The sequence below is a fragment of the Netta rufina genome (assembly GCF_964035555.1).
Source record: "Netta rufina genome assembly, chromosome: Z".
NCBI classification, from domain to species: Eukaryota; Metazoa; Chordata; class Aves; order Anseriformes; family Anatidae; genus Netta; species Netta rufina.
In genome coordinates this window covers 6,376,199-6,486,624 of record NC_140126.1, presented here as the reverse complement: position 1 = coordinate 6,486,624, position 110,426 = coordinate 6,376,199, and the positions used below count along the sequence as shown (strand labels likewise).

The window sequence follows — 110,426 nt, the reverse complement described above, 5'->3', positions numbered from 1 at the left end:
TCCTTGGGGTGTTTATACATGGGGCCAGAGCCCCGTGGGGCAGCACCCAGCTCTGTGGGGCCGGGACATGCGGTGTTCACGGCGTGGTGCCCACGGGGGGCGTTTCATGGGGCCGGGGCCCTGTGGGGCCGCCTCAGGGGTTTTGGGGTCCCCGCGACAGCAGCGCCCCCCCCTTCCCCCCCCTCCCTCTCTCCCTCCCCCTCCCCCTCAGCCCCGAGCCAGGCCCCGCCCCCTCCCCCCCTCCAGCCAATGAGAACGCTTCCCGCGAGGTCCCGCCCCTTCCCCGCTGTCATCACACACCCGCACGTGGAGGGGGCGGGCCCCGCGCCCCTCGCGTCACCACCCCCGCGCTCTCCCATTGGCCTCCCCCCCGCTCCTCTCCCCTCTCCCCCAACCCTCCCCACCAATCAGCGGCGCGGAGGCGGCCGCGGAGGGGCGTGGCCTCGCGGCGCACCCGGAAGGAACGCCCGGTAGTCGGGGGCCGCGGTGGCGGCGGCGGCGGCGGCGGCGCTGGTGGGTCCGGGCCGGCACCGAAGGGGTTAACGCCCCCCACCCCCCCCCCCATCCCCCTTCCCATCACCGGTTCCGGTTCCAGAAGGTTCGGGGGGCTCCGGGACCGGGGGGGGGTGAGGGGGGGGGATAAGGGGACGGGGGGGGCTGTGAGGTGAGAGGGGGGGAGACGGGGTTGGGGTCAGGGGGTATAGGGGCAGGGGGTACAGGGACAGGGGGTACAGGGACAGGGGGTACAGGGGCAGGGGGTACAGGGGCAGGGGGTACAGGGGCAGGGGGTACAGGGGCAGGGGGTATAGGGAGTAGCCCCTCCTGAGGGTTTTAGGGACAAGGGATATAGTGAGAACCCCTTCCCAAGGGGTTCAGGGACAAGGGGTGTAGGGAGAAGCTCTTCCTGAGGATTTTAGGGACAAGGGGCTTAAGGGGCAAGAGGTATAGGGAGAAGCCCTTCCCTGGGGGTTTAGGGGACAAAGGGTTTGGGGACAGGGAGATTAGGGTCAAGGGGTTTGGGGACAAGAGGGTTGGGGGCAGGGGATATAGGGAGGAGCCCTTCCCAAGGGTTTTAGGGACAAGGGGTTCAGGGGCAAGAGGTATAGGGAGAAGCCCTTCCCGGGGGTTTTGGGGAGAAGGGGCCTTGGGGGACAAGGGGTTTGGGGACAGGGAGTTCAGGGACGAGGGGTTTAGGGACAAGGGGTATAGCGAGAAGCCCCTCCCAAAGGTTTTGGGGAGAAGGGGGGGGTTGGGGACAAGGGGTATAGGAAAAATCCCTTCCTAAGGGGTTCAGGGACAAGGGGTTCAGGGACAAGCCCTTCCCAAGGGTTTTGGGGAGAAGGGGTTTGGGCACAAGGGGCCCAGGGACAAGAGGCATAGGGAGCAGCCCTTCCTGAGCATTTTAGGAAGAAGAGGTTTGGGGACAAGTGTTTTGGGGAGAAGCCCCTCCCGAGGGCTTTAGGGACCAGGGGCTTGGGGACAAGGCTTTTTTGGGGACAAGGCTTTCGGGGCAAAGCGTCGCCCGGCCAAGCCCCGCCGCCGTCCCCGTCTCGCCCCGGCAGGCAGAGCGGCGCTGGCGTGAGCGAGGCGCGGGGGCCGCCGCGGGACTACGGCTCCCGGCATGCAGCCCGGTGGCCATCACCCCTGCGGGGTCGGTGCCGTTCGGGTGCCGGGTTTTTGGGGGGCCTGCTGGCAGAGGCACGGCTCACCCGGGGGGGTACACGGCCACAGGGAGCGAGGCGGCGCTTTGGTTTCGCTGCCAGGGTTGGTCCTGGCGGCTTCCTCGCAGCTGAGCCAAGCGCCCAGGCCGTGTGTGCTGCTGCCGGTACGTGCTGAGCTTCCCCCGTCCCTGTGTCCCCCTCATCCCTCGGCGTTTTTAGGATTTTGCTCCCTCCTGGGCTCGGGGAGAGGGGAGGAAGCTCCCTCCCCTGGATCCGGCTGGCCTCCGAGGGTGGGGAGGCACATCAGCACTGCTGCCTTCCTCCTTTTTGTCCGGCACCAGCGTCTAGTCCTGGCATGTCTCCGCATAGCAAAGGGCAGAGACACGCAGGGTGATTTTTTTTAATTCCGTTTTCAGGCTTTCCTCCTGATCCTGAGGATGGTTTCGGGGGGTGGGCATTGATCTGGCTCCTGAAAGTTGATTTTCCTAGACTCCTGACGCTCCCCCAGCCCGGTACCTGCCCTTACTGCTCCGTGCCTGCCCGTGCTTGTCCCCTGTCGGTGCTGGGTCTGGTGGCACCGTCACGCACTGTGTGGAAACCCACAGTGCCTGGGGGGCAGGATGCTTCGGGTACAGAGCGAGGAAAGGAAACGTGTCATCCCTGTGCATGTGGCAGAGGATGTAAAGGGAGGATAGAAAGCTGTTTGGGTGAGGAAAATGGTGTTGTGGTGTTCTGAGAGGACTGCCAGCATAGCTGCGATCGAGATATCGGAGACTTCCCTGGCTGGAGGAATTAAGGATTCGGGTTTGAGGCAGGACAGGTGTGAAGGGCAACGCGGGCGAAATCCCAGAGGGAGCCATTTGTACGCTAGCAGATGGCTGGTGGAGGATGTCATTGTGGGTGAAAATGTGAGTCTGCAGCGAAAATCTCCTCCTGGAGGTTTTGCCCGGTCCCTTTCCACCTCACACCACAGCCAGAACCCCCCTCCCTTCATGGTGTCGCGTGGGTCCCTGCACCTGGGTGGCAGCTGCGTGTTTCTGCTCTGCTCTCCTGTTTGCAGCACCTGGCAGCTCTGCTTCCTGGGGCAGTCTTCTCTGAGCAGCTTTTCGTTTGTTTTTCCATTCCTCTTGTGCCCGCAGGTACGCGAGCCAGGTTGCTGTAACCTCCAGAGAACCTGGCCTCGCAAAGCTTGAGGTTTGATCTAAAAACAATATTATTTGATCGGGAAGCTGCCTTGCACATCCTTGTCCTCTCTTTGCTCCTCTCCTTCGTGGTCTCCTTTCCTTGGCCTCGCCAGTGCTTAGCAGCCGGTTAATTTTCCCCTGTTTTTGTCACTGTCCCCAGCTGATTGTGAATCCTGTGATAACAGCAGCCGAGCTCGCGTGCTCTGCATCTCAGAGCCGGTGGTCTGCAGCCAGAGCCGCCTGCCTGGTGGCCTGGACCACCCCCAGCCGAGCAGTGCGGTGGCAGAACAGCACTTGGAAGGAAGCCTGCGGAGAAGTCCTGTGTGCTGCAAGAAGTACAGTCAGCGATTCAGCTGGAAGTGCTTTCAGTAACGAATCCATGTCCCGGGCCCGGGCTGATGCCAACACTGTGATTGTTGGTGGAAGTTAACAGAGACGCCAAGCCCTTTGTGCGGGAGCCGGAGTGATAATCCACATCTCCTGCCCTCAGCCCACGGGGGGTGATCGCTGCCTTCCTGGGAAGGGTTTTCAGCAGGCCCTGTCAGATGGATCGCCCTCGCTTCCTGCGCCACGGCAGCATGTGGGTGGCAGCTCTTCAGCCGTGTCCGAGGCAATTCTTGTCACTGGCACGCTCGTGCTCACAGCCTTCCAGCGTGGAACAGCAGGGCATCAGGGGAGGCTTTTAAACGTGTACACAAGCATATATCTTTTGTATATATTTATATGCATGCACACAAGTTGCTCTTACCAGGGCTTGTTCTTGTAAGCTCTCTGAAACCGTAGCCCTGGTGACTTGGTGACCAGCAGCACAGCATCCTGGTGGCATCTCTCCTGCCGGCTGCGTGGGTGCAGGTAACAGCAAGCAGCAGCTTTCTGGGTGCCTTCACGGTCATTTTGTGGACCAGCGCAGCAGGAAGCTGGTGTGTGGGTGCCTCTCTGTGTCACGGTGCATGGGCTGAGCCTGTGCCGCTGCAGAGCAGAGCGTGGCTGTGGGGGAGCAGGGACTGCCCCCAGACAGCTTTTGCTGATCATCCGAGTGGCCAGGGGAGTGTGAGGCCTGGTTTCGGGGAGGCTGGTGTTGTCCTGGTTTTCAGGGACGTCGCGTCTGCACAGCGCTATCTCCGGTAGCCTGTAATCTCAGCACTGGGAGCCCAGGGAGGAGTCTTAAACAACGGCTTTGTGACAGTTCTGGCTGGCCTCGTGGAGTTTTCCATAAAGCAGTTGTCGCTTCCCCCCTTTGCTGTAGCCTGGGAAATGCTGCAGCGTCGGGTTTGGCTGGGTGTCTTTGGGCTGCTGAGAGCGCCGGGTCCCCCCGCAGCACTGTCTGGCCCTTCCTGCCTTGGCTGTGCCCTGAGGCTTGGTGGGCAGCCAGGGGACAGCAGATCAGAGGCTGAGCTTGTCCCTAAACCCTATCCTGGTGTGCCCACGGACGTACAGGCAGCACCCGTGTGGCGGGGCAAAGCCAAGGCTTCCCCCTGAATTTGGGGAAGGGGAAGAGTGGCAGTGACCTCAGCAGCTGTCTCGTGGATCCGGCTCTGTCTCAAACAGCACATCTACTCGGAGTCACTCGGGGTGTTAACAGGAGAAGGTTGTAGCTGGAGGGGTGGCTTTAGCACGGGTAGGAGATCCTGTGGGGTCTTCATGATGTGGGGGGTGCTCAGGGTCCCTCGGAGCTGTGCACAGACCATAAAACTGCTTGGCTTGGGATGCGAGCCATCACTGACCGACCAGCACTGGGGAGGTTATCCTGTGTGGGCAGGTTATTCCTCAGCTGAATTTAACATGGATCTTTAATGTGTACCACTTGTCTTTCCAGGTGACCCAACGCAGCCAGAACCAGCAGCCCCAAGACCACGCTGCGGGTGCTGAGAGCTGCCTCCCCTGTCTGCGTCAGCCCCGTGCCCAGGTTAGCACTCGTTCAATCACTTCCAGTTTCTCTTCCTTCTCCAGGAGGGTTTGAGGAAGGCCGGGAACGCCGTGCTTTCCTCCTGCCTCCCCTCAATCCCTGGGGACAGCTCAGTACAGTGGGTGTCACGGAGCTGCTCACACCCTGGGCTGGCAGGGTGGCCGAGGGAGCCTGGGTGGGTGTCACCTGCGCTGCTGAGACTGCTGAGCACTGCACGCAGCCACCAGTCGGGAGCTAAAGGGCAGTGTATTTTAAACCCTCGGGACCTTGCTATCTGTGGTGCCCGCTGAGCTTATCCTTCTGTCCACCAGCAGTATGGAGTGGGAGGATTTCCCAGCTGCTGCTCTGCTGCTTGCTGTCCTTCAGCTGAAAAAAAAAAGAGAGCTAAGGCTTCACCCAGAGCTCAGTAGAGGCACAATCCTGCTTTCTGTCAGAACCAGTTGAGCTCTGCCTGCGTTTTCCCAAGACTTTGTACTTCTAGGAGGGAGCCTGGCTCTTGGCCATGGCGTATCAGTGATTCAGGAGGACTGGCAGTCTTTGTATCGCCAGAAATGTGAAGGTCTTTGGGAAGGGAGCCTTCACCTGCGTTTTGGTTTTGGAGAACCGCAGCGAGGCTCTCTCTTGGTCCAGAGTTCAGGTGCAGTTTGGCCAGGAGAGGTTTCATGGGGCAGCCGCTGCTCAGTGCACGTGACTGCCCAGGCTGCACGGCTCTTCCTCTCGGCGTCTGCCAAGGAAGGTTGGGGCCAGGCCAGAGACAAGTGGAGGCTGGGCCTCGGGCCATCTTTTCCTTCCCATTTCCTTCAGCCTGATGCCGAGGTGGAAGCCGCAGGCAGTGAGGCAGGGGTAGATTCACCTGGGAGGTTAAAAGGAGGGAAGGAAGGAGTCCTTCATTGCAGCTCCCTGTTACATGGGGTGGAAGCAACAAAGCAGCCCTTTTATCCAGCTGAGGTGTGGTGGACACTAATGCCTGCTCCTTGCTGAGATCCTACATCTTAATGATGGAAAAGAGAGGTATTGTGTGGCTTCGACCAGAGAAGAGGTGCATTTACGTGCTCTTAGCACGTTTGGGCTGCCATTGCCCCTTGGTCATACCGGTAGGTCCTCTTCCCACTGGAAACCTCAAGGAAATGCTGCTCCCCCTTCAGGGATGGGGCCCTGGGTTCCTCGTGAGTGTTGGCACTGGAGTTATGCAGGGAATCCCCTCTTTGCCCTACCATCTCTGCTGCAAGGAGGGCGGGCATTCAAAGATCCTCTTCTTGGGAGTGCTGGGACAGCTGGATCCTTGTTCAGTTCTCGCTGCTCCCAAGAATGGAGCAGAGGATCATCTGCTGGGGCTAATTTTAGGCCTCCAAATATTGCTGATGTCCCTCTGAGCTCCTATTTGTGTGCAGTCCTGCCGTGCAAGAGTCCTGTGCACTAGGGTGTAAAGGTTTTGCAGGGGCACAGTGTGCTGGGGATTAGGAAGAACTTTGAATTCCTCACTTACCTAAAGTGTCTGAGCCAAATCCTTTCCATATCAGATGTAGGTGTGACCCTCCTTTTCTTTTTCGGCCTCATGCCAGGCACCCTTTGGACCTTGCTTTGTGGGTGCCCACGCATTGCGTGCCTGCAAACCATCAGCTTTCCAGCCTTTGCCTGCCAAAAACTTAGCATCCCTCTTGTTCACAGCAGTCGGTTCCTGTCACCTTGGATGGATGCACCCAGCACCAAGCGCAGTTTTCCGTGAAGGTTTTGGGTGTGGAAATGCTCAAAGGCCCATGCGAGCAGGGCTCTGACCTTCTCTGGGTGGCTGCACAGCATCTGCTGCTGACATCCTCCCACCTAGCACGGCACAGGGTGAGGCCTCCGGGCCTCTCCCTTATCTGCACACACAAGGCTTCTCAGCCCCTCTGAACTTTCTGGTTTCCACCTGCTCAGGCGATTGCTGTCACGTCTTTCAGCCAAGCTGAGGTTAGCACCGAGCTCTGCCGAATTCTGTGTCGAGGCGAGACGTGGCTCTGTCGTTCTGGCCCATCTTTATTTTTAGCCTGTGTAAGACTCGTTTGATGGTATCAGAAGGAAGTTGCACGTTCTCCTGAGCTCCATGACTCATCCTGGATGAGGACCGAGGCTTTGCTAGCTTCTGCTATAACCCTCAAGTGATGTAACCCGTTGTGGTGGGCCCTGCGCGAGCTGGGGAAGGGCAGGGGAGGGAGGAGCAGCAGCAGAGAAGGAAGCAGAGCTTTTAAAAGTGTTTTATCCATCTCGTTAAGTCACTGAATGAATTAATCTGAAGATACTGGTGGGTATCACACCTGAATGTGGCTCGACAGGGTCCTTTGTCTTTCCTTGCATCTCATGCCTGTGTCGGAGAGGAGAAAGGGAGAGGAGCTGTGCTTGCAGGCTGGGCTGAGTAACTGTTTAACAGCACATAGCAACAGTAGACAACAATTTTTAGGACAGGAAGCGAATCAGGATCTTGTCTCCTGTTCAAGCCACAGCGAGGTTAAGTGCGGCAGAACAGAACTGCCTAAAGTGGAAATGGGCTGGGACCGGAGAGCGGAGACTTGCCGCCCTACAGACCTCCGCTGGGCTGCGGCGAGAGGAGCCTGGGACCTCTCTTTCCATCAAACCTGGTGCTGCCGCAAGGTAGAAGGAGCTGCAGGGGGCTTTCTGACGTGCAGCAAGCCTCACGTTGTGCCACTGGTGACAGCGGGAGGTGGGCAGGGGCTGCGTGTCACCGCGGGGACGCTGTCACCCAGCTGGGGCGATGCGCCTGGGTCCGGCACGGGCACTGTGCCCACCCAGCGGGCCAGGATGGGGGCTTGTGGGGTCCCTCTGCCCCCTTCTTTTTTCCTTGGGGGATTTTTGGGAGCACGTCGAGGGGGGTTGATGTGTGGGATGGCGGGGAGGGGACAGCAAGGCTTGGGGGAGCAGAGACAAAGGAGGGAGGCAGCGGGGCGTGCTGGGGGGATTGCCATGGCAACTCGAGCTTTCGGCAGCCTGCGCCGCGGCGCCCGAGCAGCCTCTGGGCTGGCCGTGCATCCTGATGCAGCCCTGGACCCCTCCTTTTGTGGGCTTAGTGTCCCCCCAGCACCCACAGCCATCCTCCCTGGGGAGCAGCCGTGGTGCTTTGTCCGGCTCGGGCAGCTCCTGTTTGCTCGGGTTGAAGCCTTGAGTTGCAGAGCAGGCCCAGCTGGAAGGAAACCGGTCTCCTAAGCCCTCTCACTGAATCACGGAGGGCAGCGTGGCGTCCTGCTGCCCTTGCTCATCCTCGGTTAATCGATGTAAGTGGGTCCTGCTGTGCCTGCATCTTGCAGAGGTGCCGGACCCGTGCCGTGCCGCGCGGTCCATCTCGCGCAGCCGGTTTGCCTTGCCCCGGGGTAGCTGTACGCTGGTGGGGAGCGAGCAGACACTGATGAGCCCTGTGATACGGTCTGAGACCATCCTCTGGGCAGGTAAGGGAGGCGTTGAGCAATTCTGAAGCTGCTGTCGGGCAGACCCCTTGCCAGAGGATGGCAGAGGGCCAGCTCCTGGTACTGAAGGAGGCAGGGAACACCATCGCCACTCGCTGCATGGAGAGAAGGGGTCAGGAAGCCAGGCTCCAGCCTGGCCATAATGCGAGTGTGACTGAGACCTGACCTGTCCTCTGTCAAGTGCCTAAAGCCTTGGGTGTGAGCCAGGGGAACGGGACTGGCTGGTCGCAAGCACAGCTTGCCCATCTCGACACCAATCACTGTGTGAGCTGTAAACCTCTCTCGTTACACCTTCCAAAGGTCCGTGCTCGCAGTCTACAATGCTCTGCCCAAAGCCCAGCGTGAGGGAGGAAGGAGCCTGCCCTGCCTTCAGAGGGTGCTCTCAACTGATGCTGGTCAGACAGGTGGGGTTGTTACGGGGCGGTGCGTGCTGCCGTGGTGCCTGCGGTCGGGATTCATCTGGGACCAGGATGTTCAGGCAGAGCTGGAAGGAAAAGGATGCCCAAACAGCCCTACATTCTCTGCGCTGGCAGCTGGAGCTTCCTTCCCATGGCGGGGAGCTGAGGTGCCGGTACCTGACGTTGAGGCCAATTTCAGATCATCAGCTCGAGCGCCGCTCTTAACACAGGCGACCTTCAGCACGTGGCGTGAGAGTTGGCCTTGCAGTCTGTTACAGGCGTGGACGGTGGCAGAGTGATCACAATCCATTGAGCCAAGCAGTAGTTCCCTCTGACCTCATTTGCACAGCCCGTTTCTTCTGATCTTTCCTCCAGACTGAGGCCCCAGGAAGTGCAATGAAATAGCATGGAGCAGTGGCAGGGCTGAGTGGATAAAGCTGTGCGGTGTGCGTGTGTGTGTGTTGGGGCGTGGATTGCCAGTTTCTAGGGCAGAGAGTGTTTTTTTTTTCCATTTATACAGCACCTTGCATGCCGAGATCCTTGTCTAAGACTCGAGCTCCTGGGCACTGTGACCTGATGAGTTAGAACCGTGTCATCTTTGAAGTGCTGCTCCCCGTGTTGCTGCCTCGCCTCCTCACCCTGCGCATTTTTAAGCACAGCACGAAGGACCAGAAAAGCCCCAAGGCAGCAGGGTCACATCGGCTCCCGATTTGGGGAGGAGTTAGGCGCTCAGTGCTGGAATAAGCATTTAGGGAGAGGCAGCCAAGAGAGATTTCCTCCTGGCTGAGCTGCAGCGTCGAGGTTCGGAAAGTGCTGTGTGGGTTACGTGCTGCGCTCTGCTGCCATCGCCTCGGCGGCTCTGGGACACGCACGCCTGCGTGGAGCCAGATGGGGACACTTTGCTGAGGAGCATCACTCTGATAAAATGGAGCTTTTGGACATCAGGAGCAATGTTAATGGTGCTGCTGCTGAAAAACCGCCGGGGATTTCAGCAGGGACGTGAGGAATCGTTGGGTCCAGAAGGAAACTTTGCCGTGGTGGGCACTGCTACCTGCATTCCCTAAATTGTGAGAAGATAGGCAAGCCCAGCCGTGCTGTGCAGATTGCCCTGTCTGGAACATGCATAAAGGATATTCTGCAAGAGCCAACTTTTTGCTCAGATGGGACCTGGGGGAGGCATATCTGGACTCACTGTGCTGGGGTTTTCTTGCTGCCAGCCAGCAATGCTGTGGCTGTGCAGTGAGGGCGTAGCAAAAACAGTTATCAGGCACTTGTGTCCTTTCCGTACCGTGCTTCCCTTGCTGATGGGATTAGTCTGGGCCAGAGGTGTACAAAGGGTAATTCCTGAGGTCCTCTCTGCCACAGCTGCCAGCAAAGGAAAGCACTTATGGCATCAAGTGGCAGGTCTGAGCTTTCAATTCATCTTCCAGGAGCCTGCAAGAGCCAAAAATATTATCAGGCTTTGAGGAACTGGAACATTCTCAGACTTTTTGTCTCGGGCTGGTCGGCCTGCCTCTCCCCGCGGCTGCCAGCCTGGGCTTCTAAAGGTATTTGAAGCAATTTGTCCTGGCCAGGTGATAAAACTTGGTGGAGAGAGCCAGAAGTCGTGGCACCGAGCTGCCAGCCTGCAAGTGCTCCTCTGGCTGCTGTGCCTGCTTCCTGCAGCCGAAGGGCTGCTTCGTGGCTTGGATGTGTGGAGGAAGCAGGCTTCAGATTGGAAATAGCCTCTCCCTTTCTCCTCTGCAGCTCTCTTCCTGGCAGCTCAGTAAGGGTGATTTATTACCGATAACAGCCCTCTCATTCTGTTTCCCTACACTATCTTACTGGTAGCGTAACCCAACAAAACGCAGCGATGCTTCCTGTAGGAAGCTGCTATCAGAGGCCCGTCGTGTAGCAGAGGCTGGAAGCAAGGAGGAGCAGTTTACCAGGAAATGCCTGTGTTTGTTTCTCGGGGAGGAAAAGGCATCTCACCCCTGAAAGCTTCCTCACAGCCTAACCCCAAATGTCGCTGGTGGAGCTGCACCAGCGTGAGCAGCGCTGAGAATGCTGCCCTGGGAAAGGTGTGAGCAAGGTGGTGGTACGGGGAGAAAAGTCACATTCTGTCTGTAAGCGAACCTCCAGGAGGAGTACCAAGAGGAAAAGGTATTGCTTTTATAAACCCTTGTAAGGAAAGAGCAGGGAATTTCCTTCGGAGTGAGCTTGCCTGAAACTTGATATGTCTCAGATGTGTGTTAAGAGAGAAATGAAAAGATTGTGCTATAAAGCGATAGGGGATAATGAATTTAATCTAATATGGTGTGCCCTGGGAAGCAGAGCTGGGGCAAGGAAGGATATTGGCAGCAACATTATGCTTTGTGTGGCAACAAAAGCAAATACCACCTGAACGCACATCCCTGGGAGGGTGAAGGGGTTCACTCTGTAGGGTCTCCAGGAGGGTGGAGCAGGACCAGGGGACAGGAACCTGGGGGAAGATGCTGGGAGATCTGTAGATGTGAAGAGCCTGATAGCTGTGCATCTTGCTGCAGCGTGAGCTTTGCTTTCCCATTTGGCAGCTCTGGTGAACTGGACGGCAACGCTGGGCTCTTAACCTCATTGTGGTCGTGATAAATGCAGCAGAGAAAGAGTAACTTGAATAGCATTAGTGAAATGTCTGAACTGGAGCCTAAGTGATTGAATCTATCATTAGCCTCTGGGTTTACCGAGGAGATGGATGGTGATCCAGCCCCCTACCAGCCTTTTGGGGGCCAGGGCACTCTTCTGCTTTATAATGTGATCTCTGGGTATCTAAATTTTTGGTTTCCATGTGGTATTAACCTTTTCTGGGCTGAGTTACGTGCACCTGCTGTATGCTGGGGCTCTCAAAGGACAGAGGACAATGCTGAGCGACTTTTTTCTTGAGGTTTGTTTGGCAGAAAGCTGCTGTTTTTCCCCCCATTTACTGATGGGCACCACTGCAATTTCTTGCCCCTCCTGCAGGAGCAGCAGGGGCACTTCGGGCCGGCCTGAGTGGTGCAGACACCAGGAGCTTTCCATGCCATGAAGATGCCTGCTGTGCTGATGCCCTCCTGCTCAGCACCCGGTGCCTCTCACTGCGTCTCGCTGCACGCCGTGCCTCAGTTTCCCTGTGAGGCAGGGAGGGACAGAACCAGCCTGGTGAGGGGCGGAGGGGAAGTTGCAGCAGCCGGTAGGAAATGGCCTTTTGGGGTGCTGCAAGGTGGCCCTTCCCCATCCTGTCTGTAGAGGAGGTGTTTTGGGGTGCTGCAAAGCAGCCCTGCTCCGACCCAGCTGCAGAAGGGATGCTCCGTGGCATCCTTTGCTGTCCGTGCTTTGCAGCATGGGGCGGGAGCAGAGAGGTCCTTGCAGGAGTGATGAGAGGAGCACACGGTCCTGCTGCTTCCTTCCTCACCCCCGTTCCTGTTTTGCTGCCCCAAATCCACCTGCTTGTGGCATGGATTGTAATAAACCTGCTAAACTGGGGACAGGCACTGTACAGAGCCGCAAACCCTTCCCACCCTCGTGTTGCTGCAGCAGCGTGGGGCAGAGTCCCCACAGGCACTGCTTGGCAGTGTGTGATACTGAGGACGAGGATGGTCGGAGGGGTCTTGTTCTGCATCCTCCCAGCCACCAGCAGATTGTCAGCACAGCTCTTCCCCAGGCCCCGTGGCTGCTGCAACCTGCCATGCCTCTGTGAAACACTTTGTATGTGAGGCAGTGCCCCAAGGGTTAAGCCACGGTCGTGGGGCAGGGTTTGTAGCAGGAACAAAGAGGGCTTTTAAAGTTGGGATAGGAATAGAGGGAAGGGATTGAGCCTTTCCCAGTGTGTTGAATTACAAAGGTCATGGAGACCCCTTTGCTGGGAGCCAGCAGCAGTTGAGGTCCCTGTTGGAAGTGGGGCAGAGAGAGAGGAGATTGTGGAAAACGGTGAGAGCGAGTTCTTGGGGAGCTTTAAGACCAGAGTGAAAACTCAATTGTATCCCGAGACAAATGAGCCCTGAACACAAGGCTGGGAGCCGGGGGGCCGGGATTGTCTGCTCAGTTCAAACCTTCAGTCCTGACGTTTTGGGGTGGCTCGGTTTTGTTTTTTTTCCCCCCTATATCTCACTCCTTGATGTGAAAGTGTTTAAGCTGTGCTATTCCCACCCCTGCTTTTGAGGCTGTTAGTGAACGTGTCAAGCATCCTTTCTGCGGTGGGGAATTGTTTTGCTGACTGGGGAGGCTGAGAGGGAAGGACCCAGCGGCACATCGGGGTGTCTGGGTACCCCCATCAGGGTGAGAACAGGCAGCTGAACTGATCAGGGCAAAAACAGCAGCAGCTGCTGTCTGGAGGAGTGGGGCGTTAAGTGCAGGGGGACAGTCCTGCTGGGAAGGTCCTGGTGTAAAGTTAATTGGAACAAAGGAGGAAGAAGGAGCCCTTGTCTGCTGGAAGGAGACTGGCTTTCGATCCATGGGGAAGTGGTGAGGCTGTCTGGGCTGAACAGACCACACTAAGGCACTCAGGTATCTCGTAAGTGCTATCCAAAAGCGTGGGGCAAGGGGGCACTTGCAGCTGCCCCACGTGTGGCTGCTGGATTTATGGCATCACCCGTGCAGCCAGTGCTGGGGCTGCTCCCTCCTGCTCTGCGCCGGTGAGTGCTGCAGGGTGAGCAGAGGGTCAAAAGCGATGCCTTCGAGGGAGGCCCTCTCCAAAATGCAGAAGAGGGCCTGCAGGCACATTTTACTTTGTCAGGAGGCTTTTAAATGCCTGCCCAGGCTAAAAGTGGAATTCTGCACGTGTAGTTCAGCAGGAAAGCCGAAGTCTGGCTGCTTTCCTATCCAGGCCTCTCTGCTTAGCATCGTCTGTGCTGAGTGCCCCATGGGGCACAGCAGCAGAGGGACCAACAGAAGAAGCAAGGGAAGGGATGGATGGCAGAAACCTCCACTTCCCTTCCCACAGCAAGGTGGGAAGCGAACACAGCTTGTTTCCATCCTGAGCCTCGGCCGGTGCGAGCCAGCCCACCCAGGATGTGTACGGAGGGCTGCAGGATGTGCTGAGTCAACAAGAGCATCCCCTTGCACAGGGAGGTTTGATCGGGGCTGCCAAGACAATAGGGGTTTGCAGCTTGCAGGAAGGGTGAGCGCCAGCTGCAAGCCACACGGTGGGCTTTCCAATTTTAGCAAGCTCGGATTTGTGTTACTGACCAGAAAAGGAAGCTTTGTCCTTAAAACTTGCAGGCTGGGTTAGCAGGCGCTTGGCCACTCCACTCCATCCCTCGCCACGGGTATGCTCCCTAATCTAAGCTTTTATTTAAAGAAATTCCACATCTGGTCCTTACATCGGATCGGATGACCTTGGATGTGATTTTTGGAACAAAGGGCTGATGCTTCGCTGGGCTCTGTCTAGGAGATGGAAAGTGGTCCCAGGGAATGCTCCATGAGCGCTGGGTGCCAGCTCCAGCTATTTCATCTCCCTGAGTCCTGGCAGGAGGAGATGCTGGGAGGGGAACAGGCTCTGTTACAGCCTCTGTCCTCATGCTGGCATCTCCGACTGGGTCGCTGCAGCCACCAGCTAAGCCAGCAGCCCTGTGGCTGCTCTGCTTTTTTCGAGCACCATGAAGGTAGATGTGGGGAGCACAGAGCCACTGTGGGAAGGGGAACCCAGCAATGAAAGGCTTGGTTTGGGGCTCCTGGAGAGACGGTAAATGTCCTCTGTTGACCTTGGTAGATGGCTCCTTGTCAGTCTAGCAATCTGTGTGCCTGCCCTTGTTAACAGGAACCGTTTCAGGAACTGTTTCGTCAACTTCACGTACTTCTCGCTGCTTAGCATCTGCATTCAGAAAGCCTGAACTTCTCCCTCTGTCATTGCCCAAAATCCTCAGTTCTCACGCTGCCCTTTGACGTCACCTGAGCAGCAGAACCATGCCACTGACTTAGAGGTGGGTGAATAAATCCCTCTGATGGCAGTTCAGGAAGCCCTTCTTTTCAGAGCCTGCTTTCAGCATGTGCATTTAAATTGCTGGGCCTGTCCTGCTGGTGGCTGCTGGTTTGTTCAGGCACTTACCCGCTGCTGTGACCTTGGTGGCACCGTGACCGTGGTGTCGGCTGTGCCTTTGGCCACGCTGATAGCACGCGGTGAGCACTGTGCATCTCCCACCCTGCTGCCCCTGGGGAGCAAAGCATCCTGATGGGAGCCTGCAGGAGAAGCAGGGTGGCCTGTCTTGGTTCTCTTTGCCCTGGGAAGGCAGATTTTCTCAGTGGGAGATGGATCCTCCAGCCACGAGGCCGCAGCAGGGAGAGGCGCAGCTCCGCAGCCCAGGCGTGTGCACGGATCCGTGTCTTCCCTGCGTGCCTGCTCTCCCTCATGCACTCCTTGATGGATGTGCTCTGCTCTGCAGAGCTGCTCCCCAGCAGGAGCAGTGATGGGCGATCAGCCTTTTGTCACCTCTGGCTGCTTCGGTCCCTTCCAGAGCCTGGGGTCAGCCGAGGAAGCTCTCCACCCCGCTGAGCCAAACTGGGAAGAGGCGCAGCACAGGATCACACATGTCAGCCTATACCCACGGCAGCTCCACTGGGTGTCCCTCCCGCAGCCAGAGGTGGGGTCAGGCTGCCAGAGGGCTGATAAAACCACCGGTTTTGCCTGGAAGGCAGCCTCGGAGCCCGGAGGAAACCCGCCCCCGGCCTCGCTCCTTATCTCGGCCGTGCTTGCGCATGGCAGCGCTCCCACTCCTGGCTGGCCCCACCGCCCCGACGTGGCCTCGAGCCAGCGCTGCGGGAGAAGGGGGGTTTGGCACCACTTCCCCTGCCCTGTTTGCTGCCTCACGGAGCTTGTGGCATTGCCCTGACGCCCGCGGCCAGCCCTGGTGAAATGGGTGAGTCAGGCAGGAGGAGGGGGTGAGTCAGAGGGGGGTGAGTCAGCGGGAAGCAGAAGGCAGGTGCCATCCCGGGGCTGTCGGGAGCCCAAAGGTCTGGCAGCCCGTGCCGGGTACCCCCGGGAGCTGGGGGAGCCTCAGGGCTCTGGAAGCAGAGCAGTGGAGACGGGGAAGGATCCGGCTCAGCCGTGTGCTGCACCAGGTCCCTGCTGGTGTCTCACCGCTGGTACGTGTCCGTGTCCTTGGAGGCACTGCTGGAGGGACTGGAGACGAGCACTGCAGGGAGCAGAGCCGTGTCAGGGTATCCCAGCCTCTGTTGGGAAGGGTCAGTCCTTGTTCCGGGAGGCAGTGGGGTGTGCAGTCACCTTGGGCAACCTCAGCAGGTCTCTGTCCTGGCTGGGTCCTGCCTGGTAACCTTCCCCTCCACGCTAAGAGAATGGGAGAGGCAGGATGGAAAAAGGAGCAGTCCCTGCTGGGGCAGAGAGGGATAAGAGGTAGGTCTTTATTAAGCCAGGGGGAAGAGCCGGGCTGGGGAGGATGCTGCACAGATCTGGGCCACAGCTGCAGAAATCCTGTGTGATCTGTGCCCCTCCAGCACTGCTGCAGACCCTGGGGGGTGTCCTGGGGGCTGTGGATGGCTGCTCACCTCCTCCAGCTCGGGGCTGTGTAATTTCTATCTAGCCCAGCTGGTCTCTGCTGAGTTTGACTCGTGGTGGTCCCGCTCGTCATGGCTGAGGGCTGGTCCCACATGGGAACGGTGGAAGTAGGGCCAGCAGTGAAAGCAAATCACTGTGTATTTAGGGCCAAACTTCCTGGAGCAGCCATTTGGGATTCCCACCTAGGCATTCTGCAGCAGGTGCTGGAGTAGGCACTCGGTATCTCCGACAACCAGAGCCATAGATCAAATACCTGAAGGGAAAACACCCCGTGCTGGTCTGTGCTTGGGGAAGCCTCTTGTTTCATCACCCCTAAGGTCTTTCAGGCTTGCAGCTGGCTCCAGGTTACCTCCTGTCCTGCCTTTTTTACCCTTGGTTGGGAGGGATGGAGATCAACAGGCTCCAGCACCCTCCAGAGACCCCCAGGAGCCCTGGCCCTGCGCCGTGTCCATCTGCTGAGCCTGTTGGAGGTGAGGTGAGGAGGGGAAGGGAAGGGCAAGCAGGCTGCTGAGTTGTGCCTGCTTGCAGGAGGCTCCAGCTGGGGCAGGAGGTGGTGGTGTCCCTCCCTGCCACGGGTGACTGCTCCCTCCTGCTGGCCAGCTTCTCACCCCGGAGCTCGGTCTCTGCGGATTAACCTTTTGCCCCATTCCTCCTGCAGGACTTCCTCCTGCCCTGGGAGGTTTTGGGCTCCAGGCAGGTTGGGGTGAGCCAAGATGAGGCCGTGGAGGTGATGAGGGGCTGGAGGACAGGAGAGGAGCAGTCAGAGCAGCAGGACTGTGCAGCCTGGGAGAGGGAAAGGGTTTCACTGCTGCCTGGTGGGGCTTTGGAGAGAAAAATCCCGGAGCCGGGCTCTCCTGGGAAGTGCCCAGGAACAGGATAAGAGGCAGTGGCACAAGATGCATCGAGGGAAATTCCAATGAGATATCGGGAAAAATATTTCCCCACAAGGACAGTTGAGCTCTGGAGCAGGGCCCAGAGAAGGGGGAGCAATCTCCAAATTCGGAGAGCCTCAGCCCTCGGCGAGGTTGGCCCCGCTCCAAGCAGGGTTGGACCATGAGGTCCCATCCTACCTGCACCACTGCCTGGTCCTGCAGCCCTCGGGGCACCTGGCCGTGTAGCAGTTCACGGTCTGTGGGGCTGACGTGGTTGTAGGTGCACAGAGGGCTCGGAGGTGTGTTTGTCCATCCCCTGGCCGTGGCACAGCAAACGCCAGCCCTTCTCCTGGCTTGGTTCGCTTCAGCCAGCCCCCAGCTCTACGGCTGGAGGGGCTCTGGGGTTATCATCCCTGTGGTGCCTGTCCCAGGCCCGGACACGGTGACAATTGGAGGGGGAAGTCACCAGTAGTCTTTTTAAAGGCTCCAGCTGCCTGACCATCCCGAGCAGATAGGGAGCAGATGGAGGCTGAGATGAGCCCAAAGGACTGTCTGGAAAGAATTACTTGCTCCCAGTATTTTCTGTTTCTTTGCCAGCCTTTTATTCTCATGGCTGCTCTTTTCCTGATCCTGTCCTTCTGCGAGGCTGGCTGCTGGCAGCTTCATCAGCCTTGTCTTCAGAAACAGCTTCGCTCTGCGATTTATTGAGTCTCCTAGCTTTGACCCTGGTGTCTGATGCTCCAGAAGCCTGAGTCCTGCGTGCAAGTGCCAAAAGGGTTTTTAGTGCTTTCCCTGTCCTGTCTGCAAGAGTAACAGAGCAAAGGGGGCTGCGTGTAGCCTGGGCAGAGCTGACCTGCAGCAACAGCTCCATGTGCCTCCCCATCTGGCAGAGGATGCCCCTGGCATTCAGGCTCCCCAGACACTTTCATGTGGGTTTTCAAGGTCTAGGACATTCCCACGAGCCCACATTTGTCCCCAGCTCCCTTCTCAAGTTGCTCATCTCAGCCTTTCCCATGGGCTCGTTGCTGCTGGGCTGCGACTCGGGGTGAGTGCTGCGCGCTCCCTTCCCCTGGCCGCCTCTCTGTGCCGTCTGCCTGTTGCTCAACCCGGCTCTGGGCCCTGTTGCATTACTTGGATGTCCCTGTTACAACACGCGTGCATCAGGAGAAGTGGGGACCACTCATCTGAGCCAACAGGCCCCTGGAATCTCCTCCCAGCTGCGTGGGTAAGTCACTGCGTGGCCAGGGACCTGCTGGTGTCTGGTGGTCCGTGGAGAGCTCTCGGTTCCTTCGTGGGCTCCCTGTGCACATCAGATTTGGGGGGATGTCTGTGTCCCCCGTGACATAGCTGCCACCAGGGTTGGTGTTTTGCAGCTGCTGGTGGTGGCTCAGCCGCTCTCTGAGATCTCTGGGCTGTAGCAGCACAGCAAGCCATGGACTGCAGCAGCAGCAAGCCCAGCTTGCTCAGGGGGGGGTCTTCATGTTGTAGGGACAGATATGGGAACTCGTGTCTTGTGCAGGAGGCTTGTCTGATGTGGCTGTGTCTTGAACCCTGGGCAGGTCCTCTGCCACCAAAACATGGGTCTTGGTGTCCTCGATGCTGCCATCTGCATCCAACACCTCCATCCCGAGGCCATCCCCACTGCGTGCATCTGCAGGATGCACGGGAGGTTTGGGGCTGTGGGCCACGGGGTTTGGGGTTTCCATGGGGTGGAGCAGGAGCTGGTGCTGCCCTGCTGGCTTGAGTATGCCTGGAAGCAGGCACCCCAGGCCCTCTTGTTGCACTTCAGAGAGGCTTGGGCGCTCGTGTGTTTGCAGTGGGAGTGTTCAGATGACAGCTGTGACACCCTTTTCCTAATGCCAGCAGAGAGTTTCTTATCTTCAGTCCTCACTGGAAGGAGAGATTTTTGCCTTTTCCTGGCAAGACGCAGGACATCGAATTCCTGGTGGAAATGCCCCTTCCTCGCAGCAGCCCTCCTGGACTCATCCAGTGTGGAGGTGGTCAAACACCGCCAAAACCTCACCCTGAATTCCTGCCCAGCTTGTGTCCCTGCTTCTGGCCTTCACAGCCTGGAGACTCCCTAAATCGCAGCTGGGAAGGGACGAGTCGGGTGCAGGTGGTATCTCCTCCTCCTCTGCCACGCAGACATCCAGCACAGGGAGTGGAAGAGATATGGGGTGTCCCTGCTGCCTTATCTGCAGGCTGCAGCTTCGTGACGCCGAGCCGGGTGCCGGTGCCCAAGCACCTCCCTTGGAGGGCTCTTACGGTAAAAGGAAGTGTATTGCAAGAGGGGTGGTGGCGAGCAGGGACGCTTCCCACGGGTCAGCGCTGCCCTCCTCACCGCAGGCGCTTCACCTGCCCCATCTTCCCATCTGTGGCTTTGACACCCCTGCCCGGAGTTGCTCCGGGTAATGCAGCATCCCCGGGACTTTCTGCGACGTGGTGAGCAGCAGGGCAGGTAGGGAAAGGTGACAGTGCCGTGGCTGTGCCAGCTGGGGGCTCGTCACTGGGTCTGGTGGGTGGTGGTGTAGGTTATGGTGTGAGCTGCAGAGATTGGGAGGGAGCACGGCTCGGGTAAGGAGCTGAGGATACGGGGGACCTGCAGGGGGTGCGCCTAAATAGGGTCTGCTGGCTGCGGAGGACGGGGATGTGGGGTGAGAGTGAAAATCAGCATGCAGCAGGGGATGCAGAGCCAGGCTGCCGGGCAGAGGATGTGGGGAAGGTGAGGATCAGGTGGTGTGGGTGGCTGCAGGGACTTGGGGCACGGTGAGGAGGAAGGTGGATGGCTGTGGTTGTGTGCAGCGGTGGCCGGGGGTGAGTGTTGGGTGGCCAGGGGGCAGCTGAGGTGTGAGCAAAGAGGTTCCTGTCACCCGCTGATTGCCGTGCTGACATCCCTCAGCTTGCAAAACCTCAGCCCACAGCCCCAGAGCGCCCTGCCAGGGGCTCAAGCAGCCCGCTCAGGTTGTGCTTCCCTGCCACAGGGAGCAGACAGGATGGGAGTTACCAGTAAGTGATTCGCCTTTCCTTCAGGGTCAAGTTAAACAGGTCAGGATAGAGTTCCCCAGGGCTTCTGATGCAAGAATAAACCAACCCCAGGGTGTTATTCCTCCTCCTGGCACATCAGATAGTCAGGCCGAGAGGACTGTTAATCCTAATGCCTGTGCTTCACTTAGCCTGGTGACGACCTAGTCCTGCTTGGACCTGGCGGACGCCTCCCCTGGACGAGTGTCCTGCTGAACACGTGGCAGCACGTCGGTGCCCTGGTCACGGCCAGTGTGCTGAGCAGTCGTGCTCCCTGCCCTCTGCCATCCTGTGAGCTTTGTAAGCACAAACAGTGAGAGATTGCCCGTCGGTTCCAGTTGGCACCAGGGGCTGGGATGGAGCCACCAGTCCCTGCTCCCCGGGCTGCCACCCATGGGACCAGCGAGGGGAGCCTGCCCTTGTGTCCCTGCATGGGGTGGCACTTCTTTTGTCACCCCGGGGTAACCACCACCACAGGGTCAACTCTGGAGCCTGCATGGTGCTGAGCTCCGCAGATTCCCCTTGCCATAAAACTTGCACGCCTGGTGCTGGCTGCACCTTCCCCTTGGGAGCGGCGGCGCACGGTGGTTACCCCGAGGTGGGGAAGACACGGCGTTTGGCGAAGCGAAGCCAGCCCGGAGGAATTTTCCCCTTGTGGCCAGCTGTTGTCCTGGGCCTGGCTTGCGTCCTGCAGCACTTCCCACCCCACACGTCCTCGGGGAGGGGACCGGGACCGGCCCACCCTCCGTCCTCCCTCCGCCGGGCGAGCGGGTGCCACGGTGGGTGCTCGCGGGGGTGAGTAGCTGCGGTGCAGCCCGTCAGCATCCTGCTGCCTCCGCAGGGATCCTCTTGGGCAGCAGCGGAGAGTTTTCCCCACCCCCAGCTCTGCCGCTGCCTCTTTGTTTTCTGGCAGAAGCCTCCGTGCCTTTTCATCGCCGTTGAGGCGCTGAGCAGGAGCCTGCATGTGCCGTGAGCGCGTCTCGCCGGGGACGTGACGCGGGCTGCCAAGCCTGCCGGGCTGCGCATCGCCCCGCGGGGGCTGGCGGGCAGCTCCGGGGGTCTCCCTCCCATGGGCTGCCCCTCGAGCGAGGCTTCGAGGCCGCCGCTTTCCTCCGATAAGCCTCCTGTCTGCTTGGCAGCGCTCCTGCACCTTGCCACAAGTGGAGTAAGTTGGATGGGGAGGGCACAGTCCCCAGCCGGGCTCCGCGCGGGGCTCGCCGTGGCCATCCTCCCCGTGCCATCACTCCTGCCGGGCAGACACCTGAGAGGAGAGCGGCGCAGGGGGCTGCGGATCCGGCGGCGGCGGCTGAGGATTGCGTGTGCTGCGCCTGCCTCCTCTCCGCGCATTTGATCTCTCGACTTCCAGCGGGGACTGAATTCCTGTGCTGGATTCTGGGCTCGGCTCTTGTGAAAGGATCCAATTATTTCAGAGCTTTGAGCATCTCCATTTGCTGCCCATATTTGCAGCGCCCGGGTCTGCGCTGGCTGGAATTCCAAGTGATTAACGTGGCTGTGACATCCCTCCTAGGGGTGTTATCTTTGCTCGCTGTCCCCCCACCGCCCCCCCTTTTCCTCCTCCAGCAGCGAGCCTGCGAGACAGGCAGGCAGAGACAAAGGTCTGTCCTCAACCTGGGCTGTCCTCCCGGTGAGCCGAGCGGCTGCTGCTTGCCTGGGATCTCCCCGTGCTGCGGGTTTCGTGGGCTCCTGGCTGGACGCCGCCGGCTGCATCGCGGAGGTTTGAGCCTGCTGGGCTGGGTGGGCAGGGGGTGCTGCCGGCTGGGGAGAGCAGCCCGATTGTCCTGCCGGGTGCTGAGCTGCTTTTCATTCTCTGACCGTGCTTTCCTGGGGGAGAGGGGCAGCCGTGCATGGAGGGGAGGCTGCTGGGGGGGGTGGTTTGGGTATTGGGGAGAGCCACGCACAGGTGGCCGTCGCCCTATGGGGTCTGCCTGCAGACCCTGCCAGCCCCCTTCCCAGCCGCAGGCTATTGTCAGCATCGCTGATGCCGAGGCAAGGTGTTGGAAGAGATCCGGGTGCGGGGCTTCAGGTGGTGCAGGGGTAAAGCCTGCGGGCTTCCCGAGCCCCTCGGGGGGAGCTCTCATTGTGTTACCCCAGCACAGCGAGCGGGAGGGCTCGGACCCCACGTAGCCTCCCCACGGCACCTGCCTGCGGGGATGGGGACGGCACCGTGGGGCAGACCCCAGCCCGTGGCGGGGACGGGAGGCATCAGTGTGCTCGGGAGCTGTGTCCTGAGGGGTGTTGTCAGCCTGCAGCGAGGTGCTGGGAGGGAGAGAGAGAGGGAGGGTGCCATCGGGCAGAGGGAGGTGCAGGGTCTGTCCCTGGTGCTGTCCCTGGTGGTTTCCAGGAGCTCGCACTCCTGACGTGGGCACGGCCCCTTCCCATCTGGGCTGGGGCTTCCTCCCTGCTTTCTGCACGGGGGCCAGCACGAAGCGAGGCTCTGCAGCTGCGTAAATCTGGCACAGCAGCAGGCCTCCTTCAGAGCCCCCGGGAGCAGGGCTTGCCCTTGCAGCGGGGCAGGGATGCTCCCTCCCTCTGCACCCTCTCTCCTCCCCTCTCCCTCCTTTCCACCAGGTGTGAGCTCCTTCCTCCCCAGCCTGAAGCCCAGGGGACCGCCAGGGCCACCTCCACCCCGTTCCTCCTTCCCTTCAGGCTCCCCTCTAACTGCCTCCTCTCCAGGGTTGCTGCCTCGCCCAGGGATGATGCTGGAAGTGGTCCCCAGCCTCGCCTGTCCGTATCTCTGCTGACAGCCATGTACCTGACCTTGCAGGCCTCAGAAAAACCTTCCTCTGACGCCAGCGTTGCTGCTGGTGCTGCCGTTCTTCGGGCGTGTGATGGGAACTTTCCACCTGCCGGCGCTTCTCAGGCTCCGCTCTCAGCCTGTGCCAAGGACCTTGTGGCTTTACACATCCAGTGGTTACTTTTTCTTCCTTTTTCTGCGTTCAGATAGGACTGGCAGAGCTGTGGCTTATCCTCTGGGCAGTCACTCCCCAGCAGTTTCTGTTGCTTCTTCTCTTGCCTCGTGCTCTGCACGTACCGTGGGTGATTCTCTGCCAGCCCCGCTCCTGCCTGAACCCAGGGAGGCTGCAAGGGTTTCCTTAGCTCTTCCCAGGAGCAGAAGGCAGTATAAACACCAGCTTGGCATTGTTGTATTGTCCAAAAGCTGCAAGAAGGTCTCTCATCCGTGCCAGCCCACGGTCCTGGTGCTCTGCCCCAGGCAGACCCACGGTCTTGGGTCCTGCTGGGTCCCTTTGGGCACAGCCCTTGGTCTCTTTGCATCAGTGCCAGGTGCCCCTGTCCCACTGCTCTGCCCGTCCTGCCCCCAAATTGCCCCCAAAGCTGCCCTTCCCCAGGCCTAGCCAGGCTGGGGGAAGAAGGGGAAGCTCTGGATCCTGGTGCCAGGAGACCCACAGCAGGGCTGTGACCCTGGTGGCACTGCAGCACCATAGAAGGGGATTTTTTCTCCTTCAAAACGTGGTTGGTACAGAGGGAGTTTTGCCACACAGCAACCATCCTCCTTGTCTGAACGATGGTCTGGGGCAGGTGACTGCCCTGCTGGCCCCATTGCTCTCAGGGTGGCCTGGGAGCTTGGTGTGAGCAGGGCAGAGAGCAGGAGGAACTCTTGCCAGGCTTCCCCCTGCAGGCAAAGCCCATTCAGTCCTATCTTAGAGCACTAATACGGGCCAAAACACCAGCAAAATCACAGCTGCTTGGGCTTAGGAGGGACCAAATCTTTGGTGTGGGCACAGGGAGCCCCGGGTGGCACCTGTACAGCTCTGCAGGGAGGACCCAGACCTGCTCCTGTCCCATCCAGGCTGCCAGAAGCAGGGCTCTGGAGATGCCTGGCTCTGGGGGAAGAAGAAGGGAGAGATGTCCAGGGGATGTCTCCCTGTCCCTGCTATAGGTGCAGTGGTTTGGGGTCCCTGTGTTGCTCTGTAGAAGGGCTGTGAGGGGCTCCTGATGCGTTTAGGGGAGAGGAGCAGTGCCATGCTCCTGCTGCTCCCTGTTCCAGCTACAGGGCGTGTAAAGGGGTGCCAGGGTGTGCTTTTAGGGGTGGGATGGGGAGTCCTGGTGTTTCCCTGCAGGGTGCATTTGGCAGCAGCACCTGGGTTGGCAAAACGAGGTGCAGCCCCTCAGGCTGGGGGTGCACCCTACTGCCCTGTGCTGGCATCAGCGGGTGAATGGCATGGAGATCTCTGGGATGGGTTTGTGGTGTCAGCGTCTCCTGATAGACTCATTCTCCTGCAAGGCAGCTGCCTGTGGGGAGCAAAGGGCTCAGCCTGCCTGCCCGGGGACTTGGGAAGGGCTGTGGCTGCAACAGGGTGTGGGTCAGAGAAAAGAAAGGGCGCAGGCTGAATCTGCACTTTTGTCCTGCGTGGACACTGGCAGGAAGGATGTGGCTTTCTCCTGCCGCCCCGTGCTGACTCGTGCTGCTGGCTGCTGATTTTGTTTCCCAGTGGCTGGCCGTGCCACAGAAGTCATGGTGCAGACCTGCCCTGGGATGGAGGAGGGAAGCAGCTACCTGTGGTGAGAGCTCTCCCCGTTCCAGGTGGGCAGAGCACGGTGTGCCAACACTGCAGCGTCTGGCCGTGGCTGTGAGCACCCACCTGCTCCTCTACCAGCCTTCCTGCAGGGTGCCAGGAGGAGCTGGGCTTTACAAAGAGCTTTTGTCAAGGGTTTGGACCAGGGGGGTTGTGGTGCTGCAGCATTGACTTGTCCTGCTGCGAGTGCTCTGTGGGAGCTGGCGTGTTGCACCTCTGTTCTGGCTCTGTTCTTCCCCTGGCTCTGATGGAGGTGGCTTTTGGGCTGGTCTGCTCTGAGAGACTGGGACTAATTGCAAATCTTACTGGAGATGTAATGAAGGAGCAGCACATTTTCTATGGCAGTCAAAGTCAGGCCACATTGTCATTGTACCAATGCAGAATTTGCTGGACCGAGGTGCAATGGGGTATTTGGTGCCTCTGAGCATCCCTGCAGGGATTTTGTTCGTGTGCCTGGCCCTGCTGTTTCCAGCTTTCAGAGCAGTGCTCGTGGTCAGGTTGTTCAACAGGACACAGGCAGTGGCTGCCTGGAGGGAAGCTCCATGGCTGAGGCTTCATGGGGAGGGAGGTGCACAGCCCCCAGCGGTGGGCAGCATTTTCTCCTTCACCCAAAGCTTCCTAGGACTGCAAAGCTCCTGAGCAGCCCCATGGGAGAGGGACTGAGGTGCCCCAAGGCTGTGACGGTGTTGCACCATGAGCTGCTGCCTGGATTAATTCTCCTCTTTGCCTTCTTCCAGGCATCAAAGCTGCGGTGCTGGTGGACTGTGACCACAAGGGAGCTGTGTGGCAGCTGCAAATCTACTTCACACATCAAGGGTGCCTCTGAGCAGGTGAGAGCTGTGTGCGTGGAAGGATCGCTGTCTTTGCTCTGGGGGAGGCTGATGGGAGGGCACTGTGCTCAGAGCTGTCAGGCTCCTGGTTTCTGCCATCCCTACCATGCATCTCCTCCCAGAGGAAGGCAATTGCAAGCTCTTTTCCTTGTGTGTAGGGCCAGAAAGTGTCCTGTGCTGTGGGTGGATGGGGTGGATGGGCATGAGCCCAGTGGCTAGCTGGAGGCCCAGAGGCTGCTGGTGATCTGCAGTGTCGTGGAAGGCAGGCCGTGGAACGATCACCGAAAGGAAGCAGGGATCTGTTCCTACACACAGGTTTTCACGCAGGAAGGCAAGCAAAAGGGGTGTAAAGGACAAGCAAGATATGAGAGTTTACAGCTGAGCTTAAAGTATTTGTGGCTTAAACGGAAAGTAAAGTGAAAATACTGCCTGAGATGACCTATAGATTCATGTGACCTTTGGATTTGGGAGAGGCTGAACTTCAGTACTGCCTTCTCTGTCTGTGTGACCCTGCGGGCAGGTAGCCCCAGGCTTTGGGCAGCCTGGTCCGGTGGGAGGTGTCCCTGCCCATGGCGGGGGGCTTGGAACTGGGTGATCTTTAAGGTCCCTCCCAACCCAAACCATTCCGTGATTGCAGCCTCCTGCCCTGCTCTTGGCGAGCCTCTGAATCTCACCGTTCCTGCATCTCCCCTTTTCTTTGCCCTCAGAGCTGCTGTGGAGACTGAAGAGCTGGAGAGGACGGCGCAGAGGTTCGGAGGCACACCGTGATGGTGGGAGCCATTCCACGGCAGCCACGCCGCTTCTGGGGGGTGCCTGGCTGGCAGGTGTCTTCAGCGAGCTGTGCCAACGACAGCCCACGGCGGGACGGGGAGGTTGATCCGGAGCACGCTGGGGTTCTGCTGCAGAGGGGTGAGTGTGGGGGCAGCCAGGGCGGGCTGCAGCATGGGGGTTACGCAGCCTCAGAGAGGGGATGAGGTGGGAAGGGACCCCTGCCCAAGCAGGGACACCCAGAGCAGGGCGCCCAGGACCACATCCAGGTGGCTTAGCCTTCTCCCCTCCAGGATGAACAGTCCCAGCTCTCAGCCTTTTTTTCACAGGAGAGCTGTTCCAGTCCCTAAATCATCTTAGTGGCCCCTTGCTGGACCCTCTCAGGTGTGGCCTTCACTGACCCGCTGGCATTGTTCCTCAGAATACAGCCCAGGATAGCACTAGCCTCTGTGGCAAGGGCACACCACTCCCTTGCAGTCAAATTGGTGCCCACCAGGACTTTCAGGGCCTTTTCAGCAAAGCTGCTCTTCAGCCAGTTGGCCTCCAGCACATACTGGTGCCTGGTGACACCTTTCCTTGCTTCTCGTGAAGTCCCTGGCCTCAACTACACCGACTGGGCACCTTTGCATCCCCATCACAGCGGGGATCAAAATACCACCTGTGGCATCAGTCTCCAGATGGCCTTGACCTGCTTGGGGAACTGTGTCCCCTGTTGCATGCCTGCCCCTGAGCCTTTGTTCCACAGGAGCAGGGAGAGCTGCTGGGACAGGCAAAGGGCAGAGCTGCAGGCGTGGACTCTTTGTCAGGCTGTGGGGCTCCTCAGTGGGCCAGTGAACTTTCAGCAGGCATCCCATCTCCTCTCCTCTTGCAGACATTTTAGGGTTTATTGTGCCAGACAGCTCACAGCTGGAATTCTCAAAACCCCAAAACCGGGCTGAAAATGGAAATAGAAGCCTTGTGTAGCATGAAGGAGGCTGAGTCCTCGAGGAGGGCAGGGGTGGGTGGTGTGGATGCTATGGGGTGGGTGGATGGTGCAGGCACCCATGGTGGGCTCTGCAGCCCCTGGTGCCACCCAGCTGCTTCAGGACTCTGGTCCAAGCTGGCAGAGCTACCCGTGACAATAATTCACGTTCCCCCAGGTTGCACAGACAGGTTCCTGTCCCCACTGTGGGGCTGGCAGCCTCGAAGCCAACCCTGCCTCCTTTAGCGCATGCGGCCGGGGCTGGTTTCTTTGGCAAGCGCTCCGAGATCTGGCTGCTGTTGCCCAGAGGGGTGATTACAGTCCAGAGCCCCTGGGACTGGTCTGACCTGCCTGACTCCTGTGCTCCAGAGCAGCACGAGCACAGCAGGTCCCTGACAGAGGGCAGGCCCCCTTCTCCTCACTTGCACAGGCTTGTCCCCAGACTTGTAGCCTCCAGCCCAGCTGGAAACTCCTCTCTGTGCCCAGGCCAGGAGGGAAGCGCTGATCCTGCAGGTGGGTGATGCTGTGGGGTTCCCTGCAGAACCCACACAGGGCTGGTTCCTCTTCCCATCCCCGGGGAGGGAGGTCTGAGCAGGGCTGCCCACCTCCCACGGGTCCAGAAGGCAGGACGAGGACCCTGATCCCCGCTGACGTCTCTCCTCTCGCTTTCCAGATGCTGCGCTGCAGCGCACCCCATAACGGGAGGCTCGCTCGGACGTCCTGAGGGAGAGGGCCCAGCTCCTGCCCTGCCCTCCCACTGTCACCCGTGGCACTTTACTGTCCCCCTCCTGCCGCTGCATGGGCTGTCCTGGCTCCAGCTCCTCGTGGGGCCCAGCCAAGTGAGGCTCCATGCGGCACATCCACGCGGAGACGTCCCTGCCCCCGGAGCCCAGCGCCGACTCCGGCCTGCCCCGACCCAGCAGAGAGGCGGCCTTGGAGCCTTCCTCGCAGCGCTGCACCCACCACGGCATCCTCATGGGCTACAACGAGACGGAGATCAAGCGCCAGAAGGTTTACCAGGTCTCCATCTTCTCCCATCTCTCCAGCTCCTCCGAGAGCACGGAGCAGCGGGCAGGCAGCCGGCCGGCTGTCAAGAGGGGATACCCCGAGCAGCGAACTCCGGAGGGGGTGCGGGATCCCAAACGAACTCACTGGGGTGGAGGGGGGGTGGACGGCAAGTGCGAGAGGGGCCCCGGGCAGGCTGCCCTGGAGGATGACGATGCCTTCGAGGACGGTCTGCTGGTGGAGGAGCTCTCCCTGTGCGGCTCTGCCCAGCACTTCTCCCATAGCGGGCTGCGGGTGGTGGAGCACCGGTGCGAGGGCAGCCCCAGCCCCAGCCCCAGCCCCAAGGCCAGCAGAGAGGACAAGCTGCAGGATGCCTCCTCCTCCTCCTCGCGGCCTCAGCACATGGCTTGCAGTACTTTGCACACGAGAGACGGTTGTCCCATCCCGCCAGGGGATCAGCCCGCGGGCTGCGGGGAGAACGGGGATCGGGCGAGTGGCCACAACCTACTTGACCTTGATTTGCACAATATTGCACAAACGTCCCAGCTGGACTCTGCTGGGAGGAGAGAAAAGCCGGGGAGCAGCCCTGCTCACAGCAGCAGGGCTAGCGGAGGAGAGGAATGGCCAGTGGCGGCCAACGGGTGCAAGGAGCCCCCGACCCCGCAGGCGGTGCTCAGCCCCGAGCCTGGCAGCCTGAGCTCCCTGGAGAAGACGCCTTGCGGGAGCAGCCGGGTCAGCGGCAGCAGCTGCCCGGCCAAAAGGAAGCTGCTGCCTGCTGGTGAGGTGGTGGCCGACTCCTGCTCCGAGGACGAGAGCCTGTCCCCGCCGGCGAGGAAGAAGAGGGCCCTGCCGTGCCACCCGGTGCCCACAGCCTGCCGCAGCACTGACGCCAAGGGAGCCCCTTTCTGGAACCACCTGCTCCCTGCAGCCAAGGTGAGCATCACTGAGGGGTGGGAGGAGGCAGGGAAAACAGCCTGGAGACACCCAGAGCTGTCCGTTTTGGGCACATGGCCCAGAGTGGCACGGCACCCTGTCCTGTCCCAGTGCCACGGCACGGTGGATAGTGGCCAGCCCTGGGACATGTCTGTTGCCTGCCACCAGCCCTACAAAAGCAGAGGCACCCTGGCTTGTTCCTGCTCAGAGCCAGGATGCCCTGAGCGTGGGACACACACAGCTCCATCCCTGTCCACGTGCCCTTTTTGGTGACTGTCCCCCAGCCTGGCTGCCCCCAGCGCTGCCCTTGCAGAGTGAGGTCCTCCAGCAGCTTCCCTCGGTTTTCCAGCCTGGTCATGCCAGCTAGCTCCATCATCCCTTTGTGTTGTGCTGCCCTTTGTGTGGCTTCCAGAAAGGAAAACCCCTGAAAAGGGGGCACTTTTAAAAGGAAGCAGCAGTGAGGCCCTGGTTTTAATCCCCCACCCTACAGCTGTAGGAGCCAGGCTGTGGGCAGCCCAACCCTTTGCCCAGATTTTGTATGAATCGCCTTGGGAGAGGACTTTTCCCAGACTGGCCAGGGAGCTTTGTCGTACGTGTTACCCTTCCTTAGATGTGGTTTGCGGGGTGGGAGGCTGCGTGCTGCACCCTTGTCTCGGGTTTTGTCACCACCTTCCTCAGCAGAGCCACTTTGGGAGGGTAAAGACCTGCCCTGGCAGCCAGGTCTGGGTTTGGGCAGCTCTGCAGCATCTCTGTGCTTCATGCTGCCCCGCATGCCATCCCAGCAGGGATGTGGGACAGGGCAAGAGGTGGTGCACGGTCCCTGTTTGGTGCCCTAACATGTTCCTCTATTTCATGTCCCTTCCAGAGCTCCGAAGATTGCACTGCGGTTGGGAGGAGGCTGAAGAGCGGGCTGCGCCTCAAATCGTGAGTGTCCCAGCAGCTCCTGCCCCACAGCAGGTCTGGGGTGCACAGTGATCCCAGCACCCTACAGCCTGCTGTGGGGCGGATGGGTCGGGTTGGGTTCCTGGGCATCTCCCCTACGCAAGACTCTGGGCTGTGGGGTGGAGGGAGGCTGCCCCTGGGGTTAGGAAAATGGCTCAACTTCTACCAGGGAAAGGGGTGGTGGGAGAGACGTGTCCCTATCAGGGGAATCAGGGGAGAGGGATCTGCGCCCCCAAGGAGATGTGCTCTCTGGCCCCACACTGATGCTTGCTCTCCTCTCCCAAGGCGACATCTCCGGAGCAGCCCCCGGAGGGGAACCCGCTCCTCTGCAGCACCCTGGGCCACCACCACCGTCAGCCACGCTCTGCTGGGCAACTTTGAGGTAACAGCACCCACACAGTGATAGCCTGCTGGGGAGGGAGGTGGGTCTGGAGGGCTCGGGCTGGGCTGGCATTGAGCTAGGAGAAGCTGAGCCCAACAGGAGCTGGATGCTTTCTGCGGCAGCTGGCGTGGGGCTGGGTTGCCTGTCCCCGAGGGCTTCGTGCACGTTGGCGATGTGACGTGGCAGCTGCAGGTTCTTTGCCGTGACAGAAGGCTGGTTTGAGGCCACCTATAGCTGGATGGGATGGGATCTGTCCTTGAAAAAGCAGCCGTGGTCCCTTGCGGGCAGCCTCCAGTCCCTGACGCTTCCCTCCTCTTTCAGGAGTCCATCCTGAAGGGGCGCTTTGCACCGTCGGGACGCATCGAGGGCTTCACAGCAGAGATCGGTGCCAGCGGCTCCTACTGCCCCCAGCATGTCACCCTGCCTGTGGACGTCACCTACTTTGACATCTCTGAACACAGCGCACCCTCACCTTTCCTGGTACGTGCACACAGGCTGGGCTTATAGTAGACATGAGTGGGGAGCTGTGTCCAGACACTGCTCATCCTCAGGGGCTGCTCTTCCATGGAGAGCTTGGCTCAAGCAGCCACACGTCTAAGGAGACCATCAGCTATGGCAGGAGCAACATTTAACCTGCAAAGCAAAGAGAAAGTGGGGTCTTGGCCCCATGCTGCGTCCCAGCTGGGCTCTCCGTGGGCTTTCTCTCTCTCTCTCTCTCTCTCACACATGCTGTTTATTTTGCCCCAGGGAGTGATTGACTTGGAGGCCTTGGGAAAGAAGGGTTACAGTGTCCCCAAAGCTGGAACCATCCAAGTGGTGAGTGGTAGCTGGGCTCCTGTTGCTGCCTGGGGTGGAGATACTCCATTATCACAGAATCTTAGAATGGCTTGGGTTGGAAGTGACTTTAAAAACCATCTAATTCCACCACCCTGCCATGGGCAGGGACACCTCCCACCAGACCAGGTTTCCCAAAGCCCCATCCAGCCTGGCCTTGAGCACTGCCAGGGACGGGGCATCCAGAGAGTCTCTGGTATTGTGCTGCTTAGCTGGGGCAGCAGCCAGAATTTTTTCTGCAGAGTAGCAGCATGGCCACCAAGAAAGCACAGTGGAGGGAGCACAGGACCCCCAGGGTGCTGACAGGAAGACAAGGGGGCAGGAGATGTGGGGAAAGATGATGCTGGTGGGGTGTGTATGTGCAGAGGGGATGGGATGGGAATAAGGGAGTGGAGGTGGGTGGAGAGGATGAAGCTGTGGGCCAGCTCAGAGTGACCTGTGCTGGCTCTTCTGTGAGGGACACGGACTGGGCAAGAGCTGAGCCTCAGGCAAAGCCTGTTTGGGGCTGGTGCGGGGCAAGGACAACTCTTCTGGTCCCTTGTGTCCTCTGTTGTCGCCCCCAGACACCCCAGCCCTGTCCTATGGATCTGTTCCTGGGCCCTTCCCAGTCTGACCCCCCACCTACCCATCCTCTACCCCCAGACCTTATTTAACCCCAACAAGACTGTGGTGAAGATGTTCTTGGTGACGTACGACTTCCAGGACATGCCGGCCAACCACATGACCTTCCTGCGCCACCGCATCTTCCTGGTGCCCGTGGGGGAGGAGGAAGGGGCCACCGTGGCCCCGAGCGAGCCACCGGGCACCAGCCCGCCCCGCAGGGTCCTCTGCTACCTGATGCACCTGAGGTAGGGCGTATGGGGTGGGATGGAGACCTGTCCTGGGCTCCCAGACCCCCTTCCCTATGTCCCTGCTTCCCCTAAACTTGCAGCCCCCTCTGGGGTGGCAGCCTGACCCCGTAGCCTTGGGGGAGAGCAAGGACCAGCTGCTGTTGGCACTGGAAGGGCTGCAGGGAGCTGTTCTCCTGCCCCATGGCAGCCACCTCTGTCCCTCTGAAGGCAAACAGAGCGTGGCCACTTTGACCAGGGGCCACAGGAGGGGAAGGAGTTGTGTCCCCTCCTCCTGATGAGGCTGTCCTGCCCTTGCCTTCAAGTCTGAGGCTCTTCCACAGAATCATTAAGGGTGGAAAAGACCTTCAAGATCGTCTGCTCCAACCATGCCCCTACTCCCAATGTCACCCACTAAACCCTGTCCCTAAGCACCACGTCCAGCCTTTCCTTGAACACCCCCAGGGACGGTGACTCCACCACCTCCCTGGGCACCCCTTTCCAATGCCTGACTGCTCTTTCTGAGAGGAAATTTCTAATTCCCAACCTGAACCTCCCCTGGCACTACTTGAGGCCATTCCTTCTAGTCCTATCACTAGTCTCCTCCCAGGTTTCACAGCTCCAAGTCGGGGAAGATCTACCTTCACGACGACATCCGGCTGCTTTTCTCCCGCAAGTCGATCGAGGTCGACTCGGGGATCCCCTACGAACTGAAATCTTTCACGGAGATGCCAAGGAATCCCTGCTACTCGCCCTGGGCCTGACCTTCTCCCTTGCCCCGGGGCTGCCGGGGAGCTCCCAGCCCACTGCTTCGGGGAGAGATGAGTAAAGGAGAGATGAAGCCCTGCCACCCTCACGTGTCGCCCTCCTCACCTGCCCCCAAGTCGCGGCTGTGCCCCCCTGCCATCGCCAAGGGGGCTTCATGAGGAGGGATGGGGGCAGCCCCACTGCCCCAGGGACGTGCCCAGGGCTTTTGCCGCTGCTGCCCCAAACCGGGAGGCACGGCTGGAGGCAAAGGGGGGGAGGCTGCCCGTGCCCATCCCCGGGGCGTGAGCTGAAAGCGTGGAAAAAGTTTGTATTTATTAGTATTTATTGTCACTGGGTGGGTGGAGGATCGGAGGCGCTGCTTTTTTTCCCCTACAGGTGCGGGATGAGGCCCTGAACAGCGGGGGCTGCACCCCCAGCCCCATGGGGCTGCCAGGGCACAGCGAGGGCGGCCGTGGCCCCAAGTGGAGGGCGGGGGTGACCCTGTTAGAAGATGGGGGGCTCTGTTAGAAGCCGGGGGGCTTTGTTAGAAGCCGGGGGGCTCTGTTAGAAGCTGGGGGTGAGGCTGAGACTCGCTGGGCACCATCTCGGTGATGTCTGAAGCATCGAGGGGTGCGTGTTGGTGGATCCCCTCACCCCTTGGGACAGAGGAAGGAGGGAGCCAAACCCGGAGCTGAGGGAGCCCCGCAGGTCGCCGTGTGTGTGTGTGTGTGTGTGTGTGTGAGGCGATAAATTTGGGGTGGGGGGGGAAGAGACGGGGAAGGGTGGTGTGTGTGGGGGAGAGCTGCCTCAGCAGCCATCCGCCCCCCTTCCCGCAGCGCCGCACCGGTACTTCTGTGTTGGGTTTTATTTAATAAACGTTTGGAGACTGAGCCCTGCCTCACACGCAGCTCCCTGGGGGAACGAGGAGAGGGGGGAGGGACACGAAGGGGAGGGAACACAAGGCTTGGGGCCGCCGAGGAGGGCCGGGAGGCGGCATTGAGGGCTCCGGAAGAGGCGGCGCGGCCCGGGGAGGTTCCGGGGCGGCGGGCGGGGAGCGGAGGCGCTTGGGGGCAGCGATGCTGGGGCGGGCAGCGCCGGGGCTGCTGCGGGTGCGGCCGGGGGGAGAGCCCCTGGGGGGCCGGGAGGGTGTGGGGAGGGGGTGTGGAGGGGTTGTGGCCCCTTATAAATAGCGTGGGGTGCGAGGGAAGGGGGTGGGGGGGGGGGGCTGTGAGCAGCCACGCTGTGTGGACTGAGCCCGCTTTGGGCACCTCGGGGTGCTGGGTGGAGGGGGAGCAGGGGGAGGAAGGTGAGGATGAGGATGAGGAGGGTGGTGGTGGTGGTGGTGGTGTCAGGGGGCTCCACGCCGCGCCTCTCGGTCCCCGCAGCGCGCCCAGCAGCTGAAGCGTTCGGCCTGGCTGGCCCCAGCTCCGCAGCGGCTCAACTCCGGCCTGCCCGTCAACATCGGGGTGCTCTTCGTGCCGCAGCAGGAGGCCTGGGTGGTGGAGAGGATGGGCAAGTTCCACCGGATCCTCGAGCCCGTAAGGAGATGGGTTTCGGCCCTTCTGGGGGCTGGCAGGTGCCTGTGGCGGCGGCCGGGCGTGTGGTTTGCACTGGGTTTCAGGGGACGCTCGGAGCACCCGGGATTATTCTGACAGGCTGCCATCCTTTTAGGTTGACTGATTTCCTTTATAATAGTGTGTTAAAAGCAGCAAGAAAGCTAAACTCACCACGTTTATTCTACTTGAAGCGTCTGCAGCATGTCGCGTACTTGGGCTTTGTTTGCACGGCGCTCTCTGGGTGGGCAAACTTCTGCCTGGCTTCGGGGCTCAGCTGCCTGATCCCACCTTTTTCGCAGGGTTTGAATTTCCTCATCCCTTTGCTGGATCGGATTCGTTACGTGCAGAGTCTCAAAGAAATTGTCATTAATGTCCCAGAGCAATCAGCTGTCACCCTAGGTAAGGAACAGGCTCTGTCTCCTGCCCTTTCCCTTTCCCTGTATCTGTGGTGAACAAGGGACAGCGTGGGGATGAGAGGAAATGTCCCAGGCTCCTAGAATCAGAGAGTCATTAGGGTTGGAAAAGACCTTCAAGATCATCTGCTTCAACTATCTCCCAAATACCGTTACCCACTAAACCCTGTCCCTAAGCACCACGTCCAGCCTTTCCTTGAGCACCCCCAGGGACGGTGACGCCACCACCTCCCTGGGCAACCCGTCCCAGTGCCTGACTGCTCTTTCGGAGAAGAAATGGAGCCAGACTTGCCCATACCCATGGCACTATGACCAGCAGAACCCCTGGAGGTCCCGTGAGCCTCCCTGGGCTGCTCCACTTCTTGCTATGATGAATACAGCAGGCAAAAATCAATTTTTCAGATTTCAAAAGTTTTCATTTGTTGAACCAGGAAAAGTCTCCTGTGTTTTTGTAAATGACACATAAAAATTTTGGATCTGGTTGGTGGACTTGTCTGTTATAATTCTAGTGTTAAGTTTCCTTTTTTTTTTTTTTTTTCCCCTCCTAAATCTTTTACCTGTTAAGATAGCTACATCATGAGATGTTTTGATCTTGACACCTGAGGTTTCTGGTGTATTTAAAAGTCAGAGTGAGGCACTTTGTAGGGAATGTAGGGATCCTTCTGACAAAGCATTTTACACAAGGAGACCTATTTCAGCTGATCCCTCTCTCCATGCTACACTGTTGACAACAGGAAGGAGAGGGATGACTGTGCCCAGCTCTACAGCTCTATTAATTCTGTCAGGGGAGAGGGGGGCTGCCATGCCTTCTCTCCTCCGTTTTAGTAAACAGGATGTGTCATTCTTTTCCCGGCAGATAACGTCACCCTGCAGATTGATGGAGTGCTCTATCTGCGGGTCATGGACCCCTACAAGGTACCGTCCCTGCTGTCCTGGGGCCCAGCTTGACCCTGGAGGCACGAGGCAGCTTGCAGCCTCCCGCACCCGTGGCTGTGTCCTGCAGGCTCTGCGTGTGTAGCCTCACACAGCTGGCTGCCATGGCCAGTCTCTCCTGGCCTTTTTCTCTTTGAGATGCACGCTTCAGCCTCTGTCAGGCTTGCTGTGCTCCACGAGTGGGTGGGCTGAGCGTCCCCTTCTTTGGGACTGCTCTCTTGGAGGAAGAAATCGATGGGGGTGCCTGTGGCAGGTTTTTCATCTTGGCACAACCTTTCCTCACCTTGCCTCTTTTGGGATCCCTTTCAGCAACACCACGGACTCTCTTGTTTTTGCTTCTGTTCCGCAGGCCAGTTATGGGGTGGAGGATCCTGAATATGCCGTGACGCAGCTGGCCCAGACCACCATGAGATCTGAACTTGGCAAACTCTCCCTCGACAGAGTATTCCGGGTGAGCAGGGGAGGTGGATACCAGCACTGCCAACATCTGGCAGCATCTCAGAACCCTGCGGGGCCTGTATGGCCATACATATAACACTAATGTGCCCTTTGCTTATATGGCATTAGGCTTCTGTTTCAGTGAACGTGTTTGTGAATCCTTGGAGATGGGTCTTGCTTTGGATCTGTTTGGCCAATGTCCACACCCAGCTGGCGTGATTGTGTTTCTCTCAAGTCAGCTGCACTTTGCTTAGGCCCAGTGATGAGTGTCCTGGCTGAAGTGGTTCAGGGGGGCTGTAACCCTTATTGGACAGAAGCAGGAGCTGTTGGTGTTCCTGGGACATCTCTGTATCCAGCTGTAGACCAGATGCTTGCATCAACAATTTCAGTTTGGGGCACTGCCCTTTCTAGGAGAAAGTGACCTCTCCGAGAGATGTGGGAAGCCCCTTTCCCTGCCCTACACCTGTGGAGTTGGGATTTTCTGGCTGACCTTTGCCCACGAGACGGGGTGTCTATTTCCCTTCTGACCCCTGTCTCATGCTAAGCACCTCTCCTTTGTTCTCTGCTGTTTTTTTTTGTGCCTGCCAGGAGCGTGAGTCCCTCAATGCCAACATAGTGGATGCAATCAACCAAGCCTCAGACTGCTGGGGCATCCGGTGCCTGCGATACGAGATTAAGGACATCCACGTGCCCCCAAGGGTGAAGGAATCTATGCAGATGCAGGTTCGTGTTTCTGGGTGGGCGATCTGGAATGAGAGGGAAGTTTCCTCTTCCACGAAGCAAGGCTGTTCTCCATCCAGAGCTGGCAGCACTCTGGGCCATCCTGCAGGGAGGGAAGCCTGTTGGCACTTTGGCTGTGAGCACACAGCTATTGAGTAAATAATTCCCATTCTTATTTCTGCAGTGGTGACCCCTGCCTAGTACATACAAGCTCTGCCAGCTCTTTTTAAAATCCCCGGGGCCTGTTGGGCTCTGCAGAAAGCAAATCCCAGAGCTGGAGGTCTCCCCTTGAGGAAAGGGAGCCCAGGGCAGGCCTGGAAGGGGAGGAGGGGAAGCAGGCTGGCCTGTTAGTTGTGGACCAAACTGAGGAGGGTTGTGTGGGCTGGTGGGTGTTCGTGGGAGCAGTTTCTGTGAGCTGGTGGTGCCCAGCAGCATTACAGTGAGTGCCCCACATGGAGTCAGTGTGGCATATTGTGAGCAGCATGCCCAGGGTTGGGGCAGCGTGGCGTGGTGTGCTTTGGGCTCACTGCTGCAGCAAACTGCATCTGGGAAGCAGAAACAGCCCTTGCTGGGGACCACTCAGTTCTGTAGCTGTCTTCTTACCCTTTGCTAAGCTGCCCTTGCCCAGCAGGGACGTAGAAGTGTCTTTGCTGTGCTTGCCCCATGGGTGGGATTCCCCCGAGTGGCTGTGGCAGGCAGGCATCTGACCCGTGTTTGCAGGTAGAGGCAGAGCGACGGAAGCGTGCGACAGTGCTGGAGTCAGAGGGGACGCGGGAATCTGCTATCAACGTGGCTGAGGGGCAGAAGCAGGCCCAGATCCTGGCGTCGGAAGCTGAGAAGGCTGAGCAAATCAACAAAGCTGCTGGTAGCACCTTTGGCTAGAACGTGCCCTGAACACCAGGGGATCTGCACCCCTCTGTATTGAGGGGTGGTGCTCCCTGGGAGCAGATTGCACTGCTGTGAGACAGGCTGCCTCAGCTGCTCTCATCCCCCCTGCTGGGACCCTTGGGCTGTGCCGCAGTTGGTGTTGCTTCCCTACAGCCTGGGGCAGCAGGAGAGGTGTTGCAGGACAATCGTAGTGCTATTGTTAGAGAAAAGGAGGCATTGCATGCACCACGTTTTCTTGATATATTTCTTGCAAGCGTGTTGTCACAGTTCTGATCTGCATCCCGTGCTTCCTTGCAGGAGAAGCCAATGCCATGCTGGTCAGGGCCAAGGCCAAGGCCGAGGCCATTCAGCTCCTGGCGGCTGCCCTGGCCCAGCAGGTGAGTGAGGGCTCCTTGGGGCAGCCAAAGCTTTGGTGCCAGCACAGGGAGGTGATCCCAAAGCTGGGGTGGCACCTGGCTTCCTCGCAGATACCCCCTGGCATCTTAGCGAAGAGATTTGCTGACACCTGGGGCAGGCTGGGGTTGCGGGCACGGCTGAGCTCTTGGTGGTGCCTGGCTCAGCCTCCTTCATGCTGAGCCTCGGCCGTCTCTCCGCAGCACGGCAGCGCGGCTGCCTCCCTCTCTGTGGCCGAGCAGTATGTGAACGCCTTCTCCAAGCTTGCCAAAGACTCTAACACGGTCCTGCTGCCAGCCAACACCGGCGACATCACCCACATGGTTGCACAGGTCAGTGTCAGAGGAGGAGGGACCCTGCCTCGTGTCAGAGGCTGAGGGAGGTGAAGCTCGCAGCCCCTGTTGGGAGGTGGTGGTGCAGGGAGAGGAGAGGTGTGGACATGAGGAGGAATTTGGCCCGGTGGGTGGGTGTGAAATAGAAGGTGTGGGCTGGGAAAGCTGCTTTGCAGCATCCTGTGGGAACTGGAGGGCCTCTGTCGTAGCAGCCCCTGGCTGTGGGGCTGGCCTGAGCCAGCTTGCAGCTGTAGGAGACAGGACCCTTCTCTTCGTGCCAAAATAAGGTGGCAAAAATATGAGGCGAGTGATGACTTTCTGTCTCCTTGAGGTGGAAGTTTGCCTCTTCCCTCTCCATCCCTGAAGAAACAGGACTGAACGGGGATTTGGGTAACTGAAGGCACCTGAAGGCACCACTGAACTGGCAGGAGTCCTCCATGGGGCTGACTGATACTGTGGTGTAGCACAACGACATCAGGGCCACAAACAGAGCCCCTTTAGAGACTGCTGCGGCCCTGCCTCCTTGTGGGACCTGCCCTGTCCCAGCCCTGTGTGTGCCCTGTCAAAAATCGCCACAGCCCCACAGCGGGGACACTTCTCGCTGCCCCACAGGGCCTTCTCCAGAGACCTTCCCAGTCCCCATAAGCGTGCGTTGTCTCTCCTCCCTGATGGCTCTGTCATTCCCTGCAGGCTCTGGGCATCTACACCACGCTGACCAAGACGCAAGCTGTGAAGACTCAGGACGAGATACCTCCAGCCCACGGGGACCCCCAGCCCCCCAGCACGGAGGTGCTGAAGGCAGAGCAGGCGACCTCCAGCTAGCGGGGCCTGGAGGACACTGGACACACTGACGGCGCAGCACCTGCCAGAGGGGATATTTGCTCAGGGCCTGCTGGGCTGTGGGGAGCTCTGCTCTGCTGCCCTCCCCAGTGGGACTCTCTTCTTTTCCTTCCCTTAGCCCTAATTTTGTATTTGGATTTAATCATGTAATAAATAGTCCTGGTGCTGCAGCACATCCTGGTGGTGCTCAGGGCTGTGTATCGATGCGGGGTGTTATAAATGGCTCAGGATTCAAATTAGGATTAAATAAAAAAATAGGATTTATTGAAAGAATATAAAGGAATAGAGGTAAGCAAACAGCGCTGGGTGCACCGGGAGTCTCCGCTCCACCAGGACACACACCAGTTACATCAAGCAGCTGATTTTTATGCTCCTAGACTAATACATATTCATTACTACTTCTAAAAAAATAGATTATTAAAATTAGCTTCCGGGGTGCAGTCCCTCCTCCTGGAGCATGCACAGTCTCCTCTGGGGTCTCTTCTGGGGGTCTCTAGGGGTCTTCCATGCTGAAGGCTCGCAGTCTTCCTCTTCCCCTTTGTACTTACTGGGCACCATCCCAAGTTTACGGAACACCTTCTTCAAAACACCTTCTTCAAATCTTGTCTCCCAGCCGCTTTTCAGCTTCTTTCTCGGCCCCCCCCTAACCAGATACCAAAGATCCACATAGTATCCCATAACAGTCACTAGTTGTTATCAGTTGTTCTGAAACTCCCAGACACACGGGTAATTAAAACATTCTTCCCCAGCCATTCACAGACACATCTATAGCAGTGTTAGAAATAGAAGTCCGGAATAACAAAAGCAAACAGGTTCATAAATTTAAGAAGTGATAAATTGGCTAGAATGAGGAATGAGGGGGAGACTGGGACACACTGCAGCTGTGGTTCAAGCATTGAATTGCCAGTGCAGGGCCCAGAGGCAGACAGGATTCAAACATTTCAAACAGAATTGTTCTTTATGGACACGAATTGTTAAAACATTCCTCACAATCCCTTATCTTCTTTTCAATATCCCCAATTCGTGTCTCTTCTGTTATTAATAATTGGATTTCATCAGTTTGTTCTTGGAGGGTCCAATTCTTAAACATCATAATTGACATATCCCCTTCCCTTTTTAATGAAGTTATTACAAATGTACTATTTATCACCCGGTGTATTAATAATGTAAGACAAGGTATCATACAAGGTATATACAATAACATAATTACACCACATGACAATAAAAATAACACTCTTTTAACCCATGGTCCACCAGGCAGCCATGAAAATAAATCCCATTCCATATCCTTCCAGGTTTGTGTTTGCTCGCTCACCTCCCCCCCTTCCTTCTCTGGGATGGGAGAGAGAAATGGGAAAGTGAAGCCTGTGAGTTGAGATAAAAACAAGAAAATAATAACAATAATAATAACAATAATGATGATAATAGTACTACTAGTAATAATGTGTACGGAACAAGTGATGCACAATGCAATTGCTCACCACCTGCTGTCCGATGCCCAACCTAACCCTGAGCAGTCCGGCTCTCCTCCCAGCCTGCCTGCTGACAGGACAGTGAGAAGCTGAATTTGGCTTGGTCCTTGGCTTGGTGTAAGCACTGCTCTGTAACAATTAAAAACAATTAAAACACCAGCATATTATTAACATTCTTCTCATCCTAAACCAGAACATAACATTCTATCAGTTACTAGGAAGAAACACCCTTTTTATCAATCTTTAAACAGCAATTACTAAAGCTAAATTTTCCACAGACTTCTCCTTCTTGTGCTAGTAAATAATCCAAAGCTAGGCAATTTTGATACAAAGCAGTTCTCATCTTTATAACTCATTTAAATCAGTTCTCATCATTTATAACAGGGGTGAGGTGATGTTCGTCCTGAGCAACTCGGGGGGCTGGATAATCTGCAAAGAGGGTTGCTCTGTGGGGCTGTGGGCTGCCTGTCCCTGTGGCTGGATTTTCGTGCAGCCTCGCACCGGGCTGGGTTTCACCTCACGTGTGGCAGCTCGAGCTGTCGCTGCTGTCCTCAGGGGATGGGGACTGGGACGGGGGTGCAGTGGGTAGTGGTGCAACTGGTGTCAGTGCCCAGTGAGGGCTCATGGCCTGCTCTGAGGAGAAGGGGAGCAGCACAGGAGCGTGTCAGGGACCCAAGAAGTGCTCATTTTGGGGGACAAATCTCTCAGGAACCCTACAAACCCCATGGGACTGCTTCGTGTCTGAGGCAGTGGTCGGGCGGAGGGGATTTTCCCTGAGTTTTTCCGCGGCGCTGCATCAACCCACGAAGCCCCCGCTCAGGCTGGGCTTGGGGGAGGGTCTCGGCTCCCTAAAAAAAAGCCTTTTTGGAGGACTCGGCTCTGGGGAACGGCTCCCGGCCGCCGGGTGCCGCTGTCGCCTCCGCCTCCTCCTCCTCGCCTCGCCGCCGCTGGGCGCTTCCGAGGGCGGCGGAGGCCGGGCCGCGGGGGCCGCAGGTGAGGGAGGGCCGGGGGGTGCCCGGGGAGGGGGGGTGAGAAAGGTGGGGAAGGGCCCGGAGCGGTGGGGGAGGACAGTGGGGGGATTTTGGGGGAGGCTGAGGGGAGTGGGGGCACGGGGAAGGGGCGCTGGGGGGCGAGAGGTGGCAGGGGGGCGGGGAGCGGTGGTCGGCGTGTGGGGCTGGGGGTGTCAGGGGGGTTTGGGGGGTGTGAGGGGGGTTTTGGGGGGTGTCGGGGTGGTTTTGGGATCAGGGAGGGTTTGGGGGGGCATGGAAGGGGGCAGGGGGTAGGCAGCAGGCTGGGGGAGTGGGGTGGTGGTGGAGGGGATTTGGGGTAGCAGGGGGTGGCAGCACTAAGGGATTTACTCAGGTTGGGAGGTGTTTGTAGGGGCAGTGGGGTGCATGGGGTGGGTGCTGGTAAAGCCCTAGGGGACTGAGTTGACCCCTTCTCCCCCCGCAGGATGCAGCGGTGGCCGGTGCTGCTCTTCCTGGCCTGGGTCTGCTTTCTGTTTTTTGCTGGCATCGGGCTCTTCATGAGCGGCTTCCTGCTCACCCGCATCGAGCTCGCCAACAGCAGTTCCTGCTCAGACCCGCTGGTGCCGCCGCCCTGGGACGAGCAGAGCCTGCCGCCAGGCTCCTGCTGGCTGCCCCGCCGCTTCCCCAAGGCCGTGCTGGTCATCATCGATGCCCTGCGTTTCGAGTTCGCCAGGTTTAACCCAGCCAAGGTCAGCCCGCTGCCCTACGAGAACAAGCTGGGTTTCCTGCACCGCCTGGCCAGCTCCCAGCCCCGCCATGCCCGCCTCTACCGCTTCCGAGCCGACCCCCCCACCGCCACCATGCAGCGCATCAAGGGGCTCACCACCGGCTCGCTGCCCACCTTCATCGACGTGGGCAGCAACTTTGCCACCTACGCGATCCAGGAGGACAACCTGCTGGCACAGCTGGGGCAGAACGGTACGTGTGGTGTCCGTCTGGGGGGAAAAACATGGAAAACGCTGGCCAGGACCTGTATTCCTCTCTCTCTGTGGTGAGGGAGCTGTTTACCACGCCGCCCATTAGCTAATTATTTCACCTTCACCCAGATATCAATTATTTCGGCCTGGGCTGTCATGCAGGCTGGGTTTCTCTGGCGTGTTCTGAGAGTAGGAAGCAAACGGGAGCGTGGCTGGGATTTCTACAAAGATGGTGAGGACGCAGGTGAAGGTGGCTGTGCAGGTGGTGACTCACAAGGTCACCACCAGGAGTGGCTGTGAGAAGCCAAGGGCATTGTCGGTGGGTTGTGTTTGCAGTTGGGTGATAGGCCTCACAGGGGCAGAGCTGGGCCAGGTATGCTGTGGGGTGTCACACAGGGTGCCTGCGGCTGTCACCACGTTTTTTTTTTTGTAGTTTGGTGCTGCCTGGCTGTGTAAAGAGCTTGTTTGGGTGGGATGATGGAGTGGAGAGAGAGAACTGGGCCTGGTTAGCCTGGGAAAGAGAAGACTGAGGAGAGACCTCATCAATGTGTTTAAATTTCTGAGGGGAGTGTGTCAGGAGGATGGAGCCTGCCTCTTTTCAGTTGCGCCCAGCGACAGGACGAGGGGCAACGGACACCACCTGAAGCACAGCAGGTCCTGGCTGAATATGAGAGGGCCTTGCTTTACTGTCACGCTGACAGCCCAGGAACAGGTTGCCCAGAGAGGTTGTGGAGTCTCCTTCTCTGGAGATAGTCTACAAGAGGCGCCTGGATGCCATCCTGTGCACTGTGCTCTGGGCGATCCTGCTCGGCAGGGGGTTTTGGACTGCATGATCCTCAGAGGTCCCTTCCAACCTCAGCCATTCTGGGATTGTGTCACCCAGAGATTTCCTTCTAGGGCTCAGTGCAGCAAGGCTGTTAGTCATGCCTGTGCCTGGGGTGAGGCAGCAGTGCTGGGCTGTCAGCTTGAGAAAGGTGGGCGCGTGCAGTAAGTCATCAGAGGCCAAAAACACTCGTAGACCCTGCGCAGGGTTATGGTTCCTGCTCCCATGCTGGAGAGGCTCTGTGAAAACACCAAGGGGTGGCTGGTGGCAGACAGAAGAAGGGGTGGCAGAGTGAAGGCAATGGAAAGTTGCCGTGCTTTTGCCTTCTCTTTTCTGCATGTGAAGCCCCATCGCTGTCATGTTTCAAGTCTCAGCACAGAATTTTTATTTTAGGTCACTTTTGAGTGTGGGTTGGAGAGGAGCCAGTGCTCCAGAGCCTGACCTGGATCTGCCCAGGCTCTTTTCACTAACGTGGGTAATGGCATAACTCACGTGGGCTCCCAGCTCCCGTTAATTCCTTTCTTTCTGCCTCAGGAAGAAGAGTGGTCTTCATGGGTGATGACACTTGGGAAGGACTCTTCCCAAACAAGTTTTTCCGCTCGTATTTCTTCCCTTCTTTCAACGTGAAGGATCTTCACACTGTGGACAATGGGATCCTGCAGCATCTCTATCCCACCGGTAAGCAGCTCTTCTCCTAGGGCTTGGCTTTATCTTATACAGGGGTCCTGCTGTAAGTTTGGGGTAGAACTGAGAATTGTGGAAGTTTTTTTTTATTCCAGAGTGGCACTGGGCAGCCTCACCCACTGTTGTCTGCTGCCCAGGGATTACAGTGCTCTAGCTGGATTTCCACAGATAAACCAGCTTTCAGAGCCTGTAACTGCTTCTCTAAGTACTTTTCCTCCATCTGGGAGAGAGCACAGATTGGTAGGATTGGGCTACAGTTTAAAGCTATCCTAGAAATACACTGCTAGGAGAGAACAGGAGGATTATCTGTCTCCTCACACTTAATTTTGGTGCGTGGCCACCTGGGCAGTGGCGCAGGACATACCCAGTAGTGCAGCTACGTGGTGGGAGGCTGGGGCACAGCGCTGCTCTCAGCAGAATTTCACGTCCCAGTCTTGGGGAGAAGGCGAAGTGTGAGGCTGATCTGTGAATTTTGTGAGATTTCAGACTCCTCTCTGAGCATGCGGGACTAGGGGAAATGTTCTTTGCTTTATCTGTGCATAAATCTAGCTAAATCAAAGTTGCAAAAGTCTTCTACAGGGAAGGTGGGGAAGTTGCCCCAGCAATAGGTGCTGCCTTGTAGGAGAGATGCAGTTTGTCACTGAGCTGCAAGCTTGTTGGTTTTCATGTGTGATGACCCCAAAGCAGAGGAGAGGGGCTGGGGTGACTTTGTACCTAGGGACAGCAGTGGTGTGGCAGGCCCATGTCCCAGGTGGGACACAGCAGGGCATGTTGATGAGGCTGACCTGAAATATCTCCAGGGAAGGACTGGATTTCTGCATTCTCCTTTTCCAGAGCCTCCCCTCGGTTTAGCTAAGTTTATGTCAGTTTGAGTTGAGGGTATTTCAAGATGGCATGGGTGACACTGGGCCATTCCTCTCCTGAGGGGTGGTGAATGAAAAATATGGATATTGGGGCACTTGCTGGGCATTGAGCTCTCCGCAGTGTGGCATCAAGGTGCACGGGCTAAGAGTCTGGCTCTGTTAAAACTTTCACTGATCTGCTTGAAAGATGGGAGTGAAGATGGGAGGAGGGGAAGAATCAGCAGTTTTCAGAGGTAGCCAGGCAGCTCTGGCAGAGGGATCCAGGAGGACAACACTTTCCTAAATCCTTGGCTAGTGTGCGACAAGGCCTCTCTTTTTCTGCAGTGGACAGTGGTGAGTGGGACTTGCTGATTGCACACTTCCTCGGCGTGGACCACTGCGGGCACAAGCACGGACCTGACCATCCTGAAATGGCAAAGAAACTCACCCAGATGAATGAGATGCTCAGGTGATAAATGGGTGTGACCACCAGCAGATAAAACCCCAGCTGTGGGACAGTCTCAGTTGTGTAGACCTGTGTTTGTGAGGGAATGGCAAAGAACAAGGTTTGGTTTTGAAACCAAGGTTGTCTTCAGATCTGGGAGCCTTGGTTCTCAACCAAACCATGGTGGTGCATGTAGAGTACAGCTGAGCCTCGCTTTCTGAGTCTCTAAAATAGAGATTGTCACACGGAAGCTTGGCTAATATTTGAAAAATTTTTGGAGAACCCTGGCTAGGGGATGCTGCATTTACTGTGTAGGCTCGTGAGTTGTGCCTTCATGTCAGAGGGCAGGATGGGATCCAGAAGTTCTGATCACACAGCACAAAATGCTGTGGCTTTTGTCTCAGGATCGATTTCATTTTTGCTGCTGGAAGGAGGGCATAACTTGTGAGAATGTGAGCATGTGAGAATGAAGCATACATAATGTCATACTTCTTCCATCCTTCAGGGACAAATCCCCTCTTTATTCCTTCAAAGTAGGAGATTGCTCACACAATGTGATACAATAGACAAGTCCCAAATAGGATCAACCTGAAATTTGTTCCTATTGGGAACATTCCTTATGAATTGTATTTTTTCAGAGGTCCCTTAAGGCCTTAAGCAACCCTGTTCACAGGGGTTTTAGGCAACATCGGTGCACTCCATCTCAGGGCTCGGTTCATTTTTGAAGCATCCATTACCCTAGTCCATGGTTTAGTTGTTAGAGCTTCGTGTCGGCACTTAGTTTTGCTCAGATCCTTTTGTGTGCTTCACCCCTGTCGTGCAGGCAGGCTTGGTGGCGGCATGTTGTCTCCCACCCGTGCTTCTAAATGTTGACCTTCCTTATCGTGGTGCCAGGTCCTTGGTGGAACACCTGGGGAATGACACCCTTCTTCTGGTGGCTGGGGACCATGGCATGACAGAGACTGGAGACCACGGTGGTGACAGCGAGAAGGAAGTGAACGCAGCACTGTTTGTGTACAGCAAAACGCCTCTGTTTGACACCGACCCTCCTGAGGTGAGAAGCAGCTGATCCTTAGCTGCCGCTGCCTGAGGTGGCATCCAGGGGGAAAACTGCATCGTGGGGTACAGAGGGGAAGAGCACAGAGGGTAACAGCTCTATTGGGGTTTGGATTGAGATGGCTGGGAAGTCTGTCACCTTTCCTGAGAGGGTGGAAATGTGGGGCCGGTGTTTGGGACCCAGTCACAGACACTCAGAGGGATTCGGGCCCCTCCGGCTGTGAGGAGTGTTTGAGTGAGGCCTGGTGAGCAGTCAGACAGCCAGAACCAGACCCAAGGACCTGCAGGAATCCTCCCTCATCTGTTGTCAGCGGGACTGAGCTTCCCATGCTTTAACCCCTCCTGCTTCCCACAGCATCTCCTCTTGGCAGGGCTGCCTTCCCCACCGTCCCCTCTCCCAGGTGGAAGTCTGCCTTGCTGTGTCCTTGCCAGAAGCCTCATTCCTCCCCTGTCTCTCCAGGAGCCCGAGGCCGTTCCCCAGGTGAACCTGGTGCCCACTGTGGCCCTGCTGCTGGGGGTGCCCATCCCCTACAGCAACATTGGGGAGGTGATGGCTGAGCTCTTCTCCGGGGACGGCGATGCTGCATCTGCAGTCTTGCAGCAGCTCTCTGTCTATCACGTCAACGCCAAGCAGGTACGGGCACGGCCTTCTGAGCTGTTCTTCTCTCGTGTGGAGGGGAAACAGCAGGGAGAGACTTGCCGACAGTCCTGGGGTAGTAACGGGGGTTAGATGTGCAGTCCTGGCTCCTGGACACGTGGGGGATTTACTGCACACAGCTTCTTGTGTGGGAGCTGCTCTCAGCCTGCTGGAGAAGATGTGACAGCAGAAGTGTTCGGTGTCTGCAGTGTGTTTGTAGAGGAGCAGGGTGCTTTGACATTTAAAGGTGATAATGTAATTTACTGTCCATTAGTCACTGGGAATATTCATCATGGTCTGCGAGGAGTTAGCCTCATCCAGTACTGTCTATTTAAATATTTGCACTGAGCTGTCTGAGGAGGTTTCTGGATTGATCACGTTGGCCTTTAAGAAGCATTGGCTTACCAGGGATGTCGGGCAAGCCTGGGGGCAGCTAGTGTGAACGTTTGCCATTTGTGGGCAGAGGCAGGCTGATTCTGCCTGCACTCTGAGGAGACTGGAAGCCGTATGAATGTGTCAGTGAGTTTTTGGGATTGAGCTGATCTACACTGCTGAGCAGCTTGATGTTTGCGCAGGTGCCCTGCCCTGCTAATGCCCTCTTAACGCTTTTCTTAAAACTTTGGGATTATAGCTGGCTCTGTTCCTGTGGTCTTGAAGTAAGAGGCAGAAGGAGCTCTCCTTAGCCCATGGTACAATGCATTAATGTACTTGTACTCAGAAAGAGAGAACAGTTTGTTCTGATCCACTACAAGCTCTTTAATGTGACGTTTATCCTCAGGAGAAAAAAAAAAAAAGTGAAAGTTGACATTGGGTTTGGAATAATTCCATTCTGAAGGGGTTGTGTGAGGAGGGTGACGGTGAATCCCTTTCCTGGTGCTTTTTTTCTGACCCTGTGTGCTCTCTCCTGCTACAGGTGGATCGTTTCCTGCGCTCCTACTCGCAGGTGGCTCAGGACCTGCCAGCGGAGCAGCTCCAGCGCCTGCAGGAGCTCTTCTCCAGCGCTGTGGAGGAGCACACTCAGCTCTTGGCCCAGGTGCAGAGGGCGATGCTGACGCCTCCAGAGATGGAGGCCAGGCTCAGGAGCCTCATCAGTCGCTTCCAGCTCTACCTGCGGGAGGCACGGGCTGTGTGCACCCAGTCCTGGGCCCGCTTCCATCCCCTGCGTATGGTGGGGGGCTGCGCCCTCATTGCTGCGTCCTGCTTGCTCTGCTACGTGGCCTCAGAGCTGGCCGCAGTGTCAGACTCTTTCTATCGCAGCTGCCTCCTTTACCCACTGCTCTGGGGCCTGGTGGTGGCTGTTCTGCTTGGGCTGGCCTGCACGTTCACCCAGGAGGGGCTGGATCTCCTCCTGCTGTCCTCTTGTGCAGCCGCAGCTTCTCAGCTGGGCTTTTTCTGGCACTGGTGGGGCCGGCATCCCAAACGAGCCCGTTTGGTGGGCAGCCAGCCACCCTTGGCCAGCGTTGGCCCGAGGCAGAGGCTGCGAGCGTGGCTGGTCCTGGCCTTCCCCATGGGCATCCTCCTGTTCCGCTGCGGAGCTATGTTTTCCGATAGCTTTGTGGTGGCTGAGGCCCGGGTGGCCCCATTCCTGCTGGCCTCACTGGTGACGTTGCTGGTGGGGAAGCTCCACTGGGACGGTCGCCTGACTGTGCCAGAAGGCCCCAAGCAGCAGCTCCTTGGCTTTTCCTCTTACCGCAAAGAGAGCTGGTACCTGCTGTGCCTGGTGGCCGCGCTTCTGCTCTGCGTGCGCCTCTCCGGCTTCTTCCACCAGTGCCGTGAAGAAATCCCTCAGTGCCGGCCCTCTGTTTTCCTCACGCCTCTTGCCAGCCTGAGAAACACACGGGCCAAGAACCTCTTCTACCTCCTGTGCGTGGCCTTGCTGGCCGGGATGGTGTACGCGGTGCGGAGCTGGCTGCGGCACTACGGCAACCTGAACAGCTCCGACCCCCTCGTGCTCTTCGTGCGCTGGGGCTTCCCGCTGGTGGTCCTCTGCATCGCCTGCTACTGGGCCGTCGCCTCCAGCGCCGAGGACTCTCTCGGCAAGCTGCAGGAGCTGGTGCAGGTGGCCGTCGTCGCCTTTCCCTGGGCCGTCTACGGGTTAACGTCCGTGGGGTTGCTGCTCCTGCTGTGCCATCCCATGACGGTGTTCGCAAAGGACACGCGGGAGTCGGCGGGATCCATCGTCACTCCCTACCAGGGGGTTCCCAGCTCCGAGGTCGACTTCCTCCACGTCATACCTCAGATCTACAGGAGGATGCAGGAGTCTCAGAAGAATCGCCTGGAGCGGGGCAGCTGCAGGGCCACGGTCGCAGCGTACGGGCTGGGCAGCGTGTACTCGGCGGCCCTGGTCATAGCACTCACCCTGCTGGGCTTCCTCTTGATGCTCCTGCACAGCGAGCGGCTGAGTCTCGCCTTCCTGCTCCTCTTCCTGGAGGCCTTTGTGCTGCTGCACATCCACACGCGTGCCAGGAGCCTCGCAGGAGACACTGGTGAGTCGGGGCTCGGTGGATGTGCACCCTGAGCCTCATCTGCAGCAGCCTTGTCCTGGTTCCACTGGGAGAGGTGGGGCTCTGTCTCCAATCCTGGGGGAATGGCAGTGCACTGATCCTCCTTGGAGGATCCTCCTAGTTTCTGTTAGACTGCTTAAGTCCTCAATTAGAAGAGAAATGGGAGGAAATGTGGGAGAAGGAGGGAATCCTACCCCCGTCCCTTCTCTGCAGGGTGTGAGCAGCCACCAAGCACACTGCTCCGGACAGAGTCCAGGAGCAGGGTGGGCAGCAGAGGGAATGTCTGGTCACACACAGTGTCCTGTGCCGGCAATCTGTCTAATTTCTGTGTCTCAGAAAAGCATGTGGGAGGGGAACCTGGAAGAAAACCCAGTAGGCTTCTTTGGACTGTCTTGTTCTTTGATACTGATCTCTCTCTCTCTCTCCCCACCCTCTCTTTCAGAGTCTTTTTCAGTGCCCTGGTTCGCAGTCATCTCCTGGCTCCTTGCTGCTTCCCAGTTCTTCTACTCCACGGGCCACCAGCCCATCTTCCCGGCCATCCACTGGAATGCAGCCTTCGTGGGCTTCCACCTCGACCACAGCACGAACCTCCTTCCTGCTGTCCTGGTGGGCGCCAACACGTTTGCCTCCCATATCCTCTTTGCAGGTAAATCAATTTCTTCCTGGGCCGTTGAGCCTGAGCAGGCACGGCTCGCTGCCTTGCCTCGTCTGGAGGCTGAGCGCGAGGTGATGAAGGCTCCGGCACCAGCTGAACAGCAGCATCCTCACTGTCCCCTTCTGGGGCCACAGAGCTGCCCGTGGCCTGCAGCCGCCGTGCAGTTGTGCCTGACCAGCGAGCTGGAGCTGGGGTAGATGCGTCCTGCACGTCCAGGGCGTGACAGCAGAGCCTAGACTGCTCCTCATCTCCTGGGCTCCCGGTAACTTCATGTGCCTTTGTCCTTGAGGTAGTCGGCTGCCCTCTGCTCCTGCTTTGGCCCTTTGTGTGTGAGATGCCCAGCTCACAGAAGAAGAAACCCAAGAAGGAGCCCCAGGAGGAGCTGCAAGAGGTGGAGGAGCACATGATGGAGATGAGGCTGCGGGAGTCCCCGGAGAAGTTCTCCGCTGCTCTGCTGCAGCTGGGGCTGAAATACCTCTTTGTCCTCGGGACACAGGTACAGGCTGAGGCGGGGTGGCTGTCTGAGAGGAAAACAGTGTGCTGTGAGGACCATGGGGCACCCTGACGTGGGAAGGGGCTCAGCCAGGACAGAGACAGGCCCAGGGGTGATACACCTAGTTGCAGGTGGAAGAGCAGATGCACAGTTCCTCTTCTTAACCATGCCGTTTGCCTTTTGCTTTGGGAAGGGCTCCAGCATGGAAGCAGAAGAGCAGATTAGGCTGCTTTCCCTTTCCATCTGCCCAGAGTGGGAACATCTGTTCAGAAACTGCAGGGTTGTAGCCCTGCTCCCCCTCGTCCCAGTCATGCATCTCTATTGGTGCCAGCTCTGTTATTTTCATCTGTTCTCGTGTTGTGGTGATGCAGGGAGCTCAGCATCAGGAATCTAATCCCACAAAACAAGTGAGTAGCTTTTTGGGGTTTAGCCTTTCAAATTGCTCTCCTGTGTGGTCAGACCAGGGACAGCTCACGGGAAGGGGCAGGCTCTTGCAGCAGGACAGCAGGAATGTCCCTCTCACCTCCGTGGTGCTGTCCCAGACCAGCCCTTTCCTCAGAGGGCCTGTGTGCACCACGAGCTGTTTGTGTTTCCTGGCTTGAGGACACAAAGAAAGGGAATCCTCTTTGGGTTGCTTATTTCTGATGTGTGCCATGCCAGCCCCTCAGGTGTGCGCGGTTTAGTTCCACCTTCAGATGTGAATGTACTGCCCAGGTCTTTCCAGAGTCACCTGTAACTTGTTTTTCCTGGTCTCCCCCACAGCTTCTGGCCTGTGTTTGTGCAGCTATGATCCTCAGGAGGCACCTCATGGTCTGGAAAGTCTTTGCCCCAAAGTAAGTCCCAGGAGTTGCTCCGATGCTGGGTGAGGGCTCGTATCTCTGACATCTTGGCTAGAGTTCACAGCCAGTAATGCTGGAAGTGACAACATGATCGATCTTTTGTGACTTTCTACCTAGCAGGGGCTGTAGGAGTGTCCTTGTTTAATTCCTGCTTGAAGTGCAGAAGGTGGATTTAAGCTAGAGCATTAAAACTTGTCCTTATGTTGATTTCCAAGGACACCCAGAGTCCACCTGGAAGTTAAGAATATTCGTGTCAGGGAGCCAAAGGCAGAGGTACCAGAGCACAAATGAGATGCAGACCTCTGGGATAGCAGGCATGCAGGGCATCCTTGGCCTCTGAGGATCTCCAGATCTCACTTGGGTGCCTTCCTGATCAGCCTCTAAGCCAGTCAGGAGCCAGAGGCATGCTTTGCTTCCAGATTGCAGGCAGCATGCACTGCTGGGGAGTGAGTCTAATTCAGGTTTTAGGATCTGTGGTGCTAGCAGCCTCTCACTGTCAGGGAAAACTGTCTGCTGGGAGTGAGCATAGCATGCTGGCTGTGATATCCTTGCCGTGTCTGTTGTCCCTGCAGGTTCCTCTTTGAGTCGCTGGGCTTCGTGGTGAGCAGCATCTGCCTGCTGCTGGGGATCTCCCTGGTGATGCGTGTGGACTGTGCCGTCAGCACCTGGTTCAGCCAGCTTCAGCTCAGGTAGCGCTGGAGATGTGGGGATCCTGACCTGCTCGTCGGCCGAGGCTGTGGTCATCTCCCTGCTTCCCTGGGGCCGGGAGGGATGCACCAGCCGCCAGCAACGAGTGCCTGCCGACAGCAGTCGGGGATTATCTCCAGCTCCCTGCCTCAGCGTCGCACAAAAGGACCGGTGCCAGCTGTTCCCTGCTCGTTGTGAAGCTCTGCAGGGAGCATGTTTCTCAGCGGCTGAGGCTGGAGCTCTTGCTGGGAGTTTGTTAGCAGCAGGAGGAAGCCGAGAAGCAAGAGTCCTGAAGTGCTCCTCTGGGGAAACACCGACAGGAGGCCTTGCTGCTGCTTTCTTGACAATCGTCCCCACTGTGCAGCTGGTAGGCTGCAGGGGCCGGCAAGGTGCCTGGAAACGTCACCTTGCCTGAGCAGAGACATTGACTTACTGGAAGGGGATCGCTGAGGAGGGGAGGGAAGGGGAAAGGAGGAAAGGGAAGGCTACGACCCTGTCCTCTTGCTGGGTCCTGCAGCCACCACTTCTCTCCACATGCTCAGTTTTCATGCTGGAATCAAAGTGCACACGATTTTGTATGCAGATGGTTCCTGGGGTCTCGGTGGCAGCTGCTCCACTGTCAAGCCAGTTTGTTGGTCTGTAGTGAGGCCCGTCCCACCCTATGCTCCTATTTTCCTAGTCTTTCTCGACACTACTAGGGGCAGTGGGGAGCAAGCTCGGCTGTCTTGTACAGCCAGCAGCAGCTCAGCTTGTTGGGAAGGTGGTAGCAGGGAGAACTGTGTCCATGACTGAGAAGCTCCACTGGTGGTCTTGGCCTGGCAGTGTCCACACAGACTGGGCTGTGGCAGCCAGGGCTCCCTGTCTCCTCCTGAGCACGTGCCACAGGCTGCCAGCAGTTCATTGGGAACAGTTGGGTTGCATTCGGACATAGTGACAGAGCATCTGACTCACCTCTATATTGGGCCTTGTCAGGAGGAAGGGGGAGGCTGGAGAAGGTCTCCTAACTGCAGGAGCAGCCTTGGTGTGTGCTGGGAACAGCTGCTTGAAAGCCCTGAGCGTGTGACAACTCCTCTGCGAGGTGGCCTAACCCGCTGGTACCTGCGTACATGCTGAGGGATGTTGATGTCACCTTGATGGAATCCCACGCACTGCAGAGGATGGCGCCTGTGATCCAATACTTGGTGCTTATCTCCCTCTTAACCTTGCTTTTCTGCATGGGGCTTTGTGCTGCAAGCGAGCTGTCTCCTACCTGCTCTTGACGGCTTGCAGTCAGGAGATGTATTTCTGTGTGGGCAGGTGTGGGAAGTAGTGACCATGGTGCCTGGCTGCGTTCCAGCTAAATTCCCCCTGCGCTGCTGATCTGAGCTGGGATTTCTTACTGCCCTGAACCACTGTGTGGCTTTACTTGGTGCTATGAAACCTTTCATCTCTTTCTCCTTTGGAAAGAGCTGGGGACTGCTTGCCTGAGTTTCAAGCTTTGATTTTTGTTCTGGTCCCCGCTGGGTTTTTAACTCATGCATTGTAACTGCCCCTGCTTGCGTTCCTCGCTGCAGACAGCCTGTGTAACTCCTCGACTCTTCCTCTCCTCTGCCCTGGAAAGTCTTGGGAAAAGTGTCTCGCTGCTTCACTGATCGTTTGAGTTCTTGCTAACAGCCCCAAGTGCCCAGCAGCTGTAGAAAATATCCCTTGAGGACAGGTTTAGTTATATTTTGCCTGAGCAGGGTGGCTGATGCTTGCTCACGTGCTAGGGTGCAATTCCCGAGAGGCTTATACTGCTCTGATTTTGGCTTCTGTTGACCTGCTTGTGCTCTTCCACCTCAGCCTTGCATCTCCCCTGCCCTGTGGGCCTGTCCTGCTTAATTTCACCTGACAAAACCAGGGACTGTGTTGTAGCTGCCTTGGCTGGCGCACTGCAGCCTGGTTGCATGCACAGTGGTGCTGGTGCAAGGAAAGGGGCAGCAGCTTGCAGCTGGGAACTGTGGGGATAGGAAGGGGGCAACCCACCATTAGATAGGCTTAAGCAGTTTCATCCTTGAGATATTTTTTTGGCTGTGTACTGTGACTCCTTAGTGGCCAAAGGAGTGGTTTTCAGGTACCACCGGGGTTATGCTGAGGTTTGAGCGTGCATTTGTGGAGAGAAGGGAAGGGATGGAGGTAGCAGCTCCCCAGTGAATTTTCATTTAACGTGAGGTTAAGGTGTTGCTAAACCCCAAGGCTGGGGCCCCCATAGTTCTTCTCATAACCTCATGAACTGGTCGGGAGCTTGCTGCCTGAATGTCTGTGTGCTGGCAGAAGTCCTTATGGCCACTAAGGGTGTAACGCCGGCCTGTGACACCCCTGTTGCTGCCACCCAAGCCTCTGGCCTTTGTTCTCTCCCATCTTTGGGACTAGGTCCTCTTTCAACATCTGCCATCATGCCACCAAGCCTTCCCGTGCCTGTTTTTCATGGTCGGAGCACTCAGCATCCTCTCCTCAGCCCACCATCTCCCAAAGATGTGGCCTCTGCGGTCCTGCAGGGGCTGGAGGCTCGCAGCCCAGGGAGGCTGCAGCAGGGCAGAGGGAACTGAGCTGCAGCTCCCTAAAAACACACACGTGTCTCACCAGAGACCTACCAAATGGCGTTGAGTCCCCGTATAAATTCTGACTTCTAAAGTCAAAATTAGGGCTTTTTTATCCATTTCCTGTTTTAATAGATTTGAGCCAGTGACAAAAGCTGAAGCTCCATCGGGGCGCTTCAGACAAATCGTTCTGCCTACTCATGCCGCAGTCTCCTCTCCAGAAATACCGTAACCTCATTCCCCAAGTCCTCTCACAGAAGACTAAGGATGCATTTCGGCTCACTGCAGCTGGGTTTGCTACTTGTGGTAGCGAAACTGCAAGTACGTTGTCACTGTGGTGATGCTGAGGACAGAGGACTGGCCTCTCGTGCCGGCTGTTCTGCCAAGGGAGACTGGCTACTACACCAAAGAATTTAGAGTCAAGAAAAGTTTTCCAAGGGCTGGAGATCCTCCTTCTTTCACTGACATGTTTAGTCTTTACCAGCTTTCCCCAATGGCCCTCAAGCTGATTGTTTGGCTGCTGTTCTTCTGAGTATGTTCAGGATGACAGAGTTAACATTTGTCCAAGGCTTGATGACCTCGGAATGACAACATGCTGCTGGTGGTGGAACAGACGTGGCTGTGCTTGTTTATTTAAAATCCCAAAAAGTATATGGTTGAAAGTACTCATCAGGGCCCAAGCCAAGGAAAGCTGATGTGCTGGGGGAGAAGGCTCTGCCCTGGATCCTCCCGATCAGGTTGTCACCAGAGCTGGATGGTTCCCTGGAGCTGGTGGGAGCTGTGCAGTCCTGACCCTTCCCTTCCTCCTGGCCACCACCTCCCCAGTTTGGAGCACTCCATATGGGATGTCCTGTGCGGTGGGATGCCCTTAGGGCTGGGAGGAGAAGAGGGCAGCATTAGAGCAGGCCAGGGCTCCAGCATGGCATCTGGTGTCCTCTTGATGGCACAACTTGGAGGCAAACCAGTGCTGGCTGCTCCTGAGCTCTGTTTATTTTTATTTTTATTTTTATTTTTATTTTTATTTTTATTTTTATTTTTATTTTTATTTTTATTTATTTATTTTTTTTTTGAGTGGAGGTGCACAAGGCTATGTGGGGTAGCCCTGGGGGCAGTGATTCTGTGTTTTATTTCTGATCTGCGTGTCCCCTGGCTAAGTGTGCCATCCTCAGGGGAGAAGTTTCCACCCTATGCCCCTCAAAGCCATTTGTTTAGTGGCGTTCCCTGCTTGGCAGTGACTCCCTGTCTGTCTGTGCAGGAGGGGAGCTCTGCCACCATACTTCCTCATCCCTCCTTGGTGGGCCAGGCCCAGCAGGCAGTGAGGGAATTTTTTTGTGTCCAGCTTGTGCTTAGTGCAAAACCAGCCATGGTGGGGAAAGCACCCTGGGGGGCTCCCTGTGCCCTGCTGCTGGCAGCATGGGGGCTGTGCTTTGGGGGCACCATGTCTTGGGATGTGTCCGTTCCCTGCAGTCAGTTCCCGTGCCCCTTTCCCCAGCCCATCCCCGTCTCTCTGTCCCTCAGCGCCCCGGGGCTTTTTCCCCACAGAAAACACCACAACACACAGAGCCGGGAAGGCGAAGCTCGCCAGCTGCGAGTTTTGGACCTTCCCGGCCGCCATCCCTCCTTCTCCGCGCACCTTCAGCCGTTGCCCTGGCAACGGCGGCTTCCCGCCCGCCCCGCCGACCAATGGGACGGCGGGGCGGGCGGGTGGCGGCCAATCAGAGGAAGGCGGGAAGGCGGACGGCGGGCGCCGCCATGATGGGGCCGTGAGGCGGCGGCGGCGGCCATGAAGCGGCAGCGGGGGGCGGCCCCGGAGCCCGGCTGCCTCCGCGCCTGGGCAGCCGAGAGCGAGGCCCTGGCAGGGCGATGGCGGGTGCGGAGCCTCCCTCCCCGCTCCCCCGGGGCTGTTCCCGGGCCGGCTGCGGCGTGAGGGCAGCGGGTGAGTGCGTCCCTTGCAGGCAGCGCGGCGCGCCGGGCCCCGAGGTGCTGAGGCGGCGGCGAGGCAGCAGCGAGGAGCCTTCGGGGAGCTGCTGCTGCGGATGAGGGGTGAGTGGAGGGCCCGGCCCCCGGCTTCTTGTTGGCTGCGGGCACGAATTGCGTGGGGTGGAAGCGCCGGTCCTCGGGGCTGCAGAATCACAATCGTTAGCGTTGGAAAAGCCCTTCAAGACCATCTGGTCCAACTACCACCCAACCATCACTGTCACCCACTGAACCCTGTCCCCAAGCACCACGTCCAACCTTTCCTTAAACACCCCCAGGGACGGTGACGCCACCACCTCCCTGGGCAACCCGTCCCAGTGCCTGACTGCTCTTTCTGAGCAGAAATGTCTCCTCATTGCCAACCTGAACCTCCCCTGGCACTGCTTGAGGCCATTCCCTCTAGTCCTATCGCTAGTCATCTGTGAGAAGAGGCCGACCCCCAGCTCCCCACACCTTCCTTTCAGGTAGCTGTAGAGAGCCACAAGCTCTGCCCCGAGCCTCCTCTTCTCCAGACTGAACAACCCCAGTTCCCTCAGGCGCTTACAGGATTTGTGCAGACTTCACCAGCTTCATAGCCCTTCTCCAGATTTGCTCCAGGGCCTCGGTGCCCTGGGGGATGCAGCTGGGCTTTGGGGTGCCAGGAAAAGGTGAGCAAGCTGTTCCCTGTGAAGCTGCGGGACTGGGTTGCTTGTCACCGTGCTACACTGAGGAGCTGTAACTGGGCTAGGGAGGAGTCCTGAGCAGAGGGAGAGGTGCTCTAAGGACCACTTACAGAGCATCGCAGGGGCTGGGTTGTCCTGTGGTGGTGCCAGGGGAGACACAGCACAGGAAACCTGTGCAAGGGGATAGATCTGTGCTGGAAGAGGGTAGGCTGCTGGTGTGGTGTTCTCTTGGATGTGCTGGAGGGTCTCTGGCCTGGAGAACTGCAACACTTGGCTAGCAGAGAAATGGATGGCTAAATCTGTATTGGAACCTGGAGAGGTGGGTGACACCTGCTGTCACTCTGGGTAGTGCAGTCCCCAGGCTGTAAAATCTCACAACAATAATGCCAACAAAAAAATCTTGATAGGAAACTTCTGTTGTCACAGAGCAGGATGATAATACATCAGTATGGATGGCTGTAGGGTTTCTTCAAGCCATATCCAAGCAGCTCAATCTCTTGTCGAACTGGCTTTGATTACAGGGCTGCCAGCTGCCCTCCCCACCTTGCCTCTGGAGCTCACCGTCCTGTACAACTCCCTGCTCTTTGTTTTGGGAACATCAGACCGTGTTATCGAAGGAGAAGCAGAAGGAATACGCCAGGGGCTGCTCAGGGGTAAGGAGAACGATCTCTGTGCTTTGGTGATGTCCCGCAACTGGCCAGAGGAGGGGGAACTGTGAGCGAGGAAGGCTGGATCTGCCAGGAATGGAGGAGGTGGAGCTGCTCCTGAGGGAGGGGGGGTGATGCACAGGCCTTCAGCCTGCTGCGGAAGGGCAGAAAGCTTTAAGGGAAATGAGAGTTTTCAAGGCATAAAGTGCCAAGTCTCTAGCAAAGTTATAGTGTCAGTAGAAAATAAGTGGTTTTATTAATTATGCTGTGCTGGGTTCAAAGAAAACTCGCTGAAAAAGGCTGTAAGTTGGAGAGGGATCTGCAGTGTTGGTGTGTGTTTGTTCTTGGGCAAATGTCCTCAGGAGGACTTAGCAAAACACAGGTGTCTCCTGTCATTAATTCCACTGTCTGAGAGCTTGGTTCCTGTGCTGCTCCTGTAGCCTGGGCAAACCCACAACCTCCTCCCATCTCTTGCTGCGAGGAGCCCTTGCTTGCTTCAGCCTTTCTCTCCCTCTTGGGACGATGTCTGTTACAGGGCACTGACCTGTCTTATGCCTGGTTTCTTTCTTGCTGTTTTTCTGTGTTTGTCTTGCTTTTGATTTTCGGCTTCCCTCTCTTCCAGTTCTGGAGGCTTGTGGAAGCTCTGGGCAGGACCTCAGCACAGAGGAGCTGTGGCAGAAGGTGCTGCAGGAGGTGACCGATGAGACGCTGCGGGCCCCCCTGCACCGACTGGGGGCCCTGCAGGCAGCGTGGTGGCTGGCTGCCAGCCGCCTGCGAAGCGTCGCCGGCCTCTTCCAGCTCCTGAGCAGCGCTGAGGTAACTGTGCACGTGTGGGTGCTGTTCCAGCGTGCCACCCCTACAGCTCTAGTGTGCGTTAGTCATCTTCTCGTAGCCTTGGGGGATCCTTAAGCTGGCTGCCCCTCGTTATCCTGCTGGTCCTGTTGCCTCCTTCGCTCTGCAGCTGGCATCTGAAGCTTTTCTGGGCAAGTCAGGTGTTCTGCACCTGTGAGTGGGCATGAGCCAGCTCACTGTGCCTCAGAGGGATGGTGCCTGACTTGTTTCTGCTGCCAGCAGCCCCGTTTAGTCTGGTGGATGAGAAGCACTTGTATTTAGGCTTCTTGCTGTCACTGTGAGTTTCCACGTGGTCACAGTGTGTGCCCTACCTATATCTGTGCAGACCCAAATAAATACCTGCCAGTTTGCTAAAGAACGCAGAGCTGACATAAATATTGTATTTGTCATAAATCCCACTCTGCAAAATGTTTCCGTAGCGTTTGGAGATCTGAGTGCTTCCCAGCTGGTGTGAGTAATCCTCTGCCTGGCATCCACACAGCCCCGCTGCGTTTGTGGGTCCTGGAATAGCTCCCACGTGCTGCTGTCCTGGGCCTTGGGGTACTGAGCCAGGTGGCTGGGGCCGGCTGGAAGGGGCTGCAGGTGGACGTGCGGCCTCTGCGGGGAGCAAGCTGTGGATGGTGGGACAGAGAGGAACCTTTTCTGCTGATGGGGGAGCCAGGTTATGGGAGGGGGTCCCTGTCTTTTCAAATGCCCTCAGGCAGCAGCCAGGTCTGCCTTGCTGGGTGTCCCCCAAGCTGAGGACAGCTCGCTCGGAGGTGTCGGGGTGCTGCCTGGGGTCAGCAGTCACACTGAGGAGGCGGTAGGACCTTGCTCCCCAGCACAGGGAGCACTGTGAAGGGTTTGGTGGGGGAGTTCTGTTCCCCTGTGCCCTGGGATCATTGTTCCCTGCTCCCCCTCAGCGTTCCCTGCTCTCTCTCGGTGTGCTCACAGGATTCGGGGAGAGTTCCCTGCAGCGTTGGGAAGAATGAGCTCCTTGCTCTCCTCAAGGCATGGAAGGTGCCGGCAGAGGGGGCTTCCATGTCCCTTGTACAGAGCGCTGCGGACTTGAAGGAGACCCTGTGCACTGCAGCAGCCTTCCTGCAAGGTTTGTAGGGATATTCCCGTCCCTGCCACTCCTTCCCCTAGTCTCTTGTCCCAGGGCCCCCTCTCCCTGCCGTTGTCCCTTTTGCTCTTTCCAAGCAAACCAGCTGTTGGGCTTTTCAGGGCTCTTCTGTAGGAAAAGGACCTGGGCTGAGCCTTTGGGTCTCAGTTTTGTTGTTTGGTGTCCAAATTGCTTCTCTGCTTTTTTCCCAGCTAAGTCTCTGTGCTGTCACTGGGTGTTCTCTGCACGTCTGTGGCTTTATGTTGGTGTCTGGGCCCTGCAGTGATCTTGTAGAAAGTGGAAGCCTGGCAGAAGAGGATTGTCCTTTCTTCTGTCTGTCTTTTGGTGCCTGCCTGTTTGCGAACACATTGTTCCTGCTGGATTACAGTGCTGTGGGAGCCACGCAAAGCTGTTGTGCAGCCTTGTAGCCTGGTATTGCAGCACGTGATTGATCTCATCTGACTGCTGAGTTCTGTTCTGGCCAAGCTTTTTGCTCACTCGCTGTCCTGCCAACAGCTGCAGGGCAGCCAGCGCTGCCTTGCTGTGTTTGGTCTGACACGGGGCCTTTGTGCATGTAGGGAGAGCAGGAGATGCTGCACACAGACCTCTCAAAAGTCTCTCAGGAGGTAATAGTGCTCCCAGCAGGGAGGTGACAGATCTGAAGGTGTCATAGGCAGGCGTCTTGGTGTCTGGGCTTGGAAACTGCCATTATTTCTGCTGGATACTTCCACACAGAGTGTCGTTTTTCTGTCAAACAAAAGATCCCTGTGGCAGCAGGAGGGAAAGGGCACGTTGGGGCGTAGCGTGGCCTGAGCCATGGGCCGGGTCCCCTTGTGGGGGGCTGCGGGATCCCCTGGGAGGGGTAGAGGTGAGGGGGATCTACCTGTGCTTGTTCAGGGGCAAGGCTGGGTGGGAAGGGGAGCTGCAGAGCTGAGGTGTCGGTCTGTCCTAGGGCTACAGGAGATGGAGGCCGGGAACCTCCCTGCTGCCCTCTCCCTTCTCCAAGAGGCTGCAGGAGGATTGTGCTCCAAGAGGGTCCTGGCCCAGATCTACACCTGCCTCGGCTGCTGCGCTCGGCAAATGGTAACGGCCAAACCTCTGCCCTGCTGGCAGGAGAGGGGAAACAGCAGAGAGCTGCATGGGGAGGCTCAGGCTGTCTGCGCTGCCTCTCTGTGGTCCTAGGCTGCTGCAAGATGAGGTGTGAAGCAGAAGTTACCCTCGTGGCACCATTCTCCTTGGGCAGCTGCAAAACCCAGGCAGGGATTTTGTCTGAGCGTAAGGGGTCGATGTAAAGAGAGGCTCAAAAATCAGTCCCAGGGAGGGAGGGAGGCTGAAGTGCTGCAGCCTGGTGATACGAGCGTGCTGCCTTGTAGCAGTGGGTGAGTTCTGTGAGGGAGCCTGGCAGTGCAGGGGGTCTGGGAATTGCTGGGATGTCCTGTACGAGCCTGCTGCCCTCACTTAGGGGGATCTCTGGAGTAGCAGAGCAGAATGGTAAAGGCGTCAGCAAGATGTCCTTGAAACTTCCATCTCTTCCCATCTACCTAGGGCAAGCCTCAGACAGCTCTTCAGCACCTGAAGCGGGCCCTCCAGGTGGACTTCCAGTGCCTTCCTGCCCTGTACCACGTGGCAGCAGTGTACCAGGAGCTGGGGGAGACGGACGTGGAGCTGCAGGCCCTGGGTCTGCTCTATGAGGTTTGTCTGCTTCCCGTTCTGCTGCTGCAGGCTATTTTTTTGCCCAGCAGAGCCTGCGAAGAGCTTCAAGCAGGCTTCTGCCTTCTAGGGCGCTGTTTTACTCTGCTGTTTTTTCAGCAGTGGGCAGGAAGGAGCCCACTTCACTTGGTCAGGAACCCCTGCTCACACCTGGCTGTTGGATGTAGCAAGACCTCCGAGTCCCAGTTTGTGTTCTCAGTGGCTTGGGAGAAGAGGCTGTGCTCTCGTGCCAGAGAGTATCACTGTTAATAAAGCAGCCAGTAAAGAGGCCTTCACGAGACGTACTGTGGCTGTGAGGGAGTGTTGTTAGCCCTAGCAGCCTTGGTCTGTCTGGGAGGAGCAGCTCACAGCAGGAAACACTGAGTTGGCTCTTCAGATGTTTGAAATGCATAACAGACAAACAGCTGCAGAGAGCGAGCCCTCATTACTGATGGCCCAAGATCTGGTCTAACCAGGTCTGTGGCTGTGATGGGAGGTGCTGTTCAAGGCAGCTCAGAGCACCTTCAGCCCAAAATCAGAGGCACAGCATCCTCTGGGTGGTCTTGCACATCTCCTGATGCTGTGTCTCCGTGATTCTGGTTTGCTCTTCCGTTTTACTGGAAATGGCTGTGCTGTAATGAGTAAGAGCAGTGTGGTTGTGCTTGTAGGGTACATACAGCCCTTCTGCTTGTCTGGGTGCATCTGCAGATGCCAAAAACAAGTGATTGCAGCTGCTTAGGACTCGAGCAGGGTTGTGCAAACCATATTTTCTGTTCCTGTTTCACAGGCTCTGGAAAAAAAACCTCCGTCAGCTGCTTCCTCCAGTCCGTATTTTCTAATCCGAACAGAGCTCCTCGTCCACACACCAATCCACATTTCTCTCCTTCGCCATCGGCAGCCCTCTGAAGTGAAGTACCTGCTGGCACAGCGGTGTCTTCAGGAGGGGAGGTAACAGCTGCCTCCATTCTGCTTGCAACACACTGCTTGTTTCGAATCTGTGGTTATTCTCCATGCCCCTGGAAGCAGCCCAGTTCAGTGCTGCTGTCAGAGGTCTGCTGAAGTGGTGGGGCTTGTAAGCAGAGCGAGTACGGTGCGGGGAGTGCCTGCAGGCTGGTGATTCAGGTTCAGCCTGGATGTTGGCACTTCTTGGGCTCACCCTGCTCTTTCTACCACGTGTCCTGTCCCTGTTGCAGGGTGGCTGATGCAGTGGAGCATTACCTGGATTTTTTGGCTGTGTTTCAGGAGGGGCTGCAGCAACAGGCAGGTATCTTGGTGAAGAGTTCCCTTGGGAACTTGGTAGGTGAGGTTCGGATCCCCATCCTGAGGCATGGGCCTGAGCTTTGTACCTGGACTCCAGGCTTCAGTGTCTAGTTTGAGATGTGAAGGAGATGAGCAGGGGGCGTGCACTTGCGGCGTGTCTGCCTTTGGACTGACACCAGTGACCACTTGCCACTGCTGTCTGGGGAAAAAGCTTCCCTTTAAACCGTGGGGAGCAGCTGTTGGCCTGGCTTTGGATGGCCTTCACTTTAGGAGCAGGGCTTCACCTTCTTGGATGTTGAGCTGTTGCTGCTTCGCAGCCTCCTCCAACAGGCTCCAATGTCTGTGGGAGACGGTCTGAGCTTCGCAGTAAGCGCAGGGTCCTTCTGCTCGGTAGGATGCGCTGCAGCTCTGTCTGAGCACTGCCGTCACTTCTCCCCAGGTGCCCCTGGATGGTGGCTCAGCTCTGCCCAGAATCCCTGAGGCATTCCTGGAAGCAGCATCCGCCTTGCAGCAGGACGGGAGGCACCGGGATGCCATAACGGTGTGCGAGGAGGTCATCAGCCGGACAAATGACCTGATCCCACGGATGTTACAAGTTGAGGAGGGGCTGGAGCAGCCAGAGAGTCCCTCGCCTGGCACAGGGCTGGCCGGGGGGCTCCTGTCCCAGAAGAGGGAGAGTCTGCACTGCCTCACCTGGAGAGCAGCTGCCTACCTGCACCAGGGCTGGGCGTGGGTCAAGCTGGGCGAGAATAAGGAGGCTGTAACGCAGTTCAGCAGGTGACGAAGTCCCCCAGGAACCCAGCAGGCAGCAAGAGCTGGTGTGGGCAGAGCACAAATCGGCGTGGGGGCTGATGTGACAGCGTGCAGCTGACTTCCCAGCCCAGGCACGGTGCTGAAGTTCATCTGTCCTCCCACCTGCAGGTGCCTCAGCGAGCTCTTGCGGTTCCCCCTTTGTGGGCCTGGTGCAGAACCGACAGGTGAGGCTGTCCACAGCGGTGCGCTTGGCAGTGGCGGGGAAAGGAGCGGGGCTGCGGTCCCACTGCCACCTCTGGCAGGAGGCACTTGTCCCGGTGTGCTGAGCTCTGCGCCACGCTGGGCCTCTGAAGGGATGGGCTGGTTGGGCTGGCGCAGGGTTTGCCCTCAGCTCTGCCTCCTTCCCTGCTAGGCGACATTAAATGGTTGTGACCTGGAAAGCTTCTCAATTTGGGATTCCAGGGGGTAGATTTGCACCAGTTTTTGCAAATAAGCAGCCAAAGGCCAGGCTGCTGCCTGCTGAGGTTGCTGTTGAGCTGCAGGCTTGTAAGGCACTGAGCTCTCGGTGTTTTTTTTTTTGCTCGTTCCCTCTGCTGCCTCCTTGCCTCTCCCAGCCTGGCAGCCAGAAGCTGAGCTCCGCCACGAGATGTTTGTGGAGCTGGCACACGAACAGCCTGAGTAGACGTGTGGCCTGTTTTACCACTGCCCTGGGGTGTGGGGGCAGTGCCTGGAGGGCGCTGTCTGCAGGTGTGCGTGTTTTTCTTTTCGTGACAGGGGATCTCCTGGCAGAGGTGGAGGTTCTCCAGAAGATCAGGTTGCTTTCCCTCATTGGGCGAGGTGCGCAGTTCCTGGAGCTGGGGAAGCACAAGGAGGCCTTGCTGGATTTCCATTACGGCTTGCAGGTCTCGCCAGGTGAGAGGCTTTTTTGTGTTGCTTGGAGGGTTCACCCATGGGCACCCGGACCAGCACCTTCTGCTCAGTGCTCCAGCAGCGCTGAAAAACTGTAGGGATGTGAGCTTTAGCAGGGTCTGCCACGTCTGCTGCTCCCAGTCCTGACCCAGAGCCTCGCACTGGGGCTGCAGGCCTGCTTGCAGACAAAACCCGGGCCCCAGCAGAGGAGGGGCTGGCTGTGCCGCAGGGCTGATGTCATCTGCCTTGGCTTCTGTCCTGGCTGCCAGCCCCGGGGCTGATTAGAGCCCCGTGATGCAGCCGGGAAAAGTCCTCCCCCGTGACACCACCTCTCCTCCTCTGACGTGTCTCGCAGGTGACCCAGCTGCTGCCTCTTACCTGGTGCAAGCCCTGTGGAAGCTGAACCGAAGGCAGGAGGCGGCCGCTCAGTGGCAGAAGCACTTGGCGAGGCCCACGGGGGAAGACGGGCAGCAGGAAGGGCAGGGAAGGTGCGTTGTGGGGCATTTGGGATGTCCAACAGCTGCAAACAAGAGCTCCAGCAGTGCGCAGCCCGTGCTTTAAACTCGGGGCTGTTTATCTCTTCCTGCAGCTTGAGTGTGTCAGAGGAGCTCCCCCGTTGTCTTTGACAGGAGGTGTGAACTTCCTAGTAACACCAGGGGAGTACCACAGACCTTATTGCTGCAACGCCCTTCTTTTTCAGGCCCTTCCCTTTGTACCTGGTTTCGTGTGTGAAGCAGGCGGCCTTCCCGCAGAGGGAATCTCTTGCTGGCAGCATACAGGATTACCTCGGGATCACGAGCCAGGATCCCTTCAGCCAACCCAGCCCCGTCCTCACCACACGCGCTGGAGTCTCCCTGCACCGGGGTGACACTGGGACTCCCCCAGGACTCAGAGCTGCTCTTGGGTGAACTGGATTTCCCAAAAGACAAAACAGATTCCCTTTTCTAATAAATTTTCTAATAAAGCCTCACATTTATTGAATTTATGTCTTTTTTTTTTCTGTGCCCTCTTTCCTCCAGCAATTTGGAGCCCTTGAATTGCTGCTGTGTGCGTTGTCTTTTTACTCGCTCTGAGTGAATGTCCTCTGCCCATGCTGTCCCAGCCTTGGGTGAGCCTTGTCTCTCACAAGCCTAAAGAAAGGGTTGAAAACAACTTTTTGGTGCCCGACACGACGAGGCCCTGAATGTATGGCCTCAATAACTAGGTCAGTGCTGATGAGGCAAGAACTTGGCCTTGACCCAAAGTAGGCTGCGGGGTGAAACTGTGCTCCTGAAGAGGTTAAATTCAGTGGGGCCCCACTCCGCTGTGCTCAGCTTGCTCTTGTTCACTCCCACCTTACTTCAGCCCTAAAAAAAATGAATTAGGCACAGGAGCACGGGAAATTAATAATTAATTTATTCATAAGCACCTGCAGGAAAACAAGGGAGTGGCTGGCTGGGAGCGTCAGCAGTGCTCGGTGTTCTCTGAGGTAACCGGAGGGAGCTCACCATCAACAGAGTCCCCCACAAGAAAAACAAAAACAAAAAACTTAAAACAGGAGAAACCCACCCCAAAACCCGCCCCGGGCCCGCGCGAAAGGCTGGGGCCGGGCTGAGCCTTGGCGCGCTCAGCGCACGAATGCCTCTGCCCGAGCTGTCAATCACCCGCCTCCCGCTCCTCCTATTGGCCGCTGGCGGGGCGGCCCCTCCCCCTCCCTTTTCCTATTTTTACCATTGGCCGCCGGGCTGGCGTTGCCAGGTAGATCAGCCACGACCGTGCGAGCCCCGCGATTGGCTGCCCGCCGCGGCGCTTGGCTCGCGCCGATTGGGAGGGGGAAAAAGGAGAGGGACGGGGCGCAGAACCCGAGCGCCCTTTCCCCCCCTCCCCACACTCTTTTCCCATTGGCTGAGCCCCCGCCGGCCGGAATTTCTGATTGGCCGGCGCGCGCTGTTGCTAGGCAGGCGAGGCGGCGCGGGGCGGAGCTCCCCCTTCCGATGAGTCGGCTCTGAGGCCGAGGCAGCGCCGAGCACCCCGAGAGCCGCCGCCGCCCGCCCGCCGCCGCCGCCGCCACCACCACCACCACCCCCCGCTGCCTGCCCGCCGCACACCCCGGCAGCCTCCTTCCTCCGCCGCCCCGCTCCGAGGAGCCCCGAGCCCCTTCCCCTCAGCGCCATGGCCTCGGGATCCGAGTAAGTGCGGGCCGCGGCCTAGCCCTGCGGCCTAGCCCTCCCCCCCCCCCCCCCCCACCCTCCTCCATTTCTCCTCCTCCTCTTCTTTCTCCTCAGGGCCCCGGCGATGGCGCCGTGCCCGGCCGGAGGGGCCGCGGCTGCCCGATCCCGCTGTGTCATGCAGGCCCCGCGGAGGCGGGGCTGGGCGGCTGGGGAGGGGCCGCGGCCTCGAGCGCGCTCCCGAGCCGGGCGCGTGCCCGCGGGGGGCCCCCCCGTGCACCCCCCCCACCCCCCCAACCCCTCAGCATCGAGTCACTGGGGGGGGGGGGTGAGGCCGGGCCGGGGCCTCCCTCACGAGGCCTCCTCACAGCCCCGAGGCCTCCCCCCCAGGCTCAGGGCCCGGCCCGAGGCCTCCCCGCCTCGTCCCGTGCCGGTTTCGGGCCCGTCCCGGCGCAGTGGGGGTGGGTGTGTTGTGGCTGGGCCCCCCCACTGAGCCGTGGTGGCTCCTGGCCCCTCGGTATGGCCCCGGTTTCCAGGCCCCGGATCGGCTTTCAGGCCCCTCAGCACGGAGCTGAGCGGCGGTGCTCGTCCCACATGCGCTGGGCGGCGAGGGGGGTGTTAAAAATAGCACCCAAAGGCATTTCCCAAATCCAGGAGCGCCTGCTGGGTCCTACCAAGGCGTGCCCAGAATCCGGTGAGCACGGCAGAGCGAAGAAGCAATAGGCCCCAAACCCCGTTTTGCAGCTGGCCGAGGTGAACGCTGCCCTCAAAAGAAACGTGCGCTGTCACAAAGTTATCACCGCCACCTAGGAACCCGCAGAAGTTATTCTGCAACAAGAGCTGCCTCTTAGCTGCGATTCTGGGCTCAGTGCCGTTGGCAACCATCTTGCTGAGCCGAGCTTCAGCACTGCAGGAGCCACCAGAGCGTGGTTTCTGAAGAGCTTCTCGTTTTCATGTGCCTACCTACCTGTCTGAGGACTTGGCCTCTCAGGCATGGGGATGAACTCACTGCTTGGTTGCCCTGTGTGTGGCTGCAGTCATCAGAAACATCAGTCATTTGTTTTAGTGGATAAAATGCATTTTGGATTTATAATACTGACTTAGGGAAAGCAGTTCAGCCCATAACATAGGTGTTCAGGGTCAGGGTTGTAAGAAACTACTGACAGGTTTGTCTCAAAAGAAGGTTCGTGAGGGCATTCATTTAAAAGGCCCACCAGCCTCCAGAAGGCGAGATTGTTTTCACTTTCATTGCTGAAGCTGGAATCGTTTTGAGTCAGGGACTTTTCCACGATATATTTACCACAGACTTGCAGGAACATCTTAGTTCCCTGGTTCATGGGGATTTTTGGAGATTAGTGCTTGTTTTCAGAAGAATTGCTTGCCAGTAATTGTCTTCTGCTCTCTCCTGATACAGTCTGCTGTAACATGTAGCCTTTGGGCATTAATGTGTACTGAACAAGGGGTGCTCTGACAGAGAAAAACATAGAAATGTTAAAAGTTGTTAAAATGTCCCCCCTCCCCTTCCCAGTGTAAAATGGGTCTGTTGGGCTGCTTCACTGAAAGAAAAGGGGGCTAAGAATGAGGCTTGGGAACCCATTTTTGGGGGGCTTCAGGGGCTAGTACATGTTTGCTTCAATTTTACTGATGTCTTGTGCTTTATGTACAAGTTTGCCCATTAGCTGTGCAGGGGATTATGTCCTCACTCCTGCCCTCTGTCTAGGGGCAAGCTTTGAATTTCCTTTTAATCCCCAAGCAGCTCTAAAGCTATGTTTTGTGTTCAGTTTGTCTCTTTGTTGAGTCAGTGAACGAAGTGAGGGAGAAGGAAAGTGTGTGAGGGAGCTGACACAAGGGATGAGTTGGGGAGATGATCTAAAGAAGCTGCAGTTTCTGACAGAAAACTCATTGGGGAGCTTGAAAAATTGCTTAGGTTAGCAGTCTGCCTTGGCCCCTCACTGAAGTTTACCAGCATGCATAGGAAAGTTGGCAGAAGAGGATCACGACCCATGCTTTAGGCTTTCCAGCTTAATATTTTCAGTTCAGGCTCTCCTTCCCTGCTCTGTAGATGTTGTCTGAGTGTGGTTGAGGGGCGCAGACATATTTTGCTCTGTCACTTCACTTAATGCATGAGGAATCCCCAGGAGAGGTGCAACGAGGGCAAATGGTGATGGTAATGTTCTCAGCTGCTCCAGGAAGACTGTCAAAGTCCTTACACTTGTCTGCAGGAGAAACAACATCGCTTGCCTGTGTAGCTGTCATGTAATTTCCTAACACTTTTGGTTCTTTGTAGGCACAACTCTTAGGTCAGAGAACTGAAGCTGAGCCCAAGCATTTAGGTATCTGTGTGCTGTTTCCAGGATACCTTTATTCCTTTCTTAATGCCCCCAAGTTTTTCGATTGCTTTAAGTGCAGTAATGTACTGATAGCATTGATCCAGCCCTCACTTCTTACTTAGGGAACTGCAGATTCAGTTCTTCAGTACCAAAACTTTGTTTTCACATTCAGCAGAACTAAATGTACCTCTTGCTGTGTACTGGAAGATTGCTGAACTTTGTTTTCCCCTCCAATTCTTCTACAGCTTTTGCATTATTGAAAGCTTTGGTCAAAAAAGCTTTCTCTTGTTGCCCAATTCCTCTTCCATTTATTTTTCTCTGGAGTCACAGTCCATTTTCTAGGCTGCATTACAGTCTCTGTGTCCTGAGGGAGAGCTACTCAGTTTCAGTGCCAGTTCATGCAGCCAAACTCCTGGCAATGGTTTCTTATCAGAAGCTCTTTGGATCCACATCTCATGTGTGGAGGGGTGTGAATTACATTCAGCCTCTGAACTAAATAGAAGTATTGTTTCTTGCTGGTGTCCCCTAATTCAACTTCTTAAATGCACCTGCTGAATTAATTTCCAGTGTCCAGGAGCTGATGCCCTTACAAGCACTTTGTTATTTCTGCCTGGTGTTTTAACTACAAGATGCTATCGGACCTGACAGTTTATTTATTTCGGTTTTCTTAGTGCTCTGTTAGGCTTTCATGGAAATCCCAACCCTTTTAGGACTCTCCTAGCACCATGTTTTAGATTGAAGATGAAAGTCGTGAGCTTCTTCCTGGATGTGTCCAGCAGACTTCCTTGTCTCTCCTTTGGGTTTCGAGAGTGGATGCATAACACTTGACATGCTCATTGACAATGTTAATTTCTTACCTATTGCACTCTTAATGAAGAAAGGGAAAATGCAACTTGGCCAGTGCTGGCAGTCCTGGAAAGACATGTTTTACAACTCCTTGTTTTGTTTGCTTAAAATAAGGTCATCCTCATTTGCAATGTGTTTCCTATGCTAGTATAGTTTATGCAAAGCTTGAAAACCTTTTGGAAACAAGCTGGCTGCTCTCGTAGGCTTGTGTTGTTCCCCTCTTCTTTGGAATCCTCAGAGGAGCCAATACTGCACAGTCAGTCTTCTGTCTCTAGGGTGTGAGGGGTACCTCAGGTAACAGTGCTGGAGGTATGTCACGCCTCTCTGATGTACCCCTAAGAGATGCAGTGAACACACTAAGCGAAGCTCTGCTGCAGCATGCTGCCTTCATGCTGTGCAGCTGCTTGCTCTGCCACTTCCACTCAGGGTTGGATTTCTTCTGGTTGTTTTGTCCCTAAAAGAGCTAAACAGAGCCAGAGAATGCAGACAGCACAGCTGTACTCAGAGCTTCCTGCTCTCTGCTGGTGCTTGCTGCTCGCTTAGGACAAAGACAGGTATTCTTTGTTTGTTTTGTCTCATTAGGATCAAGCCAAAGTCTGCATCATTTTCTGTTACGTCCTTAGATGTTGGCACTTGTGGACTGTCTTGAGAAAGTAGTCAGACGCCTATGAAGGGAAGTTCCAACAGTCTCTTAATGTTTTGATTGGCTAATGTACAACTTCCAAGATCATCTTGGTTCAAGTTGTTTTTTGTTTTTTTTTTTTGAAATGAATAATTTGCTGTATTAGATTTTAAAGGAAATGATTTAATCTGCCTTTATCCCCCTTTCCTTGCTGTTTGTTTTGCTTCATTTTTGTCACGACAAACAAATTATCTGTCACATTTCTTGTGGTGTAGTGGGCTAGAGCTGCTGTGACTCCTATGAAGATATTGCAGAAAGGTGCTTATATCCTTAAAAAAAAAATAAATCACATTTTTAGTGAACACTTGGATATTTCTACTGGCTTGCTGGGTTTAACTAATAGCCCTTGACAGGCTAAACTCTTACAGCTCTTCCTGTCAGGGGAGCTGCAACATTGTGATTTAATTCCCCTATTTATCTGGGATTTGTCATCAGATAGACTTAAACTTTTGTTTCGGTTGCAGTGGTTACATGTGATTGCAGATGAGTCTGACTAATTCTTTTAGGCGAAACATCTTACAGTCAGCAACATCTCACTGACCACTTCTTTTCACCAATAGCTTCGCAGCTGTTTCCATTTGAGGCTGGTAAGGTAGTTAATACTTACTCACAGAAAGCGTTCTGGTTTGCACACCTGAAGTGGGTACCTGCGAAGAATATTCTCCTTTGTCTTACTAACAAGTATGGTTTTTAAAAGACGTGACAACAAAAGCCTATAGGAAACGGAGACCAAAGCATGGGGGTGACTGGAGAAGGGAGGAGTGGTATCGCTGAGACTCATAACTTGTGTTTTCTTCCCCAGTTCTAAAGCGGATGACTTATCGACTGCAATTCTGAAGCAGAAGAACAGGCCCAATCGGTTAATTGTTGACGAAGCCATCAATGAAGACAACAGTGTTGTGTCACTGTCCCAGGTGCGTCATCAGGGAAAATCAAAGCATTTCATTTGGGTAATACGCAAGCTGTTGCTGTACGTTGAAAAAACTTGAAATTTAACTTTGCAACATGAATCTAACTATTTGTATAAGAAGCTGCAGCTGTTACAAGCGAGGGAGGTGGGTTGTCTTGTTCTTGAGTGCTCTTCCATGCTAAAATATATTTTGATGATGATCTTTTAAGATTCTGTTGAGTTTAAGCCCTTAGTCTGGCTTCAGGATTAGCTCATGACCAGTATAGTGGGATCCTGTGTCTTTGTGGATTTAGTTCTTGTCTTCTGACATGTAATTCTCCAAAGTAACTCCCCTTCAAACACTTGAATTCTTGTTTTGTCAAAAGCTTTCTCTAATGTTGTTGTTGTTTATAGGCAAAAATGGATGAGTTGCAACTGTTCAGAGGAGATACTGTTCTGCTAAAAGGAAAGAAGAGGAGGGAAGCAGTCTGCATTGTTCTGTCAGATGATACCTGCTCAGATGAGAAGATTCGCATGAACAGGGTTGTTCGCAATAACCTGAGAGTGCGCCTGGGTGATGTGATCAGGTGGGGACTGCTTTGCTGCCTGTCGTGTGTCCCTGGATTATCTAAATAACTTCTGCACTGGCCCTGAATTCATTCAGTCAGTAGCAGAGGCAGGATATGCAGGAAGTATCCTTAAGTCTTTCAGAGGAGACCTCAGATACATTTTCAAGTGCATGGCTTATGTCAGGGATCTCAGTTAATTTTTGGGTGTATTTCTGGCTGTGTGCATATTAGGGTTAATACTAAAAAACAATGGTAACGATTCTTGAAGTCTCTTCAGCACTTTCATGAGCCCAGGTCCTGCCATTAAATTGAATAGTTCAAATATTCCACTGCTGTCAGTTTTCTTCCCGACTTTACATTGTCAGAGGAACTCACAAATTTTTCATGTCTGAATTTCTCATCTCTATGCCATTAACAATGGAAGGCATTAAGCAATATCGTAATTGATCTCACAGTATCTAGCTCAAGCATGAAGCTGCCCTGTGGCATACAGAAGTTGAAACTTGATAGGAATGAATGACAGAAACATGAATCAAATACCAAGATTAGAAATCCCCAAAGGAAGTTATGTTCAGGTTATCTATATTTCAGTTCTTGTTATAAAATTTTTGAATTAGGAGTGTTTTAAAAGTGTTGTGGTAATTTTGTTGTACAACACTTGAAGAAAGTGGTGAGAAAACATGGAAGTGCACATCATGAGTTACAGAAAAGTATCCATTCTATGATAGGAGTAGGGCAAAACTGCCTGAGCACTTCTGAAATACAAAATTGCTAATTTGCAGGCTTAAATATGGGAAGGCTGACAGCTTCTTCCCCTGAGCATCTTCCTAATATGGAATATCCTATATATTTTAGGAAAATTGGAACCTGGTTTCTGGCACTTTTCTTCCTGGGTTGATACCTGGATAAAGCTGTAAATGTAAAATAAGTTTTATACAAGCTTTGTAGAGGAGGGGGATGAGGCTGTACTGTAGAAAATGCAAGTTTTAAATACCGCCAGGGTTGGAACTGAACAGTGCTTTGACCCCGTCCCTGTGAATAAAGGTGAATTCTTACCTTAAAATGATATGAGGCTGCTGTTGGAGTCTCTGCTAGTGTGACAGTTGAGCCTCTGCCCTCTCCTCTTCTTCTGGGACTGTGTCTATAGCAGTTCTCAGCCCTCCAGATGCATTACATTACATTAGCTTCGTTGCAAGGGTCAGAGAACTTTGACACCTCTTGCCCTCATAACTTTTTCTTGCTGATCTTTAATTACTTATTTTCTTACCTTCTGTGGCCTGGTCTCTGCCAAAATACAGATTCATGCATTAATCACTTCCTGCTTGTGGTCTGTAAACTGTTTTCCTTCTGGGAGAGCTGGTCTCTTCCTTTTCCCTTTTGCTGTATCTTCTCTGTAAAACATGTGGTAAATGAATCTGTTAAGTGTCTTAAACAGAGTGGCCTACGAAAAGTAGTATGCTCAGTTGCAGTTCAGTGTAGGCTTTTCCTAGCAGGCGAAGCACATTTGAGCTTTCTGCCTCTCAGCTGCAGCTCGATACTGAGCTATCGCTACGGTAGGCTGTTTGCCTACCCTGTGAAATCACGGCTGTGGTGTTTGTTTAAAAAGCTGGAAAGGGTCTGAGGACTTTAACCTAAATGTCATCCTCCACAAAGTGGGATTGACAGATGCCTGGCTGCAAGCCAATTACCACTGATTGGTACTTTGAGAGCCTTTGCTCTGAATCAGGGTTATTGGCAGCAGGGGCTCTATTTCTTGTAGTAGGTTAGAGAGATGAAGGAAAAAAGTTACCCCCAGCTCCCTTTCTCTTATTGTTGGTTCAGCAGTAGCTCCTTGTGGAAACAAAAATTAGCTTCTGACTCTCTCAGGTCTTCTGGCTGCACTAGTAATTTCTGAATTTGCTGGGGATGGCAAGGGACATCCTGGCAGAAGAACAGAGGTAGGAAGAAAGTCTGAAAACTCCCCCGCAGCCTGGATAGGGCTGAGAGGATTGAAGAACAACACATGTTGTGAAGACTAGCTCTCTGCTGGGCATGGTATTTGCCTTGTCAGCACTGAAATGTTCTTGGGCAATTGGGAAGCCTCAGCACAGATTTGGAGAGTCCTTTCTGGTGGTTGTGCTGGCCTGGGAAGTGACATTACTGCCTTTTCCAAACTCACATATAATTCGAGGATGACTTGACTAACCGGAGTTTTCTTCTGTTGCAGCATCCAGCCCTGCCCAGATGTGAAATATGGCAAACGTATCCACGTGCTGCCAATTGATGACACAGTAGAAGGGATCACGGGGAATCTGTTTGAGGTCTATCTCAAGCCATACTTCCTGGAAGCATACAGACCCATCAGGAAAGGTAATAGCACGTGTTACTGTAGTCCTTATGCTGCTGACTGTGGTCTAGGTAAAGAGAGAGACTGGGTAAAGAGAATTTCTGGGGACTAGCACAGATCTCTACAAAGCATCAGACTGGCACCTGCAGAGTGAGATTTTGCTTGTTCTGATTCAATTTCCCCTAATCTTCAGAAGAAAGGGTAATATCTATTACTGGCTGGCACAGCAGCATGAGTATTCTGCTTTTTTTTTCTTGCTACATTGGATGGGACCGTGTTAAAGTCTTAGGTAGAATTTATTTTAATAAGATTCTCTCCTATCTTGCTACCACTCAAAAGGATTGTGTGTTTGCCTGTGTGTTCATTAATTGGTTGGGTAGAGCAGCTGGCACCATGACTAAATTCACCTCTTCAGAGCAATTCAATTAGTAACTGTGAGAGTGCTTAGAAAATGAAATGCACTTTCAGAGCTGAGCTAGTAGTACTTCTGCTGGAACAAGTAGGTCCTAATGCAGTATAAACACAAGCTGAATGAAGTTTTCCAGCTTCTGTAGCCTAGTTTAGCCAGGAGTCATAGGCAATATTATGTATTACTCTCCTTCCACAGACAAGCAGTTACTGTAACTAATAGTAACTTATATAACCACTTCCAAATAATTTTTTTTATGTTAGGGCTTCTCACTGCTTTCTTGCTTCTAGTGCTTCTGGCTAGAGTTTTTCCTCTTTGAGGCAGTAGACAGAAGTAGGACATTCAAAGCTGCACTTCGCATGTCTTTGTGCAGATTGGAACAGCCACTCCGAAAGTCACTTATTCGGAGCAGTAGTAGCAAAACCAATAAGCAGATGGTGTCTAGAGAGAATTTCTCTAGTGAAACAGATGTTGCTGTACTTTAGTGCTAGGCACTACGAGTCAAAATGGGACAGTTTGTGAGTTGGTTGAAGAAATCTTGTGTTTGGGATCGAGTCTCATGTTGCTCTGCAAACTTCTTGAAAGCTTTTTGCATCTCAGGGTGGTTTGACATTTCAGTCTGGATTTGGTTCCTTCTGTCTCATGACTTTTCACTTGCGGTGGTTGCACCATTTACTGTCTCTGGGCAGGCACCTCTTTTGTAAAGCAATAGCTAGTTTTTAAAGGAGACAGTAAAAACTTGAGCATCTTACTCCTGGACCCTATTCTTAGCCAGTTTCAAAAGATCAGTGATGCTTGACCTCAGTTTGTGACTAGGTAGCTGATCAAACACAAACTATAAACCAGTTTGAACATTTTTTTTTTCCTAAACTACATCTGAATTATTCTTAGGAAGTTTTTTAATAAAAAAATTGTTCCAGAACAGTTGAATTGGAACTGAATGGGAAATAAATGTGATTAATTGCCTTTGTTTGGTATTTAGGCAGAGAATTCTTTTCTCTTGTTTGCTGTTTGTTTCTGGATGAAATGTGAAAAGTTTAACTGCTGCAGATCTAAACAGTGCTCTGGCAGTCACACAGTACGTGCAGCTCTTCAGTCTAAAATGTAGAGCAGTGTTAAAAATGCCAATGGCATGTGCATGCGTAACCTACTTCCTTATCCTCTATGGCTGCTGGTAGTACAAGGGCTGACATTTTGCAGACATCAGCTGCAGCAGGCCACTGAAATGTGGGATTTTCCAGGTGACATCTTCTTGGTGCGTGGAGGAATGCGTGCGGTGGAATTCAAAGTGGTGGAGACAGATCCAAGTCCCTACTGCATAGTGGCTCCGGACACAGTGATCCATTGTGAAGGAGAGCCCATCAAACGAGAGGTGAGCTGACCCCTGCCACGCAGTTCTTGTCCTGAATCCACTCTGTCCACTGAAATCTGTTTCTGTGACAGTCCTGGAGAGCAGCAGAGTTGCAGTTCCTGGTTTGCCGTTTTGTGTATTGAATGTAAGGGTTAGGAACTCTGGTTTCAGGAGATGAGCTGCTGCTGAAGGTAGTGGGAGAAATGTGCTTCCAGCATCCTTCCTCAGACACTGAGATAAGACTAATGTTTAGGTTTGCTGAGAAAATGGTACAACTTGATAGCAGCTAGTTTTTTGCATCTGCTTCCAGGTATCTCATGCTGGACTTAGGTGCATCTTTTAATTCCGAAGTTCTGTTGACCCATAGCAGGGAGGACTTAATGTGTAGCTAAATTTCATGCCATGTGAAGAGAAAACGATTAACGCTTTTTGAATGAGAAACTTGAAATCTCTAAACAGTTTATTTATTTTAATTCAATCCCTTAAGTTGTCTAACCTGAGTATCCCAGGTTTAAGGCAACTTGAGTTACTTGTCTGTCAGGAGTTGGCCACCTTACTTTTTGTAGAGTAGGAAATCTCAGGCATATGAGCTAAGGTGGCTGAATACCTCACAAAGTTAGCTGCTTTGTGAAAAATTAACGTCTGTTTGACAGTTGTGAGGCTCTGGATGAGTCCTGTTTGGGCTCTTCAGGACACAGTAGAGGCATTTAGGAGCAAGTTCAGCCAAAGCCAGCAGAATGAGGTCAAAATAAGAGAGGCTGGGAGAATGGCCTTGGGCTAGAGAAGGGAAGGTAGAGGGGAAGGCTTTCTGGCAACTGCCTGATGAAAAGATGTAGATGACCAGGTTCTTCTGAGGCTTGTGCCTGGGGACAGAACTAGAGACAGTTGCAGAAGCTGGGTCAAGGGAAATTCTAATAGATGTTAGGAAAAAGGTTTCTACAAAGCCTAAAGAGAAAGAATCTCCAGCTCTGGAGACCTTCAGTGCTTGTCAGGGTCAGGCTCTGAGCAGCCTGCTTCACATAGTAATCCTGGCTCTGTGGGGCTCTGGCTTGATCCCCTCTGAGATTCCAGACTGTGTTATTTTATGATTTTATTGTGGCGTTAAGTTACAGATAACTAAGGCCAGTAGAGATTTCAACACCCATGAGCAGAATGATTGCTGTAGGGCTGTACTGGAAGAACTAGCTACAGCTGGTCTTACTGCACATCTGAATTTCATCGTTGTCAGTTAGTTTGAGTCAGTCCCAAAAGAAAACACTGCATCTGAGAACTGTATGGTAGCTAGGGCATTTTGAGCACTGAGAAATGTCGTTTGCAGTTTAAGGAATATTTTATACTGGGCTCCGTTGTCTGTTTTAATCAGTTAGACACATGTGAAGATCACATAGCTTGTTTTGTGCTTGAGTCTGTAGCAGCAGAGGCTGTCATTCAAGAGGCCAGGTTTCATTGAGGTCTAGGTACATGCAGGTAATTCCTGTTGTATATCTGGGAAGTCAGAGCTACAAAACAATTGTAGAAGAAACCAGGAAGTCTTTTAAGTAAGCATCTCAAAACAGCAAAGAAGGAACAACGAGCAATAGCCCAGATTCCTGGTTTTGTAAACTGGAAGGGATTGTTGTACCCTTGTCTTCACTCGAATATTGAATAATTTTCCTTCCCGGCAGGATGAAGAAGAGTCCCTGAATGAAGTGGGCTATGATGACATTGGTGGCTGCCGGAAGCAGCTGGCTCAGATCAAAGAGATGGTGGAACTTCCCCTCCGACACCCTGCGCTCTTCAAGGCCATAGGGGTGAAGGTAAGCACCTGCATGCTCCAGGTTGACTTTGCTGTTGTCTTTGATACAGGAGGTTTATGTCTTATTGGAGGGGAATAAGTAACTTTTTTTTTAAAAAATGCTGGTATTAGGAGGCTATTTCCTTACATTTTAGACACAGATTAAAATGCTGGCACTTGTAAAGCAGAGTGATGCTTTGAATCATTGCTGTCAGTTACTGGCAAGGTTTTTGTTTGTGTGTCATGCGAAGTAGTCAGGGTGTTGATGGCTGGATGGCAGTTGTTGCATGAGCCTGCATCACAGTTTCGGACTGGCTTTATCCAGTGCTTGGAATACACTGTGAAGCTACTCAGGCGTTCAGGTACTAGCTTACCACCTAAATCCCTTGCCTCTGTCCCCAGCCTCCACGTGGCATCCTGCTGTATGGTCCTCCTGGCACTGGTAAAACACTGATTGCCCGAGCGGTGGCCAACGAAACTGGGGCCTTCTTCTTCCTGATCAATGGTAAGCTTTGAGTCTGCTTTGGACCCAAACCTGCTGTGTGGTCGTTCTTCCAGCTAGTGGTAGTGAATGGTTTAGATAAGGCCACCTTATAGCCACCTCCGTGTCCTTGACATCTTTTCTTACTTCTTTCAAGTGCCTCACTGAGGACGCTTAATGTGGAAGCATCTGTGGTAGTGGCGCTGTCTTTAAACTTGATTGTTCTGTATCAGTGGTTGAAAGACAGTTTTGTGATGTGGGAATTTGGAGTCTGTTTAGATGAGTGTTCATTTATGTTGGTAAGGGCAGAGCTAGGAGTGAAGTGGTGAGATTATTCTTTGTATATGGGCGTAGAACACTCATTTCTGTTGCTGACAGCATGTTTTATTCAGAAAAGAAGTTGGTCTGCACTGCAGTTCTTTTTCCTTCAAGTGAAGCACAAGACCTCTTTTGTTCCACATAATATTAAATTGGGAGGAATGTTCCTGAAAGCTATAATGAGTACTTTGGAACTTAGCTAGAAGTGACAGGACCTCATATTGTTCAATCTCACCTGTAGCAGTTGAGGTGGATACTGGTTTATGGCCACTGAACAACAGATTCTGAATTTTCCTTGCTGCTTTTCTGTCCCATTTTGCAATCAGTGCTGGAAAAACCAATGTTTGTACCTGAGGAGCGCTGCTTTTCTTCCCCAATTTCAATCAGATCCATTAAGGTGAAAGCAGTGGATTGTACAGTACAGCACAGCATAGCAAAGACCAGCAGTAGGGAACTGCCTTGCTTTTTATCTCAAGATGTCATAAGTAAATGGGCTGTTGCAAACCATATGTTACCCTTGTCATCTACTTCCTAAGTCTGTGAAAGGTGTCACTGTATGCCTATAAGGCAGCCTTTTCTTTAGAGACTTGTACTTCTGGTGCATAATAAAAGTAACGTTCATTGTCAGAATTAGTGATGTGGTCTTTGTGTGGTTGGCCCAAGCCTGCAGCTGCAAGCAGCACTGTAGGCAGAACTGGTATGAATTGGTGAGTTACTTGAAGTGAAACAGTGTGGTACCTGCCCACACCCATGGCTCTGCAGCTGGTTCACTTCAGGCAGCTGTAGCAGCTCTGCAGCCTGAGGGTCAGGTTTATTTTCCTCAGATCTTTCAGAAGAAGCTTGCTTTCTCTTCGTGACCACTCCCATCATCAAGATGGAAAAATATTTTAAATGTTTTTACTCTTTTACTCTTTTTTTTTTTTTTTTTTTTTTACTCTTTGAGGGGAGGTTGTGATTTTTTTTTTGGCAGGCTGTTTTTTTTTTTTCTTGTTTTATTTTAGTTTTGGAATTCATTTATAGGATCTTATAGAGGTAAATGTGTACCCATGTAGTGCAAGCTAAAGACAGCTTAAGTATCTTACAGCTTTTTCCTTCCCTATCCTGATAATTCATCACCATATAATTTGATTGCTTCTCTTGCAAGCTAGGACTGGCATTAACAGTGTGTGGTGGCACATTACAGAGAAGTTCACCAAGTGTGAAATAGGGTAAGAAAAGAGGCAGCTAAAGGTAGCTCACTGACTAGCACTGCATTCTGTTAGAGTAAGCTGAACACACCAGAATAATGATAGAAAATAATTTCGCATTCTGTTCTTGCCTGTTCAGCTGCAAATTTAGTGAACTTGGTTGATAGTGTTTGCTTTGGCTTGAAATATAGATACTCCCATGTGAATGTTGTATTTAAAAAAAATCATCTACATGCCTCGGGGCTAGCTGTGTCTCTTCGGGGTGCCACAGAGCTGCTATTTTTCAGGTCCTGAGATCATGAGCAAGCTGGCTGGTGAGTCTGAGAGCAACCTGAGGAAAGCATTTGAAGAAGCAGAAAAGAATGCTCCTGCCATCATCTTCATTGACGAACTGGATGCCATTGCTCCTAAGAGAGAGAAGGTAAAGATAGCCTATAGGAGGTAAAGAGGTGTCTGTACACCCTTTTTGGTAGCAGCTGGCATGAATGTCTGTCTGAGATTAGGGTAAAGCAGCAGTTAATGCTTGAACTCAGTCAGGTGTGAGAAGAATAGTATACAGCTCACAATGTTTGTTATCAGCTTGTGGCTCTCACGTCCAGCTCCTGTGCTGTAGAGCTTCTAGTCTAATGATTGTTTTTTAGTCTAATAATTGTTTTGTCTCTCTGTAGACACATGGAGAGGTGGAACGTCGCATAGTGTCTCAGCTGTTGACTCTTATGGATGGATTGAAACAGAGAGCACATGTGATTGTTATGGCAGCTACCAACAGACCTAACAGCATTGACCCAGCACTCAGGCGATTTGGTAACCAGGATTGTCAGCTGTTTTCTGTAGCATTGTAATGGTTTTACCCTGATATGCAGTTGAACTCCTCCACAACTGCTCTCTCACTCCCCCTCGCCTCAAAGGAAACGCGAGAGAAAAGGCTCAAGGGCTGAGATTAAGGGCAGGGGCATCACTCACCAATTATCTTTATGGGCAAAACAGACTCAGCGTAGGGAGATTAGTAATTAGTGCCTATCACTAGCAGATTAGCACTGTGGAAAACTAAAATGTGGAAAAGCAAACTAAAAACACCCTCCCATATCCACCCTCTTCTGTGTCCTCCCCTGAGCATTTTTTTTCCCCTTTCTTAAATCTGCTCTCCCAGAGGCACAAGCAACATCACTTATTGGCTCACGTCCCTCTCAGAGGATCTGGACCTGCCTCCTCTATGCCATGGGGCAGCTGCTGGGCTCTGCTCACAGAGGCCACCCCTGCAGCCCCCTGCTACCAAGCCCATGCCACGTAAACCCAATACAATCAGATGCTTTGTTACAAACTATGCTTCAGGGGCCTTGGAGAGATGGAGCAGAAATTAATATTAAAAGTCTTCTGTGTGTTCCATAGACTATTGACTTGTGTCTAGCTGCTGCTTTGTAATTTATTTCTAGGCTTCTGGCCTTTGATATAATTTCCTGTTTTATTTAGGTTAGAACTTGTAATAAAAATACTTCGAAATCATGTGGTAGTCTCTATTAGGTGAGGCTAGCTCAGGACACACTGAAGGAGTAAAAGACTGCTTGAGGGCCTGTGTGTGCCTCAGGTTGTAGAAGAATTGTCTGACTTTCCTTTTATTATTGAGGAGTCTGGTAGCTTCCAAGCTCCATGTTTTCAAAGCTCTACAGTGTGAATTAATGTCTGGTGTATGAGCAGTTAGTAAAGTGTGTAACAGCAGACCTACCAAGCTTGCAGGAGAAAATGACATCTTCAGTGTGTAGAAGCATGACTAGAGGCAAATGATAGCTGTATGTATGAGGCAAGTGATAGGTGTATGTTAATACCGCAGTAATATATAGGTTACCTGCCTCCCCAGATAATGGGGCAGTTTTTTTCTTTCACAACCTGGGTTTTGCTGGGATGATTACTGTAGGAAGTTCTAAAAAACTAAGTATGTCTCTCCGAATTTGTGTACTGTTATGCTGAGGACACAAAAGCGGAAATAAACACAAATGCCTCATGGTGTATTGTAACCCTCATTGGTTAAGGGAAGTATTCTTTTTTACAAATGAAGCTTGGAAAATGTTGCTAAACCAGCAGTACCCTGCTTTTTGTAGTCTTGAAGTCTAGTTAATACAGTAGTTCCACTTTTCCAAAATGGCTAAGGCCTTTATTCTCTCTGAGCTGACTATGAACCTATGCTGATAGATGCTGTAGAGAAACTCAAAACACAGGCATTTTCTGAAATTACGTCTCTGTAGCTTGTCATTATGTCGTTCAGTCAGAAGCATACAGCAACTGCAGCTTCTTTGGTTTGCAGAATCAGCAGCTCAACATACGTTTTGTACTCCCCAGGTCGTTTTGACAGAGAGGTAGATATTGGTATCCCAGATGCAACTGGGCGCCTGGAGATCCTGCAAATCCACACAAAAAATATGAAACTGGCTGACGATGTGGATCTGGAACAGGTGAGCAGAATGCTGTTGGGAAAGCTTGTCTCTGCAGCCTAACGTTAACTGATGCTGTGTTTTGTGGCAGAGTTGTTATGGCTTTGATCATATAAATGTAGTTGCTCGTTTAGGACAATGTGAAACTGGGTGAACGCGTGATCTCTGGGCTTCCTTCCAACTAGTTCACCAGTGACTAAAAATCCTCACTCGCTAGTTAAAAGTGGCATGGCTAAGAGAAACAATTGTTTGTCAGTACAGTCTGCATGTGCCTTGCTACTGTCCTCCTGGGTTTGTTTGCTGTGTGTTTCCACTCGTAACCCTAAAACAGCTCTCAGGGAGGTGAGTGAGTGTTGTGATGACATGGGATACCGCATGTAAACTCAGTCGGTTCCTGTTATTTCTGTCTTGAATGAAGAACTCCAGTCTTGGGGTTATCTTTCTGTGTTGTGCCATCTGAATTCCAGTTGCAGCTTTGATCTCAAGTGGGAGGTGGAACAGCAGTGTCTCTGCCTGTTAATTATGAGGTGGCACTTGCCTCCTGAACCCACAGTGGAACGTGGAACACTGATGTTTCTGTCCTCCAGAGTTCCATTGCACCTCCGAGTGAGTCACCAGAGCATGCAGAGTGCTTGCTTGTGTCCCTGTGAGTCATAGTCAGTGCTTTGCTTTCAGGTGGCAAACGAGACCCATGGACATGTTGGTGCTGACTTGGCTGCTCTTTGCTCAGAAGCTGCTCTTCAGGCTATTAGAAAGAAGATGGATCTCATAGACCTAGAAGATGAAACCATTGATGCTGAAGTGATGAACTCACTGGCTGTGACCATGGATGACTTCAGGGTAATGCAAGAGTGCCCCTCTTTGAGGTGCAATGTGTAACTGTTTATCTGAAGCATGGGAACATGACATGATAGCATTATTTAATGCCATTTCTTCTAACAATAGTGGGCTCTGAGCCAGAGCAACCCTTCTGCTCTTCGGGAGACTGTGGTAGAGGTGCCACAAGTTACCTGGGAAGATATTGGTGGTCTAGAAGATGTAAAGAGAGAGCTCCAGGAGCTTGTACAGGTAAGAGTTTGCAGCTGATTTTTTGCCTAGTCAGCTTAAGTAATAATTTTTCTGGTAAAATCCAGAGCCTCTTCATACTCCTGTTTGGACTGTAAACAGAATAAATGCAGTTTTTGTGGTAACTGCCTGTAATGGACTGAAAATACCACGGTGTTTTATCTTAGTGAACTCAGGGAGAGGAAGGTGCTGGGAAGCAGCGTCAGACTTTCCTTAGTTGAGTGTACGATGACATCTTTCATGGGTCTTGTGCTAAATGCAGCATTTCAGCCTCTCATAAGTGAAAGCCAGCAATGTGAGCATTGCTGAGAATCCTGTTACATGGTGGCTTTATCTGCCAGAAGGTAAACAAAGATTCTCATGCAATGAGCTTCCAAAGGGCTTTTTATTGGTGTTACCATTGAGACAGGTGAAAAATAATTGTGAAGCCTTCTGTGAAAGGAGACAAAAAGTCATGAATGTCTGTGGAAACTTCTGGTGTCTGCATCAGGATGGTTTCTTTCTGATACATCCCCGCTCTCAGTTGTCACTGTAGAGGCAACCTGTCTGTGAGTTAATAATAAATAAATAGAAATCTAATTTTCAGTCTAATTTTCTGGTGTTAAACCATCACCTAGCTCTGACCTTGCTGCTGAGGATAGAAGCTCACATCAGCCACCTTGCGTGTCTCTGGAGGGCAGAGCTGACGAGGTTGGATAATGAGCTGTTCCCTTTTGCTTCTGCAGGGCAGAATGAAGCTGGGGTTAAGTGTACTGGAAAACTATCCAAACTGGTGAATAGTTCTTAGGGATAAATAGGCATTTTAGGGCAGCTTTACAATTGGGCTGTGCTGCTTTTTGAACCAGTTCTCATCTAAAATCTGTAGTGGCCCTGAGCAGGCAGAAAATTGTGTTTAACTCACTGGAAATCTCAGATACTGTTTCTGGTTGGAGCAAGGCGCAGGCCTATTCATCCCGAGAATTTTTTGTTGTTGTTTCCTCCTGCAGTATCCTGTGGAGCACCCAGACAAGTTCCTCAAATTTGGCATGACTCCATCAAAAGGGGTTCTGTTCTATGGGCCACCTGGTTGTGGTAAGACGCTTCTGGCCAAAGCCATTGCCAATGAATGCCAGGCAAACTTCATTTCCATCAAGGGCCCAGAATTGCTTACCATGTGGTTTGGAGAGTCTGAAGCCAACGTGCGCGAGATTTTTGACAAGGTAAGTGTTTCTTCTGCTCCCCTGTGCTACATTTCTGCTGAGATACCCCCAGAACATCGTCTCTGCTCTGCTTGTCTTACTGGCCCGGTTCTTACTTGTGTATTTTTTTGTGTGTTTTCTCCACTTGGACTGTGAGCAGGGGCTGCTTTCCCAATGTTACAGAATTAATCGTGTTTGGGAACATAGTTAATTAAATGTTCTTTCTCCCACTACAATTTGCATCTTCTGTTACAGAATGATAAATATGCTAGTGCCTTAGCCATGAGGCTGGCATGAGAGTGACATAAATATCCTCAACATGCCTTGAAAACTGACATCTCATTAGCTATTAACTTGTACAGAGTTTCAAAACACCTTTCAGGGTCTTGTCCTGCAATATGCATAATGCAGAAAGGAGTTCCACTCCTGCTGCCCAGTTCCCTGTAGATTGCGTTGCCTCCTGTCCCACGTAGGGATTAACTCGGGGATCCTCACTGTTGTGGTCAGGGGAGCTGCTGGAAGAGCAAAGCAGAAAGGAGAATGAGAGGGGAAGATGTGGGTTGGAAGGGAACCTCAGAGGCCATCTGCTCCAACTGTTAGTCCAGAGCAGGAAGATAACTTGGAATTCTGGCTTGTGTGTGTGTGAGGTTCTTGTGTGTATTAGTTGATTAGTGCATTAGCATACTAGCCCAAACCAAGGATGGAGAATCCCTGACCTCTGGGCCTGTGTGCTAATGTTAGAATTCCCTGATTGTAAAGATTTTTTTCTTTATTTCTAACTGGAATTTTCTTTGCAGCAGTTTGCACCCATTTTCACTGCACACCTCGAAGGATCTGACTTCTTTTGCCTGTAGTTACCCATTAGGTAGCTGAAGATGGGCTGGATTTGCCCCTTCTATTTGATACGTTGTGACTGTGGATACCCCAGTGCCTAAATAACCAGCTGACATCCCCAGATCTTGCTGGGAGAGTTTGCTCCTGGCAGATTGGTTCCAGCTTTCCCTCTTGGCATTAGAGTTACCACACTTCTGCTTGCTCTACGGTGCTCTCAGTTTTGAAGAAATTCACCTTGTTACTCAGTATTTAATTGGGGTTTTCTAGAGCAGCTCCTCCAAGCTCTCCTTGAGGCAGTAGTGCTCTGGTACTCCTCTGAGCTGCTGTAATTTTAGGGTATGCTCAGTGTGAAATCAGTGTGCTCCTCTCCTCGTGTTATTTAACAGGGACTAATTGTTTCTGCTTGCCTTTTGCAGGCCCGCCAAGCAGCCCCTTGCGTGCTCTTCTTTGATGAGCTGGACTCCATTGCGAAGGCTCGAGGTGGGAATATCGGAGATGGCGGCGGTGCTGCAGACCGTGTCATCAACCAGATCCTGACAGAGATGGATGGCATGTCCACCAAGAAGAACGTCTTCATCATCGGTGCCACCAACAGGCCGGACATCATTGACCCAGCCATCTTGCGCCCTGGCCGCCTGGATCAACTCATCTACATCCCTCTGCCTGACGAGAAGTCCCGGGTGGCTATTCTTAAGGCCAACCTGAGGAAATCACCAGTTGCTAAGGTAGGATCCGTGCCATGACTGCACCTGAGTTGGCTTTGCAGTGCGCTGCACTTGCTTCTCACGAGCTGGGGACAGAGAGGAGGGCTGGGGACTGCTCCACGCACTGCAGAGCTGTGAAACCTTCCATCTCTGAAGAGTGGAAATAGATGGCAGAGATAGGGGGAGGCTCGAGTTCTAAAACAAGGTACCAACGCAGCTAGATATCAGCGTGTCAGCACAGCAGGTCTTTGTCACATAGTAGAGTTCTGCCTACAGTGCAGGAACAGGAACGCCTGTTATGGCAAGATGGAGGAGATTCTTGTACTCTGAAAGAAAAATAAATGTAAAAAACGGGGGTGGGAGATGGAAATTGAAGAGGAACCAGTGCAGTTAATTGTTGCTGAGCTCTTTCATAGGCAAGAGTTCTATGTCTTGCGTGGGAAGCAGGCAATAATGAAACTTACGGGGTTAATCAGAGGAAGACAGGTGTCAGGTGAGTGTGCAGACTTTTTTAGGCCATTCTTATGTTTTTTAAGAACTGCTGGGAAGGAAAGCTTTAAAGAACGTTGCAGTGCTTCTCTATCAGTTGACAGGAAGGAGGCTGTTTGTCCTCCCCATTTCCAGTCATCTTATTTGACTCCTAAAGTTGAGACCTGAGGAAATCACGTCTGGAAGACTGCCTGCCTCTTCCTGAAGGTGAACAGTGCAGAGGCATATGTAGCTGTGTAGCAGGCTCTTTCTGTGAGCGAGGAGAGTGTGGCCTGCCTTTGTGTGTGGTTAACTTTTACCAGAAGCAAGAGCCTTAACAGCTCATCTTCCTAAAATTGACCAAAGTTAAGGCAGTGCGTTGGTACTGTGGGATCTGAAGGCACTTCTTTGTCACCTGAGAGTGCAAGGTGTAAAGGAGAGGCCTCTCTCGTTTTCCCCTAGGATGTTGACCTGGATTTCCTAGCTAAGATGACCAACGGCTTTTCGGGGGCTGACCTGACAGAAATTTGCCAGCGTGCCTGCAAACTGGCCATCCGCGAGTCCATCGAGAGTGAGATCAGGCGAGAGCGTGAGAGGCAGACCAACCCTTCTGCCATGGTGAGCGGGGCACTCAGCTTTCCCTGCTCATGAGAGAGGCAGCCCACCTCTGCCCGTGGGTGAGGGATGATGCGTTCCTCTCCGTAATCCTCAGATGAGGACGAGTAGGCTTGGCACAGAGCGCTGAGCTGGAGCACTTTGTTCTCTTCTTGTGGGAGGGTGAGGGCCTCCTGTTGTGCCTCATCACTGGCATTGCTCAGAAGGCCCCTGCTGCAGCTGTGACTCAGTCTGCTGCAGCATCCCTCCCTAGCCCCTGCCTCGGCGAGTATTGTTGCATCCTGACCCGGGGGGGGAGGGCTGTGGGCGGGTGTCGGGCTGCCCACAGCTCACCTGGGCCCTCTGTCCCACTGCAGGAGGTGGAGGAGGACGACCCGGTTCCTGAGATACGCAGGGATCACTTTGAGGAGGCCATGCGCTTTGCTCGCCGCTCTGTCAGTGACAATGACATCAGGAAATACGAGATGTTTGCACAGACTCTACAGCAGAGCCGTGGCTTTGGCAGCTTCAGGTAACCCTGAGGGAGGCGGGGAAGGCAACGTGGCTCAGCTAGCCTCAGAGCAGAGCACTGAGGGCAGCTTTGCTGTCCTCTGGGTAACAATCCCATCTTCCACTGCATTTTCTGGTTCCCCCCAGTGTGTACAGCACCCAGCTGAGCACACAGTGGTACAGGCTGTGCTGCAGGTCAGCTGTAGCTGCTCTGCTAGTGCTCCTGAAACCCATCAGCCCTTTTTCCTTTACTGCAAGCAACATCTGGCAGCAGTGTAAGCCTTTGCATGACCTGCCCTAAGGCTTCACCACATTTCTCCCCTTTCCTACTTGGCACCCGGGGGCTGGTGTGGAGGGAGGGGGTTGTGCTGAGCTGTGAGGAAGCTTCTGAAGAGCTTCTCTTCTCTCCCCTTTTTCACTGCTGCCTGCAGGTTCCCATCAGGAAACCAGGGAGGTGCTGGTCCAAGCCAAGGCACAGGAGGTGGCAGCGGGGGCAACGTGTACAGTGAAGACAATGATGATGATCTCTACGGTTAACTCGCTGTCCTCATTGGACCAAACTCCAAATCAGGCCACGTTGTACAGGGAAAATCCAATGTTCAGTGGACTCTCGGCTTCTTCATTCCTCAGTCAGAACAGTGTAGCTGCACGTCAGACTTTGTACAGGGAATGTTTTCTGCAAACACACAAATACAGACCGATGTTCAGTTGGGAGGCAGACAGTGAATTAACAAGGAGGGGAACCAACTTAATTTCTGAGAAATTTCTGTTCTAGTTTATGTGGCAGAATCAGCAGCTTTAGCAAAGGGTACAACGTTAGCCTGTATTAAAAAACAAAAAACAAACACAAAAAATAATAAAAAAAAAAATAAAAATCCCACAAAACTCTAGCCAGGCCCCCGGCAATTCCTTTTTGTGGTACTGCTGGAGCATCAGCAGCGCTGCCTCTGCAAACCCCATTTCTCACTTGCTGTCTGAGCACTCCTCACCTGCCCCTCTTGTCTGTTTTGTGCATTTCCCTGGAGAGTGTGAGGTTGCTCTCTGTTCATACATCTCTTAGCTCATGTTAACAGAAAAAACTGGTCAGACAATCTCTCTCCTGTGCCATAACTTGGCACAAAGCACTGAGTAAGAGAGCCCTGCTGCCAGTGGCAGGTATCTGGTGTTGCTTCGCTGATGCTGGCCGCGAGCTGTTGAGTTTCCTGCTGCTTTCACTCTGGTGCAGCACAGTGCTCCTCCAGAAATCCCCCTTTCATCCACCCTGCCTGAAGGCAGGCACGAGAGAGTTCTTGGGCTGTCTCTGGAGTCTGGTTCAGTGTGACCTGAGTGTGGTTTGGGAACAAGAGCTTCCTCTGATGCTGTAGCAGCAGTGTTCATCAAGCTCTGCAGAGAGATTTCCCCCTTCTGCAGAAATGATTTGTGTGTCCCTGTGGGCTTCTGATGAAAGCTTTGGTTTGCTGTCAGCTTGGCCTTTATTGTGCCTTTTACTCAGTAGTCAAGTTTTGATCATATTCTTGTGCTTTTTCTTCAATTTCTTCTAGCCTTCTGGCCCACTGCTTGATTTATTTTCCCTTCTCTGAACTGAAAGATGTGCTACTGCTGTGCTTAGCGTTTCATGTGGGTCAGGCAGCCGGCCCCTGCCCTATCCTGGTGCGTGCACTCATTCACCTGTAGCTGGAGCCAGGGCTGCACCTGCTGAAGCAGGTAAATGGCCCAGAGAGCAGAGCTGCTCTTAGAAGGTGCGTGGCCAGCTGCAGGGCAGTGCTGCAGCAGGAAGAGCAGCTGTGAGCCTGTACCCATGAGCCTAGACCTGTGATGCGTGGTGTTTGGGCTCACCCCTGAACTCCATGAAAAGACAGGGAGCCTCCTGTTCAGCATGGTTACTTTTCACTTCCACTTTTTTTTTTTTTTTTTTTTTTTTTTTTTTTTTTTTTGTGGGCTCTGGCTTTAAAATCGGGAAAAGGGGAGGCTCTGGGTGCCTGCATATTCCCAAGGACCAGCTGAGCGTGGCAAACAGAGCTTCAGTTCAGTGCCTTGATGCTCGTCTTTGACCCCCAAGGCTGGGAGCTGAGTGCTCCTCCTGCCCTGAGCAGTTGCAGCAAATGCAATGAAATTGATTCTCCTTTCCCTGCCTGGCTTGAACGTGCAGCTTTGGCCACCAGGAGGTAGGTGGGGCTCCCTTCCCCATGTCTGGATCACCCAGTTTGGGGCTGGATTTGGCGCTGGGCGAGGGAAGACGTGTTTAAACACAGGAGCAATGCTGCTGGCTGCATGTGGCCCAGCCCCGAACCAGAGGGCAACGGGTCTTGGCACAGAGCACGGGTGCGTGCTGTTGGCTTCTAGAGAGCTGCAGGAACTGACGATTTCTGCAAAGATGCTGAATTGTGGATGACATCGGGAGAAAGGGTCCCCCAGGGCTTTTGGGGTGATTTCTCCCACAGCAGGAGCTGTGGAGGGCCCAAGCAATGGGATATTTGGCCCTAAAGCCTCTCAGTTGCAGATGAGCTCCATCAGCCTACCAAGGCTCAAAGGGAGGATAAAAAAGGGTGAGGGAAGGATATGGCTGAAGGATAGGGCTATCCAGGAGGAAGGGGGCTTGTGGGGAGAAACACACTGAAATCGAGAGCGCTGCCTAAATAGCACAACCACCTGCTGCAGGCTGTGCTAGGAGGCTGTGGGAGCCCCCGGGGAGGCTGGGCAGCCTCTGCTCGGGTGGTCTGTCCTAGTTCAGAGGCGACTGCTGGCACTGTGCCTCTCCTGTCCTCGCTCCTGTCCTCGCACCACCTTGCACCAAGGTGGAAGATGCTGCCAGTTCATGGGGCTGTGCTGCTGCTCTGCAATGTGCTTGCCATCAGCCACCTGGGGAGGGGAAAAGGGCTGTTCCTCAGCAGGAGCCCTGCAGGACTCAAAAAAAGCCTTTGTCAAGCTCTGTCAGGGGGGTGGGTTTGGGAATGTCACCCCCAACCCCTGGGCTTTGTCCCTGCTGGTGGCAGATCCAGCCCCGCATGCCTGTGGGCTGTGCAGGATGGGGCAAGAGGCAGAGGGGTGGCGGTGCATGCGTCCCAGCTCCTGGGAGCATAAGGTTTCCCTGCCTCCTCTCCTAATTACAATTTAATTAGCACAATTAAATGCAGCAGGAGGGTTGAAACCCCTCCTCTTCTCTGTCTCCTCTGGGATGTGGCTCCTGCTGGGGACAGCCCTCAGGGGAGCCCCCGGAGCATCTGCCTCTGCCCTGGAGCAGTGTATGGGGGCTGTGGGTAGTTTTCTTGTCCCCCTTTATTGCCACCGTGGGTGGCAGCTCCTTGTCTTGCCCCTGTAGCCCTGGAAGCATGTCTGTGGTGCCCCAATCCTACAGCTCAACCCCACCAGAGCCCGCACAACCCCCTCAGGGCCGCAGTGTGTGCGGCATGGGGGGCGAGGCCCTGGGGCCTAGGGCCTGGCACCAAAGTGTAGGACTAGAGGGAAGGGCCTCGAGTTGCACCAGGGGAGGTTCAGGCTGGAAATGAGGAGACATTTAGGTTGGAAATGAGGCGACATTTCCCCCCCTCAGCCGCTCTCTCCTGCCACCAGAGGGCAGGCCCCGGCCGTGCTCCTTGTGGGGCCCGGGTCCCCACAGCCCCACAGCGGCCCTGGGCCAGCCGCAGCTGCCCTGTGGGGCACCCCAGCCCCATGGCAGCCCTGTCAGCATCGTCAGCCCCTGCTGGGGGTTTTCTGCCCACCATCTGGGGCTGGAGGCCTACAGGGATCTCTGAGAAGAGCTGTGTCCCCAGGCAGCCCCCTTCATTGCCACGGCACCCCACTGCCCACAGCCCCTCCTCGCCCACCCTGGCCTCCATTCTCATGGCATCTTGGCTGAAATTGCACTCCCCTGCCCATGTTGGTTGTGTTTTGGGAGCCCTGAAGGGATGCAGAGCCCTAAAATGGGGTCCCCCCCAGTACTAATCGGGACGGGGGTCTGAGCCCCTTCCCCAGCCCCACTGCCGGCACCAGGGCAACCACAGCCCCTGTGTCTCCTATCACAACGCGCACCAAGGAGTTAATATTTTTTAAAATACTTTATTTTTCTCTCAATACTGACATTACAAAAAAAAAAAATTACAAAAAAAAAAAAAAAAAAAAAAAAGAACCACTATAAAACATTCAGGTCTCATTGAAACTGAGAAAAACAAAGCAGCTTGCATCTGCGTGCTGACCTGTCTTCTCACTCCATCAGTGTCCACCAGGTTTCCGTACATCGAACTCCACAGGGAACGGCGGAGGGAAAAGGCGTCGTGCCCTAACCTGAATTCAAACTGGTCACAAAATTAAGCAGTGCTTTAATTTAATTTAAGAGGTCTCCTCTCCCCGTGCCCTGGCCATGGCACAGGCCGTCCTCCCGCCGTATATGATGCACTGTACAGCTATACACCCCATACCAGCTCAGAGGATGCTGTGCCATGAGCTGAACCCCCCAGGATCCCTATTTCAAGTCATTGATTTCTCTTTATAAAAAGGATGCCTGGGGGGGGAGGAGGGTGTTTTGGTTTTCTCGGTGCTGGTCGGGCTGGAGATGTGGAGCTGAGGCGGTGGAGGAGCCACACAGAGCCAGGTCGGCTGTGCCGCCTGTTCTGCAGGACCCCTCCTGGGAAAAACTGGCAAGAGGCAGAGTTGACCAAGAAAGGTAAGAAATATAAAAATTCTCCTGATGGAAATCCAAAGTTTTTAAAAAAATACAGCATTTAAAAACAAAACCACCAAGCAGATTGCCTCATGCTCCTTCCAGCTCCACCATAACACCCAGAATTACCTCCTGAATTAAACGTCCCTGTAGAAAAATATATACACGTGCCTTTCTCTTCCTAATAAAATCCCTAAGGTTGAACTCAAACGCTTGTCAAAACCACAGCTCTGCTGACGCTTGGCTCTGCTTTTGCACCCAGACTTGTGCTACACACATACTACGTTCTCACAGGCATGATGTTGGTATGGCTGAGCCGCGCCCCAAAAGTCGGGGTGAACCACTCCAGGAAACCCAAAACGGGCAGAGCAAACCCTTACGGAGTTTACCTAACAAGCTAAATATATGTATAAAAAAAAAGCAGCAATGCAAACTCAACACATCTGAACAAGAAAGCTCCCACCCTGGGCTCCCCTGTCCCCCCGGCCGGCAGCAGGTGCGTGGGACAGCGGGGGCAGGAGGCTGGAAGGGACCATCCCCAAGTGCTTTGAGCTCCGTCGATTGGCACAGGTGATGCTCGGTGGTGGTCTTGGCACAGGAGAGTGGACCGCAGTAGCACGAGGTACCGTGGTCCCCGGTTAGAAACGGTCCGGCTACAGTGGCCACCGCGCGCAGGAGCGGTCCCTTGGCCGTACGCGCTCAGGAGTTTCCTTGGCACCTCGGTATGGCCGGGACCCCGAACAGCAGCAAGTATCAAAGAGGGAAGGAGAAAACTAACACGGGGGGTGGATGTGAGATCCTGTGAAGTCCTATTTACACTGCGCTTAACCCCTATGAGCCCATCCTCTAGTCAGAGGGTTGGCTGGAAAAGCAGGTGACACAAAAACCACAAAGTGATGCACCTCCCCGGGCAAACAGCCCGTGCCGCTCGCTTGTGCAAGGCAGCAAAGCTGGACCTCTAGAAAAAGAAAAGAAAACAAAAGAAAAGGCTGGCAGCGAGGAGAGCTGCGAGGGCAGGAGCCTGCGCTCACCATTCCCCCGCTGCTGGAGTAGAAAACAGGCTGAGAGGGGAAGGGGTGGGAGGGATGGATGGGGACTTTTGGGGAAGGAAAGTGGGTTTTTTGCATTTGAAAGTGCTCTGGCACCTCTGCTCCGTGTGGGCCGGATGCTGTGGCACGTGCGTTTGGAGTATTGCTGCTTGGAGAAGAGTCCCCGGGGCTCTAGGAGCACGGGAGGTGCTGCTTGAGGATCTGTCTCGTCTGGGGAGCTATTCTGTCTGGGAAGCGGATTTTGAACTCCACGATCAAGTCTCCTCGCTGGTTGGGGGCCTTGGGGAAGGGCAGCCCTTCCCCGCGCAGTCTCTTCACTGTGCCCGGCTTGATGATGTCGTTGCAGGGCAGCGGGATCACCCTCCCGTCGATGGTGGGAATGTTCACGGTGCAGCCGCACAGGGCCTGTGGGGAGAAGCAGGGAGACGCCGTCAGCCGGGCTGCCAGCCCCATGGCACCCAGGGGTGCACCCAAAGAGACCCCAGCCCCGCTCCCCGTCCCCAGCACTGTGGGACAGAAGCCCCACGGGTGGCAGGATCCCCGCTCCCCATCCCCTGCTCCTCCCAGCGAGCGCCCCGCGGCTCGCAGCAACAGGGCAGCCCAAATTTAGCCCTTTCGCTACCCAATCTGGGAGCCCAGCAGGGTGAGGGGAGGGGGGGGGGGGACAGCCGAAAGCCCAGCTGAGCTCATCGGATGCCTCTGCGGTTCATCAGCTGTCACCCTTCGGAGCCCGGGGGTTATCTATAGCACAGCCTGTGCCCCCCGCCCCGGCCAAAGCCTCCCGAAGGTTACGCCGGCACGGGGCACGGCACCGCGCTTTCCTGGAAGCTGGGGGCCCCGCGGGGCTGCTCCCCGCTGCCAGCCCCTGCTCAGGCAAAGGGTTGGGTTACTGCACTGCGCCACTGCCCTGCAGCTATTTTTATACCTTGGTGGCCCAAGAAGGAAGAAGCAAGAACGAGACGGTTCCCCGAAACTGCAGGCTTGGGGAGAGTGGCTCCGGCGTGCCCTGCATCCCTGCTGCAGGGACCTCCATGTGGCCGCGTCCCCCCCTTGCAAAGCAGCCACGTCCCCTCACTGCAAAGCCAGGAGCTGATTTTCCAGGCTGCCCTCTTCATCCCCATCCCCATCCCCATCCCCATCTCCATCCTGGGGCCGGGCGCTGCCTCCTGCAGAAGCCGGCAGCAGCCGCAAGCCGCCCTGCGTTAGCGAGCCACGTGACGCGGGAATGCAGCAAGAAAATCCTGGTGTCCTTAAATAACTCAGACAGCTCTGCCGTACACGTGGGCAGCAGCGTCTCCGGGCTTTCAGCAAGGAGAGAGGCTGCTGCTGACGGAGGACTGCGGAGCGATACTTCTGGAAGGGGAGGATTTGATGGGGTTGGTCCTGTCCTGCATGCAAAGCACTTGTCTCCTCGGGATGGGGTACGGGGGTCCCGGTGCCCTCCTGTCCCCAAAAGACACCCTGCAAGGGGAGTGGGGGAGGATGTTGTGCAGCCTCCTCGCCAGGAAAAGCAACAGGGCCAAAGAAAAAGGGAGCAGCAGCAGTCGCAGCCCTTCTTCCCCGCTGACCCCTGGCTTGAGGCTGAAGGCCGCTGCTTCTGCTGCGGTGCCAGGGCTTTGCACCAAAGCCAGCGCAGAGCCACCCCTGCTGGGCTTGGCTCTAGGGCTCAGGTGAGCTGAGAAGAGGAAAGATGGAGCCTGCTGCCTCCTTGCACAGCCCATCTGTGCTGGGTCTCCTCCCAGACGAGATTTTTTAGGCTTCAGGAGGAGGTTTATCGCTGGCTCTGTGCGAGCAGGGGGTGCACAGTCGCAGCTCTGACGGGTTCGAGGGAAGGGAAGGCTGAAGGGAAGGGATCACCCCAGGGATGCTGGAGCCCTTCTGCTGGCTGGTGCCCACCAGCATGCGACACGGTGGGCTGCATGGGTCCACATTTGCCAGGCAAACATCTCTGGCCATGCAATGGGAAGCAGAAAGGGAAGAGGCACAGTGGCTAGACCTCAGGTTTCCAGCCGACAGGACCAGCCAACCGCCCTTTTGCCTGCAGCAGAAAAGCCAAGAGAAAACTGATGTGCTGCCTTAGCTCTGGAGGAGGTTTTGCTGCGACCCAGTGGACCTGGGGAGTGCAGGGGGTGACCACTCACACGCTGTCCCCTGCTCCGTCCTCACCACAACGTGGCCAGAGGGAAGCCAGGCGACTACTTCAGCTTCCAGAACGAGCTTCTGAGACCAAAGTAGGGCAGCAGAAGCGTGGCTGGGACGCTTGCACCCAGCCCAAGGGACAGGAACACCAAGCAGAGAGCTCCCACCAGACTCGTGGCGTGGGCGCTGCTGCTCAGCGCCGTGCTTGCCCTGCAGAAGCAGAGGGACGCGAGCAGAGGCAGGCGGTGAGCGCGCAGACAGGATCTCAGTGTCTCCTTCCCGGAGCCAAGACGCAGGAATTAGAGGCGATCGCTCCTTTGCCGTATGTTCCTGTTTTCGATCCTTCTCGCCCAGCTTGGTTGGCATTTGAGAAGCTGGGAGCTGAAGCAACACCAGTGCCCGCGAGCGAGCGCAGCCCCGGAGCTGCCCTGCATCCTGCGGAGAGGCTCGGTTTATCCCCGGGTAGGAAACCAGCGTGGGTTTGATGGCTGAGCCGCAAGCACCGAGCTTTATCTGGGTCAGCGGCGGGTCCCGTTCTGCGGGCAGCACCGGGGGGGCCGTCGGATGCTGCCGCCTGGGTGCTTCGAGGAAGGTGACGCCAGGTGAAGGATGCCGCGAGGCGCCGCTTCCATCTCGGTGAAACCCGCGGGTGCTGCCTAAGCTCTGCCTTCCAGGAGCGCAGCTGCCGTAGCAGTGTCACTCCGCCCTCCCTCGGCCTCCCACTGTGGTGTGCGCCTGTAATTTTAGGCACGGACACGTCCCTGCAGCCCACGAGTCTCTTGGGGAAGCCCTCTCGCACCTCCTGCGGCGGCAGCAGCTGTCCCAGATGAGGGATGCGGGATGAGGACGCGAGCACCAGAGGTGCTGGGACGTGGGGATGGGAAGTGGCAGCCCGGCCACCACGGTGGCATCGCCCATCACCACCAGAGACGATATGGGTAAAGGTTTGTGGGTGCTGGGTGCTACTGGTTCCTACGGAAGAGCAGGTTCAGGTTCAAGAAGGGGCCATAAGGATGCTGAGTTTCCAAGCCCTCCTGTCACCCCATCCTACTCCAGTGCCCCAAATGCAGGGCCACGGCTGGGAGCCCTGCTCCCCTTGGCTGTAAGATGCTGGCCAGGGGTCTCCAGCATGACCAGGAGTGGGATCACAGCTCCACGGGCCTGCTGGCACCCCGCTGTGCAGCTAAAGAGACCAAGGCTCAAGCTAAAACAGGCAGACTCGCAAGGATGAACAGTGCAAGGAAAGCACTCGAGGCTACGGCTGTAGGCTTAGGTGATGAAGAGGTTGTGCTGTGATTCACTCCGCCACGCACCGAGATGGTGGCATATGGTGTCGGGGAGCTCCTGGCATCTGCTCCTGCTTCGGAGCACTTCAGCTACTTCTTCTCATGTCAGATAAAAGCAGCAAAGCGCTGCTCGCCCTGCCCTGGCAAGCGGGAGGCTGGGGCTGGCAGCCAGGCCAGCAGCTCTCCGAGCATCCCCAGCACGTTCGGTCTGCGGTGAGGGAGCGCAGAGAACAGGCAGCCCGGCTCAAAGAGCAGAGGAATTTGCCTGGACCAGCAGTTTCCACCGGTCTCTCTTCGTGACTGCCGTGACGTGAAGCAAATGCCCTGTTTACAGGCAGCTGGATGGAGATCACAGGGGCAGGAGGCAGCCAGCACCTCCCCTGGCACAGCACCACTGCACGGGGCCGGGCGCGCTGCTCTGCTTGCTGCTCACAGGGCAGCTTCGCACGTGGCGAGCATCAACCTGGACCAACGTGGGCCAGACATCAGGACAGGCATCCCGGGGGGTAATTTTAACAGATACGGGAATGCACAGAAGGAAACATCTGAGATATGGCATGCAGGACTCCATAAATAATGCAGTCTCTCCCAAGTATTTCTGGAGGGGCCAGCAGGGCCAGCCACCGCAGGAATAAACCTCCATACTCGAATCCCCTCTGCAACACAAAAGGAAATTCAACTCCCAAGCCCACAGGTTAATTTGAGATGACTTTGTTTCGGGAGCGCCCAGCTCTGCCTGCCCCACAGGGTTGCCCTTGCCCCCACTGTAGCTGGTCACAGCCCCAGCAGGGATGCGGAGCTGTTGCAAAGCTCTTCTGACTTGCTGGCACACTCAGGAGCTCACGTTTCCCTACCTCAGGTCTGGCCCATTGAGCTTATTTCTATTAAATGTATTTGAGAACATAAATCTGTCTTCAAAAAAGAAAAAAAAAAAAATCAGCTCATTAAGAAGACAGACAGCGTCTACAGTCTGAAAGGAACAGCAAATGGCAGCTGCCAAAAACGTCAATGTTAAATGCAGCTGCCAGCTGGGATTTATTAAAAGGTAGTTAGGCAGCAGCAGCAGCAGCAAACGGCACATCTTGTTCTAGGGTAAGCTCCCCTTCCTCTCCCACCTTCACACAGTTTGCTGCTCTGGTGTCTCACTGTGACCTCCAGGACTGACAGCCTGGATGCTCTGAGTTTTGCTCACAGCCTTTTTTTTGAGATTTCGCCCTTTGTCCAGGGAAGCCAGAAGCAAAGAAAGCAGCTGTTCGGGGCTAAAGCAGCGCTCAGCAAGGTCAAGGTGTTGCTTTTCCCTGTGTGACCCTGCTCTCATGTGGGGTGGTGCCTGGCACCATCCAGGACACAAACATGAGCAAGCAGGGACCAGACTGGTGTCAGCAAACTTGGGGTTTCCCTTGATGCTACAGAGCACCTGGGCTTTCCTCCACATGTGAATACCCTACGCTAAAATAGAAGGGCAAGACATATGGGGAAGGGAGAAAATGGGTAAATACCACCTGTATTTGCTCAGGCAGCCCGGCACGCTCAGTCAGGACTGCAGTACCCGCGTCCTACCTGCAGCATGGAGGCTGAGCGGCTCTCCAAAACTTGAGCACGAGCTGGTCTCCTCTCTGCAGAGGACTTTGCTCGTGTCTCTCACACCCTACCTGGTCCTTCCTCTTCGGCACAGGACGAGGACCGGGTCCTGTCCTGGCCACAACCCCGTGCCACCTCTCACCCAGGGCATTTCCACTGACACCCACCTCTTTAAGACTGATGTTTGCGGTGTAGACCACGTTCGTCCCGTCCCTCTTGAAGTGCGAGTGAGGCTTGTCCTTGAGGATGAAGACGATGTCAGCAGGGATGTTGTCCGGCGTGGCGTCCCCTTCTTTGGGGAACGTGATTTTGGTTCCCTCCTTCCAGCCCCGTTTGATGACAATGTTCAGGATCTTATCCTCAGTCCGCATGGTCCGGCCATCGGCGTTGAGCCTTCTGCGGGTGATCTTCATCCTCTTGGTGGAGCCGTGGTAGATCTCTTCCAGGGACACCTTCAGCTCGTGGATGACGGGTGGGTCTTGGACCTTCCTCCGCGTGTGCAGGGACTCCTGGTGCCGCCGGTGAACCCCGTTAATGCCGTTGAAGCCAAACCGGCCGAAGGCACTGAAAGGATCGTCGTCGTCATCGATATCCATGTCTTCCTGGTCAAAGCCATTGAACACCCGGGAGCGGCTGCTAGCGAAGAAGATATCGAAGGGGTTGGAGCCTCCGAAGAAAGACGCGAAGGTGGCGTGGGGGTCTCCGTGGAAGGTGTAGTGGAAAGTGTTCCCTGAGCCACCTGAAGAGCCACCTCCAGTCTTGAGACCTGGAAGAGAAGGGGGAAGGTGAGACGTTAGCACTCCCTGCCAGAAGAAAGCTGCTGGCTCTCCAAGCTGTGTGTGCAGCCACGGTCAACACATTGGCTCCACGGCACCCAGTTGTGCTGCACAAAACGCGTTTTGGGTGAGTTACCTGTTACCCAAGGAGAACTGCGCTGCCAGCCGCAGCCCGGGAGCATTGTGCCCAGCACGTTAGAAAATGCTTTCGACTCAGTGAGCAACTGTGCAGCCATCAGGAATTTTGCTGGCAGAGCACAGGGAGGTCAGCAGACCTCCCAGCCACCCCCCAGCACACGGGGAAGCAGCTCGCTGCGCGTTTGGCCAAAGGGGTTGACCCGAGGGCCAGCCTCCACCACGGGGGTGGGAATCCTCCTGCTGTGGCTCTAGCAGCCCAATTCACAAACCGACAGAAAAGTTTGAGGCTTGCACCTTCCAGCAGCCATTCCCAGGCAGAACTGCCCTGGAGATACAGGGGGGTCAAACAGAGTAGACAAATCCGTGGGTCTGTTCTGATGCTCTCAGCCTCCTCGTGTAGTTGGTGGCTCTTGTCCCTTGGCCCCTGCCCTGATACACGAACATCTGTGCCCTTGCAGAGCCCATACCACGCATGGGGACCGAGCTGTAGGGCAGCAGAAGCAAACCCCATGAGCCCACCCCAGTGCATGCGACCCCAAAGATCCTCAAAACACTGACTCTCCACCCCTGGGCCATGTATTCCAAAAAAAAAACCAAGCGCTTTCTGGATAATAAAAGGTTTTCCATTGCGGGAGTGCTGGACTGGTGTGGAAGTCACTGCTTGGGGTGGGCTCATGGGGTTTGCCCCTCTACCATGAAGCCTTTCCACGTCTTTCATCTCATTTCGCAGTGCCCCGACTTTCTGCACGGGCTCTCTGGGCACTGCTGCTGTGTCCGCCTGCTCACACAGCTGGAATTACAGAGAAACCCAGGCAGGGGAATGCGGCTTCCCCTGGCGCCAGGGATGGGGCACGGTCTGCACAGGAGGATGGGTCACAAAAGGAAGAGGCCAGGTGCATGATTATGGGCCAGCAGGGTAAAATCTACTTACTGGGGAGCTCCAGGATAACTCGGGAGTGGCTGCAAGTCACAAAGAAATCCAGGCCCTGCCCTTGCTGGGGGGCCAAAAGCCCCAAGACTCCCAAAATCATGGAGTGGGAGGGGAGAGCACCGAGGCTGAGGCAACCAGCACAGCTCACCAAAAGCATCAAAGCATTGTGCTTGAGCCCAATGGAGCAAGCGCTGCCATTTCTCCAGACAACCCCATGTCCCTCAAGAAGGATTGACCCTGCTGTTTTTCCTCTTTGGGGTAATTCAACCCAAACTCTGCCCCTGTCTGTGGCCCCAGGACCAGGCCCACTTCAAGCCCAGCCTCCCCGTCCCGCTGCAAGGAAGGGGGCTGCTCCTCTGCAGTTATTTTTCCCTTCCTGCTTTAACTCGCTCTTATTTTAGCTGCCGTCACCCCTGGAGAGCCCCCGAACCCAGCAGGCTGCAGCCAGGAGGTTTCACCTTTACGCAGTTGCCTTAATCCCATGACGCCAGCCAGAGGCCAGCGCAGAGGCAGGGTCCGGTTTCGGCAGTGCCTCCAAGGAAATGCTGGTTTTCTCGCTTGAGATAGCCGCTTCTAATTTTAAACGGCAGCAAATCACCGCGGCTCGGGGCGTCCCTCGTGGCCGTGACAGAAATAACGGGTTAAGCAACTCCTACAGGCAGAGCGTGTGCTGCCAGGCACTGATTTCCCAAAGCTTTGCCCAGCTCGGTAGTTTCGCTCAGATAAACCATGAGGGAGTTCCCCCAGGTCTGTCTGAGCTTTCACACCCAGCAGCCTGGCTGCTGACAGCACTTGGCACCCCTGGCCACGTCTTCCAGGAGCTCCTTCATGTTTTTCCTATAAGTTTCTGATATTCCTTGTTCCCCAGCATCTTTCAGGAGCGAGTGTAATTTCACCAGGCAGGGGCAAGACTCTGTACCCTGAGACCTGTTCACCTCTGAATAGCAGAGAGCCCTCCCCGTGCCTTCCAGGAGCAGGATGGAGCTGATAAAGGGATCTCCAACCACTGTGTACTCCTGCCGGTGTCCCCAAAGAGGATGGACCCGCTTGCTGGGCACACAGGAGGGGCTGCATCCTCCTCCGAGCAGCCTGTCCATGGCAGACCTGCTGCTCTTTTAAGCACCCAAGTCCCTGGCTGATTAATGCAGATGCTATTCAGTGCTCTCCTCACCCTCAGCAAATGGGGTTGCAGTCTTCCATATTCGACTAATAAGGCTGTGTGTGGCGGAGCTGCTCTCCTCCTCCATGCCAACCGGCGGACAACAGCAGCCACTTAGTTTCAAAACAAAAACCTATTACTTAAATTGGGAAAAGCTTTGATTCATGTAGGTCAGCCTGTACCGGGGAGAAAAGTGGGACTAGCGCTTCCAACCCAGCACGCTGCTGGGGATCCTGCGGGGGGGACATCCAGGAAAAAGGGACATTACCGGGCTGGGAAATTTAGGCCGAGTGCAGGGCTGCTAAAGCGTGACCGCAGCGCGCGGGCACGGCCCAGGAGGCGAGCTCCTTTTCAGTCCCATCAGCTCAGCGCTCGCCCTTTGGAGGCAGCTCTGCGGAGCTCTCAAGTGCCATCTCCCCAGCTGGGAAGAGAAGCAAAAGCGGCTCTGCTGCAGCACAGAAATGGGTCGGGACATTATTTCTGGCAGCGAGGCGGAGCAGGGTCGGTGGAGTGTTTGCTCTCCCCGCTTCTGCTCCCAGTAACCTTGATTCGGAGGCAGGCGTGAGCCCTGGGGGTGCAAAAACACCCCCGAGCCCCACATGAACCTCCTTGGACCCACACAGACAGCCACCAGGATGCCTCCACGCCCCGGCCAGCCCTGCCTTGGAGCAGGAGCACAGGTCCCCTTACCTTCCTCCCCGTACTGGTCATACACGGCTCGCTTCTTGGGGTCGCTCAGGACGTCGTAAGCCTCTGCGATCTCCTTGAACTTCTCCTCGGCGTTGGGGTCTTTATTCTTATCGGGGTGGTACTTCAGGGCCATTTTCCGGTAGGCTTTCTTGATCTCGTCCTCGTTGGCTCCGGACTGGATGCCCAAAATCTTGTAGTAGTCCTTCCCCATGACGGCGACGCTGCCTGGTGCCGAGTACTTATTCCTGAAAGCAGAGAGACAGCTGGCTGCAAGGCGAGCGCGGCGCTCGGGCGGACGGAGACGGGAGCGGCACACACTTATCGCCGAGCCGCCTCTCCCCGCATCGCACCGGCCAGCAGCACCACAGCCGCCTCAAGTCCACTTTTTTTTCCCCCCGAGGGGCCCGAAACGAGCGCGGGGACACGGAGCAGTGGCACGGGGACGCGCTAGCGCGGCAGGACCCGCATGTCCCTGGGCGCTGCCTTTGCCTCGCCGAGCTCCGGGGTGCCGAGAGTCATCCTGGACGGGGAGCACCGAGGCGTTGCGCTGGGTTATTATAGGGGCAAGGCCGACCTCGGAGGCGTGACAGTCTAAATTCGGCCGCCCCCGTCCCCCCTCCTCTCCCCAGCCTCCTGCTGGCAGCCTCCCGGGGCTTCGCCAGCCCAGGGCAAGGAGAGGAGCGGCCGGAGGGGCTGGGGGGGCGGCGGCGCAGACGGGGAGCCAGCAGGGACTGCGCCGCCGCGCTCACCTCAAAGGAACTTCAAACATTTTGTTCCTGAAAGCAATTGGCATTCAGCTGGAGATAAGTGCTTCCAGCATGTCAGAGCTGTAATTTGTATTTAGCAGAGAGAGAATGAAGCCGTTAGACAGAAACATCTTGTGATGGTGGGAGGTTTTTCTTTCTTTCTCTCTCTTTTTTTTTTTTTTTTTTAAAAAAAAAAAACGCTTTCTAGCCTGACTTGCACTCCCTTTGAGTCTTCAGCTAAATGTTGCAGTAAGCCAGAAATATTAAGAGGTGGTAAAATGTCATCGCAGCCTGACACGACGCAGTGAGGTCAGCACAGGCAAGCGGCTCCCTGCATTCACTTTCTCCATCATGTGGGAGGCTTAGGACAGAGCCATGCCTATACTAAGGCATTGAAAACCCAGTGGCCGAAACCCAAAGGGAAAGGGTGGGCAATTAATTCACTCCACAGGCATGCTGCTGGAGCAGCAAACCCAGCGAGGAGTCATGGAAATTCGGAGAGCAGCTCGAGGAGGCACGAGACCAACTGCTCGGGGCAAAAGACGAGCGAGGCTTACGCTCCTCGAAGCACGTTTCCCATTGCTCCTCACCCTTGGGTTTTCTCACTCTCAGCTCCTGTCCCTGCCAAGACCCACCTGGCCGAGCACAGCTTGGTGCTTGCTCCTTGCCGTGCTCTTCTCCAGACCTTGCCCCCAGCTGACCCTCCGACCTTCAGCGCAATCTTTGTGCTCACGTCCTACTCCCCTCTCCAGCCCTGTCCCTGTTTTTTTTTTTTTTTTTAATTATTTTTTTTTTCTCCTGGGCTTGGCCCAGACCCATCCTTGCTCCATAAAACCCTGAACTGCCCTGGACAGACCGACCTGGGCAGCTCCAGCCCTTTGAGCCCCTCCAGCAGATGGGTTTCTGCATCACACCCTGCCCTTCACAAACCAGGTGCTCCCCCTCTCCGTGCCCTGTCCATAACCAGATGCTCCCGGTGGAGGTCTTGGAGGGACCCCTTGCCCCCAGCCACTGGCTTTGCCCTTTATTCCCCATCCCCTGAGCCATTCACTGGGAGATCTGGAGGAAGGGGCCAGACACCAGGCGCTGCCCAAACCATCTCCCCCCACGGGCGTCAGGGGCAGAAGCGAGAGGCAGCGCCGCGGCGCTATTGTTAGAGGCACAGGAAGGCCTCTGGGGGCGTGAAGAGCATCCTACAGCATCTCCAGCTCCCGGCTTCTAAATGCCAGCACGTTTCCCTACCAGCACAGCCTCCGGCAGGAGCCCTCCAGCTTTCTGTGCAAAGAGCAGCCGTCTCCGCAGAGCCCACACAGCCATTACGAGGTGCTCTACCCCGTGCCCACCACCGTCTGCGTCTGCTCCGATGGCTCCCAGCCCGTGACAGGGGGAGGGGGGGGGATGCAGCAGGTCCCCCAGCCGGCATTTCGGAGGTGGCCTGAAGTGTCTCTTTTTTTTTTTTTTTTTTTTTTTTTTTCTCACCATGCTGTAAAAATAAGCCACGAACCACAGCCTCCCACGGGAAGGCGAGGCGAGGGAACCAGCAGCGCGGCCAAGGTCAGCGGTGCTGTGAGTGCTGACAGGTGGCAACCTGCTGGGCACCGCGGCACGGGCAGCACAGGACCTGGCCTCCCGATGGACAACAGACCCTTTTCTGCACGATCCCAGGGCAAAAAAAAAAACCTTCCTCCAGCAAGGTCAAACAAGGCAGCGCTGAATTCAACCCCTTGTCGCACCCCGACCACGCAGACCAAAGCACGGAGGTCGCAAAGCACGGATCTCACCCCAAAATGGTTCCCACCAACCCCCCCCCCCAAAAAAAAAAAACCCTGCTGCAATTGCTATAAAAGTCCCCAAATCGTCACCCCCCCCACACACACCCCACACCCACCCAAGGTCTTTACCCTCGAGAGGTCTTTGTGGGAGGGGGGTGCGGGGGATGCCTGCGGGGGATGCTCGCGCCGCGTCCCGTCCCGTCCCGGGACCCGAAATCCGACGGTCCCACGTCTCCTGGCGCCGCCGTCCCCACGCCCCACGTTCGGGTGACCCCTGGGGTGAAGCCACGCTCCGGAGGCGCCGCTCACATGTGCGGTGGTAAAACACGACTCGGTCCCCGCGCAGCCTCCCTCCCACCTCCCCGCGATCAGCTGCGCCTCGCCACGGCTCCTCTCTCTCTTCTCCCCCTCCAGCCGCTCAATCATCCGGCTCTGCCTTCCCATTTAACCCTCTCGGGAGCGGGGGAGAGGAGCTGCTGAGCAGGGGGGGGCTTCGAGGTGGGTAAGGCACCTGCATTTCTTCCCCCGAATGCCTTAGGGAGAAAGGGGCTGCACTGGGAAAACAAAACGCAGGCACCGGCACCTCGCGGCTGCGCTGCCGAGCGCCCGGTTCTCCCCTTAAGAAATAATAATTAAATAATTTTAAATTAAAAAAAAAAAAAGAAAAGAAACCTTTGTTCCAGCCCTGCACATGACATCAGACCATGCAACCTCTGGATCGGCGAGCCGGCTGAATAGCAATCCCTTGACATAATCCCTCTGCTCCGCTCTGCTCCGCTCCGCGGTGGGGGAGCGAGCCCCCGGCACGGCACGGCACGGCGAGGAGCTGGGAACCGCGGGGCGCTCATGGTCCCCCCGGCCACCAGCACATGGGACACGGGGAGAGGGCCACTTACCGAAACTTTACAAAGACATTCAGAGTCCAGGCGGTCACCTTCCAAGGCTCTGCCTTGATTTTAAACATCGCGCCGGCTCCTCAGCCCGGCGGGGATGGGGAAAGCGGCTCCGACCTCAGACCCCCCGGATGAGGGGAATTGGGGACAGGGGTGCCAGCCAGCCGCCTTTTGGGGGCTTTGCTGCAGCAGGAGCCCCTCCACGAGGTCGCTTGGCAGGCAGCGATTTCCCTCTCGGGGGTTTTCTCACCGCTTTCCTGAGCTGAGAGGTGCCGGGTGGGCGCGCGGAGCGGCGCGGTGCGCTCCCGAATTAAAGGATTTCTGTCTGTCTGCCGCCAGCTCGGGCACCCTCCCCGCTCCCCAGCACGGGGTGCCCACCCTCAGCCCCCCAAATACCTGAACACCCCCGGCGCAGCTGCCCCCCAAGCCCCGCAGAAGCGGCGGTGACGGGCAGCCCGGTGTCCCCGGCAATGAATCGCTCGCTCCCGGCGCCGGTCACGGCGGGGCCACGCGGAGAAGGAGAAAAGTAGGGCAGCGCCGATGCACCACGAGGCGGAAAAAAGTAACGGGGAGCGCTTCGCACCAGCCCCACGGGGGTCTCCCCGTGCGTGTCCCCCCCATCCCTTTTCCCCGGGTGCCGACACCGCTCCCCGTGCCGGGGCAGGAGGCATCCAGCAGCCCCGGTGCTCCCGGTGGCACAAAACCTCCTGGAATAAAGTCACCTTCATGCCTCTTGCCGTGGGGGGGGCACGCCGAGGGACCTCACCCCCCGAAAGCGTCCCCGAGCCCGAGGGAGAAACTTGGTGGCCGCGCACCGAAGGACCTCGGGGTGTCGGAGGGACACGGGGTGGGACGGTGCTGTAGGGTCAGCGAGCCTGTAGGGCTTGCGGTGCCCGGGGGGGTGCCGTTACCTCTCGGCGCGGCTCCAGAAGAGCAGGATGGCCGGCATGGCGGTGCCGGTGCCGGTGCCGGGGAGCGGGCGAAGCCCCGAGCGGTGCTGGAGGGGAGCGCGGCGCGTCGGGGCAAGGCAGTGCCACCCGTGCCGGCTGGCAGGCGCAGGGAAGCAGCCCGCGATGTCATGAGTACACGCAATGAATCATCCCCATCCCCGGGCCCCCACGCGCGCACCGCCCGCCTCCCCCTTCCCCACCGCCTGCCCTCCCCCTTCCCCACAGCACCCAACCCCTCCCCACTCGGGTGCCGGCACCTGCGTGGGGTTGGGGTTCGCCCCCGAGCCCCCCCCCTCCTGCTGCTGAGCCCCCGCAGGGACCCCATAGGCAAGTGGGGAGGGGGTTAGGATCCCGGACGCCCCCACCCCAAAGGGGTAGGGGCCCCCACTTTTGGCCCCATTGGGGTGTGGGGGGATGGGGTAAGCCCCTGTGTTGCCTTCTCATATAGGGTTCCTCATTTCCAGCCCCACTTGGGCACCACCACCTACATGGGAATGGGGTTAAGCCCCTTTTATGACACCCCCCCCTTATAGGGTTCCCCATTTCCAGCCCCACTGGGGCACCACCACCTGTGTGGGGATGGGGTTAAGCCCCTATATACCCCACCACACAAATAGGGACCCCACTTCCAGCCCCACTGGGGTGCCTGTAACTTTTTGTAGGGACGAGGCTGAGCCCCCTCACTGCCTCCCCACCGGGGCACCAAATCCTATGTGGAAATGGGGTTAACCCCCAGTCTCCCCCTCCAGCCTCCCCAGTTCCTAGTCCTACAAGGGTGCATGTACAGCTTAATGGGGACAGGGTTAAGCCTTCCTCACGTGGGGTCCCCCACCTCCAGCCCCTCTGGGGTGCTGCGAGCCATGTGGGGACAGCGTCCCCGAAATCCTCTATGGGATGCTGTGACCTGCACGGGGACTGTGTCCCCAAATCCTCTACGGGGTTCTGTCACCCTTGTAGGGACAACTCCCCCAAACTCCTTATGGGGTGCTGTCACTCACATGGGGACTGTGTCCCCAAACCCCCTATGGGGTGCTGTCACCCATATGGGGACCGTGTCCCCCAAGCCCCCTATAGGGTGCAGTGACCCTCGTGGGGACCATGTCCCCCAAACCCCTTATGGGGAGCAGTCACTCACACGGGGACTGTGTCCCCAAACCCCCTATGGGGTGAGGTGACCCTCATGGGGGCCGTGTCCCCAAACCCTCCATGGGGAGATGTCACCCTCATGGGGTCCACGTCACCCCAGACCCCTATGGGGTGCTGTGACCCTTATAGGGACCATGACCCCAAACCCCTTATGGGGTGGCGTGACCCACACGGGGACCATGACCCCCAGACCCCTATGGGGTGAGGTGACCCTCATAGGGACCCTGTCACCCCAAACCCCCTATGGGGTGCTGTGACCCCAATAGGGACCAAGTGACACGGGGGGGGGGGGGAAATTTAACATTTAACCCCTTCCTGCCCAGATGACACCGGGGGGGGGGTGGTGTGCGTGTGTTGCTGTATTTAACCCCTTCCTGCCCAGCCGGCTGTCACACACCCCCACCCCCCCCCCACCCCACCCCAAAATTCCCCAAATTGGGGACAGGTGTTAACCCTTTCCTCGCCGCCCCCACCTGAAGGGGGGGGGTGGAGCTGGGAGGTGTTGGTGGTGCTGTTGGTGGTGCTGTTGGTGGTGGTGGGGGGTCGTTAGCGCCTTCCCCGCCCCCCACCAGGGGCTGTCACCCCCTGTTCCCCCCCCCCCCCCCCCCCCTCCACTCACCGCTCCCGCCGGCGCCGCGCACGCACTGCCCCCCCCCCATTTCCCGCCCCCATTTCCCGCCCCGTGACGTCAGGGGAGTCCCGCCCGCGCGCCCCCGGCGGAGAGGGGAGGGGGCGGGGCGCGGGGAATGGAGGGCGGAGCTCCCGCCCCGCCGCGCCCTCCCGTTGGGCAGGGCGGGTGTCAATCCGAGCGGGGCGCCACGCTCATTGGTTGTTCTCCAGGGAGGGGGCGGTGCGCCCCCTCCTTCCACCTGCTGCCGCTGATTGGGTGGTTCAAGCCGGCACCGCCCTGCCGGAGCGTTGTGATTGGTGGAGGGCTCGCGGCGAGGCCCCGCCCCCCGCCGCCGAGGCCCGGTGGCTTTTTATAGCGGCCGGGCGCGGCGGGATCCCCTCGGGAAGCTTCTGGAAGCGGTGACGTCAGCGGGGCGCTGCGCGGCTCGCCCCCTCCCCTCAGCGGGCGGCGGCCATGTTGGGGCCGGGGGCACCTCAGTCAGCAGCTGACGGGGGAGCACCAGGAGCCCGCTGCTGCTCCTGTCCCTGAGTCAGGAGGGGTGGAAAACACCTCAAAAATCACCTGCTGCAGCCCCCACGGTCACTGTCACCCCCCAGACCATGTCCATAAGCACCACGCCCAGCCTGCCCCTCAGCACCCCCTCTGTGGGGATCATGGCGGCGTCACCCGGCCGCGCTTCGGCCCTGCTCTGTCTGAGGGAAAACACACAGCTGGTTTGGGGGAAGGCAAAGCGGTCGGGGCTCGTCCCCGTTTGGCCCAAGAGCAGGGCTCGGTTCATCTCACGGCACAGCACTGCAAGGACAGGGAGCGCAATTTTGACAGGATGAGGGGGAATGGGATAAAGTTGAACCAGGGGATGTTTAGGTTGGGTGTTAGGAAGAACTTCTTTACCGAAAGGGTTGTGAGGCATTGGAACAGGCTGCCCAGGGAAGTGGTGGAGTCACCATCCCTGGAGGGCTTTGAAAGACATTTATCTGTAGACCTTAGTGATAAGATTTAGTGGAGGACTGGTTAGTGTTAGGTCAGAAGTTAGGCTGAACGATCTTTAAGGTCTTTTCCAACCTAGACGATCCTGTGATTCTGTGACCTACAAAGCCTCAGATGTTGAATCTGAGAGCTGATGTGAGGCATCGGGGCTGTTAGCACGGCATCTGTCACGCCTAAAGTGCTGTGCTTTTATACTTTACCTCTTGAAGTCTTTAAATGGACATTCCGGAGTAATTTTCGGGTGACAACCAGCCCTGCCCCTGGGGGTTCGTCACAGCATTTTGGTCCCCCCGTTCCTGTCCTGGGGCTGGGGTCTCCATCACACCGGTGATGGAGACTGGTGGCTGCCCAGGCTCCTTTCCTCCCATGAGGTGTTTGTGGAGCATCCCTGAACTGGAAGAGTCAGTGTTTTCATTGTGCTCTCTGCACAGCGTCTGAGTCATCACAATATTAAACCAGCACTTACTGTTATCTGTTATCTGTCTATCTTGCTGTCTATTTGTTCTGCTATCTGTGTACCCAGAGGGACTGCTGCTCTTGCTACAAAGGGCTCGTGCCGCTCATCCAGGGCAATGTCAATGCCCTGGGCTTGCAAACTCTTTTTTTCTGTTCCCTTTCCCAACCTTTCATCAGGAAAGGCATTGGAGGCCCTGGGGCAGAGCTGGCACTGACCGTATCCGTGTCCGCAAATGACTGGCTTGGCGTGCAGCTGTGTGGGCTGAAACAAGGGCTGCGAGAGCAAGTGTTTTGGCTCAGGAGCCCGCAGCGTGGGGGCTGGATGGATGCAGCCCGTAGTGCCCAGAAAGCTGGGCAGGGGAAGGGTCAGCAGAGCCCCTGCTTCCCTCCCTGGGTGCTGCGCCCGACAGTGGCTGTCTTAAGCAAAGCGGCTCTTCCTCCACAGCCTGTCTGCCAGCACATCCGGCACCCTTTTAAAGAAACGCTAGAAAAGCGCAGGGAAGGGTGACAGGAATAATTAAAGGTATGAAGCAGTTTCCATACAAGGAACAATTACATAAACTAGCTCCCTTCCGTCTGGGG

General features: G+C 55.6%; 6 protein-coding genes across 10 annotated transcripts; 5 read left to right on the top strand and 1 right to left on the bottom strand.

Moving 5' to 3' along the window:
• Nucleotides 1–553: 553 nt before the first annotated feature.
• Nucleotides 554–33,521, top strand: ATOSB (atos homolog B). Of its 2 annotated transcripts, XM_084305429.1 has the most exons (11): nucleotides 554–598; nucleotides 4,662–4,751; nucleotides 25,292–25,384; nucleotides 26,092–26,293; nucleotides 27,787–29,051; nucleotides 29,917–29,975; nucleotides 30,279–30,375; nucleotides 30,697–30,855; nucleotides 31,123–31,191; nucleotides 31,852–32,057; nucleotides 32,647–33,521. In XM_084305429.1, exons 5-11 carry the CDS (start codon nucleotides 27,963–27,965, stop codon nucleotides 32,798–32,800), a joined length of 1,833 nt encoding a protein of 610 aa, XP_084161555.1. In that variant the 5' UTR covers nucleotides 554–598; nucleotides 4,662–4,751; nucleotides 25,292–25,384; nucleotides 26,092–26,293; nucleotides 27,787–27,962; the 3' UTR covers nucleotides 32,801–33,521. The 2 variants fall into 2 exon arrangements, with proteins under 2 accessions (XP_084161555.1, XP_084161556.1); XM_084305430.1 differs by lacking the exons at nucleotides 554–598; nucleotides 4,662–4,751 and adding an exon at nucleotides 15,558–15,675.
• Nucleotides 33,522–33,814: 293 nt separating this feature from the next.
• On the top strand, nucleotides 33,815–39,471 carry STOML2 (stomatin like 2). The gene is made up of 10 exons (XM_084304978.1): nucleotides 33,815–33,892; nucleotides 34,169–34,321; nucleotides 34,639–34,738; nucleotides 35,609–35,667; nucleotides 36,035–36,136; nucleotides 36,712–36,846; nucleotides 37,564–37,708; nucleotides 38,029–38,108; nucleotides 38,328–38,456; nucleotides 39,147–39,471. The coding sequence occupies exons 1-10, from the start codon at nucleotides 33,860–33,862 to the stop codon at nucleotides 39,276–39,278; spliced, it is 1,068 nt and encodes a 355-aa protein (XP_084161104.1). The 5' UTR covers nucleotides 33,815–33,859; the 3' UTR covers nucleotides 39,279–39,471.
• A 2,244-nt stretch (nucleotides 39,472–41,715) lies between these two features.
• PIGO (phosphatidylinositol glycan anchor biosynthesis class O) lies at nucleotides 41,716–55,519 on the top strand. 2 transcript variants are annotated; one of them, XM_084305420.1, is made up of 11 exons: nucleotides 41,716–41,761; nucleotides 42,221–42,714; nucleotides 44,071–44,214; nucleotides 45,408–45,531; nucleotides 46,402–46,561; nucleotides 47,024–47,197; nucleotides 48,114–49,686; nucleotides 50,147–50,350; nucleotides 50,653–50,855; nucleotides 51,615–51,685; nucleotides 52,264–55,519. In XM_084305420.1, exons 2-11 carry the CDS (start codon nucleotides 42,222–42,224, stop codon nucleotides 52,382–52,384), a joined length of 3,267 nt encoding a protein of 1,088 aa, XP_084161546.1. In that variant the 5' UTR covers nucleotides 41,716–41,761; nucleotide 42,221; the 3' UTR covers nucleotides 52,385–55,519. The 2 variants fall into 2 exon arrangements, with proteins under 2 accessions (XP_084161546.1, XP_084161547.1); XM_084305421.1 differs by lacking the exons at nucleotides 51,615–51,685; nucleotides 52,264–55,519 and having other exon boundaries at nucleotides 50,649–50,842.
• A 1,200-nt stretch (nucleotides 55,520–56,719) lies between these two features.
• FANCG (FA complementation group G) lies at nucleotides 56,720–65,677 on the top strand (the record flags this gene model as incomplete). Its single annotated transcript, XM_084305114.1, has 14 exons — nucleotides 56,720–56,806; nucleotides 56,892–56,979; nucleotides 58,097–58,228; nucleotides 58,845–59,038; nucleotides 60,008–60,161; nucleotides 61,111–61,241; nucleotides 61,704–61,850; nucleotides 62,635–62,795; nucleotides 63,041–63,107; nucleotides 63,547–63,884; nucleotides 64,029–64,084; nucleotides 64,635–64,772; nucleotides 65,125–65,257; nucleotides 65,470–65,677. The coding sequence occupies 14 exons, from the start codon at nucleotides 56,720–56,722 to the stop codon at nucleotides 65,675–65,677; spliced, it is 2,034 nt and encodes a 677-aa protein (XP_084161240.1).
• A 1,092-nt stretch (nucleotides 65,678–66,769) lies between these two features.
• On the top strand, nucleotides 66,770–88,747 carry VCP (valosin containing protein). The gene is made up of 17 exons (XM_084305713.1): nucleotides 66,770–66,937; nucleotides 71,577–71,688; nucleotides 72,078–72,250; nucleotides 74,439–74,581; nucleotides 76,209–76,339; nucleotides 77,983–78,114; nucleotides 78,495–78,597; nucleotides 80,366–80,499; nucleotides 80,747–80,882; nucleotides 82,413–82,525; nucleotides 83,180–83,344; nucleotides 83,450–83,572; nucleotides 84,556–84,768; nucleotides 85,998–86,306; nucleotides 87,216–87,371; nucleotides 87,725–87,879; nucleotides 88,289–88,747. Exons 1-17 carry the CDS (start codon nucleotides 66,921–66,923, stop codon nucleotides 88,392–88,394), a joined length of 2,421 nt encoding a protein of 806 aa, XP_084161839.1. The 5' UTR covers nucleotides 66,770–66,920; the 3' UTR covers nucleotides 88,395–88,747.
• Nucleotides 88,748–91,937: 3,190 nt separating this feature from the next.
• DNAJB5 (DnaJ heat shock protein family (Hsp40) member B5) lies at nucleotides 91,938–106,708 on the bottom strand. 3 transcript variants are annotated; one of them, XM_084304829.1, is made up of 4 exons: nucleotides 106,586–106,708; nucleotides 102,264–102,508; nucleotides 98,737–99,335; nucleotides 91,938–93,968 (listed from the first exon to the last, which is right to left on the bottom strand). In XM_084304829.1, the coding sequence occupies exons 1-4, from the start codon at nucleotides 106,621–106,623 to the stop codon at nucleotides 93,735–93,737; spliced, it is 1,116 nt and encodes a 371-aa protein (XP_084160955.1). In that variant the 5' UTR covers nucleotides 106,624–106,708; the 3' UTR covers nucleotides 91,938–93,734. The 3 variants fall into 3 exon arrangements, with proteins under 3 accessions (XP_084160955.1, XP_084160957.1, XP_084160956.1); XM_084304831.1 differs by lacking the exon at nucleotides 106,586–106,708 and adding an exon at nucleotides 102,614–102,722; XM_084304830.1 differs by lacking the exon at nucleotides 106,586–106,708 and adding an exon at nucleotides 102,582–102,711.
• Between the last annotated feature and the right edge of the window lie 3,718 nt (nucleotides 106,709–110,426).

Excerpts from the sequence above, each read along its gene's own strand:
- ATOSB (XM_084305429.1), top strand. The coding sequence starts at position 27,963 with ATGCGGCACATCCACGCGGAGACGTCCCTGCCCCCGGAGCCCAGCGCC. Across the intron at positions 29,052-29,916 it reads ACCTGCTCCCTGCAGCCAAG|AGCTCCGAAGATTGCACTGC; the intron begins GTGAGCATCACT and ends TGTCCCTTCCAG. Across the intron at positions 30,376-30,696 it reads CTCTGCTGGGCAACTTTGAG|GAGTCCATCCTGAAGGGGCG; the intron begins GTAACAGCACCC and ends CTCCTCTTTCAG.
- STOML2 (XM_084304978.1), top strand. The coding sequence starts at position 33,860 with ATGCTGGGGCGGGCAGCGCCGGGGCTGCTGCGG. Across the intron at positions 35,668-36,034 it reads GGGTCATGGACCCCTACAAG|GCCAGTTATGGGGTGGAGGA; the intron begins GTACCGTCCCTG and ends TCTGTTCCGCAG. Across the intron at positions 38,457-39,146 it reads TCACCCACATGGTTGCACAG|GCTCTGGGCATCTACACCAC; the intron begins GTCAGTGTCAGA and ends CATTCCCTGCAG.
- PIGO (XM_084305420.1), top strand. The coding sequence starts at position 42,222 with ATGCAGCGGTGGCCGGTGCTGCTCTTCCTGGCCTGGGTCTGCTTTCTG. Across the intron at positions 46,562-47,023 it reads TTGACACCGACCCTCCTGAG|GAGCCCGAGGCCGTTCCCCA; the intron begins GTGAGAAGCAGC and ends CTGTCTCTCCAG. Across the intron at positions 49,687-50,146 it reads GAGCCTCGCAGGAGACACTG|AGTCTTTTTCAGTGCCCTGG; the intron begins GTGAGTCGGGGC and ends CCTCTCTTTCAG.
- VCP (XM_084305713.1), top strand. Across the intron at positions 80,500-80,746 it reads TTGCTCCTAAGAGAGAGAAG|ACACATGGAGAGGTGGAACG; the intron begins GTAAAGATAGCC and ends GTCTCTCTGTAG. Across the intron at positions 83,345-83,449 it reads TGACCATGGATGACTTCAGG|TGGGCTCTGAGCCAGAGCAA; the intron begins GTAATGCAAGAG and ends TTCTAACAATAG.
- DNAJB5 (XM_084304829.1), bottom strand. The coding sequence starts at position 106,623 with ATGCCGGCCATCCTGCTCTTCTGGAGCCGCGCCGAGAG. Across the intron at positions 102,509-106,585 it reads TTCTGGAGCCGCGCCGAGAG|GAATAAGTACTCGGCACCAG; the intron begins GTAACGGCACCC and ends CTCTGCTTTCAG. Across the intron at positions 93,969-98,736 it reads CAAACATCAGTCTTAAAGAG|GCCCTGTGCGGCTGCACCGT; the intron begins GTGGGTGTCAGT and ends TTCTCCCCACAG.